The sequence below is a fragment of the Panicum hallii genome, chromosome 2, assembly GCF_002211085.1.
Source record: "Panicum hallii strain FIL2 chromosome 2, PHallii_v3.1, whole genome shotgun sequence".
NCBI classification, from domain to species: Eukaryota; Viridiplantae; Streptophyta; class Magnoliopsida; order Poales; family Poaceae; genus Panicum; species Panicum hallii.
This window is the reverse complement of record NC_038043.1, coordinates 1,438,872-1,559,698: the sequence shown is the minus strand read 5'-3', so window position 1 is coordinate 1,559,698 and position 120,827 is coordinate 1,438,872. Positions and strand designations below refer to the sequence as shown.

General features: G+C 47.6%; 15 protein-coding genes, 2 long non-coding RNA genes and 1 other non-coding gene across 22 annotated transcripts; 7 read left to right on the top strand and 11 right to left on the bottom strand.

Annotated features, from left to right (window-relative positions):
• Positions 1-8,814: 8,814 nt before the first annotated feature.
• LOC112882692 (transcription factor JUNGBRUNNEN 1-like) lies at positions 8,815-10,606 on the bottom strand. The gene is made up of 3 exons (XM_025947809.1): positions 10,206-10,606; positions 9,692-9,993; positions 8,815-9,537 (listed from the first exon to the last, which is right to left on the bottom strand). The coding sequence occupies exons 1-3, from the start codon at positions 10,483-10,485 to the stop codon at positions 9,079-9,081; spliced, it is 1,041 nt and encodes a 346-aa protein (XP_025803594.1). The 5' UTR covers positions 10,486-10,606; the 3' UTR covers positions 8,815-9,078.
• Positions 10,607-17,262: 6,656 nt separating this feature from the next.
• On the bottom strand, positions 17,263-21,629 carry LOC112881713 (switch-associated protein 70-like). 2 transcript variants are annotated; one of them, XM_025946539.1, is made up of 10 exons: positions 21,489-21,629; positions 21,242-21,346; positions 20,762-20,823; positions 20,596-20,679; positions 20,475-20,506; positions 20,301-20,382; positions 19,249-19,477; positions 18,354-18,581; positions 17,988-18,280; positions 17,263-17,861 (listed from the first exon to the last, which is right to left on the bottom strand). In XM_025946539.1, exons 1-10 carry the CDS (start codon positions 21,510-21,512, stop codon positions 17,582-17,584), a joined length of 1,419 nt encoding a protein of 472 aa, XP_025802324.1. In that variant the 5' UTR covers positions 21,513-21,629; the 3' UTR covers positions 17,263-17,581. The 2 variants fall into 2 exon arrangements, with proteins under 2 accessions (XP_025802324.1, XP_025802323.1); XM_025946538.1 differs by having other exon boundaries at positions 21,444-21,541.
• A 1,475-nt stretch (positions 21,630-23,104) lies between these two features.
• On the bottom strand, positions 23,105-23,951 carry LOC112880035 (uncharacterized protein C6orf132-like). The gene is made up of 2 exons (XM_025944491.1): positions 23,403-23,951; positions 23,105-23,302 (listed from the first exon to the last, which is right to left on the bottom strand). The coding sequence occupies exons 1-2, from the start codon at positions 23,949-23,951 to the stop codon at positions 23,105-23,107; spliced, it is 747 nt and encodes a 248-aa protein (XP_025800276.1).
• A 1,235-nt stretch (positions 23,952-25,186) lies between these two features.
• On the bottom strand, positions 25,187-33,238 carry LOC112881712. The gene is made up of 10 exons (XM_025946537.1): positions 33,049-33,238; positions 32,094-32,161; positions 30,991-31,917; positions 30,820-30,901; positions 30,626-30,691; positions 29,545-30,195; positions 26,819-29,426; positions 26,090-26,247; positions 25,956-26,015; positions 25,187-25,861 (listed from the first exon to the last, which is right to left on the bottom strand). Exons 1-10 carry the CDS (start codon positions 33,131-33,133, stop codon positions 25,494-25,496), a joined length of 5,073 nt encoding a protein of 1,690 aa, XP_025802322.1. The 5' UTR covers positions 33,134-33,238; the 3' UTR covers positions 25,187-25,493.
• A 2,046-nt stretch (positions 33,239-35,284) lies between these two features.
• On the top strand, positions 35,285-37,675 carry LOC112880034 (proline-rich receptor-like protein kinase PERK4). The gene is made up of 8 exons (XM_025944489.1): positions 35,285-35,512; positions 35,561-35,630; positions 35,749-36,201; positions 36,277-36,363; positions 36,458-36,528; positions 36,600-36,821; positions 36,932-37,093; positions 37,177-37,675. The coding sequence occupies exons 1-8, from the start codon at positions 35,285-35,287 to the stop codon at positions 37,462-37,464; spliced, it is 1,581 nt and encodes a 526-aa protein (XP_025800274.1). The 3' UTR covers positions 37,465-37,675.
• Positions 37,676-51,284: 13,609 nt separating this feature from the next.
• LOC112883225 (protein app1-like) lies at positions 51,285-52,039 on the top strand. The gene has a single exon (XM_025948496.1). The coding sequence runs from the start codon at positions 51,385-51,387 to the stop codon at positions 51,823-51,825; it is 441 nt and encodes a 146-aa protein (XP_025804281.1). The 5' UTR covers positions 51,285-51,384; the 3' UTR covers positions 51,826-52,039.
• Positions 52,040-52,053: 14 nt separating this feature from the next.
• Positions 52,054-55,853, bottom strand: LOC112883224 (transcription termination factor MTERF2, chloroplastic). The gene is made up of 6 exons (XM_025948495.1): positions 55,237-55,853; positions 54,648-55,053; positions 53,976-54,191; positions 53,638-53,745; positions 52,604-52,878; positions 52,054-52,494 (listed from the first exon to the last, which is right to left on the bottom strand). Exons 1-6 carry the CDS (start codon positions 55,785-55,787, stop codon positions 52,230-52,232), a joined length of 1,821 nt encoding a protein of 606 aa, XP_025804280.1. The 5' UTR covers positions 55,788-55,853; the 3' UTR covers positions 52,054-52,229.
• Positions 55,854-56,953: 1,100 nt separating this feature from the next.
• LOC112880033 (BTB/POZ and MATH domain-containing protein 3-like) lies at positions 56,954-57,631 on the bottom strand. Its single transcript, XM_025944488.1, has one exon. It carries the CDS (start codon positions 57,629-57,631, stop codon positions 56,954-56,956), a length of 678 nt encoding a protein of 225 aa, XP_025800273.1.
• A 1,151-nt stretch (positions 57,632-58,782) lies between these two features.
• Positions 58,783-59,472, top strand: LOC112880031 (BTB/POZ and MATH domain-containing protein 2-like). The gene has a single exon (XM_025944486.1). The coding sequence runs from the start codon at positions 58,783-58,785 to the stop codon at positions 59,470-59,472; it is 690 nt and encodes a 229-aa protein (XP_025800271.1).
• A 15-nt stretch (positions 59,473-59,487) lies between these two features.
• Positions 59,488-59,961, top strand: LOC112880030 (BTB/POZ and MATH domain-containing protein 1-like). Its single transcript, XM_025944485.1, has one exon. It carries the CDS (start codon positions 59,488-59,490, stop codon positions 59,959-59,961), a length of 474 nt encoding a protein of 157 aa, XP_025800270.1.
• A 3,918-nt stretch (positions 59,962-63,879) lies between these two features.
• LOC112880026 (BTB/POZ and MATH domain-containing protein 2-like) lies at positions 63,880-65,250 on the top strand. The gene has a single exon (XM_025944476.1). It carries the CDS (start codon positions 63,880-63,882, stop codon positions 65,248-65,250), a length of 1,371 nt encoding a protein of 456 aa, XP_025800261.1.
• Positions 65,251-67,983: 2,733 nt separating this feature from the next.
• LOC112883567 (60S ribosomal protein L5, mitochondrial) lies at positions 67,984-70,960 on the bottom strand. Of its 3 annotated transcripts, none has more exons than XM_025948883.1 (3): positions 70,768-70,960; positions 68,508-69,190; positions 67,984-68,426 (listed from the first exon to the last, which is right to left on the bottom strand). In XM_025948883.1, exons 1-3 carry the CDS (start codon positions 70,891-70,893, stop codon positions 68,423-68,425), a joined length of 813 nt encoding a protein of 270 aa, XP_025804668.1. In that variant the 5' UTR covers positions 70,894-70,960; the 3' UTR covers positions 67,984-68,422. The 3 variants fall into 3 exon arrangements, with proteins under 3 accessions (XP_025804668.1, XP_025804667.1, XP_025804666.1); XM_025948882.1 differs by having other exon boundaries at positions 68,503-69,190; positions 70,768-70,959; XM_025948881.1 differs by having other exon boundaries at positions 67,984-68,411; positions 68,503-69,190; positions 70,768-70,959.
• A 271-nt stretch (positions 70,961-71,231) lies between these two features.
• On the bottom strand, positions 71,232-75,723 carry LOC112883207 (probable LRR receptor-like serine/threonine-protein kinase At2g16250). The gene is made up of 4 exons (XM_025948474.1): positions 73,889-75,723; positions 72,783-72,911; positions 72,111-72,133; positions 71,232-71,988 (listed from the first exon to the last, which is right to left on the bottom strand). Exons 1-4 carry the CDS (start codon positions 75,478-75,480, stop codon positions 71,417-71,419), a joined length of 2,316 nt encoding a protein of 771 aa, XP_025804259.1. The 5' UTR covers positions 75,481-75,723; the 3' UTR covers positions 71,232-71,416.
• Positions 75,724-81,190: 5,467 nt separating this feature from the next.
• LOC112882240 lies at positions 81,191-83,729 on the bottom strand. Of its 2 annotated transcripts, XR_003226628.1 has the most exons (5): positions 83,277-83,729; positions 82,674-82,753; positions 82,523-82,583; positions 81,634-82,321; positions 81,191-81,534 (listed from the first exon to the last, which is right to left on the bottom strand). It is a non-coding gene; the product is annotated as an uncharacterized LOC112882240 (long non-coding RNA). The 2 variants fall into 2 exon arrangements; XR_003226627.1 differs by having other exon boundaries at positions 81,634-82,583.
• Positions 83,730-85,170: 1,441 nt separating this feature from the next.
• On the bottom strand, positions 85,171-87,591 carry LOC112882944. The gene is made up of 3 exons (XR_003226731.1): positions 87,173-87,591; positions 85,584-85,683; positions 85,171-85,495 (listed from the first exon to the last, which is right to left on the bottom strand). It is a non-coding gene; the product is annotated as an uncharacterized LOC112882944 (long non-coding RNA).
• Positions 87,592-95,702: 8,111 nt separating this feature from the next.
• LOC112879460 (leucine-rich repeat receptor-like serine/threonine-protein kinase BAM1) lies at positions 95,703-99,571 on the top strand. Its single transcript, XM_025943714.1, has 2 exons — positions 95,703-98,303; positions 98,671-99,571. The coding sequence occupies exons 1-2, from the start codon at positions 95,705-95,707 to the stop codon at positions 99,153-99,155; spliced, it is 3,084 nt and encodes a 1,027-aa protein (XP_025799499.1). The 5' UTR covers positions 95,703-95,704; the 3' UTR covers positions 99,156-99,571.
• Positions 99,572-107,657: 8,086 nt separating this feature from the next.
• Positions 107,658-109,205, top strand: LOC112880022. Its single transcript, XM_025944471.1, has one exon. The coding sequence runs from the start codon at positions 107,658-107,660 to the stop codon at positions 109,203-109,205; it is 1,548 nt and encodes a 515-aa protein (XP_025800256.1).
• Positions 109,206-111,767: 2,562 nt separating this feature from the next.
• TRNAT-AGU lies at positions 111,768-111,841 on the bottom strand. The gene has a single exon. It is a non-coding gene; the product is annotated as a tRNA-Thr (tRNA).
• Between the last annotated feature and the right edge of the window lie 8,986 nt (positions 111,842-120,827).

Here is a 120,827-nt window from a genome sequence, read left to right as displayed (position 1 = left end):
GTCATGTGCAGGACCTCCGTTCTATGGCAGCTAGTCCCGACCTATCGCGACTACCTCCCAGAGGGTCACGGGACCTCGGTATGCTTGAGGACACCTCACAAGATCAACAATTAGGAAAACAGCTAAGTTTTTCACAAAAGTAGACGCATGAAATACTTAAACGCATTACTGATAATCTGCACAACATTACAAAGTTATCTTACATAACAAAAGTTATATTACAAAAGAAACAATAAAAAGATATTAGCACTGCTGTCCGGCAGCACCCCCACTCTCTGCAGGTTCGGGGCGGCGTCGGATGCGTGCCACGACCATGTCGGCCGCCTCCTGGACTCCTTCTTGTGCGGCGGCTACTGTTGCCCGGAGGGGTCCGACCAGCACAGGGGTCAATTGGATGGCGGGGTCGTGGCTCCGGAAGCTGGTGAGGATGTACTCTGCCATCCCCCGAGCAACTGCACGCCCTTCCGTCTCCAGGAGGTCCTGTATGCTGGCCTCCACGTCCCGCAGCCGCTCGGCGGTGGAGTCCAGCACCTGGCGGGCGGCGCCAAGTGGAGATGGAGCCTCCGTCACCCGCATGGGGTTAGCTCCGAGTGCTTCCAGCAGAGGGTTCACCGCACCGACCCATCTTGTGATTTGGTCGATGCTGGCGCTCCGCTCCGCCAGGAGCTCCTCCACCTTGGCTTCCCTCTCCTGGAGGGCCGCCTCGCGCTCCCAGACCCTCCGGGACTCGGCTGCCAGTTCCTACTCCCCGGCCTCTTCCCGCTTCTGGAGCTCCTGGAGCCGTGCCACCTCCTCTGCTTCACGGGCGGCCAGCCATTTTTCTTTCTCCGCTGCGGCTGCCGCCAGTTCTGCAAGGGTGGTCTCCTCCGCCTTGATCGCTGCCGCCATCCTTTTGGCCTGGTGGGCCAGCTCCAGGGCGGTCTGCTCCCTGTGTGCTGCCGCCAGCATCTTCTCCTCCGCCGCGATCTCCCGCTCGAAGGCTTGCGCTTCCCGCCGCGTGGCCGCTCTCTCCCGTTGGAACGCTGCCGCCTCCCGGTCGCGAGCCTGCTGCAGCTGCTCCTGCAGGAGCTCGTGCTCCAGCACGAGCTTGGCGCGCTCATCGGCGTAGCGGGCGGTGACGGACTTGATGCGGTCCCCTAGGCGGTGCTCCCAGTCAGAGAGCCGGAGATGCTCCGCCTCCAGCTTCTCCCATTCCTGACGAATGCCAGCCTCCAGCTCCTCCTGAGCCTGCTGGCATTTGGCAAAGAGCCGGGGGAGAGGGATCTCCGCTGTGCTCGGGAGGAGGCGCCTTCCCAGCACCACCTTCGGTTCCTCCTCCTCCGCTGGTGAGACGGCGGTGCTGGCGACCGACCTCCGGATCCGCTGTCTCCGCCACCTCCGCTGCCTCTAGCGCTACAGCCTCCGCCATGGCAGCGGCCCCCTCTGCTGCTGGCTCAGCTGGAGAGGGCCCGGTGCTGCAACCGGTGCCACGGTCGCTGCAGCGGGTCTGGCGGCCTCCTCCTGGGGGGCGGCTTCGGGTTGTGGCGGGGTGGTGGCCTTCGGCTCCGGACCCTTAGGTCCGGAGGTTTCTGGAGCTATCCCAGGCGGGGGTCCTGCTGGAGTTGGCGCCAAGGATTCCGGCGCTGGCTGGAGGCCGGATCCCCCAATTGGTGCATCTGAAAATTGGGGCCTGCCGTATCACCGATATGGTTAAGACCCTGAAACTAAGAGGGATAATGAAAAACTCTGGGAAGACTACTTACGCGAAGTCATACCACTCCCATCTGCCCCGGGCAGCTGGGGGGACCTTCTTCCCTGTCGAGGACCCCCCGGACCTCTGGTGATGGTCTCCGGCTGCTGGTGCTTCTGGTGGCGGGGGTGGGGTTTGCGGCCTCTGCTCTGTCGGCGGTGGCGGTGGCGTAGCTGGCCGCCGTGTCGGTGGAGGAGTCTGCTGCCTCAGAGGAAGCCGCCGCGCCTCCTCCGATCTCCTCTCTGGCTGCTGGCGTTGAGGCGGAGGTGGTGGAGCTCCGCTCTACTCCTCCGCCCCCGCCGCCTTCTAGCGTTTGGGCGCCGGCTCCCCGACCAAGGAGCCGTCGCCACGCTGGAGCCTCCGGGATTTCGACCCCTCCGAATGGTCCTTGTGCCGGGGCTCTGGCACCGGCACCTTCTCCTTCCCTTTCCCGCCGGGGGCCGGACCTCCGGGTCTCGGCAGCCTGGGACCTTCGCTGGTACGTTGCTGGCGGTCCGGTGTGGCGCCAGGGATCTAGAGCCCGCGGTTGGGGTCGCCTCCCAGTTGCCGGACCGCCAGGCCGCCCTCGTCCAGGGTCGGCATCGACGCCAGGACTGATGACCACAATGCCTGGTCCTCGCACAGGGCCTTGACCCCGCTCGGGAGGACCAGGGACACTGGGCTGAACGCCTCGCCGGTCATCCGCCGGAGCGTTGCCTCCAGCTCCGCCCTGGTGAAGTCGCCGCCGGGCCTGCGTGCGATCCTGCAGCAGTCATTTAGCCCTGTGTACATGTAGGCCATCCGGGACCGCTGCTGCAGGGGAGCAATTCGCCGCTTCAGAAAGTCGCCCAGCACCATCGTGGATGTCAGGCCGCTCCTCGCCAGCTTCTTGATCCGGTTCAGCACCGGGTCGAGCTCCGCTAGTATTGTCGGCTTGGCCTTCCAGGTGCTCCGGTCACTCTGGGGACCCTCTGTTGGCAGCTCCAGGCGGTCGTGGGGGTCGGCCTCCGCGATAACCCAGCCTTCGCGCCAATCCTCCCACTTGGAGCTGGAGAAGGCGCTAGTGTAGGAGCTCGCCATCCCGTGCCGGAGCTGGAAGTAATAGGCGCCGATCTCGCGCTTAGCCCTTCCAGTCCCGACCAAGGCGTAGAAGTGCTTGAAGATGGTGGTGCAGGGGTGCACCCCCACGAACATCTCCATGAAATGGGCGAAGACCGCCACGAGAGGATGGAGTGGGGGCTGAGATGATGAAGTTGAAGGCCGAACTCCTCTAGGAGCAGGAGGAAGAAGGAGGAGAACGGAGGGACCAACCCGCACATGATGTACGAGTTGAAGAGAACGAACTCCCACGTGGCAAGGTCGCGGAGGGGGATCTCGCCGGCCCTAATCTCCCGGCTAGCGCAGGAGCGGTCCATCCCAGAAGGCGCCGCACTAAGTCCAGCTGGGTCTGGCTCTGGAAGTGGCGCGGGAAAGGAAGCAAAGACATGGCGATGGCGCTGAGATCGCTAAGGATGGAGCACAAGGAAGCAGGAAGGCGAGAAGATGCCGAGCTCAAGAAAGCAGATCGCAAGGAATGAGCAGAGGTGAAGGGAGGCTACAGCGTCTGTTGACGGCAAGAGCGAAAAGGTAGCCGATCCCTTCGGCGCCTACCTTTTATGCAAAAAGCTGTTCCCCTCTTGCGCTCCGCGGCGACCGGGAAGAAGTCGAACGGTTGCCTGCACCGGCCTCCCCTCCTCTCACACCCTCTGACCGGTGGGCCCGGGCCCGCCAGTCAGAGGCGTGGTCGCTGGAGGATAGGGGGAAAGGCGGAATCCAAACCGCCCGAGCCACGGGACGGGCTCGAATAAAACAAGAATCTGAACCGCCTGACGCGCGCGGCACGGGCGGGGGACGGGCCCCTCGGGGATCCCGCTTTGGGGGGAAAGGACATCCATGCCCTTCCTCGATGGGAACAAGCTGTCCACCCAGCGCAATGCTGGGATCTGGCCCACCTGCGGGTTCATCCTTCACCCAAGGTGGGCTCGGGGGCCTCTGTCAGTACACACGGACAGGGGTACCTTCTGCTAAGTTGTCCAGGCCCTTGGCGTCTCACAATTCGTAATCTCCCCCTCGCCTTCTGGGTGACGTGGCATACGGCCCGGGCCTGACAGCTAGGACCATGGTCTCCGGACCTTCCCCGTACTCTTTCAGTTCCGGGGTCTCCATGTGCCCGGGAAGGCGGGGAGCTCTCGGGTAGCCCCTGCAGCCCCGGACTTCCCAGGGAGGTCCGGGGCCACCACGTGTGATGGCCGGACCATCACAGGCCAGACCGCACCGACCGGCCTCGGGGGCCTGGACCTCTCTCCCCTCGGGAAGGGGTCCGGTGCCGCCACGTGCCGCCCCTACGGTGGGAGCGGGGCTGGCCCTGCCACGTGCCTATGGCTGGAGGCCCTCAGCGGGTCTCCAGCCCACCTACCAGCATTTAATGCGGTAGTTGGGCCGGGCGCGCCCAAATCAAAAAGCGTGGCCTGCCAGTGACACACGGGGCAGGTAGGCTGGCACCATGGTAAGCCCGCCTGTTTCCAAGATGGCGCGTCGTATCACCGAATACTGTGCGCCAGCGGCGTACAGTCCTGTCACAGCGCCGCGCACGGCGTGATGATGGCCTGTAACTGAGAGCCAAGGCGTGCGTTGCCACAGTGCACGCGAAGGCAACGGCGCAGCGGGTCAGCGCTGCTCCTTCGTCTGACAGGTTCCCACCCAACAGTGGTAACACAGCTCCATTGTTGGGTAACACTGATAGCGGTCACTGTGCCTGCAAGGCAGCACACGGCCGTATCCAGGTTGTGGATACGCACATTATCTTCCCAGCCGTGAAGGCTACAACGAGGAGCTGCAGATGGAGATCTCCATATCACATAGAGCAGGCTCCTGTTGGCCGGGCCCACTTGTCGGGGCCCCGCACAGTGTAAGCACTCCCCTTGGACTATAAAAGGGAGAGTGTACTCGTTAGAAGGTAAGGTTCATACACAGGAACACAAGTCCAGGCTAAGTTCCATTCATGGCTTACACAGTCAATACAGCACCAAAGTGGACGTAGGGTATTACGCTCCGGCGGCCCGAACCACTCTAAATCCTTGCATCTTTCCTGCGTTCGTTTGTTCACCGATCTAGCGCTACTAAGTCTCCTCCAAACCCATCCTTAACTAGGAGTAGGCAGGTGCATTTCGCCACCCGGCTGGAGATTTTCTCCGACAAAGATCTTTCTGGAACGATTTTGTTTTTTAAACCAGTACATAGAAGATGTTGGCATCCCATTTACTTTCACATCTCTGGTTGGCCCGCGTCCCATTTTCATGGGCACGTGAGTCGATCTAGTGACCAGCGTACACATATACTAGATAAGATCATAGGAAGGAAAGTCGCTTTCAAGAGGCAGGACTGCAGGAGGCCCCTTCGTTTCACATGCATGATGCATGGCTCCGCGCAAGAGCCGATCAAGAAGGACGACACTGTTGAAAAATCCCTCAGATTGGGAAACCACTTGGAAATTTAGTTTCCCAAAACGATCAGAAATGAGAGGTCAGAGATCATTCACGCTGGATGCAAGCAACAACGCGCGTCTTCTTCGATCGTGCTCCTTTTTTTGAGGCCTCAGCCCTCAGGGTTTTTTTTCTCCGCGTGCATCTTGAACTGAATCCTCCTCGCAAGAAAAAGGCTTGAACTGAATCCATGGCGACGGGGACACAAGACAGAAAGGCATGCCATCAATCAAGATCAAGCCGTCGCTGTCTCGCTACATCTTGTCTGAAATCCGAGGTGCAAGATCTACGACTAGATTACTTTTTTTTTACAACCACAGGATGTACTAGGTAGAAGAAGAGTCAAACAGTACTGATCAAGGTCCTAGAGGCCGGCTGGGAGGTCAACATGCACTGTACGGAGTACTGAGACAAGCCGCTGTGTCTCAAGAGATGATCGAAGCACCCGACTTGACTGTGCGCAATCCAACAGGCGGAAGATGCTTCATCCTTCTTCGACGGCGACAACGACGTCGACGACGGCGAAGTAGTCTAGCTAGCTAGCCTCCATACCTAGTTATTCCACGCACGAGCGGGTCGGAGCTTGGACTGGAGGGATGACGACTAGCTGTAGAAAGAAAGCGACTAGCTGAAGCCTGAAGCCTGAAGGAAGGACGACGGATCTGCTGCATCAATCTATTGTGCGCTCACCAAACCATGAAAGCGACGACGACGAGGATTCTGGAGCCGGCCTGAGAGCACCCGTGCGTGCGTGCTGATGAGGTTTCCTCGTTGAAACCGTACGCGATGCTGAATCATCTGATGTGGACGTGTCCTGGGTCTGCGTGCCGTTCGTCCAAATATTCAACCAATTTAAGGCGGTGTTGATCTGAACCTGGCGAACCAGCAGGAAATGCTTGTCTGATTTGGCCTGTCTAGCCGTCTGATCGATGGATGTCGCGGGTCGAATATGCCTGCCGGCTGCTATGGTAAAAAAGATGCAAAAGTTTATTGGTACTTCTTCATGACTCGTACCTTTTTTTGTACCTTTTTTTAATCTGAGCACTCACATCTTTATTTGTCCTACTCTTAGTTGTCACATATATAGCATACTGCTAGTAAGACTGTAAGAGTATGTTAGAATTCACTTGCACCTGGTAAAAAAAAAGGCGGCTACCTTGTTTCACATTACAACATTTTTAGCCCACGCTTTTCACCTAATTAATTTGAACCACGGTAAGTCAAAATATATTTTTCGTTGTACACCTGGTTAATTATGTCGTGAAACCTCATGAAATTTGATTGAAATCTCGTGAGTTTGTTGTGAGTTCGGACCACACTTCACGAAGTGCTTCTTTTAATTACACAGTACAATTCAGACACTCACAATGCACGCACACTCTCCACTATGAACACACGTACGCAAATCCTACCCCTATGAGCATCTTCGAAGACTGAGCCGGCAAATCATCGAGATTAACGAAGTCATCACAGGCGTCTCGTATCGACGCGAACATCGCCTATCACTCAAAGTACAACGCTGTTAAATCTTAGAAAATTTGCTTCCACGGGGAGTCGACCTAGGACCCTTATTCGGTTTTGATGAAATCCACATGAGTTATTAGTAGGTTGTGATGAGCTACATACCCTATTGCGAAGTGAAATTTATTTTTGGCATTCCCCCACTGTAAAATAAAAGTGTACTAATTTAAACCTGTTGCAAATTGAGATAATGTGCACTCAAAGTAAGGGGTCCATCTACTAATTAAGCATACTATGTCTCGAGTGCCTGGCACTTCCACGCTCGGAATGCCATCCGACGGTCGGTTATCGTCTTTTTTTGAAAGACCTGGACATTGTCCAGCATTCATTAATAAGGAGTAGAGTTTACAGAGGCGCCAAATACAGCTTCCTTCCCAGTCAGGGTGCTGGGAAGGCCAAGAAAAGAAAGGCGGCTACTCCCGGAGGATGTGACCAACTAAGGAGTTCAGATGTTTAGCTCCAGCAAAGATCCAAGACCCGCAAGTCATCTTTCAGCAAAGAGATAAACCTTTGGAACCGGCAGCTCTTCTTTCTTGAAAAATCTGTTGTTCCGTTCCTTCCATAGAGACCAAAGCACCAGGAGGATCAGTGAGCCATGTCCCTTCTTCTGTTGGCTGTGAGCAGCAGTTAACCTGATGAACCAAGATTGCAAGTCTTGATCAGCTGTCCAGTTGGAGGGAGACAGAGGTGGGCAATGCGCCCAAGTAGACGCCACGCTCCATATTTGTTTGGAGTACGGGCACTCGGCCACCAGGTGAAAAACCGTTTCCAAATTTCGTTCATAAGGGGGACAGAAGTAGGAGTTCGGTCACTCGCGCAAAAGCAGTCTGTCTGCCGTCCAAACTCTGTTTTGAAGGAGTAGCCAAGTAAAGAATTTGCATTTGTCACCTGCAGCAGCCTGCCTTCCGCCATGCCCAACTCGCCCCAACTGCTGCATGCCCAAACATGTGGGATTGACGATCGGCAAGACTCTACTCGTCGCAGCAAGCTGCCTAGCTGCTCTTCTTGCCATCGTCACCTCCACGGCTTCGTGTTTAAGCTATCGGTGTTACAAATTTTTTTTGAAATTTGGCTAACTTTTGACTGAAATTCCGAAGTCTAGATGAATTTGGTCGAAATTCCGAACTCTGCGACGACTTCACGTACCCCACCCCACCCCTAACCTATCCTACCCACCGGCCGTCCTCTCCACAACCATCTTGCCTCATTGCCCCTGTGCCCGCCACCACTACAGGCTAGCCTATAGTCATGACCATCGATCCCTTGAATCTTTTGAGTGGCAAATGGACCCCCAGCTCCAGCACGAACACAACTCACAATCCTAATTTAACTCACTGCAGCCTCTGCCGGATCGGAGGAAGTCTAGAGATCTTGGACATTGGCATGCGACAACGTCCACACATGAAGAAAATAAAATCAAGTTTTCAGGCTCATAAATACTCCATGTATTAGTTGTTTTGGTTTTTCTAGATTCATAGACTTTGCTATACATATAGACAGAATATATGTAGATGCATAGCAAAAACTATGAATTAAAAAAGCCAAAACAATTAATAGTTTGGGATGGAGGAGTACTCAATTCACTATGTCAGAACACTTCGTTACAGACGCGTCTAAACTCTTATCACAGAAGCGAAAATCACGCATCTGTGAGTTCGCGAGACACAGCCGTATGTGATATTCAATCATCAGAGACGCATACCGACAACCAGAGTCTCTAATGACTGCTTGATCAGAGACTTGAAGTGTAGCCGCATCTGAGATGATTGCCATTCCACAAACCAGCACCTTTGGCAGCAGCATATAATCACAGGCACCAATTACAATTCACCAGCAATTTGACATCAGCACATCACAAGCGATAATTTTTCAGCAAGTGATAGCATGCAACAATTTCATTTGAGCAACATCTATTGGTGGTTAGATCTCTAAAAAGTAAATATCATAGAACATTGTATTTCTCTACGGGAACATTTTATTTTACTACCAGAACTCTTTTCGTTGCAAATCCAATAGATTTTTGCCCACAAAAAAAATCTGTCGACGGATATATAAATAGCGTTTCTCAATATAATTTCCAACACAATACCCAATGAATTGATATATTTGACAACAAAATGAGATGAACTATCTAGGTTTTATCCTACATATGTATTCTCTTGTAAGAACGTGCTATGCAGATCTCACATGTCAGTTTTTGTGTTTGGTCGGCGAGTTTCACTGCTGTATAGTAGTAGTAGTAGTGCTGGGTGTGGCTGGTGTGCAGCTGCAGCTGCTCTGGACACTGAACCAAAAACTAGCCTGCAAAGGTTGCAACTGCAAACTCTCCTAGGCATATCTACTGTCACAGAACATGTCGTCCGTCAGCTCCATCATCATCCTCCCGATGTCGTCCCAGCTGCTCCCATCCTTGTAGTACATGTCGTCCGGCGCGGCGGGGCTACTACTAAGCACGTCGTGGTGGAACGCGGCCATCGTCGTCGGCGACGGCAGCGGGGCCGTGGCCGCCGCGTGCAGCGCGCTGCTGTTCCATTGCCCCTGAAACTGCTGGCTGCTGTAGCCGTAGCCAGCATCGTTCACGCTGTTGATCGCCGGAGCCTGCGGCGGCGGCAGGCTGCCGTTCGTGTACTCGTCCCCGGTGTCCGACTCGAGGCTGCCGGTGATGGAGCTCGAGTAGTCGGGCTGCGCGACGCCGGCGGTGGACACCTTGCCGGCGACCTGCTGCTGTTGCGGATGCTTCTTGTAGGAGATGCTCCTCCTGAAGATCCGGCAGATGGTCCACACTTCCTGCATTTTTCAATCACAGAGTACAGTTCAGTCAACATTTCTTTTTTCGTGAGTTCAGCAGCCACACTGAAACTCAGACATGCACATGGGATGTGAGAGAGAGAGAGAGAGAGAGAGAGAGAGAGAGAGAGAGAAGGATCATGCATGCCCATACCGCTTCTTGCTCGCTGGGCGAGGTGTGGGGGCTTTCGGGGCGCGGCGGGAGGCGGAACTCGTGCATCATCCACTCCGTCTTGGTGCCCTTGCCGGCGCTGCCGCGGTAGAAGACGAGGGATTTCTTCAGGCCGATGGGGTCGCCGGCGCGACCAGCGGCGGCGGAGTATATCGGCCGGTCGATGCCGGTGGCCTTCCAGAAGCCGGAGCCGGTGACCCTGTTGGGCCTGATGCTGTTCCTGTACTTCCTCCCTCGGAGGCAGAAGAAGTACCATTCCTTCTCCCCGGAAATCGTGCTTGACTCTGCGTCATCGAACAATTGCAAAAAATCAGTATGAGATCCGTGCTCCTTTTGATATAGTATGCTTGTTCTACAAATTTATGCAGCTATAGATGTCTTGTTGACATGATGAACATGAGAAATTAAAATTAAGGATGATTTTTTAGGGCAAAATTAAGGATGAAAATAATGAACACATAATAGCTAACATAGAAGCTTAGATATAGCTACTTACTTGGAAGGTCCCAGGGATCATGCTTGTAAATGTCAAAATCCTTGATGATCTCGATGCTGAGCCGCCTCCCGGCCACCTTCCGCCGGAGGTAGAAGGTGACGAGCTCCTCGTCGGTGGGGTGGAACCGAAATCCGGGGAGCATGTCTTCTTCCTCCTCGTCTCCTACAAGCACCACCTCCTCCGCTCCTTCTCCATGGTCGCTACCCTTCATCTCTAGACTTCTCTCCTTTGCCATGTGGTGCTGCTCTTGCACCATTGCCGATGACGATCTCGTCGGCATGCCCTGGCAATGCAACTGCTTGGTTATTAGCTTTATTCCTTGTTGATCAGCTAGCTGGCTTGGTTCTTGTGATTCTGCTAGCTCTTGTTGCTGTGTTGTTCTACTGCTCTTGCCTTTTTGTTATTTCAGAGCTTTTCTGATGAGAGATGGGAGAGGAGCTCTTTCTATATATATAAGATCATCGGGATGCATGTACGATGACTGAACCTGTCCCGGCCTGTGGTTCTATCGACAAGGATGGAGTCATGAAGGTTCATGTATGGATGCATACGCATGTCTGGTCAAAGCTATATTGTTTGACTTGATTTGTAGCTAGCTAGCCAGGCTACCAACCATTGCCGTCCTTTCGTCCTGATACTCGGATATATTTTCTGGACTCTTCCTATACTACATGAATCACCTGTGGTGACTGTCTAGCATTTGTGTGTCTATCCTTATTGGCCGTAGGGCACATCTCATAGCCGAGCCGCCAAGATTTTCCTTTCTGGTGATTCATGGAGAGACCTAGTATAGTGCATTATTAAGCTCTCGTGTGGTTTTGAATGGTTAATCGCTGATTGACCTTAATTATATCATTTACCGTACAAGCAAAACGACGATTGAGTTCAATCGGTGCTGAATGATATGTAGAACATCTGAAATTCAGAAAGAGAAGTGGTTATTACTCTGGAGATATCCTCTAGTAACTAACATAGCAATCCCTAAAGTCATTATTAGAAACATAACAGTGCTGTAGCACTGTAGTAATAACGTTTCCACAAATACAGTCACTACTCTAGCAACTTTTTTGTTTTTTTAAAAGAAGTCAATAGTGGCTAGTAACTTTGCCACTGGATATTTTTTAGATACACAGAAGTTAACATGGCTCAAGCTATCGCTATGCTGAGTATAAACCACTAGACTGTCCTTTTTTTCAACATGGAAAAGTAGATATGATGCCTTTTTTCTCTGCAAGAAAGTAGAAGATGAGTGAGTTTGACAATCCAACTACCAATGCAAGCCCGTTCCGTGTGAAGAGGCGTGCCATGATGATATGCCAAGAACCAAACACCAAGTCATCAGAATTTTACCTTTACCTTCTTCACTACTAGTATAACAACAAATAGAACAAGGCTAGCTTGGTGGTGAAGATGATAAATTCTGATAGGCCCCACCTTTCTCTTCCATTGTTATTGGAAAAAAGTGGCAAAATCTCGAAAAGGTGTCAACCTTTGTAGGTTAAAAGCTTAAGCTACTACTTACTATATCCAGGGGACCCAGACCAGGCCCACCAGTACGAACTGTGCTCTAACTCTGCCTAGACAAGTACATCTTCATTTTTTGCTTCTAGTTACATCTGTCCAGGCCATGAAGAAGATCTCTTCCTTTGGCACTTATTCCAAATCGCAAGAATTGAGTGAAAGAGAGAAAGAAACATCTGAATTCGTTGCTTTTTATGATCCGAGTTCTGATGAAACGATATTTAATTTATCTTGTTCACTTTAGGCATGTGGGGCACTTTGTGAACCTGTTTACCTTAATTTTTACACTAGGCACAAAGTGGGGTTTCTCCTATTTAAGAATTTTTAAATCGTGTTCCTTGTACTTTTTTCGCTTACAATGTAACGTATATCCTAGGAGCATTTATCAAGGCGCAACATTTTCCTCTTCCTTTTCTTCTTAGAATTGTTGTGTTTCAAGAGGCCTTACAATGAGGGGGAAAAACCACATACTTACCTTACCTTTGGACCAAATGTACACATGCTCAACTGAACTTCCTACATTATAACATTCACTGACGGGATGGTGGGTAACTTCTTTTTATATCTAAAATGTGCAAATTGTTTTCATAAAACCAAACACTACGTTTTTTGTTTTGATGACTAATTAGGGTTTGTTAGAACTATAATCACCATGCAAAACTTTTCTCCATACCCGCGCTAAAAATATGTGCAAAAGTCACTGCTTAGGGAGTGTACGTGACGGCAGCACTTTAGCTAGTTTCATATATCCTTGTCCTTACCGTACCCAAGCGTAACAAGCCAAGGTTTGCAATGCAATATGGTTAACATCATATGCTTTTTCAACTACCCCACATTTATGCAGCCACTTAATGTGACTTTGCACGTTTGACTCAACAGAATATGTTTTCAGCATCTGTATTTCTACATAATATAACTAGCTTGATAACATGACTAAACATTACACGCTGCTATAATATTAATTTCTTCTTTTGGAAAATGATTATTTGCCAATTTATTCAGTGTTGAACTTTCACCTCATGTATTACAGACATTATATCAATGATATTATAGAAATAAAAATGAACACAGTAACATTGTAAATCGTGTGCTCTTGTTAGATCATTAATAGTTCAGTATATAAATACATTAGTACTTTATTTGGCTGAGTATGCATATATGCATCTATGAACATTTTTGCTGTTTATAAGAGTATGTTTCATTGAAGTACATAAATATAATTTGATGAATCAAATTTGCAATATCTAACACAATTTAGTTTGAAAAAAAGGTATCAACCATATAAACCGATGCATGTGAACATGCAATGATCCGCTCTACAAAAATGTCCTTGGTGTAACTGTAGGTGTTGTCAATAGTCACCAGTAAAGAAAATAAAAAAAATAGTTGAAGCAGTCTGAATCATATCATGGTCTATTTTCCTTCGTCATGATATATAGATATTTCCATCGAGGGAGAAGCCAAATAGCACTTACTTTATTGATTGATCTTTGACTAATAATGCTATTTATCGTGAGCTATATATAGGACGAGTTTTATCTACATACTTCACGTACATGCTCTTCGTTGGGTTAGATACGTCCTACGTCATGAGATACATATGTGAGAGTAGTTACAAGTACGTGTAAAATGGATTTTCCTAATATATATATATATAGCACTAAATTTGCATATGCCAAATATCATATCCTTCGCCTCCAATTTCCATTTTCTTTTATTGACCCACCCCATCGTTAATTCATATATATTACACAAAGACATGAGCTTGATTTGTCTATGTAAAATAAATATCCAATGAAGAACTCAGCTCCCAGAATAATCAAGTGAAGTGACAAAAGACGAACATTATGGCAAATGACCAAATCTTCATGTACACATGCTGACTTCCTACCAATTAATCAACTTACTAACATAAAGTTACATAAGCCTTGAGTTTTACACACTTTTAATTTCATAGACAAATGATCATTATAGTTTCACCAACACGTATGGAAGCTAGCTACAGGCTATAGCATAAAGATCAACATGCGACTAGCTATATCTACTGCTTCAATTGTCTATGTCAGCAAGTTTCACACTTTGTCTTCCATACGACTAAGGGTGAAGGCTCCTATGTTTATTCATAGGTATCATCATATATTGCTAATTACACTCTTACCATTGTAGGAACATGTACGTATTAAAATTTTCAGGTTAACGTCATTCAATTGCAGCGACCATAAGTAAACAAATGCTTACATGTCTCATTATTTCAAAAAAATAAATGCTTATAGGTGCGTGCAATCTTTGCTCAATCTGACCATCTGATGAGCTGGAATTGAATTTAATTATTATCAGCTCAATGCTTGGCATTTAGTGGTGGAATGTTTTCATCCTAGCTAGATACTAGTTTTATTTCTCTAAACTTTGGAAGAAAGGTTTGGAACTGGGGAGGATGAAAGGGATGTTCATCAGTTCGTGGTCAAATATTGCGGTCTTATCCTCAACAAATATCTTTAGGGGAACATCATTTAAATGCACAAACAAGAGAGCTGCCCATTATATCGATTGGGAAAAGGAACCCAGCCATATGGACTAAGAAACAAGAATCAAAACTCTTTTTAAGAAACAGAAAATAAGAATTACTCTCCCGGAATGATTTTTTTAATGAACCTTAGCAAGGGCTGGGTGTTGTACAGTTCACTTATATAGATGAAGAGAAGTGACCCAGTTTATAAGGGAAACTGGTACTAAAATCACCTTATACCATTTGGTTAATTAAGAGAAAACCGACAAAACAAACCAGTCAATGACGACACGCGAACCTAGAATCAAGAAAGGCTCATCGTTGCCAAGCTCATCCCAATAGCAACGAAGCAACTCTGACTTCCTAGCAGTTAACATTATGCCCCTGCGATGGACCATCAGGTCCTAATTAAGCTCCTATCTTTTGGTCTTTGATATCATATCAATTAGGAAGAGCTAGGAACCCAACCATATGGGCTAAGAAACGGAATACAAAGGATTGCATACTCTCTCAGAAGGATTTGCACTAGAACTTTCACACCTGAGATGGCCACTTGCAATTTCTTGCGCTGGAAGATTTTTCGCGTTCCCTCCAAATCAGAGGGTAGGTAGCCAAGTAAGACTTGAAATTAATTTTTTGACCATTTCTGGTCATGCCAGCTTCTTATAATGGAAAGAACACATGCATATATACAATCAACATTAATTGTTTATGTTAAGGAATTACATATATTAATGGTAAGGTAGGTTTTCAGTTTTGACACTCCAACATTACTGCCACGTCCTTTTCGCAGGCAGCAGATGTATGCCCTCTTCTGGAAGGAGATCAGATCAACTGAACAAGTCATTACAAAGTTGGTAAGACGACCTGTTGATATCAACTGGAGATTTGCATGTGTCAATAATAGCTTCTCTTTTAACCTTCTACTTAATGTCCCACAATTGAACTGTTTTCCCTTGTGATGATTTTATTACTACAGTACAAATCGTTTATTGATGACAACCAAAGAAAAGATAATATCACGAGCTCTGTCTCGTTCACTTAAGAAGGAATGGTCACAGTGTACGCAATTAAGCAGTGTAGACATGCAATTTTTTGGATCACATAGATCCTTTAATGCATGGATGCCAAAAGGATGTTAAGACTGTAACTTGGTTCTCACCTAGTAAAACTGTAACCGGTTCCTCTGACGTAAACTCAGCGGGACGCGGTCACAGACGGCGCTCGCGAACAAGCAGCACAACGCAAGCCCTTCGCTGACCGCGTCATGTTCTCTTGCTCTCCGTAAAAGTGACGATCGTTTAATTTGGTAGGTAGGAAAATATGAAAATGTTCCCACGTGGAAAATATAATGACTAATTAAGATAGAACAATTAGCACAGGCAGGCGATTTCAATGGCCAAAACTTGACAGGCACGATATGAATTCTAAGCATACGCAAACTTGCAGCTTGTAGCGTCCTACAAGCTAAGTCCTTGTCGATCGTGGCCTGGCGGCAAACAATGAAAAAACAAGCTTGCCTTTTTCAATGCGGAAGCTTCCTCCATTGAAATTTGTGTAGAAATTCCTCGAGTTTCCACGAACTTGGGTCAACGGAATATCTGTGTTTGCCTGGTTTTTCTCGGTCCGGAACCAAAATGTACCTGTGACGCGGTGACTGCACTTGCCCTTTGGAAGCAGGGCGCGTCCGACACGTGGCTGGCTGGATAGCTCTGCTTTGTCCATGTCAGCAAAAGTTTGCTTCATCCCCCACGTACCTCCAAGGCGATTAAGAGTATGGTCAACATGGCTAATCAAACGTTCCAAAATAAAAACGTGGACAACCAAACACACAGACATAGCCATCCCTGTCTCCTTTCACTATTTTATTCATCCTTATTAACATGTGTTACAGCCGCAGCAGCAGCCAACGATGTAAGATGTAACTAGGAGGCATCTACTACTCCAAAATAAGGGATTGTACTGAATGGTCAAAACTTTTAGTTTCCATACTACAGTATCATGACTAATGGTACCATACTCCTATATATACCTGATAGAAAATTTGTCACCACTTAAAGAAAAAGTTGTGTCCTACTATGGCCGATTCGACGAAAACATAGTAGTTGGGTATTGACACGTCATTGCATTTTCAAGGCTGCTTGCTGAGCATAATTTGACTGTGAGCTTTGAATTGGTGAAACAGAGACAAAATCATAGTACAGGTGGCGACATGCACAGCCCCTTACACGCATGCAGGTCCAAGTAGGGTTTTGACCTCAAGACAAACACCCTAGTATGTAGTAGCCCAATGTGGACGCGAAAATTATTGCTGTCACGAGCGGTTGATTTTACAAGACCATTTTTCTTGCTGAGCTTGAAACTTGCAACGGTGAAAGGTTAGGGATTGTTCATAGGTCTGCTGCTGTGGTTTTGTCCTCCCTGATGTCAGGGCTGATGGTTCCTCAGATCAGACCAGATGTCACCCTGCCTGATTCTACTGTAGTAAAAAATCAGTATCGGCCACCAAGTATCCAAGACTGCCTCCAAATTCTGATCATGCCTGGTCATGGCAGCTTCTTATTTTTAATGGAAAGAATACATGCATGCATTCCTGCTGACCACTGTGTTATCTTGATATCTAATTTCTACTGTGTTGAAGTGGTAATGTGCTTTCAGTTTTGACACTCAAAAACAGTGTTATGGGATTTTCAGCACGAGCGTAACTTTTCTGCAGTCAGCATATATATGCCTCTTCTGAGATGAGACCAACTGAACGAGTCATCAGCAAGTTGGTAAGACCTGCTCTTCGAATGGAGATTCGAGTTGTCTGCCTGTGTTCATAATCGCCTCTCTTTTTTGTCCTACTTTTGTAGTTTGTCTCCCGAGTTGAACTGTTCTTCTCCTTTCAATGATCCTTACAGGACCACAAATCAATTCTTGGTGACCACATGAATAAAGGCCGCGTTGCTTTTATTTTTCCAACAACCGTATCATCTCAATGAGAGGCAAGAAATTTAGAATGTCAAATTTACTTCTTTATATTGATGATAAATAGAAAAAATTACATTACAAACTTACTTTAGAGGAGAACACAACACTAATATCCAGAATGAGAAAAAATTGCCAAAGCTGAACTTCTAAACATGGAAGTTCAGATGTACACTCACACTCAGCACAGATGTTGCTATTTTATTTCAGCAGACACAGAGCACACACTTGAAGGGATTCACGTTGACAAACTCATACTGCAACTTGAAAAAGAATGTCTTATAAATGAACTAAGATGATAATCTAATAGTACAACTGATCACGGTGAACAAGAATGCTACAGTTCAGTTTGGCCTCATTCTCAGTAACCAGTTGGCAGTCAAGTATCAACAGGAATATCCAAGCTGTTTTCTTCAGGCTCTGTTGTTACTTCCCTTACATCAGATACTTCAGAAGAATGAGGATTGCCCCACTCAGTGTCCCCAATTGTACGTATATCAACTCCCTCGTCATCTAACTCGACAATGTTCTCTGCAACAGGTATTGGGTCTGTATCACTTACGCAAGCCTTATCCACATTATCATCTTCCACATGCTTTGAAGTGGTAGAGCAGAGCTCCGAGCTCTCTTCACAAACTTGTATTGTGCTAGTTTCTTGCCTGAAAAAGCCAAGATATATGATTAGTTACTTATTTAATTATCCACTAAGTTGGTTTAAACTGATCTAATTTTGAGATACTTTCAGCTGAATGAAAACGAGGAAATCAAAATTATGTATGATGAACCTTTTAATTTGTGATTGCAGCGCGTCCACAAGAGCTAAGAGATCTTCCTTTTCTTTTATGGCAGACTCAAGTCTGCTCATGGCTTCCTTTACGCGAAAGTCCGCATCTGCTGCTGAAACCCTAGCTTTCTCCTCAGCTCTGACAACGGCTGCTTCTAGAATTACAGCATTTCCTCTAGCTTTTCCTAGTTCCGAGCGCCACATTTGAGCTTCTTGAAGAGCAGAATCTCTCTCTGTAAGTAAATGATCTCTCTCTTCGACAAGAAGCTTTGCTTTCTCCTCTGATTCCCTTAACTGAAACACAATCCAGTAAACTTCAAAATTGGTATTCTAAGATGAATTATGGATTCAACAAAGTGATTATTACCCGAAGTAGAGATACTTCAACTTGTTTTTCATGATCTTGTTTCAGGCGCTCAATTTCTGACGACAAATATCTTCTCTCTTCATCAATTGAACGTGCTGCAGAGGCAGCAGTTTCAGCTGCCTCTGCAGTCTCCTGTAATTTATCTGCAATCTCATTGATTGTAGAATCACGTGCACGAATATCCTGCAATAACTGGTGGAGTTCGTCATCTTTAACTCGAAGGGTCTCCTGTCGGTTGCAGATGCATTGTCCATCACCAGAAAATAGAAACAAGAAAACAACTTCAGTATTTCAGAAGTATCGCTTTGAAAGACAGACCACAATATCATCCATCATATGAGCAGTGAATGCTTTGTTATAGGCATATAAGATTATTATCAACTTTTGCATAACAGGATTACAAGTCAGTTTTTAACAGTTAATCAAAGAAATGCTCTAAATACTTTTGTCATAATACAGTTATAGCAACAGGGAGCTGCAAGGGGATATAGATCCCTCTATTGCTACCAGCCCTACTCAGACAGGGGTTGGGAATACTGGAGTACTGGACCAGTTGCTTGTTCACTACCGATGCAAAGCAATAAAATCAAGTGGATGAATGTGTTTCAAGTGCCCAAGTGAATATTCAGTATGCCAGGACATTGGCTAGTAACTGACAGAACTCCTGTTGATTTGGCAATATTTTGGAACAAGAAAGGTTGTCATGTGCACTTAGTATAACCTCTCAGTTACCTAAATGATTTCAGCAACTATAGGACAGACCATTTGGTGGTTCCTGGAACACAATATAACAACTGGGTATCGGGTGAATTGACCAGAGTTAGCCTTTATTCACTGCTAAATTGCTGAATATTGATTCAGGTACTCTTTTGAAGTAGTGTATGAAAGAGCATACCATCATTATTGTAAGATCATCTAATTGACCTTTGGTAAGTTTATTTGTAGTTGAGCCCAAAGCTGCCCGCAAGGAAATCTTCATTGCGGCTTCCACCTCCTTTGTTGCTTCAATTGCAGTGGAATTGGCTATAGCCACAACAGTAGCAACTGTTCCCAATTTTGCAGGACCATTCTCACCCAATGAATTCACCGCCTCCTTATGAGCCTGTAATACCAACTGAGCCGCACTGCATGTCAAGTAAGAAAATAGTATTAGGCTTCAAGGTATGCAGATATAACACCAGTATCCAAAGCAGGAGATAGAATATGTGTGGGACACATTATACATAAACCAAACGAGTTTAATGGAAGAGATAGTACAATGAGGCTGTAAGCCATTATGTAGTTATACTTTATAGTGCATTAACTTAATTGCACAATTATGCATTACATATTTCTTTTTGAAAAGCTTGCATTACATATTTCACCATGTTCCTTATTTTGCATGACTGGGAAGACAATCAGCATTCTAAATGTAGAGCGCCAGTTGAAAACCTTTCCATGATACTACAAACAAATGTTCCTTTATCTTTTACTTTGGAGCAACGAGCACCAATAGAGCTAAGTAAGCTTTCCTAATTATTGGGGAACTGGTGAGCAGTGGAACAAGTCAGGTAATGAAAATATCAGTAGAGCACCAAGTAGGGAAGAATTTTCACATTTCTGATTCTGAATTTGGAAACGTCATGCAACAAAACAAGGTGCTTTACATCTGCTAACCTTAAAAATCTAATGTTGTGAAGTGTTTACACATCAAAAGTCGAGTTCACCAGTATGACTTTCTAATTCTTAATATTTTGAGTTCTGCCAAAACTGACAGTTACAGGAACATATCAAACAGAAACCCAATTAACATTTAATTAACGTTTATTTTAAATTAGTCAGTCTAGTGGCAGGGAAAGAGATGGTTAAACAGGAATACAAAACTTGTGGTTCAGGAAGAAAAAAGGTTTCAGAAAAAAATAAGTTAAAAGGTAAATATAAGTAGATCCGTAGATTATCAAGGCTTACTGTAAAGTGGATACCCATGCTCTTGCAGCGCTGGGAGTTTCTGCACAAAGAAAGTATTCCTTTTTCTGTGGAGTTCCAATATCTAGAACACTAGTCAATGAAAGCAACAAATCCAATCTAGACAAAAGGAGAAGAGAGTAAACGTGATAGCACAAAGGTACTCCATATGGATACAGAAACAGCATCCATCATATTTCGCCAGCCCACTGCACCAAAAATTTGCACAAGTTATTACAAAGTTTCTGCAGCATACATCTGAAAGTCATGAGGAACTAGAATGGAAGCAGGTCCGTACTGAAAGTTCATAGGTGATAATGTCACCGTGGTTGTTGTATCAAACACAATTACTCCCCTAACATCTTTGTCACTTCTACGAACCCTACATAATCCAAAATCTGGTATCATGCATTTGCTATCTGTATGTATCGCCCGAGAGAATAGAACGCTGCAATTTACCATACTTGTACTCTATCTTTCCAGTTGTAGGATCAAGTATGACCCACCGCTCATTCCATTTTCTTAGCTGACATTTGAAAGTGTAGGATTTATCAGTAAAAAGGGGAAGGATTGAGATGCCAGAAGACACCATAAGCGGAATAAAAGTAACTACTCGGAAGAGAGAAAAGAATAGCAGGGCGATGAAGGCAGTCAAGGACACCACAGAACACACATATAGACTCTTAGTAGTGGCAATCAACTGAATTTGCAGAGCATTAGGTAATGACAGCTGACAGGCAAACAATTTACAAATGTAAACTGCAGGCTCGAAACAGTAGCTAGGGGTCATCACTCATCAGCAATGAAACCTTTTTGGCATTCTATCTTCCAGCGACAGTAACTTACTAACTTTTACTTGCACCGGCTGGAAACCTGAACCAAACTGAATCAAGAAACAAAGAGGAAATGAAGGCCCATTTGAGTGGCCAGAGAAAGCGGATTACCGTGTCGGATCGCTTCAAGAGAGGGCCCTGGAGGAGCTGCCGGGTGGAGGTGGAGGAGAGCTGCCGCCTCACCCGCTCCAAGCTGCTCTGCATCTCTCCCACCACCTGCGCTCACAGCCGAGCAAGAGAAATCCCAGCTCCGGTGAGATCCCACCTCAAACGGTGTCAACGCGCAAGGAACTTGACAGCGTTGGTCGCAGACCCGCTCGATCCGGGGAGAAGAGAAGACGAGAGGAGAACGGCTCACCGTGCTGCTCCCGTTGGACGCCATGGCTGCCGGACCAGAGGAAGAAGAGGAACGGAGACCGCCTGCGTGATTCCGACGACCGACAGCTTTTCCCGCATCTGGCTAAGGGTGGCGGATTACGAGATGTGAAGGCCGTCAATACGTTTCCGACAACCTTTTACGTAACTGTTTTAATTACGCCTCACCTCCTTGAAGGCGTATTTGCATATCCAACACGAGTCGGAGCGAGCACGGCCTCCGATTATGGAACCCGAGCTGATCGGATTCGAGTCCAACTGAACTGGGCGCCGCCGCCTTCCGTCTCCACGACGCCGCCCGGTCAATAAATACCCGCGGGCATCGCGGCAGCGCCGCAACCCACCGCGCAAATATCGAGTCAGTTTAGAGATCGAAGGGGAAGAAGCGATCATGGCCGGCGGCGACGAGTGGATTTACGTCCTCTCGCGCCAGGAGGAGGTGAAGGAGGCGGAGGCGGAGGTGGAGGTGGAGGTGGAAGCGGCCGCCGACGCCGCCGCCACTGCTGGACCAGAGGAAAAGCCATCCAAGGACGCGAGCGACGGCGGCGCCGAGGAGAGCAATGATGACGGCGGGCGGGGCTCGCGATCGCGCGATGACGACGCAGCCGCAACGGACGAGGACGACGGCGCCACGACGGACGGAGAAGAGGATGCGCGCTCGGACGGTGTGTCCTACGGCTCGACGGAGGTGAACGAGTACCTGGACTACATCGAGGAGGAGGAAGCGGACGCCGCGGCCACCGTGGACGGCGGCGGCGACGCCATCGCGGCGGCAGAGGCCTTAGGCGCCCTCCAGATCGACGAGGCCTCTGGCGCCGCGGGGGGGCGCTTCTCCGGCGGCGACCGCGGGAAAGAGGTCGTCGTGGAGTACCCCTACTACGACTGCTACGGCGGCAAGCAACCGGACGCCGAGGACTACTACGGCTACGGCTACGAGTACGGCTCGGGCTCAGGCACCGTTTCTCGCGGCTCCGGCTCCGGTTACGACGACAGATACGGCTCCGGCTACACCGCGTACATCTCCAGGCCTGGCTACGGCTACGCCGACGTATACGGACATGGATACGGCTTCGGCGGCTACTACGGCGAGCCACCGTACGCGCCGCCGGTGGTGTACCGGACGCCGTACCCGGCGCCCGTGCCGTACGTGTACTGCCAGTACTCGGCCCCCGCGCCGGCGCGCCGGTACGGGCCCGCCTACGCGCCGCCGTTGCGCCGCCACCCTCTGCGCGCCGGCTGGCCGCCGGCCGTTGCTCCGCCGCGCCCGGACCACTTGGCGAGTAGCTCAAGATATTAGATAGGATCGTGACTTGTGTGAGGATCGGATGTGTCGAGTTTCAGCGGGGCAGACGTCTCGTTGTTTGTGTGCCAAGCTCCGGTGTTAGTGTTCTTTTTTTTTAGCAAAGTTATTAGTGTTTGATTGGTTGCTGTAATCAGTGGCGAACGCAGGACGAGAATCTAGGTGGGGCGAAGAAGACCGTACGATAAAATTAAACAAGATCATAAAGCAATGCTATATAGAATTTAAGCTACATATCAATACACCATATAAGTTCAAAGAAGGAAACTATATGAATAAAAGAAAAAAAAAACATACCGCTAAGTTCTCGATGACCGAGGCAACTGCATCCTTCTAGTTTTGAGACGCTGAAATCGTCGAATAATTATCTCATCATCAAGAGATTTGAAGATCTCTTTCTCAGTATAGCAAACCATTAGATCATTCATCCAATCATCTTCAATTTTGTTGCGTAATTCTCTCTTAATTATATTCATAGCTGAAAATGATCTGTTAATCTGTACAAAGAGAAATAAATTTTAATTATCTAAACCCTAAACCCTAAGAGGCTAAGAGTAGAACTGAACGAGGGAGTTAGAGAGAGAGAGAGAGATTGACCTGTCGGAGCGGGAGAGGGGCGGATCTGCGAAGGCTCCTGTTCTTCCGGGCGGTGGTGGCCTGCTGGGGCTGAAGGACCGTGACCAACTCGTGCGCGAGCACGCACGGGAGCGAGGCGGGTACGGCGCCGGCGCGGCAGCGTTTCGACGCGGGCGCGCACACAGCTGGGGCGGCGAGCCGGCGAGGGGACGGTGCGCGAGAGGCCTGGCCGCCTGGACGTGGCTGGCGCGGGGCTGGGTGCGGCCAGCACGGGCACGGGCACGGCCAGGCCGCCAGAGCCCAGAGGCCGGAGCCCGCGAGCCGCGAGGGAGCTGGGAGGGGCACCAGGGGAGACTGGGAGAGCGAGTCAGCGAGCCGTAGGGAGGGGGCGAGGGGCGCCTGGGCGGAGGGCTGGAGCTGGAGGCAGAGGCGGCGCGTCAGGAGGCTGGGAGGGGCGCCTGGGCGGAGGGCTGGAGCTGGAGGCAGAGGCGGCGCGTCGGGAGGCTGGGAGGCTGGCTGGGCCGGCCATTGCGTGCTGGGCCGAAATTGAGGTGGGGCGACCGCCCCCATTGCCCCCACTGTGGGTCCACCCCTGGCTGTAATCTGAGTTGGTTCCAAGAATTTATTTAGCCTAATTGCCGGATGAATTTCGTTATATGTTTTGAGAAAACTGCAAGAAAAAAGAAAGAAAGAAAAGAAATCTTGCAAATACAAGGGTGCCTAAGCAAATTGGAGACTAACACAGTAAAGGGAGTTCATGAAAACTCACAATCCTGACAAGAGTTCAACTTGGAACAAATAAAAGCAGTATAGGTAACTAAGAACGCCAGGACTAATTCGCGAGACGAATCTAATAAGATATATTAGTCCATGATTAGCGGATGATTACTGTAGCATCACTGTAGCAAATTATGGATTAATTAGGCTCATTAAATTTGTCTCGCGAATTAGCACCTATCTGTGCAAAAAGTTTTATAATTAGACTTTATTTAATACTTTTAAATGATAAGATTCTCTTTGATGGGACGGGTCTAAACTTTAAAGGGTAGTAGGAAATGAACACAGCCTAAGGGTCACATCAAAGAGAATCTTATCATTTAGAAGTATTAAATAAAGTCTAATTACAAAACTAATTGCAGAACCCTAGTGCTAATTCGCGAGACGAATCTAATGAGGTATATTAGTCCATGATTAGCGAATAATTACTGTAGCATCACTGTGGCAAATTATGGATTAATTAGGCTCATTAAATTTGTCTCGCGAATTAGCACCTAGCTGTGCAAAAAGTTTTATAAACAGATTTTATTTAATACTTCTAAATAGCAAGATTCTCTTTGATGTGATGGGTCTAAAGTTTAGATAGCAGGAAACGAACAGTCCCTAAGTTAAATTGGATGGTGGTGTCATGACGTACCAGCTGCAGTGTTGAACCTCGTCTTTTCAGATTTTTAGGTTGCGCGTCAATTGATGCTTGGTTATGCAGAGGCCGTATGCCATGCTCCTGCTGCTACATTATACTGTAGTTTGTAACCATTCAAACACACAAGTACTCCTGCCAATATACTTTGGTTTCGCTTTTGCTTTTGCTGATTATACTCGTACTGTAATTTAGGAATATACATGATTTAGAGATCATCATAGTACGATAATTATTACCAGATTTCATGTTCAATTCAATCTACTTTGCTTTTGCTTTTAGCCATCTATAACTCCTGTACAGAAGATACACCTGCCAAAACCATCTCTGCGCATACCACAAGCTAATTCCATACTTAAAAAACCACAGCAGGAACAAACAGAACCCATCTTGCTTCCTCTCAGGTAAGTTTCTATTGAGAACAAAAACTGTCTGTTACACGAACCAAAGAATAAAGGTAAATTCCAACAAAATGTTACAGGAACCCAAAATCACCACATGACCCTGAATGCTGCTCCATTGCGAGCACTCACCAGGACACGCTAACTTCCCATCCCATGAGAGCAAAAACACGGCAATGCCGAAGCATGACACCAGAGGTCAGGTAAACTATGTATGTACATGAGTGATGCGGTGATGGATGTCCTGGGAAACAAAACGGAGGTATGTACATGGTGCCATCACCCAGAACCTTCCTACTCGACGTTCTGGATCTCACCCATCATAATACGGTTGCTCACCACATTGAACCCTAAAACTGCAGCGCTCACCTTCTTCCCCTTCTTGCCTTTCTTCTTCCCTCCGCCATCCAGCTCCATGTCCGCGCTTGTACCTCCTCTGGCTGCAGTGGCAGGGTTTGCCCGTGCTGCGCCGTCACTGCGGGTACCACGCGCGCTGGGAGCTTGGAAGGCCATGTCAATCACCTCAGATGACAGGAAGGCCTTGTAGTTGAGGAACTTGTCGATGAACTGATGATTGCGGTCCAGAGAACCAATGTTCTCCCGAAGGAGTGTTTCTGCTTCAAGAGTTGATTGCTTTATGCAGAACTCAAGGAAGCTTATATCTGAAAGGGGGAAGTATACCGAACTTAACAAAAGTACAGCACTAAAACAAGAGATTGATGAGTTGAAACTTGCAAGAACTAGGCAGTTCAATACCATTTGTTCCAGTGAGCCTGACCCATTCACCCTCGCACCAATCCCGGAAGTCCATTGCCTCTGCAGATAATAGGCGTTAGAACTTAAACACAGAGATACTTCACAAACAGGAGGAAAAAAACCTGCAACAATACCTGTCTGCTTGTTTGAAGCTTCTGCTTTCCCTTTTCCAGATGTGTTGGCAGGAGCAGCAGAAGAAACCCTGCCTGCCTGAGACTTTTGACGATTCGCTGGAGATTGATCCTTCGTCATGGAACTCCTACTCTGACTTGAAAGAGTTGGAAACTCCGACCTGGTTAAGATATCAAAATAAAAAGAACTTAACAAAGTCTACTGCACAACAGAAAAGTAGTTATATTCTCATGAAACATAAAAGCATATTTCAAGTCGATAACTGTAGGGCAAAATGCATGTCATAAACTCAAAATACTCTACCTGGTACCCAAAAAAGATATATAGTTTTGTTAATTGGTGAACCAAAGTACAATCTCTAGAATTCAATAATATGGCATTGCGAGGGAAGAAGAACAATACAACAGATAAGTTCCTTAAGTTGAACCATATGAAAAATCTCTATCATCCAGATCCATATATTCATCTTTTGTGAGAAACTCCAACAAAAATATCCACTAAAAGGATCTTATCTCAAACAGACTAGATAAATAAGTGAGGCTTTAATGGTGCTTTTCATATAGATCTTGGCAAAAACTCTTAAGTCTTTAGTTCAATCATAATATGATTAATTTAGTTTATTAACTAATTTTCTAATCTTTTGTAAGCTTAGAATCCAGAATAAAATGTGCGAAGACATCTAAAAAGCAACAAAAAATAAAAGCGATTATAAAAGCTACTGCAATACATACTGCCTCTTATCTTGCTTGGAGTGCTCAGAAGGGCCCCAAAACAAATCATCTTCAGCGCTTGATTTGGAACGACTGGGCGCATTGGAACTCATTTGGACAGGGGCAGCTGCCTTTGATGGAGATGATCCAGAAGCTTGCCAGGAAGAAGCATTCCCATGATTTTTTTGGTTCATGGCCACCTTTGGTGGAGTTGGCGAGGGTGCTTGTTGCTGCAGAGCAGCAGACCTCCTCTCTTGTTCTCTCTGAATATCTCTCAACGACAAAGGTTTCTGCACCTTTGCAGAGTCATTAGACCATGCTGGAGCAGGCACAGAGCTAGCTTGATCACTCTTCCAAAGAACAAAATCTCCAAAGGATGGACCACTTGGCAGAGCGGGCAATATTTCCGACTCCTGTTGTGCTTGCTTGGCTGCCTTCCCCTTCTCAGTAGGCACGGAAATAGCTGATGGATCAAAGGAACCAACAGGTGAGGGGGCTTTCACAGTCGAAGCTTTTGTTTTTGTTGCCTTCTTTTTATTCTTCTTGTCCTTGGCCTCAATGAAGTCATTATCATCAAGAGCAGGAGCATCAGGCTGAGCAGGAGCAGGTGACAGAGGAGGAAATAATGCATCATTGGCATTACCTATATTCTCACTATCTGCAATGCTTGACCTTGCCAAAACTTCTTCCGCCAGCAGGTCATGCAGCTGGCTTCTATTTCTTTCACCAGCAGTTTCCATGCCTCCCAATGATTTGCTTGAACCCACATAATGTTGCTCAGAAGATGTTGCCATGCCATTCCAAGGAATCGAAGGTACTGAAGCTGCTGGCTTAGCACTTTCCGTAGCTAATCCTTTCTGTGCGCGCTGTTGTTCCTCAGCTTGGATTTCTAGAAGTGATTTAGGCCTGAGTCCCTGGGTAGGTTGCTTCCATGCACGCTGGCTTGCTGCGGTATGAGGATCAGATGATAAAGAACTAAATTCCGATTCAGCTTGGTTAGTGTCATATTCCCCATGAAGATTTTTGGGCGGTAAAATCTCATATTGCACACTGGCAGATGCACCCCAAAACAGTTCTTCTGTATCATCTGGTAAATCATGCTTATTTGCACCAAGATCAGAATTGCCAACCTCAGTTTCCTGCCTTGGCTGCTGGGCAGAAACCGTCTTTGAAGCTCCTTTGCCAGCATCTGCAGCAGCCTGTTTTTTCTTTTGCTTCTTTTTCTTTTCCGCTTTCTTTGTCTCCTGCACATCAGTAACTCTTACTTCAGTGGCCACAGTTGTCACGATGTCAGATGAGGTATTTTCTGAAGAAAGTTTGATTTCTTGGACTTGACTAGAAATATTAGATAATACATTTTCTGACTTTGGATCTAGTGGCGCTGCATGTGAATCCTTAGCTTCATTGGAAGCACTCCCTGGGACCCTAGTAGATCCAGAATCCAAAACCTTTTCAGACATTTCAGTATGTGCTGCTCCAGCATATATTTCATGAGATTTAACATCCTTGTTCCTATCTGCAACTTCCACCAGCTTTGAGTTTACCACATTTGATTTCAATTGTGCATCATCATTTGCAAAACCATCCAGCAGCTGAGGACGAGAAAAGTGTTCTTTTGAAAGTGCACCCACAGCAGTTTCATCGGGCACCGGCAGAGTAGTTACAGAGCTTTGAGATAAAGCTACACCATCCCTATCCCTCACATTCATATTTGACTGACTTGGTTGTTGCCCCACCTGCATGCCATGGACAGGCAACTTCCGGTCAACTTCAATAGCCTCTTGCATTCTTCGAAGACCAAGATTCATAGCATCACCAGGAAGAGAAGTATGCTTCAATCCATAAGAATCCTCAATCTGCTGATTGGGATGTCCATGAGGTACCATATGAGAAAGTAGTTGTTGCTGCTGCAACAATAACTTCTGTTGCTGCTCAAGCTGCAGCTGTTGCAGTTGTTGTTGCTGCTGCTGCTGCTGCTTGAGCAATAACATCTTGTCCAACATAGAGAGTTGAGGCTGAGGTGTCAAAGGTGTCTGTGACTGCAACTGCAGTTGTGACAATAGATACTGCTGCTGGAGCATATTTAAGAGCTGTGGATCTTGAGATATCTCAGCAAGCTTCTCAGGTGGCAAATGAGCCAAAGCTGGTCGGTTTTGTGGCATGAAGCTGTGCTGTTGAACACCAATACTAATGTTCTGGGAGTTCTGAAGATCTTGACGCATGTTAAGTGCCCCTTGAGCAAGGTCTACACCATGCATGTTAGGATTAACATTTCTTGCTTCAGGGTAGTTGGACCATAGCGGCAATCCAGAATTACCAGTAGACACTTGAGGCTTCTCCTTTGATTGCAGCATAGCAAGCAAATCAACATTCTGAGATTGCAAAGACTGCCGAGACGGATCAGCCATGGGAGGAAGCAATTTAGAATGTAGGATAGATGCTTCTGGGGCTACATCCTTGTTAGGTGCTTGTGATGTTGGAACAGCATCTCCTGACCAATAGGGAACAGGGCTTTTCAAAGAACTTTGCTTCTCCAACAGTCCTTTCTGTGCCAAAAGATAATTCATATTGATCCCACTCTCGCCTCCGCCCACAGGAATGTTGCCAAAGCTGCCAAGTTCATTCATACCTGGTTCAGAAGAAAACAGTGTAAGATAAGGACGCATGCAATACAGGTAGCAAAGAAGGTTAAGACAAATAAATATGGAATGTGATAAGCACATATAGAATTTGTAAGAGTAGCCAACCTCCAGTTCTAGACATGGTGTCTGCCGAAGGATTGCGCACATTATTAGACATAAGCGACTCCAGGAAACGATTTTGAGCCTCAACCGCAGTATCTTTCCTACTTGGCCCACTGTCAAATATTCCAATGCCAGCTGATGCTGCTTGCATGCTAGTGGAGCTGATAAACTTCCCTGTAGGTTGAGTCTCTGGAACTAGCATATCACTTGATCTTGAAGTGGCAAACCCTGGTGGTGGCCTTGCCTTTGCTCGCAGGTGAGGCATAACATCCCCAAGCATTAAGAAAGGAATATCAGGGGGTGCATTCACAACACGAACCAGCAAATCAATACCAAAATAACCAGCCTCAAACCAGCCAATAATGTCGGCACCAGAAAAAGGGCCTTGAACATGACCTTGTGGATCTTGGTAGAATAGAGAGAGGCTTTCTGGGTTAGGATGAGGCTGCATCAGACTGGCAAAATCATCAACACCCGGCACACCAACAGTTTTAGTTTCTTGATTTAAGAAATTGGGTATTTGGTGCCCAAACTCAGAAGATGGTCCAAGCCTATGTTCTCCAATAAACTGAGATCTTTGTGGAACAACATAGGTAGATGTCCCAGGCCGCAACGGTTCTCCTCTGGCAGGCAAATCAGCATTCCCAGGAACACCTATTAACGATAAAGTAGCCTTTAAGGGGAGGAAAACAAGTTGCAAGCTTCAAGTTACATAAAAAAAACATGCTATAGGAAACAAAACAAAGTATATGTATCCAAGACAAGTTTCTGCATTATCTCCATATGAACTTTGAAGCTACTACATCGTACCAGTTTGAATGTTTTTTCCCTATTAAATGGTAATCTAATTTTCCTTTCTTATGTATGGACCTCACATGTGACTTGTATCATAGAGCCAAATTGCTAATAATATTCGAAAAGCAAATGATAAAGACATGAATGATTCTCTAGATTATGAGAGACAGTTTGACAAACAATAAACATATGCATGGATGATCCTCTCTACAAGATCACTTAAGTTTGTTCAACCATGCAAGATGCTGTAGACAACAAAATTGTGTAAACAGCAGGCCAAGTTAGGTACCCCTGAGACTTCCAAAAGTATCCCCTTTATAATCTTCCATGCCTCCTGGCTGATCTTCTCTACCAGCTGGAGAAATTTAGAAGAGCAGTCAGTGAGGAACTATACAATATATCTAATGTTAGCACATCAAAACTAAATCGATAATCAATTTTTCAATGAATTTTGGTTTGTTTATGGCACCACATTACAATTACCTTTTCCAACAGAACCATCCTTGGAAGCCTGATGGACACCACTGTTTACAATATCCCCCTTGTCAATTGCTTTTAGAATGGCCTACAAATACAATTCAACAGTGAGATGAGGATACTGTAGCACCATGATAATAAGATCTTTCCACTTGAGAAAAAAAATAGCATAATTACCGCTTCTTCAGCAATAGGTGCAGATAATGCTAAAGGTTCCAAAGCATTTTCTTGCAAGAACACAGAAACTTCCTCAAAACAATCAACAGGAATCTTAAAGTCAGTGACATCACAACTTCTGTATATGTCAAGCAACTTCATCCTACTATATTTGAATGCAGAGCGATCTCCTGATGCACCACCAGGTCTGTCAGAAAGCAAACCAAGTTGGAATGGTCGTGAAGATCCACTACTGATTGCACTTGTACCAGATGTATACTTTCCACGACTTGGAAAATTTGCAAAATCATTGTCTGGCTTCCCTCTACCATATCCATAACTAGCAGATGATTTCTGTGGAGTCTGAGAGGGATAATGAGACAAATCTCCTCGCCCACGTCCTACAGGATAACTAGATTTCCATGAACGAGAAACATTGTCATCCCGCTCAGTATCCTTTTCATAATTGTTTCCATCCTTTCCATGTCCAGTAAAGTGAGAGAAACCTTTTTCACGGGAAGCATCACCCTCTTTGCCTGAATCCCCCCACCTATCACGCCAATTTTCAGACTCCTTCTCATTGGAACCCCAACGTGCTGTCCACTTATTCTCACGGCGTTGGTCATAGTTGCCTTCCTTATTATTGGAATCACCACCCCAGCGCTCCTGTGGAGCACGGCGACTATCCACGGAATACTTGGAGGTGTCATCTGACCATTTTTCCACTTTGCGTGCATCACCATGTTCCTTGTCCGTTTCCCTCCAGCGACTCCACCGATGGGTTGAATTTGGTTCCCTTTCGTCGTCACGCCAGCGGTCACGACGCCCAGTTTCACCATCAAGCACAGAAGCCCTGAAAACATCCTTTTTCTTCGCACTGTAGCCCAGGTCTTCACCACTCCCTAATGTCTTTGAAACATCTGAGCGGACACCCTGTGAAATGGGATCCTGCAACAAATAAAATAATCATATAAATCAACACAGCACCATAAACAAGAAAACACTGAGGTAGATCAATATACACCTACGGAGTGTTCTACTACTGCAATCACCATGTACGGCATCAATATTATAATTTCCAGCTGCTTAAGCCTAGCTAATAGCCTAGCTACTTAAGGACTCACCTTGTTTTCTGCCACCTTCGTAAGCCACTGAGGAGAAAGGGGTATTTCAGTATCCAGGCCTTGCTTCTCTGCAACAACCAAAAGCTACCATCAATATGATAGGAAACATGCTATTCTGTCAAGATCGTGCACAAGGACAGAACACAATATACACAGATTATTATTACTGATGCAAGCTTCATCAATTCTGAGTTTCAAACTGATAGACGCGTTCATTAAACAAAAGAACTGTCCAATAATCATACAAGAGAAACATGCAGGTGATCTTGATATATAGCTGAGGTTAATGAAATAATACCATAAATCGCAAAAATAATTCAAATAACTCATGTGCACATTGAAAAAATAATCAATAACAAATCGCCAAAGATGTAGCACCCTACACAAAGCTACAGTGAAAATGTTTTCTCTTTTGAGGCAACAGGGTTGAGCCATTGGCTTTCAGCTACATTTTGCAGCCTGTAGGAATATAAATGCGTGCATCGCCATCGCCCCAACCAGAAGCAGCACGACAACATCCACAGAACCAAGATATCTACCACGACACAAAGGATATCTGCGTGTATCAACAACAAATATCAGGACACTATAACTGACCGTAACTAATCCAGTCAGTCAATCAGCCGCCCCCAAAATAGAAACAGTAGACAACCTGACCATTGCATCCAATACACCCAAATCGTAGCCGAACGTACTTGACTACCCCAGCACCTTCCTCAACAAATCTGAAATACCTGCCGCCACACCATGCACCTGTGTTCCGAACACGAACTCTGCACCGGCGATGACTGAACGAAAACCCACGGGGCAGCACCACCAAACACCCACCCAAAACCCCGCAAACCCTATAACCTGCGGCGGGGATCGAACGCCCAAACGAATTCCAAATCGGAACAGCCCGAGAGGCGGGCCTGAGCTAGGGTTTCGAGTGGATCGAGAAGCGGGGAGCGGTTACCTCTGGCGATCTGGGGCGGTGGAGTGGCGTCGACGGCGAGGCGGCGGCGGAGGTCGGCATTGGCGCGGTCCGGAGTGGCGGCCATGGGCGGCGGCGGCGGCGGCGGCGGCGGCGGCGAAAACCCTAGAGCTGCTGATTGGGGAGGTTTGGGAGCGGGGGAGCGGAAGCGAGCGAAGGGGAGGTGGGGGCTTCCGGTCGGATAAAAAACCAGGTGGAGGCACACGGCGCACGCTTCCACGAGGAGGACTCTTCTGCGTACAGCCCCCTTGATTTTGTGTGTATTCTATAAGAATTTAGGTGTATACTTTTCTCGCCCTTATTTTACTCATCACACGTGTAGATCTCTTTGACACCATTTTATTTATGAGCGCCAGTATCTAATATACGTATACATCAAAGGTGTTATTGGAATTGTACCCGGTATTAATATTTTTTGAGTATGAGGATATGCGAATCTGCGGACGTATCCAACTTGGTGTTCTCTGCTCTCGTATACGGGCTTTATAAAGCCCAAGAGTCCTAGCTAGGAATGACGACGATCCTCCATCCAATACCGAAAGATAACTCTTTGCTAAAATAGAGTCGTTGGTTTCTTAGCCTACGTATGGTAATCAACGGCCCATATAAAATCTGAATGTATTGAAAGACCAACTCTTAGCCTATAAGAACCCATTTGACAATTCTAAGTAAGTGACAACATACCAATAGTCGGGGTCTTCCACCAACCTACGCACCCTAATCAGTGGCCCATAAGACTTTTGGCGGATGATTATGCTCCTGGCCTACCTTCAATACAAGAAGCCTTATATGAAGCCCAACGTTTGATGCAGAAGTAAACTCTTTAATTCTAGTTGTTAAAGTGAGGCTGACAATACTTCCATGAGGTCTACGTAGTTGAATCAATAGCGTATGAGCTTATGGGCTGACAAAGCGTATGAGAGGTCCAAAATTTTGCGCGTGAGAAAATTCCTTAAACTCCTACAATTGACAAACTTCAAGGGCAAGAAGCATGGGATGCTCATTTTACATGTATGATCATGCATGCTTTTCGTCGGTTTCAACGCGATATCCTCTTGGATGCTAGTCAGATTATTTTTGACTCAATACAGATGTCTCGAACCGAAAAAATGAACATGTTTAGCAATCATATCCTAAAAAATCTTGAAAGCCAACATGGAATGAAAATAGATGATACGTGGCTTGTCGTGCACGCACTTTGTTGTAGCCGTATTTGTTTTCAATATTAGTATATTATTAAAAGAAGATATAACAGAAAGACAAGAAACAAATAGGAGAGATTAGCTTCAGCTCATCCCACGCAATGTTCTGATTTATATGATCCAAGAATACTTGCATACAACCTATAACTTCATGAAGATATTTGAAAAGTTTTGAGCCAGGGCACCAAAAAACTCTGCAAGTAAAATAGTTCTCAATCCCAAGGGCCTATCTGCAAAATAGTGGCACTGCGCTGCAGGGATTCTTGCGGTTGGCACACGGCTGGTCAGCTTCCAACCGACGATTGCCGTTAGCGCTCCCCAGAAGTGCTAAGCCGTGGCCTGGGACAAAAATAGCACCTGCACACCCTGCCGAATCTCCACTGCAGTCTTGATGAGATGAGCATGAGATCCTCCATATTTGCCTTCGCCAGGGGACCAACAGTACCAGCTCACCAGTCACCAACGCCCGAAACGAACAGCTATCTTGTCCGCACGCCAGCCGCATGCGACACAGCACAGAAGAGAGGAGGGAGCCACCTGAATCATTCCTGCGAGGCCGTGCAAGAATAGCAAGCGTGGAGGTGGTGACCTGAGGCGTCCGGGGCCGCTGGTTGGCTGGCGGGCCGGCCTCGGGGAGGTCCCGATCCCAACCGAGGCCGCGCCGCTGCCGATCCCGTCGCCCCCCGCGCTGCTTCCTCCTCGCGACGGAGGGCCGAGCGCGAGCTTGCGACGGTGGCAGGCTCCGCCGATCCCGCCGGCGCCGAGGCCAGTTGCCTCGCCTTCGCCTTTGCCCCCACCTCATTGGTCATCTTTTCTGCACATCGATCAGATTTCGTTATGATGCAACCAACACGAAGAAAAACCATCGCTTTGTCGAATTTGATTGGCACACTTTCTGAGTGCAAGTTGCAATTCGTTCCTCTCTCATCGTCTGATTCTTCGAGCAGATTATCTGCAGCAGCAGAGAGAGGGATCACGAGGATCGCTCGCCGTTCTGAAATACTCCGATCCGCACCATGTCTTCCAATCGCGCGCCCTCGCCGGCGACAACCTCCCCGCCGCCGTCGACGTCCGCGGCACCAGCGCCGATGCTCCGTTTCTCCTCGCCGTCGCACGCCGCGAGGCGCCTGTCGACCCACGGCGGCAGCCGCAAGTCCCCTGCTTCGGGGCACGGGGCGGGGGGGCTCCCGCCGCAGGTCGTCGCCGCCGCCGTCGCGGCGGCGGTGATCCTCGCCGGCGTCCTCGTCGCCTGCTGCTGCTGCTGCTGCTGCTGCAGGAGCAGGAGGCGGAGGAAGGCGGCGCAGCAGCAGCAGCTGCCTCACAAGGGCATGATATTCTACGCGGACACCTCCGGCTTCAAAGGTGAGCGGCGCAAGCACAGAGCCGCCGCCGCCGCGCGCGCGCCATTGCTAATGCTAGGAGGCTCGAATCCCGTGCGCGCTGGTTCTTGACCGTTGCAATGACGGTGGCGTGCGCGCAGGGAACACCTCGGGGTACTACGCTCCCCCCGGCGGCGCGAGGCCGCAGTGGCAGAACCAGGTGGCCCCGGCGGCGGTCACGAGCTCGACCGGCGGGCTGTCGTCGCCCATGCCGCCGCCGCCGCTGCCGATGCCCGCGGGCCTGGACACGGCCGCGTTCAGCTACACAGAGCTGGCGGCGGCGACGGGCGGGTTCTCGGAGGCGAACCTGCTGGGGCAGGGCGGGTTCGGGTACGTGCACCGCGGCGTGCTCCCGGGCGGCAAGGAGGTGGCGGTGAAGCAGCTCAAGGCCGGGAGCGGGCAGGGCGAGCGCGAGTTCCAGGCGGAGGTGGACACCATCAGCCGCGTGCACCACCGCCACCTCGTCGCCCTCGTCGGGTACTGCATGGACGGCGCGCACCGGCTGCTCGTCTACGAGTTCGTGCCCAACCAAACCCTCGAGCACCACCTCCATGGTTTGTATTACCCGTCGCCGACTCGATCGACGACCAGGGCAAGAGCTAATTAATCTGACGGGGAGCTTGCTGCAGGGAAAGGGCGGCCGGTGATGGAGTGGACGATGCGGCTGCGCATCGCGGTCGGCGCCGCCAAGGGGCTCGCCTACCTGCATGAGGAATGTAAGAACAATTTCAGTCAAAATTCAGGAAATGCTTGCCCGTGAATGTTCAGTCGAGTTTGTGACATGAAAGTTTCTTGTTTGATAACATGAAGGCGATCCTCGGATCATCCATCGCGACATCAAGTCGGCCAACATTCTGCTGGACAACAACTTCGAGGCCATGGTAAGGCCATTGCACATTACATTTCTTCAGCAGTGAATTTTCAGGATTTTCTGACGATCTGCTGAGTTCAGGTTGCGGATTTCGGGTTGGCCAAGCTGTCCAGCGTGAACCACACGCACGTGTCGACGCGTGTCATGGGCACATTCGGGTACCTGGCGCCGGAGTACGCGTCCAGCGGGAAGCTGACGGAGAAGTCGGACGTCTTCTCCTACGGCGTGATGCTGCTGGAGCTGCTCACCGGCCGCCGCCCCGGCGACCGCTCGTCCTACGGCCAGGATGGCCTCGTCGACTGGGTAACTAAGCAATCAAACCTGGCCCCGCCCGGCCGACCGGCGGTGCTTTCCGGCCGGATGCTCCGAACCGTGCACGTCTTGCTGACACTGCTCGATCGTGCTCCACGCAGGCGAGGCAGGCCCTGCCGCGCGCCCTGACCGACGGCAACTACCACAACCTCGTCGACCCGAGGCTGGACGGCGACTTCGACATGACGGAGGCCGCGCGCCTCGTCGCCTGCGCCGCCGCCTCCGTCCGCCACGCCGCGCGCCGCCGCCCCAAGATGAGCCAGGTTTGATTGATCCCGGCCGTCCCTTGCCGACCGCACGCACGAGAAGGGAATTACTAACCTCGCCGGCTCGGAACCGTACGCAGATCGTGATGGCGCTGCAGGGGGAGATGCCGCTCGAGGAGCTCAACGACGGCGCGCGGGGGCACGGCGGCACGTCCAGCTCCGGCTCGGGATCGGGGTCGGAGTACGGGTCCGGGTCCGGATCCTACACGGCGCAGATGGAGCGCATCCGGAGGGCGGCGCTGCCCAGCCCGGAGTACAGCGCCGACTACCCAGGCTCCATCCCGGAGTACGGCCACCCGTCGCCGGCCAGCAGCGCCAGCCCCGCCGAGCGGGATGAACGCCGGCGCCATGGAGGTCCCCGCCGGTGACCGTGAAGGAGAAATCAAGATCGTGTGGTGTTATCTCGCTCGTGTGCAAAGTTCACATAATCACAACCAGCAGCAGCAGGGTCCTATGGATCCCTTTCTCCCGTCGGGTGTCTGCGCCATATGTGATTTGTTGCAACGTTTGCTGTTCTAACTCCAATGTCCAATGTACCGCTACTGTGACTCTGTGAGTTGGGTATGATTCCTATTTAGCATCTCCATTCCAACAATTTTTTCCTCCAAGGTAGATTCCATCTATTCGAATAATTTCCTAAACCGCTAGATGATATTTCACGAATATTCCGAGAGATCTTATTGTGGTCGGAGCGAAATATCTGACTAGGTTAGTTGGCAGACGTCGCTAGGTTTTCTTGAAACTCGTGGTGATAACGAGTCGCTAGGTTTTCTTGAAACTCGTGCGGCTTCACGGTTTTTTTCCTTACTTCATAGTCATATTTCTTGGCCCATCCGGCATTCAACTTCTTTTTAATATAGCAAGCAGCTCTCCTGCCGGTTCATTTCAGAAAGAAAGAGATGTTATTGACACAAGTTGCCTATGAAGCTACGCATCTTGAGTGATCCCAGTGCCTCCCTTTCCTATAACATCATTTTCGCCTTTCATGTCCAGGGTTCTATATATCTTTTGAACTCAGTAGTACTAAAAACTTGAGGAAGAGATAAAATACATGGAAAAAGACCAAGATGTGAAAGTGGGGGCCATGAGACATGACTGGAGCTCAAGCATTGGGGCTCCTGGCTGAGCATATAAAGGAGCTGGAGCATGGAGCAATCCATTTCAGTTAATCATAATAAAGCATCACATCCAATGCGTTTGCTATCTTCATTTATTCACTCGGACAACCAGTTCTCATCAAGCATCGCATGCAGTGCATTTATTTTTCTTCATTGTACTTGAACCTAACTAGTGTAATCATAATTATTTCTGAGAAATACTAAAGTTTGTATATGGATAGAGTTTTTTTGGCAAAAAATTGTAATGTTGATTTTGTCCCAAGAGAAAAAAATGGTATAGAAATTAAGTGTAACCATAACTATTTCTGAGAAATGATATAATTTATCTATGGATAGATGTTTTATGGCAAAAAATCTGTGAGATTTATGATGTTAATTTTGGTCCAAGAGAAAAATTCTTTGGCATAGAAGTTAAATGTCTTTAATACATAAACAAAATATTTCAAAAAAAAGGACCAGCATTTTTTGGGAAAACATTTTGAGACTTGCTATGTTCCTAGTTCTAAGAAAAATGCACTAACAATAAGAAAAATAAATGTGTCAAAAATTGTAGTACAGCTTTTAAAATTTTTATCTCTTTTTATCTGCAATGGAAACAACCAAAGATAGATGAATCCAATGTATTGGATTTCAATCCGGTGGTTAGAAAATCAATGTACTTTGTAGGTGAAATTATGTCAACAGATAAATAAGATATTGATGATATTAGATATTTAAAATGACAAGTAATGGTTGCAACTATTCACCCCATCTGATGAAGAAATAGAAGGCACAATTTTTTAGATCCGGTTTTTGAAATAATAATTTCATATAGTATTTGCTACATCCCGCCGGAGTCTAGAGTTTCTCCTCCCTTAGCCTGCTAGTAGCGACAGCTCCGTCGAGCAGGATGGCCGTCCTTGTCATGGAGGTTGCTGGCAATTTTGAAGCAGTACACAAAAGTGTGATTGCGTGCAAAATTCACAACTAGAATGTGTAATGTGTTCTTACTAAGCATGTCGGTTCGATTTGCAAGGGCGGGTGAATTGTCGACTTTTGATGCAACCTCAGTGTACATACATATAAAACAAGGGCATTAGACCACAATTTGGGATTCTTGAACTCTAAACATGCCAACTTATCTCGCTGTTGCCCTTGCCCCCTCGAAGGTCTCACTAAAAAGCTAGAATGCTTCCTCTGGTTGCTAATTCATGAAGTTCCAGCAAGACCTTTTGAACTACGGCCACTGTAATTCTTCAACTGGGAACATCGAGTATTCCTGACTATTTCAATAACGGGTCAAGAGACCATGGGCCATAGAGATTCAGCATGAACTCACGCATGTCAAGTGATCCCAGTGCCTCCTACTCCTATAGCACCATTATCAGCGTTTCCTGCCTAGGGCTATAAACAGTCAAGCTAGAATGCTTGTGGAAGAGAGAAATAATTACATGGGGGGAAGCCGGCATGAGAGAGTGGTTCATGAGTCATGACGACTATGGAGCTCAAATGTGGGACTCTCGGCTGGGCATATATAGGGGCTGCAGCCTGAAGCAAACCATTTCAATTAAGCATAATAAATTATGCATCAAATGCACCCAACGCATTTATTGTTCTTCATTTAGTTTACTCGGACAATCCCTTTCCATTAAGCATCAAATCCAATGCATTTAGTATTCCTCATATTTTGTTTGAACCTAATAATAAGTGTAATTAGAATTGTGTTTGAGAAACACTGTTTATCCATGGATAGACGTTTTGGCAAAAAAAATATTATATTTGTAATGCTTTGATCCAAGAGAAAAGTGTTACAGCATAGAAATTAAATGTCTCACGTACAAAGGTAAAATACTCCAAACAATTAGAACTGGCACATTTTTTGACAAAAAGTTGTTAGGCTTTGTATGTTCCAGTTCTAAAACATCATCCTAACGGTGAATTATTGTATAAATTTTTGGTGAACTGAATTCGTTGCTGAATTCGTTGCTGCTGCTTCCTCAGCCGCTGCCACAAGAGGCAGACCCTAATGGAGGCCAAACTGAGCTCCGGCCCCCGCTTGCTTTAGAAAATTTCTGAAGATGAGACTAGCATTTGGCCACCAAACTTAGAACTTTAGCTTAACTATTGCCTACCCTTAGAGCTTTGAACCTGCTTGATAGCAGACTAGTATTTAGCCCCCCTTTATTTTGCCTTGTGTTCCGCCACTGGCTGCCACGGCCAACACCCTCCTGCCTCAGGCCTAACGGATGGACGGGGACGAGCCCATGGAGGAGGAAGATTGTTGTACCCGATTGAGTAACTGACAGTGTGTTGCGTTGACCTCCAATTTTTCCAACCTACATCGCTGGTTATAATGTGCATGGTGAACATCCCTTGCCACTGTAATTCTCCAACTGGGAACGTCGAGTAATCCTGACAGAAGGAAGTTTTTCAATGCTAGGTCAAGAGACCATGTGCCATGTAGATTGACCTTGATACTACGCATCCCAAGTGATCCCAGTGCCTCGTACTCCTATAGCACCATTATCAGCGTTTCCTGTCCAGGGCTATAAACACTGCTGAAAGCTTGTGGAAGAGAGAAATAGTTACATGGGGAAAGCCGACATGAGAAAGTGGTTCATGAGTCATGACTGACTTTGGAGCTCAAATGTGGGACTCCCGGCTGCGCATATAAAGGGGCTGCAGCTTGAAGCAATCCATTTCATTAAGCATCATAAATTAAGCATCACATGCACCCAACACGTTGGTTGTTCTTCACTTAATTTTTATTACTCGGACAATCCATTTCCAGTAAGCATAAAATCCAATGCATTTATTATTCTTCATTTTATTTGAATTTAGTAAGTGCAAATTAATTGTGTTTGAGAAACATTGTTTATCCATGGAAAGATATCTTGGCAAAAAAAATATTTTTGTAACATTTCGGTCCAGGAGAAAAGTGTTCCGGCATAGAAATTAAATGTCCCAGGTACAGAGACAAAATATTCCAAATAATTAGAACTGACATATCTTTTGACAAAAATATGTCAGGCTTTATATGTTCCACAGTTCTAAGAATATTACCCCAACGATAAACTCTAGTATAATATTTTGGTGACCTGAATTCGTTGCTGCCGCTTCCTCAGCCGCTGCCGGTGCTGACACCCTCCTGCCTCGGGCCTCGCCGATGGACGGGGACGAGCCCATGGAGGAGGAAGATTGAAATGGACAGTGTGTCGTGTTGACCTCCATTTTTATTGTGAACTCATTCATCAAGCGGGCTCGCTCCGTTTCCATTTCCCGATAGATCATAACTGGGTGAAGGCCATACTTGCAGATTATTCTCCCGAAGGTCTGAAATGCACAGAGTTTTCTTTCGACCAGCAGGTTACTCCTGCCCCCAGTTTGGCGACAATATGAACCGAGATGATTCAGAGAAACAGCGCGTTGCATAAGATCGGCGGTGGCTCTACGCAGCCGGCTGATGCCTTCACCACGTACCTAAATACTTTGTTCATACCATTTATATATGCATTTCTTTTTCCTGCTACCAAAACAGTTCAAAATTCTCTAATACATTTCCGTGTCACCCATTTATAATCTACATTCCAAACTGCTCAGGAATATAATCGATATCGTAACAGTAGCTATATGGAAATATCCTGCCAAGAAAAGAATGAAGCAGTTTTGGAACCATAATAGCTTAGTTTGCTATAGTCCTCATACACCAAAGAGTGCCCAGCTAGACTCTAAGATGAGGGTGTACCCTTTCTCTAATGTGTTTGCTAATAAATGCTAATGATTTCCTTCTTGTAGGTTCGCTTTGTAGTTTTTACATATTAAGCTGGTGTTATCTTACTTGGTCGGGGTGGCACCTATCTAGGAGAAGTTGATTCAACATCGGTTGAGATGGTTTGGACACGTACAACGGAGGCCTCCCTAGGCGCCGGTGCGTAGTGGAGTTTTAAAGCGGGGCGATAATGTAAAGAGAGGTAGAGGTAACCTAGACTAACTTGGGATGAGACGGTTAAGAGAGACCTTAAGGAGTGGAATATCGCTAAGAAATTAGCTATAAATAGGAGCGCTTGGAGATTAGCAATTAACGTACCTGAATCGTGACCTTTGTTACTTTTTGTTTAACCCCTAACTCTTCCTTTGGCCTGTGCTCTTTTTGTGTTTCTTATTCTGTTTTCTGTGGGTTTCATCTCTAGCCTACCCCAACTTGCTTGGGACAAAAGGCTAAGTTATTGTTGTTGTTATATCTTACTTGATGATAACGTAACCACATAACAATGCAGGAACACAGATAGAGCCTGAATTAATGTAAGTTGTGCTTGATCAATGGCTGACGATCCCAGCAGCAAGCTCTATTTATTTTCATGTTTCTTCTGTTCTGCCTCAAGCTATAAGCACACTACTATCTACCTCTACTGATTATATTACTTGTGACGTTAAAAGGAAGAGAATAACGTGAGGCAAAGACAAAGGTGATGAAAAAGTGTCTCATGACTCTGGATCTCACACATGCAAGGGGAAGTCCCTTGCACCGTACCAGTGTGGAGCGCGCCAGCAGGATGCAAACGCGCACACAAGAGTTCTCCGGCGGATGGTGGACAATTCGTGAAGGTTGGGAGATCCGACCTGATCGATCTGCGACCTGCTTGTTCCAAAAAGAAGTGAGCCTCGCCGTCAAGCGCTCGGTCTTGCTTCTACAACTGCCGTGTGGTACGTAGCAGGCCTGAGTGGCAGCGACAGGTCGCCCCAAACATTGTCGCGCCACCTTGTTTGGTTCTTGGCGAACATAGATGAACCACCAGAGACACAATATAGCATCCAGTTTCACCATATTGGTCTCCAGGGGCTCACTCGTACCCTAGCTACAAATAGCATGTGTCGACAAAGTACGAGGGAAACGAATGGCCTAGCATGCCGAATGATCCCAGCGCCTCCCGTTCCCACTAGCTAGCTAGCTAGCACTGTTATCATGTTAGTTTCATGTCCTAGGTTACACACACACACACGCTACAAATTAACTAAGAACTTGCGAAATGGAGGAAACAACATGGGCAAAATTAAAGGACCAAACTGATGAGAAAGTGTCTAAGACTCTTGGAGCTAAAACGTGGGAGACTTGGTATGCGCATATATAGGAGCTGGAGCTTGTAGGGAATTAATCGATTTCAATTATGCATAACATCCAATATAATGCCTTTAATATTCTTCACTTTATTACCTAACTCTGTACTAGCCCCTCATAAGGTCATAAATAATTGTCGTCTAAGACAGCCAAAAGGTCACCAAGACAATACTTTACCCATATGCTAATGATAATAGAATATTTAAAGTGTACTCCCTCCACCCTAAGTAAGTTGATTTATATAAGGTTTAAGAAAATCTAGCATATATATTAGAGAGAAGACGTCGTTGCCCTCCGTTATGGGTTATGGATAGGTCACCGGTGAGTGTGAAGCGGCGCTTGCGTGTGTCAAGTGTGATCGTGTGCACACTCAACCGAGGTGTGGTTCCTCAGACTATCAACACATCAAACTTGTAACCAAATTCTACCAAACTTCAGACCCATAAAAAGTTCTCAAAATTTATTTATTTTTAAAGTAAAATGCATCCCAGATCCCTCAACTAGGTCTCCAAACTCTCAAAACATCCATTTAGATCCCTAAACCAGGGATCTATCCCGGATTTCAAACGCGCCACGCGAGCTCCCGACCCCAACGTTTGCATGCCACGTGGTGCCATGCTGATGGACATTTATAAAAAAACCCCTCTTAAGTTCTACGTTCTCCTATTTGCTCCTCCCTACATTTCCCTCCGTCCCCTTTCTCTCCCTCCCCATTTCGTCGAGCACGTCCCGGCCTCGGCCCCCTACGGCGAGGATAGCCAGCGGATGGACGCGCGGTACGGCTTGGCGCCGAGGTCCTCGCTGGCCAGCCTCCCTCCCCGGCTGCCGCGAAGCACGCCGGCGTCGCGGACCTGCACGCCGCGGCCACCTCGGGCGAGATCGACGCGTGGACCGGCGGCGTCGCGCCGGTCGACGATGTGCACCCCCCCCCCCCCCCCCCCCCCGAGCCGGCCTTCTTCTCCGGCGTCAGCGCCTCGAACCACCGCCGGAACGGGCGGAACATGGCCCGCGGCTGGGCTCGTGCTGCGCCGCGCTCGCGCACACGCTCGACGCCGGCAGCGGGGTCCGGCTGTACCTGCACCCGGACTCCAATGCCGACGTCGCGTGCCACCGGTGCGGGCACCGCGGGCTTAGCTCGAGCTACCGGAGCCACTGCAGGAGCTTCAGCGTCCACGTGGCGTGCGTCATGGACATGCTCGTCGAGAGCTGGCACGGCGTTGGCCGCCACAAGGGCGGCGGGGGCAGCGCGAGGATGTACGACGACGGGCTATGTGTATCTGTAAAGAGAGGGGAATGCAAAAGTCGACATGTTCAGACAAGCAACGCAAGTCTGCTGACAACTACCCTTAATATTAATATGCATGTTACAAATCAGTTGACGATTTGAGCAAAATATCTCAATGAAAAAAAAAGAGTAGGTAAAGAGCTTCATATTCGAACCTAACCTCTTTATAGATTATAGATGGAAACTAATGGTGGCATGTACTGGTGCACTTCACGAAAAATAGAGGGAAAATCCTCTTTACAAGAGCTTCATGCAATCCCAAAAACCATCAAATCCATTTCATCATCTGTTAATGATCACTCATCACAATCAAACCATGGTTCTTATTAGCCCATCCGGGTGTTCCAGGTCGACCTTCTGTTCGATCCTTTGTATGGCGTGCCAGTGGGAGGGGTCCTTGACCGCTCCCACTGGTACGGTCTTGGAAACCTTGTTGATGGTAGCCAGATATCGCCGCTCATCTCTTGCAAGTATCTTAGCAGCTTCCTACCGTGAACATGTTTGCAGTTCCCAGTGCCTCCGGTTCCTACATAGGAGTATATATATATGGCGTTTAATGACTTGCCACAGCACAGCTCATGCTCCTCCCTAATGTATTTCAATTCCTTTTCTTCTGCTCAAGGTTACTAGTGGAACACAAGAATATTGAAATGAGGCTGCCAAGGTTGTCTGTGCATATGTAGAGGAAAAGTGTTTCAACAAGAACGTCCACACTCACTACAATAAAACTACGTGTCCAGATTTACCAAAACGACCTGCAATTTAAAGCGGAGGAAGTACGTCTCATGGACTACTGTTGCTGACCGACCAATCAACCGGTGCTCGATCCTTAATTCTTTCTAAGTACATACCCTGACAAAAAAATATGATGAGTGACTGATCGGTTGGACAGGAGAGGCCGGTTCTGTCACGCGCCCATTGCCGATTTCTTTTTGAAAAGATGCATTCGCCGACCATGTGGGTTCTAGTTGGAGAGCAGTGCCCTTGCCCTGGGGATTTCTCAGCAGCTGCCTACCATGGACTTCTTCTATATTCCTGGTGCCTCCTAATCTTAATTTCGCTACCATGAGCTGAAGTACCTCAGCTCTCGAGCTCCAGGGTGCCTTCTTCATCTCATTTTTTACTAGTAAACAAAAGAATTTTGATGAGACGACGGCATATACGGTTGGGCGCGCATATAAACGGACCAGAATGCGTGGTCCGTTCTCCTGACACCTCTTACTCCCACTTTTGTCAAATAGAAACTATTATAAATATTCATGATTCATCGCTGAGAAAACCGATGGCTGTGTAGGAGTTGCCAACACTGAAGCCATCACGGGAGGCAGCCTTGCCGTGCAATGCATACAGGGCAACTTGGGCCGCAGGTGGATCGTAACCAGATAATGCCCCTCAGGTCTTGGAAGTATCTTAGCAGCTTCTTGCCATGACCATGTTTGCAGTTCCCAGTGCCTCTGGTTCCTACATATATATGTTCATCAACGACTTGTCACAGCTAGCTAGCTCATGCTCCTCCCTAGTGTAGTTAAGTTCATCGATTCCTTTTCTTCATTCTACTCGGATTCCTTTTCTTCGTGCTGCTGGCGGCACACGCTTCATCACTAGTACGCAAATCAATATATGTACTGCAAAGTGGAACAGAGCAATCATGGCGTCGAGAAGAGATGGCACATGTGCCAATCTCAACAGAGTACATGCAGGGACCCTAGTCAACTAATTTATGAGCCATTTCTTGCTGTGCTGAAAAGAGAAGGTCCAAAAACTCAGATAATTTCGTTTGACAGAATCTTTATCGATCTTCTAGTACAGATGAATGAAGGTGCCATCAATATACACAATTACAAGTCGGAGCGAAGAGAGAGAACATAGCCTTTCTACGCTCTCTCTGCCGGTAGGAAAACATGAACTGAATGAACCTTCCGGTAGCCCCAGATCTGTTACACACACGTGCATGCATGAGAAAGATTTATCAATCACATTTGCATGCACCCGTACGCGGGTTTCAGAACCAGCCGGGCGGCCCAAAAGATGGATTGCGTCCTCAGCCCTCTGCTCTGCTCTTGAGATTTACCATAGCACAAATCACCTCCCCTCTGCTCTTGAGATTTCAGCTCCTCTTTTGAATCTGGGCTCACAGTTTCAAGAATTTGCCGTTGATCTGATTCGGACATGTATATAGTATAAGGAATGGAGCAATCAACAAAATAGCTAATGCGAGACTAATGTGTTCGTTTCACCCCTCTAAAACCTGAAACATCTAAACTTTAGAGGTTCGGCACCGAACAGCCCTCTAATCCGGCCTCTAATAAGATTGCGATTCTTTAGAGGGACCGAGCCCTCTAAAATTTTTAGAGGTTTATAATGGGAAACGAACACACCCAAATGCAGTACAGAGTTCTCAACTGCCATCCTACTGTATATATTTCTGAATTTAATTCATGGCTTTGATTTTTCAGTTCCTGCTTCAGCAATCACAGCGGTGGTTGGTATTTCATTTACCGGCCATGGACAAGTATGCATGAAACCGTTTCAAACGGATGGTAAATGAGGCCTGCTCGATCTTCAGATCGATGCAACTCACTCCTACAAAATTGGAACCCATGGAAAATAATTGCAGTCTTGCACCACAAACACATAAGAGTCATAGACCGAGTCAGCATAGCACTCTGAACTCTGAAGCATCTGTGGAGCATCCAATGTTTTTTGTCCTCAACATCTGGCCATGGTCGTGGAATCGAAGCGTATGTATCTCGCAGCATTCCCCCCCCCCCCTTGCCTTGATGTGCACAAGATTGACGGAGCTACAGACTAGAGATGAACTGGAGGTCAGGCGTCTGAACAACTCTCTGCACCAGCAACATCTGACCTACGAATCCTGCAAGGAAACCACCCTACCACCACCATTGACGACATGCTGGAGAGTTGAGCTCGCCCATCCCACCCCGGTGGCGTTCATCCGCATCAGAAACCGCTCCGATCCACGCCATCGAGCTGGGGACGGGGACGGAACCCCGAAGGCGGTCGCGATCCTCCATTCGCCGGCCATGCCACAACACAAACGGAGCCCGGAGCCGGAGGTGTCTGACTTGGCATTCGGGGGCGCGGTCTCCACGCCACCGCGAATTCTAACTACTGCTACTTGTGTCACCGGAGTCGCCGAGGGGTACGCCGGCGACCTGTCGAGCCGAGGGCGAGGCGAGCGCGCGAGGAAGAAGGAAAAGAAGGCCAGAAAGAAAAGGACCAAGGATCCTCGCTTCCCACTGCGCCGTAAATCTGAGCCGCAGATGCCCGATCCGACGCCTCCCAGACTATCCAGGGTGGACGGTATTTCATTTACCGTCCACCCCGGACGGTATGTCAAGGACCGTCCGCCCCAGGCCTCCTGGGGTGGGTCGGGCTGCCACTCGCGGACTCGCCGCCGCCGCCCGCCGGCTGACATCGTCGGCGCAACCACGCCCTCCTTCCCTCCGCCTGGAGATCCCCAATCCTTCGGCGAACGTGCCGCTGCATGAGCGCTCGTGTCGTGCGGTCGTCTGCTTGCTGGGCTTCGGAGTTGGGGCCTCTCGCTCGCCACCGCCGACCGCACCATGCCGCCGGTGCCGTCAGATGATCGCCGCGCGCAAGCTGTCCTCGTGCAGAAGTCCGGCCGGCGTGTTCACTTGGTGCTCCCTGTCCGGCCTACGAGGCTAGAGGACGACGACCTCGCCGTGGACTTGTGCCGGCCGGATCGATCAGGGGCTGAGCCGAACGCCATGCATCGCGCGTCTCCGGTCATGAGCCATGAAAGCTCAAGAGTCAAGACTGCAAGTGAAGGCTTTTCTGCGTATGGAACTATGGATTACTTGAGCTCCCTGACGAGCTAGCGTTACGGTTACAGAACTTTGAAGGCAGCGATGCTTAGTACAGCTTGATAATGGCGATGCTCAGTTTCGACTTTCGAGCAACAGTACAGAAAGAACATCGCATCCCCATCTGGCATCGGCCCATCCATTCACATGGAACCCGCAGGGACAGAACATCCTCCTGAAGCCTGCTCTTTACAAGCGACCTGTGCCTACAAATTGGGACAAAAATGAAAAGAAAAAAAAAGCAACAGAAGTGAAAAAATGAAAACAAAAAGCGACCTGTGTCTTTGCTTTCCCACTGAACTAAACCGGAGATGGCAGCAGCTTTGGAAAACTGGTTGCAGTTATTGTAGTTCTCTTTTTCTTCTTTCCCCTCTTTTTTTGCTTTTGTTGTACTTAAAACCTTGTTGCTCTTTATTTGAATAAATCTCAGTAGGGGCATGCCCCTCCTGTTTCCTTAAAAAAAACAAGAGAAAATTATCCCGTTATGTAGCAAGTTGTAGGGCAAAACTGAAAACGGTAGATGATCACTCTGCTTGCTGAAAAATATCCAGATGATCGATGCTGCTGGAACTGAACAATATAGATCGAATTGTCAGCATGTGACTCTAAACTCTGAAGTAGCTGTGGAGCATCCAATTAAAATTTTCATCCCTGATCATCTCAATGCCAACCTGTCATGGAATGGAATTCTCTCCGGCATAGCTTTTTTTTTGTTTTGATCTGCACAAGACTGGAACCGGCCAGGCTGTCACCGTTGTTTAGAAGATGGGTCGTTACCCAAAGGACAGATGCACAAGAACAGCTACTGATCGAGACTGCACGGACCGGTCAAGATCAAGCTATTGGCCTAAAAGATGGGAAGCAATGTAAACAAGTGGACGGAGATAAAGTTTTGGCTCCAAAGTATGCGTGGCGTCTCCAGGTGTTGTGCTCCTGTCTTGATAGCTACCATCCTTGGATATGTTTTGACTTCCTGGCACCTCCAACTCCTATGCACTCACTTGACTTCACCATGACAAATCACCTCCCCTCCCCTCTTGGGACTTCAGCTCATCCCTTGAATCTGAGATCATTTTCAAGAAGTTGCCTTTGATTTGGACGTGTGTATATATAAGGAACGGAGCGATCAATAAGATACCTGATGTGAATACAAAAGGGTGTGTTTGGTTGCCCGCCATCAATTGCCACACCTCATCTTTGGCGCCGCCACAAAAGAAAGTCCGCTGCTTGGTTTCTGACACACATGCGGCGCACCACATGCAGTTTTTACTCAAGGTGCTAGTTCATTTTTTCGCCACAAGTGCGGCACCGAAATTTGCCATAAGCTTTGGCGGCGCCACAACCGTGGCATGGCGATCCATGGCCTGCGACCAAGCAGGCCCTAAATGCAATACAGAATTCTCAACTACTATTGTAAGTACGTCCGTACTTCCAAAATTAGAAACAAATTACCCCATCCGTTCTAAATCATTACTCATTTTGATTTTTATTATGCATCTAGACATAACATATATCAATAATTTGGAACGGAGGGAGTGGCTCTAGCACCCTCCATTTTTTTATTAGTTTGTCCATGAGCCATGCGCCCGTTCCATACGAAGTACACACCACAACATTTCCTAGCTTCCTAATACCTCCGATCAAACTCCAGCTCAGTTATTCAAGGATTGCTATTTGCTAATGGGATGTACAACAAAGGGGCACATGTTCTTCAATTTGATCAAAATCAAAGTCCCAATTCAAGATTAGCTTCTCACATAATTTATTGTGCGAACCTCAAGATGTATGGCTGCAAGACACCGCCGAAGGGCCTTTTCTCTTCCTTAAGCCCATGGGCCGTGTCCAGCCGTCTGGTATACTTTGGGCCGACAAGGGTCGAGGGCTCGTGGGCCGTGGCTTGTTTGGCAAGCGGTGCTAAACTAAAGCAGATTCTTTATTTTCTCCCTCTCACTAAAAATAAAGACAATACACCTAAAAAAACTAAAAAGAAAGAAAATAGTTTCTCTATAGAACCTTTAAACTTCTTCTGATCTGACTACTGCTCCAACATTTGTTTTCTTATCTTAGAGAAACCCCTAATGTTGGTTCATATAATAACTTGTTAGTACAATTGAGTACTGTGTGTGTGTGTATATATATATTCGGCTTTGTCTCGTGGAATTTATTCTATATATATATAGGGGGGGGGGACACGTCCAAAACTTTGCTTTTAGCTTAGTTTTAGTCCATCTTCTCCCAAACCAAATACTACGACATGTCCTCCACCTCCTGGAAAGTAGAAATTAACAATGCAAATTGTATCAACAAAGGTTGTTTTAGCTTTTGGGTGGTTACTTTTTCAGATAAAGAAGTAAAATGTCCTGACCTCACGAATTTTTGGGTGTAAGTGATGTCACTCTTGTTTCTTTTTTTGTTTTGCCACCTGGCAACCTGTATTTCACGGTTTGCAGCTGCTCTCTGTTCTTTATTTTTTTTTCCTTTCAGCATTTACATTGTTTCCATTCATTTCGTCCTTGAAAAAAAAAAGAAACAGCATGTGGGTATTAACATTTGCTAGTTTCCAGACGTCTGCCTTGTGTCATGACGGAATGGGTTCAGAGAAGAAAGTGAGCTGAATCATGCAATAGAATCCAGGCTCACTAAGATGGTGAGCTAACCGTGGAAGAACCATGTACGCAACGTCATCCATCCACCTTGAGACCCACATCTCTGCTCACCGACCGATGCATCCTGAGATGTTTGGGAAGCTAGCTAGGTCAACAACCAATGCCAGGTGATGCATAGCTGATGATCGATGACCATTGTTCGATCCTGAACTATAAATTGACGACCATCTCTCCTGTTTCTGCATCACAAGTTCACAACAAATTAAATCATACCTAATAACCTAGCTAACCAAAGCTTACGCCTTTGCCGCCATTGCCAGAATCACCAGCCCACCAATGGCTTCCACCTCGAGCCTCCCCGCAATGGCCCTCGTCGTGGCACTCATGCTAGTCCTAGGCAGCGGCACATGCCACGCGGCTCGCCGGCTTGCCGACGCCACGGCGCCCGCCGCAGCACCGGCAGCTGCCATCCCGGCCGTGCCGAAGCCGACGGTGCCGGCAGTTCCCACCGTGCCACAGATCCCTGCCGTGCCCACGGTGACCGTGCCGCCGATGCCTGCGGTGCCGACCGTGCCAACGGTGCCCGCTGTGCCAGCCATGCCGGGCGCCGCGCTTCCACCGGTTCCCGCCGTCGTCATGCCTGCCCTACCCAAGGTGACGTTGCCGCCGATGCCGGCGGTCTCTGGCATCCCGAAGGTGACGCTGCCGCCGATGCCGTCCATGTCCATCCCCGGCGTGCCAACAGTCCCCTTCCTCGCGCCACCTCCCAAGGCCTAAGCAAGCCATGTATATCATGGACGTGTGCAGGCGACCAGATTGTTGTCTTCAGTTGTCAATTGGTGTTCCTTTTTTGTGATGGTTTCATCCATATTCTCGTGTAAAGTTTGGATATTAATTTTGTAATTCTTTATGTATACACGTATTTGTGTATATTGTATATGTATGATTTTACTTTCTGTTCTGTATCAAGTATGATTTTTTTTACTTCTGAGAGAATGTCTATAATTTTATCTTTGTTAATTCCTCATGGATACAAACACAACAGTTTTACATTCTGGCCTACAGTAAAAAAGATCTAAAATACCTGTACTTATTTTCCCCTTCAGAACATGTACACGGCCAGGAGGCATACTTTGCTTGCTTTTTTTTTTTTGCAGAAATACCACATATACATCATCTATCTAATCTACCTCTATGCTGTTTTGGCATGCTGCTGCAGCTGCTGTAGTTTCTTCTTCCTTGGATGTCTCTGCAGCATCTGAAAATGTCTCCACAACACCTTTTCCAGCTTCAAATCTCGCTCTCCTCTCAACGGCCTCCCGCACCCTCTGGGCAAATTCTTCATCAGATCCGGTCAGCATGTACCGCAGCTTCATGTTGATCCTGTTGGCCACTAATGTTTGGTGCCGAGGCTCTATCCTGTCCTCCAGGGAGTAACTGAAGAACCTGAAAACCATCCGACAGCGGGGCACAAGGGTGAAGGTCACAACAATGACAAGCATCAGATAAGTATTGATATCTTTGTTTTAGATGCAAACAATGAACTCCAACTCACCGTGGAAATTCGATGAGATCTTTCAGTGGCCGCACCATTACACGCCTCAAGTACTGGTATTTTGGCCTTAGGATGTCAACGTTGTATCTGAGAAGTGCTGGGAAGTCGGCAACCATCTGACCGAGCACAAAGTGGTAGATACCCAGTGACCGGAAGTACTTGACGCTAACTTCTAGCTTGTGTGGAATACTACAGCCCAAGAGCTGTGGATCCAGAGCAATAACCTTTCCAATGTCATCCTGTTTTACTCCACCTTTTGTCAACAGGAATATAACCTACAGTTTGCACACGTGTAAGACAGATGGAATATCAGAAGGAATATGTAAAAGTAAAAAAATCTGGAAACAAACACTCCATTTTGAAAAAAATACATCCCTTTCTATCCACCACAACACCAGCGTTTTCAAACAAGGCACTAGGACAGTTATTAAATTTCCTTATTCTAACTTGGGATGCTTAATTTCAAGCAATGCATCATTACTGCAAGATGCATATTAGGTTCAAACCATTTATACCTAACACATTTAACTGAAAAAATGTTGCCAAAGTTTTTTTTTTTAAAAAAAGAGAACAGTAGGGGCAGGCCCTACTGGATATAATGTATGAAATATGAAAAACAAAAGTTATGTACAGAGGAAAAGAAAAGGAGAAAAGAAAGGAAAACACAGAGAGAATACATCAGTCTAATAAGTCTAATTGATTACTATATGCACAAAGTGACTGCCTATGTGTTAAGCTCATCATGGTGAACCAATACTGAGAAGTATTTAATCAACTAAACACTGTACAGTCAAATAGTTTGGTTATTCAAAGGTCCAGTTATACGAAGTAGCTTTAGATAGAATGAGGCTTTCTGAGATTTGACTAACTGTACTACTTAATATGGTTGTATTGTCTTGTCCCAACTGTCAATGAAATAAAGTTCCTATGATTTGTACACTAATTTTCTACTGAACCAAGTATTGTAAAAAATGACAAATTGAACCAATAGTTACAGAAACCGAAAAGAATAATAACGAGATATGAGAACACACCACTGGGCGTATTTTCTTGTATAGGCTGTAAGTTAATACAGGAGGGAACTTCACAAGCACATTGCCCATTGCATCACTCCTTACACCAATATCTTGTAGAAATTGTACCTGAAACAGATGTTTGCATAGAGGTAGAGGAGTCAAACTACCAGACTTCAGAGCATTAAAAGCTATAAACCCCAGTAGCACACTTAGTAGAAATAAGTAAACACTTAGTCAAACTATTTTCAAGGAGAAGCTTAGAAAATCATAATATTTTTCTGTGAATACCACAAGTTGAAAAGAAGTGCATAACAGCTAAAAGATGCAAATATATTTCAAAGCAAGTAAGAAGTTACCTTTGGTGCTATCACTGTCTCCAAATCAAGACAGAATATTGTAGGTTGGACCACCAGCATTCGCTTCATGCCATCCCGTGAAACATTAAGGTGATACAGATACTTCACAAGAGGCTTCCACCTTTCTTCAATGCCACAGGCCATGAGTTGTGGCTTGAAAGCCAGTAGCCTCCCAAGTTCTTCAGTGCTCAAACCAAACTCTTTCAGATATTGAACCTGTGACCCAGGATGATATTTCGTTAGCAACTAGAAAAATAAAAGTCAAGGAACTGAATGTAATATTTAAACTAACTCAGTAGTTCATCAGAAACCTTCCCAAAATAACAAGGAAGGTTAGTAAATGAGTTCCTTACTTCCTTTTCAATTCACACTTCAAAGTAGATAAATTATTTCATATGGAACACTCTAGACCTCAGACCACATATTACTCATCAACATATTGATGCACCATATTAGTAGGGGAAAGACATATTGCGACTCAGTTTTATTCATCCTTTTCTTTTCCAAGTGAACAAAAATAAATAGAGCTTCAACCATTCTGAAGATCAATTCTTCTTTTCATAGCAATGAACAAAAAGTGAACTGCACAAAACAAAAGAGGCTAACAATCCTGCCAATGTGCAGTGTGCAACAAAAATAGCACAGAACTTAAACTAAATGTAAAGCAAACACCTTACTGTTCATCTCTTCCAAGCTTAAAAATCCAAGAACTCTTGGATAGTCATAGACCATAGTGCCAAAATCCTTCTCATCCATTCCCATATCCGTATAAAACCTCACTCTTGTCTCCAACTCATCCATGGACAGATTCAGCAGCTGTGGACATCTACTGACCACATAACCAATCCAGTCTCTCCTCACACCACAGCTTTCCAGATAGTCAATAATCTCTTCCAATTCTTCGAACCTTCGGTTCAAAAAGGATCCACCGTTTGCGAGGACACGCCCCAAAAAATCTCCTTTTACATAAATCGACCTCAGCCACTTTATCATCATCCTTACTTTTCCCAAATCACCAGAACACGCACAAACTACTTTGGCAATTTGGGGATATGTCATCGAGTTGTGCTTGAACCACCTAAAGTATGCAATGTAATCATCTCAATTATAATGGAGAATTGCACGTGTATCCCAAACTATAAAAATTGCATTTTTTCTGATTGGCAATGCATCTGGTAGTGGAATTATCACAATTCTTGTGCAAACAGAACAGAAATAAACCGAGGAAACAGACGAAGGAATGCAAAGCTGGGATCTTTACTTGACTAGCTCGACAAGGCCGGATTCCTGGATGTACGCCTTTGCCCGTGCGTTGAAGGACATATGCGCGAAGTCGGGCCGGTCCCGCCGCATTGCGGCGGCCTCAACGACGACGCGGTCCATGAACGGCCCCATCCGCGCCATGAGGTTCTTGATGTACGTCAGGCCGCCGACCTTCCCGCCGCTGAGCGCGGCCACGAGCGCCTCGGCGGCCACCGCGCGGCGCACCACGAGGGCGCGCCGCAGGACGGCGTCCTCCGCCTCGGCGAGCCCACAGGCGGCGGAAGAGCTTGTTGGGGTGGAGACGGAGCCCGGGAATCGGTGCTCCCGGCGCGGCGCGAGGGAGGCCCCCTCGGCGGCGAGGAGGGCGGCGGAGGGGGCTGGTGCCGGGGGCGGGAGGACAGGGTGGGTCGCTGTGGTGGGGTTCTGGAGGCGCGAGGCGGCGACGAGGGAGGGGAGGCGAAGGCGATGGCAGCGGCGGCGGGAGGAAGGGTCGGGGGTGCGAAGCGGGACGTGGAGGCGGAGATGGGAGTGTGGGAGAGCGGCGGCCATTGGAGTGGAGTGGAAGGAAGGTGGAGCTGTCTATCCACTTTTGCCTCTCTGGTCTGGGGCCTTGGGTCGTTTGGCCGACCCGCGGGAACGATTTTCCCAAAAATGAATTAATGCCTGCAAAAAATTTAACAGTTCAAACAGGCTCTGAAAAAGAACTGGTGTTGGCATATCTAGGAACACCCAGATATTTGAAGGACGCCTGTCTTTATTCAATATTTTTTCTGTCGTCCTTCTCTTATCTTTTTTCAACTTCATTGAGGTTTCCCAACTATTATCAAACAACTTTTCTTATCTTTTCTATAAACTTGGTTGGGATAGTTTGACCTAGAACAAACTTATAATCAACTTATATTTCAGGATACAGGAAGTAATAAGTGAAATAAATCCACTTCATCCTCACATATAAAATAAGGTATGGAGAAAAGTATGGCAGAATAACCTACATATTCGTGATTCTTTTTTTGCGCTTATGCCCATACAAATGTCAACCAAAATCAAAGTGTGTAGATCATTTTTGAGACTTCAAATTCATTCTTCTCTTAGATGTAGATCCCTTTTTAGATATGTTTGAACCTTTGTGTTACATGCAACAAAATAAGATCCATCATGGATATTTTTTTATTTTTCTAAATGCTGGAAAAATTTCTTGTGAAGCTAGAATATTTTTTATTTGATCGTGAAGCACTTGTTCTAAACCTCAGTAATTTTCTTTTATTTTTTTATCCTAGAACAATTTTTACTATGAACCTCAGATATTTATCCCCCTCAATAAGAAAAAAGATTTAGAGAGAGTATCATCCAAACACGTGTGGTTTTACCTTTAGAATTTTGTTGTAAAAAACAATAGTGCTTGAATGAAAACTATAATTTTTTTAGTCTTCAAAAATTTGTTGCATGAAACATCTATCCTCCTTTATTGCGACCAACCGATACGATGCTGACTAACACAAAAAACTTTTCCCCTCGAGCTATGTATTATGTAACTTTACCTGTTATAATTGGTGGTATTTCTCGACACATGCATATATAAAGTTTTTTCTTCAAACAGGTACGAATTAATTACAATGCAAGAGGAATTAATTACGAGAAACACGCTACTTCTTTCGTAAATTTTGCTATACATCTAGATAAAAATAATTTATAATTTAGAATAGATGGCGTACATGTTATCTGATGGAAAGACACAACCTATCAAACGCCTCCGTGAAGGTCTCGGCCGGCCTCGCGCGGTGGAGCTTGTTGCACGAGCCGTCTTTGCACAGGCAGACCATCCCCATCCTCTCCATGTCCTCCGCCTGCACCTCCTCCGCTGCCGCCGCGCCCCGCTCCTCGACGACGGTGACCTTGCACCGGACGGCGAAGCAGTCGCCCCTGAGGAACCTGGAGCGCTCCAGGGCCTCGGCGCTGATGAACTTGGCGATGCCCCAGGACTTGCCCGCCCGGAAGGGGTTAGCCGGCATGCGCATGCGGTACGGCCTCCACCACCACGCCAGCGGCGTGCCCCGGTGGTCGACCAGCTCGAACTCGACCTCGGCGTGGACGTCGACGCTCCCGGCAGTCGCGAGGTACAGCGAGATGAAGCCGGCGTCCTTCTTGGGTGCCCCGTCGAGGTAGCAGAGGATCTTCCAGGTGTGGCCGCCTGCCCTGAACTCGTCGGACTGGAGGGACCTGCCGTTGTCGCCGTGCATGCGCTTGAGCCGCGAGTAGCCCTCCACCTTGAGCATGTGGTGCCCGGTGCCGACCGCCCTGGCGGCGACGGTGGACACGGTGAGCTCCTCCGGAAGCAACGGGCTCAGGCCGTCGTCCTCGGCACCGGCAGCTAAGGGAGCGTACAGCGGGGACATCGCCGAATCGTCGGTGGAAACTCGAGAGAGAGTTCTCGACGCGCGGCGGCAACGTATGCGTACTTATTCTACGATCGAATCGACGAGACTTGGCGTTTGAAGATTTATATTAAATGCAGAAGATACCAGTTCGATTACTATCGCTTCTTTTTTTTTCTTTTTTTTGAAAATACAAGTGTTATCCTTGTCGGTTAAGGATGCACGTACAATATGAAGTACGAGTACTGTACGACTACTATGAAATACAAGCTTTAAGGTTATGACTAAAGTTGAGTGCTAAACTTTACCATCTATTACTTTATTAGCACTCATATTTTTACTAAAATTTTTAAGTCTTGGTTAAATTTAGTCCACACCATAACACTTCTATTTAGATGAACTAGTACTTAAAGTAGTTTAGCACTTTTGGATATTTGCGTATTAATATTTGGATCCAAACACCTTCTTATACTGCACATACTCCCTCCATCTCGCAAAAAATATAATTCTAGTTTTTTTCTAAATCAAACTTTTATTAGTTTAATCAATATTATACAGAATATGATCACAATTCGTATAGAACTACAGCCTTATATACCATATAAAATACAAGCTTATACCATATAAAATATAAGCTTATAGGTCATATATATTAGGGCAACTCCAGCAATAGCTGTTAAATCAGACCCTCCAAATACTAAATAGGGGCTGCCGACTTCCAAATTTGCTTCAACTCCAACAATAGCCATCAATTCTAACTTATAGTAGAGAGATCCGTAGAGAACCCCTAGAAATAGAGGGTAGAAGAAGGTATTTGGAGATCTCTCCAAAATAGAGAGCCTAGTAGAGGGCTACTGGAGTGCATTTTTTTTCTTAACCCTCTAAACTTAAACTTAAGGAGTCCTCAAAGAAAAAAGAAATTTAAGATAAGGAGTTGCTTAGAGAGTCTGCTGAAGTTGTTCTTATATATAAAATAAATGTTGCAGTGAAACTGAAGTGGATGCTTGGATGTTTATATTCTCAAATAAAATTTGGTAGGTGATCGATGGGCATCGATCATGCGCGATGAAGCCCCCCCGCATCCTCCCGTGAATCTCGTGAACTCCTATCGTTTCTACTATCGCCGGCCCTAGGAAACTTACTCGCCGGCGTCTCTTTTCGCGCGATCTGCCATGTCGGCGTCGACGGCCATGCCACCGCCACGGTGCGACGAGGAGGTGCTCACGATAACCGTCGGCTCCTACTCGGAGGCCACGAAGCTGGCCAACGGCAGTTGCGTCAAGTCTACCCCCATCGACGTTGGCGGCCACTCCTGGCGCGTCGCCTTCTACCCCAACGGGAGGCCCGGCGGCACCACCGGGTTCATGTCCCTCTACCTCCTGATGAACGTAGCCGAAGGAGGCAGGGCCGCCGCCGGGGAGGACGTCCACGTGAAGTTCAGTTTGATGATGCGCGACGTGGGAGGCGGGGCGCGGTTTCTCACGTCCGGCAAGGTCGCCGCCGCCTTCAGCCGGAAGTGGAACGCGTACGGCTTCGAGCGCTTCGTCTCGCGCGAGCACTTCGCGGACTTTTTCAAGAGCGATCGCTTCGTGATCCGATGCGGCCTAACCGTCTTTCCGGCGGGCAGTCAGCCAGAGCCAGCCGTCGAGGCGGCGCCGGAACCGCCCATCCTGAGGGCTAGGGCGCCGCTGTCCTCGCTGCACGCGGATCTACGCCGCCTCCTGGCGACGAAGGAAGGGGCAGACGTGGAGTTCGAGGTCGAAGGCAAGGTTTTCGCCGCGCACAAGTCCGTGCTCGCCGCCCGGTCGTCAGTTTTCAAGGAGGAATTCTGCGGCCCGACGAAGGAGAAGGACACCAGCTAGGTCCGCATCGGCGACATGCATCCGGAGGCGTTCGAGGCCCTCTTGCATTTCATGTACACCGACTCGGTTCCGGAGATGACCATGAATTCGCTGAAAGATGGAGCCGCGCTAGCCGAGGATCTCCTCATCGCCGCCGGCCGGTATAACCTGAAGGACCTGAAGTCCCTAACCGAGAACAAGCTGTGCAGGTGCAGCCATGTCGGCGTGAGCACGGTCCTGCTGATGCTGGCAATTGCGGAGCAGTATCAGTGCTGCAAGCTTAAGAAGATGTGCCTAGGGTTCATCGATTCTACAGCGAACGCGTGGGCGATCATGGCGACTAACGACGTCGAGAATCTGGCGAGAAGCAGTCCCCGTGTTGTGAAGGATGTGATCACTGAGATTTTGGACACAAGGAAGACGAGGAGCAAGCGTCTCATCAAAGCTTGCATTTATGCTTTCTGTTTGCAGATGCTCATTTTGGTGTTTGCTATTCTTAAAAAACAGTAAAGATGCAGGTCATTCTTTTCTTCTAGAGAAACTACATACGGCAAGCTTAACACTGACCTGAACATTGTATTGAAGTTCTGTGAGTTTCAGCATACGTTGTAATCGTGTGTTACTTGAATTGGTTGGTCATTTTTTCAACAATGTTGTGCGGTTTATGTTTCCTATATGCGCGTCTTGAACATCACATCCACCTTATGTGCTTTCTGCGATTTTGAAGACGAGCAGCATCTGTTCACTTGTGTACTGGAGCAGCTGTGCCATTTAGAATCTATTTGGAACATAAGCTTGGCCTGAGATTTTAATTCAACAGTCCATCCACACGAACAGATTTTAATTCAGAAGACATTATTTGTATTTGCACGCTCGGCCAGTCGGTCACAAACTTTGATTATGATGTGTTTCTGTTCTTCTGTAAAACATTCATAGTCATCGGGTGCGTGTTCTTTTTATAAAAAAAAGTTGACGATTTTGCAATCAATTTATTTGTCCTTTTTATGATCAAATAACCATGTGAAAAATACTAAAATTGACATCAATAATAGTGAGGTATCTACAGTGAAACAAGCTATTCCGTCGTATAGAGGTGGTGCGGATAAGACAACCTAGCAGTCTAGACAAAATGTTCTAATTTGGTAGAAAATTTGTTAATTTCGGAGAAGGGGAAAAACATTGTTCAGGCCTCACCATGGATGTGTGACAAGATCAATTTCAGTCGTATATGTATGGTATTTGAAAATTCCTAGATGAAGATGTACCAATAACCGCCATCCACCGTACAGAATCCCCTAGTAGTCCCGGTTACCAACCCATTTTAGTCCCGGAACTGGATTATCAGTTCCGGTTCCCACACGTTGCCTAGGACTCAAACCCAAAACCTCTTGCCTCACGAACAGCTTTTTTACCAACCCACCTATACATCACATGTGATTTTAAATGGGATATCTTTCTTTTAAACTAACGCGTGAAGGACGATTTAGTCCAGGTTGGAGCCACCAACCGGACTAAAGCCTCTTTTAGTCCAGTTTGGAGCCACCAACCAGGACTAAAAGCCCTTTTAGTCTGGGTTGGAGCCACCAACCGGGACTAAAGGATGACCCTCTAGTCCCGGTTGGTATTACCACCCGGGACTAAATGTTTAGGACTAAAGCTCTCCGCCGCTCCCTACCCGTTGAACCCGGTACTAAAGTCTTCATTAGTCTCGAGCCTAAAACTGGCATAGACAAATGAGGAGGACGAAAGATTGTTTCTGTACTAGTGATCCAATTTAACACCCAATTGTGAAAATGAATCGACTAAAAGATTCCTCGGTTTTGCTGCCTGAAAACGAGTGTCTCTAGCCTCCGATCCCCCGGTGTGCAAGGGAGATGCACAAAAATGTTACTAACACACTCATATATAATGTTTTCAAAATAGAGGTTTCTTATAGTGCTGGGAAAGCTACTAAGAGGTAACAACTTTGAATTGGAACCTTTGGTATCGAATTTTGGTATGTCCTAAGTTATTATTACAAGAATGCAAGATAGTACCTCTTAAATACCTTACTAGGATTTACAATGAGATCTTGGGAAGACCTAGTAACATACAACTGCTAAGTGGATTGTTACTGCTCACTCCTTCCCATAAAAAATGCAATCCTACATTTAAAAAAAATCATAAAGAATGCAATTCTACAGATTGGATCTCAATAACCTGTCTAATTAAGTGGCCAGATTTGATTTGCTGCTAAAATGAACCGCATACGGCAAACAAATGAGGGTACGAGAGTTTTTTCACGCCACCACTAATCTGCTTGAAAAAAAATTAAAATTACACTCTTCATAGGATGGAGGAAGTATGTGTCAATAAGATTGAACGGATTATTATATAGCTTAAGGTTAGAGATGAAGACTACAGAGTTGATTGTACCGGCACAATCAGCGGAGCGCAATGACGAAACCGGAGGGAGGGGGACACTGCCCCCCGCCCCGCCCAAAAAAAATAAAAATAGTGTTTAACCTTTGTTAGTGGGCGAGCCGCAGGCTGTAGGGGCAAGCAAGGCCCAGCAGCCGGGGCCGTCTATCCCTAGCACGCGTGAATTCAGACGTAGCTATCGCAGAAGTGTTTGTTTGAGCGGCCAGCGCAGGGGAAAACTAATGGGCCGAAACTTCGTGGGCAGATTGTTTCAAAACTATTTTAAATGTTCTTCACAATTCTGATTTGTTTCAAACTATTCTGCATGTTCCATTCTTCACCATTCAGACTTGTTTTTGAGACTATTACGAATGTTCTGGATAAAATTCAAACTGATCGTGAAATTATTTCTAAATATTCCTGAACATATAGAGAAGTTTTCTAAATGTTCCATTTTCAGATTGTTTGAAACAACTTTAAATGTTCCAAAGTTTTGTTCCATATTCCATTACAATTGTTCGGAACTTTTCCAAATGTTTCCAAAAAAATCAAAGAAGTTCAGACATTTCAGAATGAAGCCAAAACATTTGAGAATGTTTGAAAACATTTTCAGAATTCTAATGAATGTTTTATCTGCTGAAGAGATATGCTGTTTCTGAAGTTTCTCGTTTCAAAATAAAGGAAGTGTGATCAAAATGAATGGGCTGCGGTTAATGGGCCGGCTAAGAAAGAGGAAGAGGACAACCGGATTAAAATGGAAGCTGCTGGTTAATGGACCGTGGAAACACGAAACGGACAGTAAACAGGCGCGGGCAAAACCTTCTGCGACGAAACGGCGCACAGCAGCGCGCGCGATGTATAGACGGCGCGCCAGCAGCCCCAGCTGCGTTTCTCCTTCTCGTTTCAATCTGCGTCTGCTGCTGTGAGTCTCAACACGACAACACGCCACGCCCCGCACGCGACGTTTTGTTTCCTGCTCCCCGTTGGACGATGCGCGATAGCCCGCGGGCGGCGGTGCCATCGCTGATCACACCAACGACGGCGGCCGGGCGGCCGGGCAGCCGGGCAGGCAGGCGGCCGCGGCCGCGGCCGCGACGACGGTGGGCAAGCAGACATCACGGCGGCCGCCGACCTGCTGATATTTGTGTTCCTCCTCCAACTCAAATCAATATAAGCAAGCTCTATTTTTCTTAATCCATATCCTCTAAACTATGTCTGATTTAATTTCTTGTCTCATAGTAGTATAGGGTTTTTTTGATGAAATTAGGCCAAATCCCTATAGGAAACCAATGCAAAACCTAAAAGAAAGATAGCACTTTTTTTCTTTCTGCAAGAAGGCATCTGTGGAAGGGCAAAATGATAATGATATGGTCGATGAAAATCCCCAATTAGAAGAAGATCTAGCTCCAGCTCCACCCGAAGTTCAGAGTTAAATTCAGATGCTAGTGTTTTGATTGTAGAACGTGATTCTAGTTTAAGTTGTCAAATTTGTGACTATCCTATTGAACCACAAATATGTCTGTCTAGCCCCCTTTTATTTTCTCTCAAGTTCCGCCACCAACCACGGGTGTGGAGCACCTCATAAGGGAGGTTTGGTGTTGCAGCGCAGCAGCGGTGGTGGTGGGGATGCCGCTCGAGATAGTGGTGAAGGATGGTGAAGCACCTGCGCATGCGTGCACTGGGAAAGAAACACTGCCATGACTCCATGAGGTAAGAGGTGAACGGCTGGCATCAGTTTGCTTCCGTTGCCGATCAGACGGCTGACGACAACTAACGCCTGACGAAAACAAAGAAATCAGGCGCATGTAATCTATGAATTCGACAACAAGACAATCTGTCGAGAGTTATCTACACAATCCAAACGAATTATGCTCAACTTACCGTGTAGTACACAAAAAGGACGCAGCCCGGGCTAAGCAAGATCAACAGCCAATAAATCTGGTAGTTTGTTTGGAAGATCACGCGTGATTTGCAGGTCTACAACAACTGACGTCATCGCCTGAGCACGGCCGCCTCTAGCGTTCTGCCATGTCGGCGCCAATACCGAAGCCGCCGCCGCCGCCGGCGGCGGGCACCGAGCTGTTGCGGTGCGTCAAGACGCTGTCGATGATCGTCAACTGCTACTCGGAGACCAAGAAGCTGGCCAACGGCAGGTCCCTCAAGTCCGCCGCGGTGGCCGCCGGCGGTCACTCCTGGCGCATCGCCTTCTACCCCAACGGGAGGCTCCCCGGCAACACTGACTTCGTATCCGTCTACCTCCTGCTGGACGACGCCGCCGGCGGAGCCGTCACCGATGACGCCGTCCACGTGGAGGCGAGGTTCATGCTGATCGAGGTAGGCTACCCGGCGCAGCGCCTCGAGTCCTTCAAGGTCGCCGGAGCCGTTGGTGCGCGGCACGAAACGCTGATCGGCAGCGAGCGCTTCGGCTCGCGGAAGGAACTGGAGAGATTGGACTTCATCGTGAAGCCCGATCGCTTCACGATCCGGTGCGACTTCACCGTCGTCTCCACCAAGGGCGGCAGCAAGCCAACCGTCGACGCGCCGGCCTCGGGCGGCCTGCCGAATCCGACTCCGACCGTCGCGAGGAGCCCGCCGCCGCAACCATCAGTCCAGCAGGCAGCGGCGCCGGCGGGAGCAAGCAGCAGGGTGCCTCCACCGCCCGCCCCACCGCCGGTAGTACAACCGGCCGTGAGGGCGCTGCGCTCCTCCATGTCCGGCCTGCCCGCGGATCTCGGCCGCCTCCTCGAGACCAAGCAAGGCGCGGACATGGACTTCGAGGTGCGCGGCAAGGTGTTCGCCGCGCACAAGCTCGTGCTCGCCGCCCGGTCGTCGGTCTTCATGGCGGATTTCTTCGGCCCGGCCAAGGAGAAGGCCACCGGCAGCCACATCCGCATCCGCGACATGCGTCAGGACGCGTTCGAGGCCCTGCTGCATTACATGTACACCGACTCGTTACCGGCGACGGTGACGAACGCACGGGCAGAAGCCGCCGTGTTTGCACAGGACCTGCTCGTGGCGGCGGACCGGTACAATCTCAAGGACCTCAAGTCACTCACTGAGAACAAGCTGTGCGAGCACAACGTCGGCGCAAGCACGGTGTTGCCAATGCTGGCGCTAGCGGAGCACCACCAGTGCTGGAAGCTCAAGGAGAAGTGCCTGGAGTTCATCGCTGCTGGGAGGAACACGAGAGCTGTCATGGCGACGGATGACGTCGAGCATCTGGCGAGGCGCTGCCCCTCTGTTGTCAGGGAAGTGCTCACCAAGATTCTGGACGCAAGGGAGGCGACGCCAAGCAACCGTGTGATGGTCAGCATAGATGTCTCCTTCTACATTTATGCTTTGATTTTCATCTTTCCCTTGGGCTTATGTGTTCTTTTTTATGCTATTCTGTTAAAATAGATGATCTAGTTGACGATCAGACTCGAATAGAGCTCATGTGGCTGATCTTTACACATAATGCTCTTTTTTACACTCTTTTTCAAGAACCAGTTCAGTGTCATATAAATAAATAGTGAAAAGCCATTCTCTTCCATAATGCATTTTATCAGTCTTTCTTTTTTATGGAAGAGAATGACTCCTTCTGAAGCAAGGGTTAGCTCTCCTGCATGTGTTGTATTATTAGTCAATTGCAATTCGATTTTAGCGGACACAAGAAGAAATTTCGGGTTTACGAATTCTGTTGTGATTCAGAAAAAAGAATCTCTGAACTAAGCGAAAACAACGTTGTTGTGCATGTCCCTGAACTTTTTTTGAAGGGTGAATTTCTTTGAGGGGCCCGGGGGCAGTGAGTAAATTTGGAGTTGAATAGCTGTTCAGCAGTCACAAAGGTTACGAGTTCAACATCTGCACTTGAAGCAACACGATCGTGCCTTTTGAGTTTCACTTAAGATAGTGAAGGTACAGGAGATAGCAGAAAGGGGATGCGATAGCAGCTTAGGAACATGCATGCTGTGTGGTGTGTGTCAGTGTGTGACGGTGTCATACATCGCGTACTTTCTGAATTTTTGCCCTAGAAAAGGGCGCCCCGTTGTCATCCTTGATCAGAAGAAGACCATTCTACTGCTAGTTGCAGAACTAGACACCATTCGTTCAGAGTCTGAATCTAGCTATACAGGTGTACAATACCTGAGATGTTGGATGTTCACCCATCTCAGCTGCAGCTGCAGCACGTCAGTCTCAAGTGTGGTAGCGGGATGGAGCATCCAATACTTCGTTAGCGATCAAGTCTTCTTCTTCATCTCTGAAGCATTCCCCACCAAACGTGCGTTTGCCTGAAAAAGCAGCAACATCGACATTGCAGTGCATGCTGGCTATAAGGTCTAGCCTAGCAGATTGACGAGAAGCTTCCAATTCCAGGCACGCGAACGCGATTGGGGAAGGAAGAAGACCGCGAAGGAGGCCGGCGGAACTTACTGCTGAAGCTAGAAGCCGGACGTCGCCGGTGAGAGAGCATCAGAGCAGCAAGCAGGTACGGCAGCCGGAGCTCTGCTTCCTTGGCCGCGACGGTGAGGCACGCTCGATCTCGTCCCGGTAAGGTACCACGGCCGGGCCTGCGCTCGCCGGCACCCCTCCTCCCCTGCCGGAGCCTGGGAGAGTCGCCGACTCACCGTGGTCAACAAAGTTTGCATAAAGCCCCCTGATCCGAACCGTCAGTTTACGGCGCTGGTTCCGATTATTTTAGATTTTGAAGGTTCGATTTTAGAAAATCCAAAAATCAGATGACTTCTGGAATCGAGAATCGAGACTCCCAGCTGATTATGGATTCTCGATTCTCAATTTTGGGAGTCATCCGACTTTTGAATTTTCTAAAATCGAGCCTTCAAAATCCAAAATAATCGGAACCAAACAGGACCAGTATAAAACCCGCTAAACGAATAATAATCGCGATCCGATTATTGTCACAAAACCCCCCTACTTATTTGCAAAACAGTCCCTATTTCCACTGAAGCCGGTCCTTGACTGGGCTCTCCCTTCCCTTCCGGCGACGGCGCCGGCGGGCTCTCCTCCTGCTCTCCCCGTCCTCGTTCCCCGCCATATATCCCTCCTGCTCCGTATCCCAACGAGGACGCTGTCAGGCAGGCTCGCGGTCTTTTCTCCTCTTGGAGAATAGCAAGCTAGCGTCGCTCTGGTACGGTGTGGCAGCAGCGTGCTTTCTATCGTCTCCGTCAGTCCACGCCGGCAAGGCCTGTCTCCTGGATCCTGATGCAATGCCATTGCTAGCCATCGGCACTGGACGTTTGCTTTAGCTGCGCTCTGAATAGGTCTAGCTCTGAATGAGCACTGTTCTGACAGGGTTCGTTCAGGAATTAACATTGATACAGGGAATGAGCAGAAGCTCTCGGCTATGTTTTTGCTACGTTGACATCCCTGTTCAGAAAGAGAGATACTAGAGAAGCAATCACATGAATCAGTCCATGATCCTTGTTGCCCATGCCTTGGCCTAATACAAACTGAAACTTCTCTGTAACTGCAAAGGTAGTCAACAAAGTTCTTCAGGGGAAAAACGCAGAGGTAGGGACTGAAGAGTAGTCGATCATGTGACCAGACTGAACTCAACATTTAACACCAAGGTATGTCGATCGGATTGGATGTCTCTGCTTTTGCACGAAGTTAATTCAGAATCAGGTAGCTATGAGGGAACATATTGCAAGTTTCTTCATAATCAGGTAGCAGCAGAAGAAGAACAGGTAGCAAGTCTTCCCTTGCGTCAGAGTTACCCACCGCGTCAGGTAACAACCGTATTATCTTTGCTAGATAAGTATACCCCTTTTTGTTCTGCTCCTGTGCTTGGAAGTTTCATCACAATGCACCGGAGGCAGCCTTCTGCAATTCTCAGCAACAGACAAATTGTACACCGTACTGCTCAAAAAAAGGGAAATTGAATCGTTAGCTCGGAGCTGAACTGGAGAGCTTTCACGTTTTGAAGCGGCAACTGGATAGCTTTCTTGGAGCAGTTTCTTTTATTTTTCAGTTTTTTGGGGCATCAGACTGGGGCATAATCACACCATTTAAAATGCTAAATCAGCTCACCACCATTGTACTACATATGGTTTGACCCCTGCTGAATCATCTGTGCCCCCATTGTCATCCTTGATCAGAAGAACAACATTTTCATGCTAGCAAGTGAAAAAATGATCTGGAACACAAGGAAATATGCCCTCTTACAATGATTTCGAGAAACACGGAAGCTTTCCATGTCACTACAGGACAGGAGCCAGAGACAAGCAAACTGGGACTCGAGGCGAAGATCAAGTTCACAGTACATGTACTGAAGATGAGCTTTCGTCCCATTGCCCTCTCTTGCAATGGTTTTGACAAACAGAAACGAGCATTCCATGTTACCCACAGAAATAAGCAAAAAGAAACCTATTGGAGCCTACATTATTAAGTCCATATAGTATTAAATGTAGCAATTAAACATGAGCTCCATACATTGCTACACATAACAATCACGCAAGCTTCATTCAGTCTACAAAACTGATGGATGCTGCATTGTACTCCTTCAGCAATAACCACCAAAGCTCCAAAACCATTTTGACAGCAGCAGCCGCCTTCAGCCCCTGCCAAACAGTCAACTGAAGGTTCAGTTCAAGCAGGGCAGCAAGTACAATGTCAGGGATATTAAGCAGAAAAAAAGATAGGAACTATTACCTTACTTGGTTTCCCCCTCATCATTTAGCATGAAGCCGCTCCACAGTAGTGAGGTCTCATCTTTTGTGTCGGCCGAAGTGACGATAGTCACGTTGAACCCTCGGATATGCTCAAAGATCTCAAAGTGGTCTTCCAGTTCCGGGGAGAACTCACAGAACTCCGTCTCCATGAAGAACTTTATGGTGTTTTCCCGAATTTCGGCCCGAGAATCTAACATGGACATCACTGTCAACATTCTGACCAAGAAATTGTACATTGCATGCCCTCGGAGAACACTCTGTCGTGCAAAGGCGCTGCCACTGTCTTTGCCAGCCCCGATGAATGGATTTGTTCGAGCAGACTTTCTTGCTTTAGCAAAAGGGTCACTTTGTGCCTCTTTGAACCTCTGGCCACTCAAAATCTCCATAGCCAATTTTCCAATTGGAACCTTCAAATCAGAACCTGCTTTTGGTGCTAATCTGATTTCATACAATCCAGGAACTTGCATGATATTGGCATGGTTCTGTTTCAGCAACAGATCCTGACGTAGTACATCTTCGTAATGGAAATGGAGTGGAAGCATCATGGCTGTTCCGCTTTTCTTTGAGATACCTGATCGATTACGCTTTGCTTTGGGTGCATCCAATTCCAAGCTCATCTCTAAGTTCCCCACTGCTTCACTGGATGGTGCTGCATAATGACGAAGGCCCTGTGTGGAAATTTGTAATTAGCTCAGTGAAAACATTGCCTTCTTATAGATGCATAAAAATTAAAGAAAAGGTTGAATTACATGTAGAGTGATAGAACCAAAACGTAACAGAAAAAGGAGATGGAGCGAGGACAAATCTTACTTAATTTGTTTGTCCAATATGATATTATTGGACCAAGGAAAAGTTCTCTATGTCATTGGGCTGTGACCACCAGGGGGCATATATAGTTCCCAAAAGCGTGCAGTGGCAGTCATAGTTTTATCATTAGTGATATTTCAAAACGTAGGATGACTGCATTTTTAATTGGCACACTTGTGAGATCACTTGTGTTCTTCATTCAACCAGCGACACACAAAACTGAATATGATTCTAACTGAGTTGTTGCGTTGTTGGAAATGTAGGCTGCCTGATTTGATCAAGATAGGTTTGCTTAAGCAGTAATAGCAATCATCAAAAAATGTGAGCGATAAAATTATTTTCGAAAGGCACATGAAAGGATTTTGGGCAAGAATTAATTCCCCTAGATCCCACACTATAGCAAGGTAAACCAACAATCAAGCCAATTACCTAACATAAATATCAGTGATGAACTACTTTTTTTGTTACACACTGAGAAACTTTATAATGAAACATTCATTGACTTTGAGTTGAGAGGGGAAAAAATGTGATCAAGACTGTGGAACAAAACAAACAGAGCATATATTCAGGGATCATGTTTCTGTGATGCATTGAGCCTTAAGACTTGCAATGATGCAAATGACCCCATAACTTTGTTCTGTACCCTATTTTTCAACCAAGGCCATAAGGTGGTTCAGTTCCTTGCTTGCAATGGTTCTCACACTCATCTGGAGTTAAAAAAAATATTGTGAGAGTATCAATATTATTGGTGAAGTTCCAACATGCAGATGCAGTTGCCCTTGTCAAATGTTTGAAGATATTCTACCATGGAGAAGCTGATCGATTGGTCCTCGGTAAAATTCCATCACAGGTTTGAGGTCACTTTGCTAATGCTGAAGGGAATGATAGCATGGAGACTTAATGGTTTTACTTTTAGGCATGGAGGCAGACAGTTTCACAAGCTGAAGTTGGTGCCGATGACCAATGAAAATCAAATCCATAATCTTTGGATGCTACTTGTCTTGATGATTTACAGTAGTGAGGGAAAATAGAAATCAGTCAATCGTGCGTTCAATTTATGATCCCTCACAGCAGAGCAGTCTATTCATTTCTCTGTTTGCTTGTGTTCATAGACGGATATGAAGGAGAAAAAAGAAACTTGAGCAGTACAACTGTAGGAAGGGAAATTCAAGCTACCGCAACGACAGCGACAACCTGTCAAGTAGCACGCACGGTACATTTCGAAATGTTCTCGCCTGACTCCATGACTGGGAAGAAAATTGAAAACCCATACCCCCAAACTCGCTCGTCTGCCGCGCAAGTGAACTATGCGAACGCGGACGAGATACTCACCCCCCAGCCAGCAAATCACCGTGAGGCGGCAACGGGGCGTCACGAGTACGGGGCTAGGGTTAGCACGAGAAGCCGAGCAAGGGAGTTGGATGGGGAGCCGACAGACCTGAGCGGAGGGGGCGGTGCCTCGGCTTCCAGGAGCAGAAAAGGCGCCGGAGGGGTCGAGGACGCGGTGGCCGCGCGCCGAACGGGCCGCAGCGGATGCCACATCGCGCAGGAGTCGCGCCGCCATGCTGCCGCCGCCGCCGCTGCTCCGCTCTTCTTCTTCCCCCCTTCAGTTGTTTCAGCGGCGGAGAGGAGCCCTTGGTGAGCCATGTTTGGGCTATAGCGGGCCGCCATCTGTGTGCGACGGCCCATTAGCACACAGAAAATTTTCATTTAAGGTTCACTAAGAGAAAGGAGAATATATTTATTTTTAAAAAACGTTGGTTAATGCATTGATTTGGGTTGGGCCAGGCTGGACAGGGCAGCCATCTGTGCGCCTGCGGCGGCCCATTTTGCGTATCATCTCTTCGTTTGCAGTTGCAACGCTAGAAAGAGGAGAAACGCATCCTCAAAAGATGTTCAAAATTCACCCAAAAATATTTGAAACATGCTCTCTATGCACAAGTTTTGGTCATGTTGATCAACGCATCAGACAACAACAACAAATTATACACACAAGCGATGTGACTTGATATCACGTGAGAAAAAAAGAATCAGGAATGCCTGTAAAAAGGAACCAAGAAATGGGGCGCCCACCCTACACGCTAACGCTACACGACGACGGCGTCCTCGTCGAGCGCCGCCGCCGGCTCCGGCGCGACCTCCGGCGCCGCCACGGCCCTCTTGAACGAGAACGAGAAGGACCCCTCCCCTGCGCCCCCGCTCCCGTGCGACCGCACCGAGTGCCGCCGGTCCAGGCTGAGCGCCCGGTGGTGGTGGTTCCCCTGGAACACGGACTGCCACGAGCTCCGCGACGACGAGCTCCGCAGCCGCGCGGAGTTGCACCGGGAGGAGCCCTGCCGGACCACCCGCAGCGGGCTCTCCAGGGCGCGCAGCACGTGCCGCGCCGACGGCCGCCGCGAGGGCTTGGCGCTCAGGCAGGTCTTGGCGATGATCGCCACCGCCCACACCTCCTCCTGGTGGTCCTCGTCGACGACGAGCAGCGGGTCGATGATGCTCGTGATGCTCGCTTTGTCGCCGCCGTTGATGTGGCTCAGCGTGTTCGCCAGCCATTCCTCCGAGGCGGCATCATTGGACCCGCTGATACCGAAGTTGCCGGTCACCAGCTCCAGCAGCACCTTGCCGAAGCAGAGGACGTCATAGGAACAGGTGGCCGGTGGACCTGTCAAGCCGAAGTTGTTTTAGAGTTAATTCGTGGACATTGTTTTTTTCCTAAATAAAGGAGTTTGTTCAGATGAACGTGGATTACAAAAAAGTAGCAGCATATGTGGAAGATTTACGCACCTGATGTGTGCTTGTCCAGAGACCTGCCACAAGAAAGCGTCAGATACCAACGTCAGTTACCAACTTCAGAGGAAAACACAATTGTTTCAGGCACACAAAGGTTGGAGTTTGCTGAACAACAGACAATAGAAACACAAGACAGTGAACTACCAACTATCAGCCACCAGCAAGAAACCAATACATGCCCGCAAAACAGATTCCTTAGGTTATCTGTAACCAGCAAACCGTAGCTACATAATCTGAAATTCAGTGCAATATCACCAAATCAATATACTCCTAGATGTGTCCTTAACTGGAAAAAAAAATGGCATGCTCAGATGCCCCCAAAATCCATACTCTGTAAACATGTTGCTGTATCATTTAACTAAACTAGTGATGATAACATCAAGTATTGGCAGAGATCACAACCACGGTAGTACATACAACGGAGCCTACAAAGACAAATTAAGTAACTAATCTATATGTAAGAATAAAGTGATGGTTATTTTACCCTGACTTTTATGAGTATATTTATTTTATTCAGTAACCAAATCAACACTGCTTACATCCTAACACCAGCAAAATTCAACAAACTGAAAAACCAAAAAATTAAACCATTTAAAGAGTATGTAGTTCTCGTATGCCTTATCTTATCTGAAAAGGGAAGAAAGGCGGTTCAGGTTGTAATCTTACTTTGACGATCTCAATATCCGAGAGAAGACATTCTGGCTTCCCCCACTTTGCTGAATGCATATGTCACTCATACTCCCAAGTCGCACTTCATATTTATCATCGAGAAGGACACTGCTTGCTTGGATATCTCTACAATTGCAATGAAGAAATGAGCAGTCAATAAATCAATGTCAACAGTGACATAAAGGAAAATCCATGCATTGAGCGCCATGCACAGGTTTGGAGGTATTATTGTATAAACTAAGAAACTTGAACTCACCTACTGAGAGGATAGCTGAGTCAAAGTGATAGAAGTTAAAACAATTAATGAAACAAAAAGGGTAGGAGGAACAGAAGATGACTACTTCTAGTTATGTCAAAGCACATTAAGTAAAGATGCATTGAATGATTGATGACATCCACATAACATGAAGGTAAATTGTCAAATGCAAATGCAATTCTGTGATAGAGACTGAATGCGATGGTATACTTGTTCAGGAATTTAGTAAAAGTAAACAGCATGCCGATCCAGAAGAATGCATAATGAGTCCAGATAGACATACATAATAGCAATACTTCTTTTCCAACAAAAAAAAATACAAGGAAATGACTAATCACACCAAAATGTATTTACACTGGGTTGCTTCTAGTCAATATACAGAGATAGAGCATATTCAGTCTACTGGCCTGAGATTCTCTTCACACTCAAGTGATTCATAAACAAAAGACTGATGCATAGAGAAATTCATTTTCTTCAGCAGTAGTGCCTTGATAACGTTAAATGCATTGGTGCCATCATAAAAGCAACAAAGGGGACCCCATAACAATTATAAAACTAAAGATCGTAAATTGTCTCATAAGATCATATACTTCTTCACTGTTCCTACCCCTTTTGTGGTCTTTGATGAAACTGTCACCTTAATTTGCTAATAAGTTGCTGAAAACTGAAAAGGAAGGCATCGGGTCCTTCCATGGTGTTCTAGACTATGATTTTAGTGTTGGGACAAAATAAAACTAGGATATGGATGAATAATTTTTTGAATACTAGCTTGTACCAAGCAACAACAGCACATCATCACAATAACAAATGGAACAAGTACATGTCTGGATCATATAGAAAGGCATACCTGTGAATCAATGGCGGGCTACACTCGTCATGAAGGAAGCACATAGCCTCAGCCACACCAGTTGCAATCTTCAGCCTAGTTATCCAATCCAGCGAGGGCAAGCCATCTGCAGTGTCTACAGGTTTCTTGTGCAATGCATTGGTCAAGTCCCCCTTTGGCATATACTTGTAAGCCAGAAATTCCTCATCATCCTTGCTCAAATACCCGAGTAATGGAACAATCCTGTCATTGGAGTACCTCGTATAGAAGTCCAATTCACTTGCATGTTTGTTGACACCATTTGAACGGACCTTCTTAACAATGACATGGGAGCCATTCTCCAATACACCATGATAAATATCTCCTGAATGCCCATTCTTGATGAGCTTGTCATCACCAAAGCCTCCAGTGGCATGGACCAATTCCTCATAGCTGAACTCACCGGCAATGGCAGACGCATCCTTAGGCCCACCATTGGCTCTTGGAGACACTGCTGATGGCGATGACACCACCGGATTCACACTGCTGTCCCTCCTACGCACAGAGCGTGTACCAGTACCTTCCTCATTCGGTTCCACTCCCCTCCCTCCACTTCCTCCTCTGCTTCTCCTCTTCACCAAACAGAACAGCAATACAACCAGAAACACAACCATCAATGTCCCCGCAGCTACAAGGACTCCAATGAGTACATTTTTGGAGATCCCTTGCTTTTTCTTCTCCTCCTCCGGTGGCGGTGATGGCTGCGGCGAAGGCAGAGGCAAAGGCGAGGGCGGGGGCGGGGGCGCTGGAGCATCAACAAGCCTCGCACCCTGCTTCCTGTAAAACTCCTCACAATCCGCCCGGCTGCGCTGACCCGGCACACCGTAGAAGCAATTCGTCGTGGCAAGCACTGTCCCGTCAGACCCGTTCAAAGCTCCATCCAAGTAGTTGCTGGACACGTCCACGACCTGAAACCTTCTCGTGAGCGCCGCAATGGCATCGCCGGCCACGCCATACAGAGAATTCCCGGAAACGTTAAGCCGCGAGGCGGCAGCCGCCGCGCCGCCGGCGACGCCAGAGACGTTGGGCAGCCCGCCGGTGAAGTTGTTGCGGGAGAGGTCGAGAACGCGAGGTCCTCCGACGGAGAGCAGCGATGCCGGGACCGGGCCGGAGAGGCCGTTCCCGGACAGGAGCACGGTCGTGAGGTTTCCCGACGCGCCGAGACCGGCGGGGATCGTCCCATTGACCGCGGCGGAGGTGAGGTCGAGCACGGCGAGCGGCGGCGGGAGGCCGGAGCCGAACCACGCGGGGATCTGCCCCGGGAGCGCGAACCCGGACGCGTTGAAGGTCTCGAGCGCGGTGAGGTTCCGCAGCCCGTCGAGCGCGAGGCGCGGCGCGAGGGCGCCGAGGCGCGTGCGGCGGAGGCCGGCGACGGTGACGCCCACGACGCGGCCGGCGCGGCAGGCGACGCCCTCCCACGCCGCGCAGGGGTCCGACCTGAGCGGCCAGTCCCGCGCCCGCAGCCCCAGCGAGCCGCGCAGGCTGTACAGCCCCGCCAGGTCCGCCCGCGACGCCAGCGGCTGCGCCTCGGCCGCCGCCATCAGCAGCGCCAGGAGCAGCCACCGCAGCATCATGGGCGCCAGCAGCAGCAGCAGCCGGGGCGCCTAGCAGCGGGCCATGTGCGCGGGCGGGTGGGCGGCGACGCGCGCGAGGTGTTCGCGGAAATGATCGGGGGGGTTGACCAACCCACGAGAGCACGACGGCGGAGGCAGGGGCGGGGTGGAGAAGAATAGAAGCCAAAGGAAACTGGCGCCTCGGTCCGTGTGCGCGGGCGGGTAGCAGACTGCTGGAGAGGTGGCGTCGCGGCCGCTTTCACGTGGGCCTGCCTCACGGGCGCCGCCGCGTCAATGCGCCCGTGCCCGCAGCGCCGTGCACCGGTGGGGAGGCGGCGGGGGGTGGGGCCCGCGTGTCAGCGCGTGGGGCGGCCCCTGAGGCGGCGGCTCGGGTCGGGGCGGAGTCGGGCAGAGCGCATGGAGCCGGGGGGTTCCACTGCCACGTGGGGCCCACGACGTCCGGTTGGTTCTAACGACGTGGGCCCCGGGTTTTACCGGTTCGAAGGTTCGTACCCAGGAACGTTCAGGTCGTGGTTTGGAGCTTTGCTCCTTGTACGACTCCTCATCTGTTCTTAACTATTGGAAAATCTGGCTAAAGCTGGACTATGATGTCGTTTTCTTTTCATACCGAAGCGACGTGTGTACATTAATGACAAGCGACAAGATGCGTATACGAATGTTATCGTTCGAGCTGCACAAATGGCTGAATGGTCTTTTTTCCTTTCTTTAATTTGCTGTACATTTTGTTATAGGAATGTGAGATTTTCCCTTCAGCAGTTCTTTAGATAGATAAACCCTAACTTTGAATATCAGTCAAAACCAGAAAAGAGAGTCACGATGAAGCCATGCCAATAAAAACCTCTTTGGAGTAATGACAAATGGAACGTAGGAGGGCTTCAACCAATAAAGAAAGGCATCCCTATGGGTCCTTTCGTAAATAAAAAAAAATTAAGCTGTGTGGAATAAAGCTTTTACATTGTTGTGTCCTCTCTATACAAATAGCATCCATATGGCTCTCCTTTATTTGCAACCAACATGGCATTTTGTCCTTATATTTTTCGCGCTGGCACGTTCCAACGCAAGAGAGCACTAGAGGTGCAAGTACTACAGAACAAGCCACATTTTTAACACCTTCAGGTAGGTTAAACATACCCAGGTTGTTTCCAACACGCTAATATCTTCTTTTAGTCGCGTGCTTCTATACTTTTATATATGGTACTGTTACTTACTTGACGTATAGTTTTATATCGAATAAAAAAAACTGCAAAATGAAATGGGCGGATGAACAACACTCAGGCCATTTTCCAGATTTATTCGCATGGCAAAAGGTAAAATAAAGAGCAAAACAGGTCATTTTCCAATTGAGGCAGCCCAAAGAAAGAACCGTGAGCCTGAGATCCCATCTACACAGAGCCGCTGCGTCCAGTCTGGTTCGTCTCTACACTGACACGTAATTAGGTAGGCATCACGCGACGACTTTGGTATGCTAATTCAGCTGAAATTTATCCTTATCCTTCTCTCAGGGGCTGTGTAGTTTAAATTTTGTGGCTTGCAGGTGCTGAACGATAAGATTATTATTTTCCAAGTCGTCGTGTACAGTGATGGGTTACGTACGAACTAGTCGATGATTAGCTGGTCCGCACGGTGACGCATGGGTCCCGTTGTGCAGCGGTCGTGGCCATCATGTAAGAATAATCTCGAGGCGGACGTCGCTGACGCGTTCAACGCTGTGCTATTTCTTTTTTCCCCGCGTGCGTGCTGGGAGACACGTCACGTCTTGTCTTGTAATATAACACGGTCTGATCACTGTGCAAATGTATATAAAGCGTGTGTTCGTTTCCTACCCTTTAAATTTTAGCCCCGTCACATCAAACGAGAATCTTACTATCTAGAAGTATTAAATAAAATCTGTTTATAAAACTTTTTGCACAGATGGGTGCTAATTCGCGAGACAAATTTAATGAGCCTAATTAATCCATAATTTGCCACAGTGATGCTACAGTGATCATCCGCTAATCATGGACTAATATGCCTTATTAGATTCGTCTCGCGAATTAGCCCTACGGTTCTGCAATTAGTTTTGTAATTAGACTTTATTTAATTCTTCTAAATGACAAGATTCTCTTTGATATGACAGGTCTAAACTTCGGACCCTAGGAAACGAACACACCCAAAGTGACGGTCAGAGTGAACGGTCGACTTTGTTGATTAGAGGAGAAGAAAAACGCTGCAGCTCTACTAATAGGGTACTCAAATAATTGCCGGGTTTGCGCGCGACATGTGTATTAGTCGACGCATCTTAGTTTAGACGAATATTATGCTTTTGAAAATGGTATGGTTAGATTTGTCTTCAATAGTAGTTTCAAATATACTGTTAATTAATAATGGTCAAAGTAGTGTCTCTGTAAAATCACCGCCAGGAACGCGATAATAGTTATCTGAGGATAGGAGGGGAGTAATCCTAAGAACAGACAAAAAGGAAAAGCTGAGGTAATATGCATGCATGGACAATGGACAGGCAGGTACAAGAGCTGCCTAATAATGTATGGTGGCCTAACCCTAACCTGTGGGCACAGCACAAATGATCGATGGATAGATAGATGGATGTCCTAACCTGCGGCCAAAAGTTGAGTCAGAGCCATAGATTGCAGTTTTGGAGCCAAATGCTCTCTGCTCGACCAGTCCACGGACTCCATTCAGGATAACTACCTACCTGCTGCCGCGACGAGAGTCTGATAGGTACGTGCACAGAGGTCGGGTCAACAGGTAGCTCGATCAGCTGGAAATGATGGATGGAATTGTGTGACGTGGCCGTCCTGTGAAAGTGCATGCGTGTACCGTGATGCTACGCTTTACCTACCGTGCGGAAGGAGAGTGACAGGGCTAGTGTAGCGACTGGCGACTGTACTTGGACGAAGGCTTCGTTCTCACGCGAAGGCCATGCTTTTCTGCTGTTCATCAAAACTTCAAAGCACACGGTTTGCACTCTGGATTGCTAGGCACTCTGGTAGCACAGTCCCAAACAGCGACCTTCATTTTTCGGATTTCGACTAAGCTAAGCAGAGCTCGGCCGAGCAGTGCGTTGATGAAAGCGTATTATCATCTTAGTCTAACGAGTTTCCTTCGGAACAAAATGCTTTCTTCGTTCCGAATTCCAGATCGTTTTAGCTTTTCTAAAGAACATAATTTTTTGTTCAGCATCAAAGTTTGCACGGACATGTAGTGTTGCATCCTCTATACATACATATTTTTTGTTCAATTTTTCATGCTTTCAAAAATAAACTTTCTTTGCGAAGCCTGGATATATACTTATTTTGTTGGGGTAACTTTGAGGTGCAGGCTTCCAAACATAAACTTTCTTTGCCAAGTCAGGATGGCAGGAACAGCGAGGCATCCAACGCTACCCGAGAAAATAGGCGCAGCGTTGCTCCCTGCATTTCCATTTGCCATGAGCACAGAAAACAAAAGGAACAGGGTACTTTTAATTCCATCAGAAATACAATAACGGGCTTATCGATCACTAAGGCATTGCCACCCGTCAAGTCCTCTCTTCCACAGATTAAACAGAAATAATACGAGCTGTTCCATAACATCTATACAGGACACGCCCCAAACGGAGTTGTTCATAAGGCAACCCATTAGCAACCAGGGCCATCCGATGGCAGTTCAGCCACCTTATTGGCCACTTTCACTACGACTAACCCAACGGTAGCCGTAACACCCAATTTGTAAGTCCACCACATGACCTTGGCAACTCTTGGGAACACTTTGATCCCTCTCCTAACAGCAAGAAAGGTGAAGAAGGACGCCAGGTGAATGAGTAATATTTTTTAGTAAAACAGCGCACAAAAAGAGAATTTACTGACTCTAACCTCATAACTCCCTCATGTTTCCTGGCATCTCCGAGTGTAGTTAGCGCAAATTCCCGCACAGCATCGTTCAGTTTTGCATCGCCTACCTGTTAAACAAACAATCCAACAAAAAGAAAAGGAGGAAGCTTTAGCCAAGATGGAAATATCTAGCAAAATATTTATACAAACCAATGCGAACAAGTTCATCCTTGTATCGATCCGTCCTCTTTGATGAGCCAATGTTCCGCAGTCAACTCAATGGACCAAACAAATACATCACAAATCACATTATGGCCAGGACAGGAAGTGCTACAGATTTCACCCCCTATAAACAGGCAGGCCAATTAATGATTTGGTTTGAACACCTTTTTGCAATAGCAGAACCATGGCATAAATGAGAGTTCAAACACTCTACGTAGATGAATTTAATTGCTATAGTTCCCCACTAATGCAATGTCTAAACTTTCTAAATTATATCTTATCTAGGGCATACGAGGAGAACGTTCAGGCAGGCAGTTTGCCACATAATAAAGGAGGCGATTTCTCTAATAATGCCGTTCTTTTGCCAAAGACATCACATATTTCTCAATTGCAGTGTAGGCACATTTAAAAAACGTATACAAGCAACAGGTTACGGGGAACAGATACCGTAGTTCTTTAATGCTTTGCTGAGAAAAAGCATCAGCTAAAGAATTGTGAATGACTTTGCCACAGGATCAGCTCCTGAATGCAAGTTCTGAATACTTGTCTAGGTTGAAGGGTTGTTTTATTGAACAATAGAGATTATCTTTGGATAGGTAATAGACAGGCCCAATTTGCACCGAGCTGATCCTGGCACCATGATTTGCTAACATTTTGCCATCATGCCTCAGGACGTACGAGAGTAACACCTTGGACCAGTTAAACAAAATCTCGCAATGGCAAACTGTTTTTCTCTCTGGCATCACTAATCACATGTCTCATGCCTATCTAGCCAGAGCTAGGAAAAACTGCTACGTGTACTACTACAGGAATCATGCGCCGGCAATTTCTGAGGTACCGAACCTGGCATCGAATTTACGGGCAAAAATCTGTCCCTCTATCACGAAGCATCATGAGACACAAGTATATGACTTCTGTTGTGCTAGACCACAAGCAGTGCATGCATTGGTCATTGGTCCTTAGCGAGAGACGGGACGGGAGGGGCGAGCCTGATTGTGGACGGTGCCGAGAAACCGAGAGGGTGCCGCCGCCGCCGCCATAGCGGGGCTCGGCCGCTGGCGGAGAGGCGGGAGAGCAGAAGCCGCAGGGATCGGGCATCCTCGTCGCCAGGCGGCGAAGCGCCATGCGCGGAGACCTGGATTGCAGAGCAGCAGGCGGCTAGGTTTGGGAAAATTGAGATCGATTTCTCTCTCGAGCTTCCTCCTCCCTCGGTCGCGAAACAGGAGACCAAGACAGGAAGGCAAGAACCGCACTTCCCCGACTCGATGTGAAGAAAGATCCTTCCTTGGGCCGGGCTGGCGGGCTCACTGGGCCTCCAATTATTATGAGGCTGAATCGCTCAAAGAAAACACTAAAACTATCCCTCTTCTATTTCTACCAGATCCGCCGGGTGCATACTTCAGTGCCACTAATTAGTGACTTTTTATTGGCCTTTTACCTGCCCGTGCGTTGCTACGGACGAAACAAATTTTCTTCGTAAGCATCAATCTTCATCATAGAAAGTATCTATAACGAAATATAGCAACAGAAAATAACAGCAAATTTCTTCCATAAAGCCAATCTTTAAGTATATATATATATATGTACTGCTGGCGGCCTAGCACATATGTGGGGCAGATAAAGACTCCATTGCTAAATAGATCACCAAAAAAGTAGTTCAATAGAAAAAGGTCCCACTTATCATTGTGTATGTATAATGTCCACATGTTAAGATTATATGGAAGCACTGACAGTAAATCAAATTCACTTGGGATTCAGAAATTATGGGAAAAGAAAGAGAACCAGCATCACAATTTTGGATAATACCACAAGCACCTTGACTAGTCCAAACTTACACAGAATTGTTCAACAGCCTGAAAGTGGTTAGAAATGTGCCAAATACTAGACTCAACGAATAAAAGTTTCCAGTGTTATTTTAATCAACAGCCTGATATTTAGGCATGATTCATCGTTAAAAGGAGCGATGCTAGACGACACTCCTTAGCAGATTAAATGGAGAAGAAGGTCAGCGCACCTTGCCAGCCTGATCATCCATACAGTTAAAAGAATTTCAGATAACAAGTGGAAAAGAAAACATACTGGAAAATGAAATGAGAAGGATAGAAAAAGGTAAAAGCTTCACCTCAGAACCAACGAAGTGCTTGCTTGATGACATACATCAGGCATCAGCAAGGCTAAAGATTGATCAGACTTACTTGTTGTAGCCATAACTCATTACAATAATCTTTTAACTCTTTCCCCAGCTGCAAGCGTTGATGTCATTATCTCTTCAAAACAAGCAACAATATTATGCTAATAGCTTTTAATCCTAGGAGGTGTACCCTTCATTTCTTACACCGACACTCCTAATTTCAGTTTAGCATAGCCAAATCAAAGTGCAATTTCTCGCATGATAACTTTCTTACCATCCAACTCGTTAGCAAGCTCTACTCCACAAACCTTTATTTAACAAGTCTGCGGTATGACTTGGAGCTCCATTATTATTTGTAGATAGGGACATGAGAAGCTGATGCAACAAGTGCAGAGTCCATTTTAGCAGCTCCAGTGATTAATATTTAATGTTTTATAGCAAAACAAATTTGAATCATAAACAATAGAGGATTCATAATTGACAAATAATATATTAGCTCTAGATTACCGGCTATAGCTAGGACATTTTAAAGCATGAAAACCACATTCATTTACTCCACATTTCCAATTTAAGAGAGAAACCATTTTAGCATACCTCTGTAATCCTCCTTTCACTCTTACCATGGTAGCATTGCCGTAAAATGCATCACATATCCACGAACCAAATCAGTCTAGCATGCCTGGCATCTATAGCAGCTTAGAGTTCAATTTTCTGAAATGTTCTTCGAATTGATTACAAGAAAAACACACATACTGTTACTGAGCAATGTTCTTTTCATCAAACATCAGAAGAATATTTTGAAGTTACAATATTATTTCTCTGTTCTGAACCCTTTGGAGGAAAAAATCTGAACTTAATTAAATATGCAGCTAGAGCTTACCGCCATCAAATTAGCCTCTGAGTGACCCTCTGGGCCCATTATCACTGGTCATTGCTATTCGCTATTTAAGACAAAATACCAAAACACTCAATCGAAATGCAAAAATAATGTGGCATTTAAAAAGAATTGGAAAATGCCAGGAGAAACTTACCCCCAGAGTCCCAGATTTCACAATTGGCTCACTGATGGCATTAAGCGTGTGATAGATATTGTGCGAGTATAACTGAATATCTGCATCCAACATTAAACCTTTATGTTGAAGGTATGTAAAGGTGATCTGATCTATACGAACTTAGCAAGTCTAGCGTCCTCTAGGTCCCTTGGGCTAAAACCTGAAAGACATGTGAGAGCATCGGGATTCACGCCAATCATGAAAGTTCTTAGCATTCTAGTGAAGATTCCATTCATCATCTGTGCTGGAATCCCATATCCTCCACGGTGATATTTATATGTTAATAAAATTCGGATCAGTCACGCCAATTGATGCTATAGACTAGGGCCTCTTTATATCACCTGAGATCAAGACATGAGCTTTTAAATTAGCCAAACCACTCAATTACCTAGGATCTCAAAGCTAATTGGCATTATATACTGAAATTTGTTAAACCAGACATCATCTCAGTGAGGAAAACAAGTTATAATTATACTGGAAGCGCTGTTAATTGTCTGATAAATCAAGCTCAATGAGAGCGGTCAAATGTATAGCAATGAGTGTTCCAAAAGAATAGGCAGATCTTTGAGGGCAGGACCTCACCTTGTTGCCATCTGCACTACCAATGCTGGGACGATCCTAGCCTCCTAGCTCTAGCCACATCGCACATGGCAAACTTCTCGGCAAGTGCACTCCATCGTCACACGTCCTCCTGCACTAATCCGGCGAGACCCACCCGGATGAACGCTTGGGCGTAGTCGGCGAGCGAGGTGGATGCAGGGGCAGCCGCGGCGGTTCTGGGGCGCGGGGTCGCAGCGGGCATGGAGCGTGGGGGCCGAGCGCGACGGAGGCCGGCGCAGTGCCACGAGGGAACACAGGGGCGGTGGCACGGCGTTTCTCGAGCGCGGGGGCGGAGCGAGGTGGAGAGGTTGGGCTGCGCGTGGAGGACGGCGGCACCGCGGCGCGCGGCAGGAGTCACGGCGGCGCAAGGTGGGAGGCGCCGGGGGTACCGAGCGCGGGGGGCCGCAGCTCGCGGCGGAGGAGGGGGGCGGCGCGATGGTCAGAGCGGGTGATTTTAGCGAGCGATGATCCCGGATCATCACGCGCCCGGGATCCTTTAGCGGCAGGATGACGCTCGACTGGGCCGTGACGTACGAGCGAAAAAACTTTCACCTTTTGGTTCTTTTTAGTTGTAGAGATCCCTGCGTCATTTTTTTTCAAAGCTCTTCGTCCGATATGGGAACATGTTCATGTTGGGGCTCATACTACTAACGCCTTCAAAAAAAGATTTGCCAACCTTTTTCTAACCGACACAAAATAATTTAACTTAACAGATCTCGGTAAAACAGTTGATACTCGATAAAGATCTTTTTTCCGGTAGTGTCTTTCTCTATAATAATAAGCCTTTCTAATTTGAGTAAGATGCACAAGTAGAACCAGCACTGACCTTCGAACATGCCAACTCCACATTACAAGCCACTAAAAACCTATTTTACGAGTCCCGGTTCTCGAATCAGTTCCAACACGCAGCAGATATGGCAGTGTGTTTGACAAAAAAACAACAGCATCCGAACGAAACTAGCCAATGCCAAAGCAAAAGTGGCCATCTCATCTGCATCCAAATCTCTGCTCCTGCTCATGGTTCCAGCTGTGCTAATGGTAGCTACAGCTTATTTGTAATGGTTACCACACGACAAGCCAGTGCTAAGAAACTTTTAGGGCAACTCCAATAGACTATGTAAAAATCCTAGCTAAATGAAAAGGTAAAAGACTAGGTAAAAACTAAAAAGCTTCCCAAAGGGTGGGGAACCAACGGCCTCTCCAAATCTTGACTTTCCATACTCGAATCACATCCACGTTGGAATTTACTCCATTTCTACCCTACTCACACGCGTGGGTTCTGAACCCACAGCACCGGCCAATCAGAGGTCGCCGGCCGCCGCCGGCTGCCGGTGAGGCCGGCACCCCATGATGAGGAAGGCCGCGTGAATCTAGCTAGGTGGTCGCCGGCGGTGGGTGAGCGCCGGAGAGGGGCGGTGCCACGGGGGAAGGCGGCGGCGGCCATAGCCAAGGCATGGAGCTCACCGGCGGCGCGTTGTGGAGAGGTCGGAGGCGAGGTGGAGGCCGAGGGAGGTCGGCGAGGTTGTGGCGGCGCTTGAGCCGCGGGGAATTGACCTGCGGGGCTCCGACGCAGGCGAATCAACCGACGGTGCGGGACCTCCGCGCGAGCGAGCCGGCCATCGCCAGCGGCTCCGCCGGTGGGATCCATGGCGCTGCTGCCCGGCGACGGCGGGAGGGCTGCAAGTCGCGATGGCGGGAGGGCGACGGCGGAAAGGCGGTGGTGGGAGGGTGAGCGCGAGGGAGGGAGCGCGACGTGCAGGAAGGCGATGCGAGATGGCGAGCGGCGTTGGCTCGCGAAAAGTGTCGAGCAAGGGGAGTGCTTTGGCTAGCCGGATACATTGGCTGTTGGATCGCAAATTTAGAGAAATTTTCCAAATTATACCTGTCCCGCTGAGTTTTACGAGGCTTTCTGGAGATGCTCTTAGCCGGTACATATGATTCTTCATACAGTAGTGATGCATGGAGTGATGTCATACAGTTCTTAAAAGGACACGACAGCTGATAAAAGGAGACACCATACAACACCTTGGCCGGATATATAAGTTAAGAGAGGCTTTCATTTGCTAGCTGCTCGTCAGTCAGATCTCGACAGACAGTCGACACTCCATACCAAAAGAGGCACCCCAACTATCGTACACGCGTACCACTTTGCAATCCATTTGAGCTCGACATACACTTTTTCCAGCTCCTCATTGCGCTGCCTATCAAAATAAAGGGGAAAAAAGAGAGTCATACTTGGAGTGATACAGATCAAGTCAATAATTAATCACAATAATGCTTGCACCTCACCTTAGAACTTCTCCTATTTTGTACAGCTCTTCACTCACTCACCATCCAAACTCTCGAGTGGACGAGCTGCATCCGCGCTTCCATTGGCACGCTGTTCAGCCTGAAATTAAACAATAACAATGAAATAAAGATGGCGTGGCAACAGCAACATAGTAGCTATAAAAACCATCAATGCTTCCTGTTACTCATCATAAATCAAAATGCCACTCTTTCCCTCAAAATATAGTGAAGACAAGGACATTTTGATCCATGTGTTCTTTTCTTGCAGAGTCCACATCTGTGGAAACTACAGAGTTGGCACTTATACGGTTCCTAAGGAATCATTACACTTGGAGATATTCTTGAGAAACTAGTGGCAGAAGTCTCGTTGAGAATATGGCGCGCACAGAGCGCTCCTGTCTCCATGACTCCATTGTTAGTGGAAAAAGGTTTAGTAACTAAGAACGAAACACTAGTACACATAAGCATATTCCTATTCCTTCCTGGATTTTAAAATTTTAAACAAATATGTGTAGACACACCCCAACTAACTTTTATAAACTGCCTTGATATACGAGTATAAGAATGTTTGCCACAAAGATGGTGAAAAAGACCAGTACTAGTAATGGTAGCAAGTTCTTTTTTAAAAAAATTATGCCATGCTGGTAAATATTAGATGGAATGGATGACTCGAGAAAATCAATTCTCATATGTTATCCTCTGTGCCTGAAAATCTAACAACTGACGAAGACATGTACCATAGTTTCATTTTCATAATTAATAACAAAAAGTGTCATGCGACTAATGTTAACAGCTCAGTCCTCAGTATTAGGCATTAAATCTGAATATCTGATTGTGTACCCTGCATTTTGCAGATTTCAACAATTGATGCCCTTATTTTACAAACAATGAACCGTAGATACTAAATTGATGGAACTATTTAATGAATGAATAGATGACCTCGGATTTTTGCAAGAGCACAACTAACAACCACACTAACTCTCTGCATGTCTGTTCTTGAAGACACGATCATGCTGATTCTGGCACCATGATTGGCTAACCATCTGGGATCATGTGACAGGACGAACAAAGTTATCATCACACACAATTATATGATCAGCTTAATTATACTACACCATTGACACAGCACAAATTGGTGCAGCGGTGTTTTCCCCCTCTGTATTTTGTGCAGAGTGCAGACATGCTGCTGCTCTGTCCACGTAGTCAAATAGATCACAAATCACTGATGCCCAGTGCAAAAAAGAGCACAATTCAGCAGCACATTTAACTGAAGTGAAACACCACACAGTATGCCAAAACATCCAGAACAGGACAAGAGATAGGTCACTATTTCTGAGGAACAAACATGAACTTTAGTTGGGTAAAGAACATATCTTGCCTCGATTTGGAAAAAAAAGGATGGCTTAACCGCACAGGTTGGTCAATGGTCACCCAAGGAAACGAGTTGCCGATGAATCGATCGATTTTCAAATTACCGAAACGAATTCACCACTCGGCGAGCATTTTTATCAGATACGGGAGATGTATGCGATTGCAGTGCTAACACTACTCCGAAATCGTTAGCGGTAGACGGGATCGGAGGGGCGAACCTGGCCGGGGGTGGTGCCGAGGAACCGAGACCGTGCCGCCGCTAGCATTGAGGGCCCCGGCCGCCGGGGGGGATCCACTTCCTCGTCGCCAGACTGCGAAGCGCCATGGGGGGAGACCTGGATTCGGAATCCGGAGTCGCGCGGCTAGGGTTGCGGCCTCCGGTGGGGATCGGGATTTCTTTCTGGAGCTTCCTCCTCCGCCTCCTCTGCGGCTTTCAACAGTCCAGGCACCGTACGTCTCCGTCTCGCGCGCGTCCTGCGCCTGCCTCTGCAAGTCCGATGACCGACCGACCGTGTGGGATGCTCCAGCGATTTGCCTTTGGGGGGAAGGGTGACGGGGAATCAGCCGGAGGAGGTGCGGAAGGCCGTTCGCGCCGCACCCAGCTGCGGGCGCCGTCGCCGCCGGGCGGCAAGCGGGGGGAATCGCTCTCTTTTTTGAGTGAGGAAAGCACGCGGGCAACCAGGGGCTATTTTGTATAACCAACAGGGGGTTTTGTGCAAAACTCCGGATCACGATTAATAGTCGTGATCCAAACTGGGGTGGTTTTGTAAACATTTGTCGATATTAAAAATCGTGATCCAAAATAGGAGGTTTATTATAAATATTTGGATCACGATTATTTAGCCGCGATCCGATTTAGGGGGCTCTTTGCAAAAAAAGCTGATCAGTTACGACTTCGCCACGGCCCCACGGGCGGACCGGCCATGGCGGGCTCGTGCCTCCATCCGGTCACCCTCACCCAGCCCCAGCACGGACGAGCTCGGGGCGGTTCTCGGTCCGCATCCACTACGCCACCCGCCGCCGCCGCACAGAGCGCCCTCGCGTCTCGCACAGAACCCAAACGTGAGGTGGCGCACGCGACGTCGTCGGAGAAGACGGCCGGCGGGGAGCGAAGATGGTGATCCCAGGAACTTCGCGCGCGATAGTCGAGTCCGCAGATCAGTAAGCTTCAATCGATTTGGCGGAGCTCCGGTCCGGAGGCTTTGAAGCCTTTGAGCTCCGGCCCGGTCGCAGGGTGTGACGGCCTCCATCCAGATTGTACTGCTGGTGACGGGACGCCACGCCATTAGCTCGTTTGGTTAGCGGATCTCGACCGGCATCAGCTTGTCTTTGGCACCCAACCCAAAGCAGAGCAGTTGTGCCGGATGAGGAAGCCAGCACTGTCTGACCATCAGAATATATCCTGACCTCCGATCCTATCCTATCCTATCCATCGTCGTCCTCCTCGCTCCCCTCGACCAGAATCATCGCCGTGGGAGCATGGTGATAGGATCACGCCCACTGGGAGTGAAATGAAGTGAAGCAGGTACGTAGACGTAGGCAGGCCGGCCGGCCGTCAGAATGATGAGCAAGGCCTGTCAAGCTGTCACGCGCATCGCCCACACGTACAGGCCGGCCTGCATCAGGGCAGACGACACGAAAAACAAGTGCTAGCGCCAAGTACTTCTTCGACCATGCTTCGAGGAAGGTGAATTCCAGTGATGGACATCTGTACCACCTCTTGTTTATCTATTGTCCTGCGATTTCAGTATATCTCCACTATGTCTGCTTATTTAGCTGGTTTTGTGAAAATTTGTAGTAATGTGATTGGTAGTAGGTGAATAATTAGGCAAAGGCAATTTTGTATGTACTTCAGCAAACTGAATATACTGCATTGTAAACTCGAACTTAATTTGAGTTCTGAAATTGGACTTGCTGAGGACCTAGCATTGGTGGAAGTGCTAAATATACAAATGAACTTGCTGATCTAGTACTATCTGTTACCTTCCTTCAGACTTTCTTGTTTTAAAAGGTGTTATGTTACTTTCTGCCATAGCTGAAGCTGAAATCTCAAGCTCACTCTTGCTACCTTTCGAATTAGTTCTAGTACATAGCTCATCAAACTAACTGTAAATGCTGCGTTGGACAGTTGGTCATGAGTTTTATGTGTTGTATCTTTTCAGATCGTGGCACACATTGCTATCGCTAGCGAGGACCCTCTGGTCTCTAATGTGCTGCTCAAAAGTAGTATGTTATGGTTATGAGGTCATGATTCAGGTGCTTTGTTTTCTGTTATTCAGGTGCTTTGTTTTCTGTTCTGTCATGGTTAAGCAGCTATATTTTCTTGCTGAATTGTGAATTGTTTGGGATCATTGTGCACTGCTGATGCTTTTCTAGCATTTTGTTTGCTACCGAGCAGTTCAACATATGGACCATCTTGTGGAGCTGATTCTTTCTATTTCTAGCTCTCTGTTTTCTCTTGAGGAAGTTTCAGTGGGAAACTACTGGTTATCTTAGTCATTTGGTGTTTTTCTTATTGAATTTTCTGAACATGACCCAGGAAACTACTGGACATCATCCCAAGTAGTTCGTGATAGCTAATCTGGTTCTTTGGCTGAATTCATCATTTCATCATGATCCTGGTTTGAGAAATGTCTGTCTAACATGACCACCTGTAACTGTCGTTTCGTGTTCTGAAAAATGGTCTATATGCATCTACGAATAGTGAAGAAACTGAAGAACGTTGTGTCTTGGATAGGCATGAAACTCAAATCTTGAAATAAAAGCTTCGGGTAAGGCAATTGCAGTACACTGGCACAACATTTTCCTGAGGTGTTATGCAGCACAAGGCAATTTCAGTACATTGACATGATTAACTTGAAATATGACTGACATGTTATGTTCAGTTGTGGCTGTTCTTGACAAATAGATCCTGATCATGTGTCAGAAAATTGTATTGCTTGAGAAAATGTTTTTTTTCAGAAAATATTTTTTTCGTGCTTGAGTCATCTATTATGTCAGGCATATTTCATCAACTGTTTTTTTTAAGTAAACAGCGTCGCCATTCAGTTCCTGGTTGGCTGGGTTCCATCTTTTCTTTTCAAATTCGAATTAAATCGCTGCGATGGAGTCTGAGCCTCTGAGCTCCGGGGACACCTTGATCTGCGAAACTGATCTCTTTCTGATAAAGAAAAAAAAACATGTTTGGAGTTTCAATCGTTTCCAGCTTCCAGGCTTACAGCACAGAGACGCCAATGTGCCATGGTCCAGCATCATCAGCTTGCTGCATGCATGAGACGGAAGGCGACTGGGAGCGAGAACAAATTGAGACGCGCCGGTGTCCGTTGCTCTGGAGTCGAGGGACGGAGGGAGGAAGGATATGGCCGGGCTGGGCTTGCCGACGCGCCTCCACTGCCTCCTGCTCCCCCTCATCGTCACCGCCACCGCCGGGCCAGCGCCAACTCGGAGGTGCTGCTGGCGACAAAGGCGGCGCTCGCGGACCGCGGCCCGCGGGCTGGCGTCCTGGACGTACGCCACCGCCACCGGCCCACCGCGGCCGCCAGCCCCTGAGCCCCTGCGCGTGGTCCGGCGTGACGTGCAACGCGCGCGCCGGCGCCGCTGTCATCGGTCTCGACCTCTCCGGCCGCAGCCTCTCAGGCTCCGTCCCGGCAGCGCTCTCCCGCCTGGCTCACCTCGCGCGGCTCCGACGTTTGCCTTTGGGGAAGCGCGACGGGGAATCAGCCGAAGAAGACTAGCTACGTCAGGCCGTTCGCTTTACCCAGGCTGCGGCGGGCGGCAAGCCGGAGGGACCGAGAGCGCGGAGAGAAAAGCACGTGGAAAACCAGGGACCATTTTATAAACAACTAGGGGGTTTTCTGTAAATATTTGGATCGCGATCCAAACTGAGGGTGTATATATAAATATTCGGATCGCGATTAATAATCACCATCCAAACTGGAGGTGTCTTTGTAAATATTGGGGGTGTTTTTGCAAATCATGTTGAGCTCCTGCGACATCGCCGCGACTCCGCGAGCGGACGGCCATGGCGGCATGCATGTCTCCATCCGGTCATCCTCACCACACGCAGCCCTAGTGCTGACGAGCCCGAGCCTGGCCGGTGCCCACTCCGCATCCAGTCCGCCACCCGCCGCCGCTGTACAGAGAGCGCCCGCGCGTCTCGGCGTCCGCGAACCGGTGAACCCGGAGGAGAGGAACCGGAGGTTGGGGACGACGGCCGACGATAGGGAGAGAGATGATGCTCCAGGAGCTTTGCGCGCGGGCAACAAGCAAGACGTTGGGAGAAGCGCGGGCAACGAGCAAGACGTTGGGAGAAGTGCGATGGGAAATCAGCGGGAGAAGGAGCGGAAGGCTGCTCGCCGCACCCAGCCTACGGCGCCGCCACCGCCGAGCTGCAAGCCGGGGGAACCGAGAGCTCGGAGAAAACCACGCGGAAACCGGGGACTATTTTGTAAACATTCAGGGTGTTGTTTTAAATATTTGGATCGCGATTAAGAATCACGATCCAAACTGGGGGTGTATATGTAAATATTGCCATCCAAAATGGGGGTGTATTTGTAAATGTTTGGGGCGTGTTTGCAAAACATGTTGAGCTCCTATACAACCTCGCCGCGACTCCGCGAGCGGACGGCCATGGCGGCATCCATTGCTCCATCCGGTCATCCTCACCTCACCCGGCTCCACTGGTGACGAGCCCAAGCCTATCTGGTGCTCAGTCCGCGTCCACACCGCCGCAGTACAGAGAGCGCCCGCGCACCTCGCCGTCCCCGAACCGGCGAACCCGGACGAGAGGAGGCGAAGGTTGGGGACGGCGGCCGATGGCGGGAGGGAGATGATGCTTCAGGAGCTTTGCGCGCGCGCATAGAGCGAGGACTTGTCTCGGCGGAGGCCTGCCATTGACGCGATGGATCTATTTATTCGAGACTTCTCCTTTTTCTCAAAAAATCGGAGCTCCAGTCCGAGGATGTTCTGACGGCACCGGCGGCTTGGTGCGGTCGGCGGTGGCGAGCGAGGGACGCCCCAACTCCGAAGCCCAGCAAGCAGACGACCGCGCGCCACGAGCGCTCATCCAACAGCACGTTTGCCGAAGGATTGCGGAGCTCGAGGTGGAGGGCAGGACGAAGGGCGTGGTTGCGCCGACGATGTCCGGGGTGGACGGTAAATGAAATACCGGCCACCCTGGATAGTGCATCTGCGGCTAAGATCTGCGGCGCAGGATAGGATGGGAAGCGAGGATCCTTGGCCCTTTTCTTTTCTTCTTCCTCGCGCGCTCGGCCTCGTCTCGACCGGTCGCCGGCGTACCGCTCGGCCTCTCCGGTGACGCAAGTAGCAATCGCTAGATACCTCGCGGTGGAGTGGAGACCGTGCCCTGGAATGCCAAGGTCTGACACCTCCGGCTCCGTTAATTTGTGTTGTGGCATGGCCGCCGGTGAATGGAGGATCGCGGCCGCCTTCAGGAGTTCGATCGGGATTCCCGTCCCCATCCCCAGCCCTATGGCGCGGACCGGAGCGGTTGCTGATGCGGATGAACGCCGCCGGTGGGACGGGCGAGCTCAGCTCGATCTCCAGCATGTCGTCAACGGTGGTGGTAGGCTGGTGTCCTGCACTCCTGCTTGCAGGATTCGTAGGTCAGATGCTGGCATGTTGCAGGAGGCCTGCCATTGCTGACGCGATGGGCGAGCCGGCAGATCAGTAAGAGAGGATTTCAGCTCGCTTCCTGGAATCTGTCGACTAGCGCTCGCACGCCGTATCCCTGCCGCTGCTCGTCGCGGTCTGAGCCGATTCCAGAACTGCAAAAGGCGGCCGCCACCTGACGGCACGTCGACACGAACTTGGATTTGACCAATCGGAACCTGGCTGGAATGGTACTTGAAATGTGAGGCCTGAATGAATCGGGGGTGATGGGAAACCTGAATGGTACGGTTGGTTTGTTTGTTTCCTGGACGACGACGCCGACGACGAGCTCTCCGCTGACCAGCCAGCCAGACCCGTCCAAAGGAGTGGACATTTTCTTTTTATTACTCGCACATGACATCCTGGACATGGCAGTGGACACGGGCACACTGCAGTTGAACACTTGATGGAGCAGAGCACTGAACGGCAACGGCATGATAAGAAGAAAAATGGATCTTGCTGCCTGCTGGAACTGGAACAACCTGTGGAGCGGCGTACTACGTTCAAATTTGATTGGCACCTGGACTGATGCCTGCCTGGCCTAGAACACGAAGGAAGACACCAGTATACACTAGGCTGCGCCGCGTGCGCGTCCGGGAGAACATCATCTGAAATATATATGAACACTAGCTGAGCGAAGGCAGGCATGGTTGAACTGAAGAAATGTGGGTGAAAGCGAGCATCCAGGGTCTCCATCCAGATTGGCCGTGCTGTGCTAGCTGGTGATGGGAAATCGGCACGCCATGGTTTGGTTGGCGATGGAGGAGGGCAAGCTAAGCGCGCTCTCGATCGGCTGACGACCATCCAAAGTCGTAGCACTGCTGAGGAGTTAAATCCACGATTAGAGTAGCAGCTGCGTGTGACCGTGTGAGATTGAGGGGCTCTTTCGCGCGGCTCCTTGAGAATCTTCACCGCCGGCTCCTTCACAAGCTGTACCAAATGGTACCTTTTCAAACGGTTTTAGGAGCTATTTTCTAGTCAAAAACGGAGAAGCTGAGCCTCTCTGAAGAGTTCTGTCAAACACCTTCTGAGAAGGCAATGGCACCGAGTTAGGGGGCGAGAGAAGGCAATGACACCGAGTTAGGGGGCGATAGGAAGGTTGTTAGATTCTGTGAGATCGACCGATAATGCATCATCGGCGGCGGCGGCGGCGGCAGCAGCAGAGTCTAGCTAGTAAAACCATGGACGGAGGCCCTTGAACGAAATTTTCAGCCGGAGTTGAGGACGATGGACGACGAGGGTGTTTGGAGTGGTTTCATGAATCTTGGGATGCATGCGGTTGTCTGTCGACGTGCAGTGGGGGCAAAACGCTCGTGGCTCGAGACCGGCATTTCCGTCCTTGCTTTATTTTTTTTTACCCCTCGGTACTGCACTTGCACCACCGCCTGTCAGTGTCAAGACAATTTCCACTGGGCCGCTGGTACCACCTGTTTTTTTTTACCTCGTCCAACTCACTTTGCCTAGTAGATCACAGTACGCTTCATCCTCTTATCTTATCTAAAATACGTCTAGTTTAAGATCGATATCGACATGTACAAAATCATTCGATCAAAGCAGAGATGCCAATATTGTGCCATGGATGGTCCAGCATCATCAGCTTGCATAGTAGTTGCATGAGATGGGAAGGCGACAGGGAGCCAGAACAATTTGGGAGGCGATTTGCCGGTGTCCGTTGCTCTGGAGTCAAGGGAGGAGGCATAAAATAGGCATGGATCACGGGCACCCGATCGAGCAAGGCGACGGAAAACAAACGGCACGTTTTGCTTCTTCTGACAGGAAAACCTTGGAGCGCGAAGAGGGGATTACCTTTTGCTAACAGCCTACCAATGATTTGGTTCACAGTGACAATGATTCGATTACCTCCACGCTTCTGACATGCACGCCTTCTTTTTACAGTTCACCTCCTTTTACAGTTCGCCTCTGATTTGAGCTCTGCTACTGACAGAAGAGGTTGGACTGTCTCTCTCGACCCCTTCCTCCTGGGCGTAACTTTTTGACCTGCGGGTTCCGGTTAGCATGCGTACAGATTACAGATACAGTCATACAGTAAAAAATAAAATGGAAATCTTTTCGAGATGCTGGTAGCATACTCCATGAAACTCGTAGCAGCGATCGATGAACACCACAGACCGCAGTACCTCCCAAGTCAAAGACTTTGGTGATCCAAGTTATAATTAACAATTTCTTTTGCGAGGGGTTATAATTAACAATTTAACATGGGAGTAGATGTGGTTGTGGTTACTCTATCTACTCTACTCGGCTTGCACAAAAGCTACTGATGTGTGAGGGTGAATGCACGAGCATGAGCGAGCTGCTCCGGCCGACAGGGCCTGTCACAGTGCAGGGATCGCAGCACATTCACCCACGAGCGGGCTTGGACCACACGCTGCCATGGTCCATCCATGCAGTCATGGTCTCCTCATGGAGATGGACGCAGCTCGGAAAAGGATAGCAGCAAGCAACCTAATCGTTCTGACAGAGAATTAGCAAAACAAAAAAGCTTTGGTTACGGCGAGCATCAACGCTAATCAAGGTCCCCAAAATGGCGCGTGCATCTCGTCTGATTCGGCCGAGACACGCCTGATAAAGTGGCAGTATCTAGCAAGACCTTTTTACAAACTTTCCATCTAGCTCTCCAAGTTGCTAGCAAGCGACAACATCAGAGGCATTGTGGCAACACACACCATCGCAGGAGAAAAGCTAGTAGAACATTATCAACCCGGAAAGCAACTTTTCCATGAACAAAAATCCACAGCAACTAACAAACCACACCTGTCCCATCCCAAAAAAGAAAAGACACCCCCACACAAAGCCAACCCCAACCTTGAAACAAAAGACAAGTTAGGTTTTTTTTAAAAAAAACAAAAGACAGGTTTCTCCGGAGAAAAAAAAAGAAATCAGAAAATCCAACCAACCATCACATGCTTTTTTTTATAGGCACTAGCAGCCTAGCGAGTAGGGGTGTGTGTGTGTGTGTTGCCGTGCGTCCAAGAATGAGCAGCCTATCGTAAGCTCTCTCCTTTCTCGCGGCCTCACACCCGTCTCCACTCTCCCCGACGGAGCCCGGAGCCACGGGCACAATGCCGACGCGCCTCCACTACCTCCTGCTCCCCCTCCTCGCCGCCGCCGCTGCCGTGCCGGCGGCGGCGGACGCGGACGCGGACGCGCTGCTGGCGGCGAAGGCGGTGCTCGCGGACCCGGCCGGCGCGCTCGCGTCCTGGACGGCGAACGCCACCGCGGTCGCCGCCCCGTGCGCGTGGGCCGGCGTGACGTGCAACGCGCGCTCGGCGGTCATCGGGCTCGACCTCTCCGGCCGCAACCTCTCGGGCCCCGTCCCGGCGTCGCTCTCCCGCCTGGCGCACCTCGCGCGGCTCGACCTCGCCGCGAACGCGCTCTCGGGCCCCATCCCGGCGCCGCTGGCCCGGCTCCGGTCCCTTACCCACCTCAACCTCTCCAACAACGTGCTCAACGGCACCTTCCCGCCGCCGCTGGCGCGCCTGCGCGCGCTCCGGGTGCTCGACCTCTACAACAACAACCTCACCGGCCCGCTCCCGCTCGAGGTCGCGGCGCTGCCGCTGCTGCGCCACCTCCACCTCGGCGGCAACTTCTTCTCCGGCGAGATCCCGCCCGAGTACGGCCGCTGGGGCAGGCTGCAGTACCTCGCCGTCTCCGGGAACGAGCTGTCCGGGAAGATCCCGCCGGAGCTCGGCAACCTCACCAGCCTCAAGGAGCTCTACATTGGCTACTTCAACAGCTACTCCGGGGGGATACCGCCGGAGCTCGGCAACATGACGGAGCTCGTCCGCCTGGACGCGGCGAACTGCGGGCTCTCCGGGGAGATTCCGCCGGAGCTCGGGAACCTCGCGAACCTCGACACGCTGTTCTTGCAGGTGAACGGGCTGGCCGGCGGCATCCCGCCGGAGCTCGGCCGGCTCAAGAGCCTCAGCTCGCTCGACCTGTCCAACAACGCGCTCACCGGCGAGATTCCGGCCACCTTCGCGGCGCTCAAGAACCTCACTCTGCTCAACCTCTTCCGGAACAAGCTCAGGGGGAGCATCCCCGAGCTCGTCGGCGACCTACCCAGCCTCGAGGTGCTGCAGCTCTGGGAGAACAACTTCACCGGCGGCATCCCGCGCCGCCTCGGCCGCAATGGCCGGCTCCAGCTCGTCGACCTCTCGTCCAACAAGCTCACCGGCACCCTCCCGCCGGACCTCTGCGCCGGAGGCAAGCTGGAGACGCTCATCGCGCTCGGCAACTTTCTCTTCGGCTCAATCCCGGAATCGCTGGGGAAATGCGAGGCGCTCGCCCGCATCCGCCTCGGCGAGAACTACCTCAACGGCTCCATCCCCAAAGGACTCTTCGAGCTCCCGAATCTGTCGCAGGTCGAGCTGCAGGACAACCTCCTGTCCGGTGGCTTCCCGGCGGTGGCGGGCACCGGCGCGTCCAATCTTGGAGCCATCACTCTCTCCAATAACCAGCTCACCGGCGCGCTGCCGGCGTCCATTGGGAATTTCTCTGGTTTGCAAAAATTGCTTCTTGACCAGAACGCGTTCACCGGCGCCATACCGCCGGAGATTGGGCGCCTGCAGCAGCTGTCCAAGGCTGACCTGAGCGGCAACGCGCTTGACGGCGGCGTGCCGCCGGAGATTGGGAAATGCCGGCTGCTCACCTACCTGGACCTCAGCCGGAACAACCTGTCTGGGGAGATACCGCCGGCCATCTCCGGGATGCGGATACTCAACTACCTGAACCTGTCCCGGAACCACCTCGATGGAGAGATACCGGCAACCATTGCTGCGATGCAGAGCCTCACGGCAGTGGACTTCTCGTACAACAGCCTGTCTGGGCTCGTGCCGGCCACCGGGCAGTTCAGTTACTTCAATGCCACCTCCTTCGTCGGCAACCCGGGCTTGTGCGGGCCGTACCTTGGACCATGCCATTCCGGTGGTGCTGGCACGGACCATGGCGCACACACCCATGGTGGCATGTCCAATACCTTCAAGTTGCTCATCGTCCTCGGCTTGCTGGGCTGCTCCATTGCGTTTGCTGCCATGGCAATCTGGAAGGCCCGGTCACTGAAGAAGGCCAGTGAGGCGCGGGCATGGCGGCTCACTGCGTTCCAGCGTCTCGACTTCACCTGCGACGATGTGCTTGATAGTTTGAAGGAGGAGAATATCATCGGCAAAGGCGGAGCTGGGATTGTGTACAAGGGGACAATGCCAGATGGCGAGCATGTTGCAGTGAAGCGGCTCTCGGCAATGAGCCGCGGATCCTCACATGACCATGGGTTCTCTGCAGAGATACAGACACTTGGGAGGATCCGGCACCGGTACATCGTGAGATTGCTTGGCTTCTGCTCGAACAATGAGACGAATCTCCTGGTGTATGAGTACATGCCCAATGGGAGCCTGGGGGAGCTACTCCATGGCAAGAAAGGTGGCCACCTCCACTGGGACACTCGGTATAAGATTGCTGTGGAGGCTGCCAAGGGTCTCAGCTACCTACACCATGATTGCTCGCCACCGATCCTACATCGTGATGTGAAATCGAACAACATTCTGCTTGACTCCGATTTTGAAGCGCATGTCGCTGATTTTGGGCTGGCCAAGTTCTTGCAGGATTCAGGCACATCACAATGTATGTCTGCCATTGCTGGATCCTATGGCTATATTGCTCCAGGTAAAGCATATATCCTTATGACAGTTTGCAATTTTTTCAGAACTACTGACAGTACCGGAGTTTTGATAATTCCTGCTGTCTGCTGTTTAAATTGGGAATACAGATATTGATTTTCGATGCTTGCAATGCTCTTACAATGCAAATGTGTTGTTAGTTGTTACTAATCGTCTCCATTTAGTTATGTCTGTCACGTTTAGCTAATGAAACATAGCATTGCCTTATATGTGATTCTGATTACCCACTTAACTGCTGCTTTATATCTGAAGTTTGTTTCACTTCTTCAGATGTAGAAATTTAGAGTTGCCCTTTACACCGAGTAGAGAAGCTCTTTTGCCAAATTAACTAACCCCTTTTTTTGGATTTACAGAGTATGCTTATACCCTCAAGGTCGATGAGAAGAGCGATGTCTACAGCTTTGGCGTTGTGCTTCTTGAGTTGGTAACTGGAAAGAAGCCGGTAGGGGAGTTTGGTGACGGTGTGGACATAGTCCAGTGGGTCAAGACGATGACGGACTCGAACAAGGAGCAGGTGATCAAGATTATGGACCCGAGGCTTTCAACTGTGCCAGTGCATGAGGTCATGCATGTCTTCTATGTCGCGCTGCTTTGTGTCGAGGAGCAGAGCGTGCAGCGGCCTACGATGCGGGAGGTGGTGCAGATGCTCAGTGAGCTTCCCAAGCCGACTATGAGGAAGGGAGAAGGAGATGAGCTTCCTAGTGGCGATGATGGTGCCGCGCCTGATCCTCCAGTGTCGTCTGGATCTGTTGAAGCACTGAATGATGAAGCCAAAGAGCAGCAGCAGCAACAACCGAGCTTGCAATCGTCCCCAACTCGAGATCTCATCAGTATCTGAAAGCAGTCAAGCTTAATTGTTACCATTCCTTCTTTGGTTGAAAGTTTGGATATTTCAGGTTTAGGGTGTGGTATTTAGGTTTCTGCACTTCGGGTGTGGAAATAGGTGTCAAATTTAGCTATCTGGTATTCAGGCATCGTCAATTAGGTGTGGAATCTTTAGGGTCTGAATTGTGGTGTGGTGTGTGCCTTAATTAGGGCATTGTTCTGTATATATCAAGCTTCCTAATGTCCATTCTCCTGTTAGAATTCAGGAGCTTAGTAGGGGGTTAGAAGCCTAGGATTATGGAGCATTCAAGTTTGTTTTGTACAATTGTACTTGTGTTAATGTAAGCACCTTAGCATTCATGTGTTGTACTGCACTCTGCCCTCAAGTCTCCAGGCAAGAAGAAAGGTGCTTTGGATGTTGTCAGTTAATGCAATGGCTTTCCTTGCTAAACACTATACAGGAACAGGACTCCTCATCCTGAACAACTGTTCACTAGTACCCTAGTAACATCACTAGCTGTCTGTTCACAACTGCTTGCCTTGACCTTCATTACCTCACATTAATGAAGATTATCATAGGCAAGTCCTTACAAGAACTTGCAAGCATTGACAGCCTATGGCTGCAGACCAGCAGGGAACCAAAGCTTTGAAGTGAAGTGAAAGCAACGGCAGGATCGATCAGCCTATGATTTGCTCGCATCCTCCTGACCTGGAGATGCTTCCTTCGCTCATCCCAATCGCCTTTTCTGTTACTCGGTCAAAAAACTATGAGCCGTGAAGGTTGCGCATGGCGCCCACAAGCACATGCTTGACGCCTGCTCTCTCCAATGTGGGGTGGGCCCACCTGTCATGGTCATGGACACTTCCTACTGATGCCGCACAGCAGCTCTACTGCTGCATCAGAGAGCCTTAGCGGTGTTTGCATACAAAGGCTGAACTTTAACTCATGTCACATTGAATGTTTAGTTACTAATAATAAGTATTAAATATAGACTAATTATAAAGCTAACTAGTCTATCAACCCGTGACCCCGCACGAACTAATTAGAATTAATATAAAAAAGCTTATAGCTAATAATTATAATTATCTATCTCACGCGCTCTTTCATCTATTAAATATTCTAACACATACTCTAAAATATATATTTATTATTATCTAGTTGCAATAGATTTCATTTTACATCACACCTACATTTATGTTTGATATATATTTAATTGAACCATTTGTTTGTGAATTAGTATTCTTATCTTTTCCACCATGTACATGGTGACACATATCGTGGGTATTATTTTTATATAATATAAATAATATATTAATAATGATAGAAATAGTAATTTAGAATTTTATATTGGTGCACTTTAATAATTTGTTATAACTATATAATTTGGATTTAGATTAGAGGTTACTTTAACTTTTAATAATGACATAATTCGATAATTTATATGCAAATTTAGGGGGTTATTTGCATTATTTTTATAATAGCATAGGTGGGTAATTTACATAAAGATTAGGGTTTATTTTAGATTTTTTTTATAATGGTATAGGTGGATCATTTAGATACATGTTTAGGGGGTTACTTTAATCTTTTTTATAATGGTAGAGATGGGTAATTTATTAAGAAAGATAACAGATCCAACGACTACTATAATTAGAGTTGCCGAATTGATGGCTGAATGTTTCTGATTTTTATGAGAATATCTAGAATTTCTCTATTTTTTTAAGTGTCCATTTAGAATCCTAGGTGGCTTCGTATGGCGGTCTCAAAAGGAGCCTCCAATTAGTAATAGTAACATATACAGACGGAGGCTATTTCGCGAGATGAATCTATTAAGTCTAATTAATCTATCATTAGCGAATGTTTACTGTAGCACCACATTATCAAATTATGGATTAGTTAGGCTTAATAAATTCATCTCGTAAATTAGCCTCCATCTGTTGAATTAATTTTATAACTAGTCTATATTTAATACTCCTAATCAGTGACTAAATATAACGTAGGCTAAAGCTAGCCATGGCATCCGAACACCCCCCTTAGGCACCGGCATAGTTGCGGTTGCAGGTAATATGCTAGTTTCAAACATTTGGTTGCAAAACAAGGGTTAAACTCTTAGAGTTATCGCCAGTACTAGAACATGGACTTCAAAATCGTTTACTTCGGATGCTCCAGATCTCCCCAGTCACGATCACATCTGTTGGCTCGTACCGGCCTTATCCAATCATTCAGACATAGCACATGTGTCGTTGTGCAATGATTATAGTCCTTTGTCACTCTGGATGTTCATGTTGTGACTGTAGCAGAGTAGGGAAAAAAATCAAACCAACATACCATCAGTCAATGTTCACCACTGTCGCTAAAAAAATATGGTAGTAATTCGTTTCTCATCTCTCCTCTCATTGCTTGAGTGCAGAGTTGCAGATGGCGCTGCCTCCATGGCTCCATGCTGTAGTCAGTGTATCAGCTGATGAAAAGCCATCGCACCAAGCACTTGCTCACTTTTTACAGGGCAGGCCTGCATCAATCTCCTTGGAGGAGTACTGAAACCGCACCAACATTTTCACGTCTTTTGGAGCAGTTTAGGATGAGTCAAGACGTAGATGGTCACCTCCCGAAACATCCCATGGACTACACTGCACAGATTTTCGACTGCCTATGTTCTGGCATTCGGCAACAGCATGATCAGAAGAGAAAAGGTTGGTGCACTGAATAATCCACTTGTGTGTGAGTGGTCAATGTCACATCATTTGTACGCCTTTTGTGATGGCTGTCCAAAATCGATCAAAAGATAGATACTTTGTTAGGACAAAGCTTTCGGCTATCATTCGGAATGATTTGGTCTTAACTGCGTCTTGCTTTTTCTCAGTGGATTACACACTCAGATTGTTATCTTCAGTTTTTGGACCATTAATAGGATTCATCAATCGCGTGTAACAGTTTGATCTGAACATTCTTTTCTCTGCTCCTATATGCAGATGAATGACAGTAAAAGTATCCTAGCAGTTCTGAATCATGCGTCCGCTTGTGGAAGGCTGAACTGAAGTATTTTTTGGCCACCAGAAGCTCCAAGTCCAACTGTTCAAACTCCAGTGTTTGCCAAAGGCAACCAAAGACTGACAAGAAATTGCTGGAGACAGGTCTATGTGGATGAAGCAAATGATCGAACAGGGACGCACCACCAACCCTAATCATCGCTTGGTTCCATGTGTGGACTGGATCAAAATTTGAAAAAAGACTAAATGCAGTTGTGCAGGGGAAGGAGCTGTGAAGAAAAAAGAAGCATAAATGGAATCCTGCAAGTTTGCTGGTCAACTTACATTTGTTTTCTGAAGCACTAACCCACTCACCCGTCCAATCCTCCACTAATAACACTCTGAAACAGTTTATTGTTGTAAGCAACCATTAAAAAACTTCAGCAAGTACCTCATGCAAGCCTGCTACCAATGCATGGAAAACCTTGGTCATGCCTCTCATAAGCCCACACGCAGGGAAACATTCGGTGTACTTCCTGATCCATCCATGGTCCAAGAACTTGCTTTGGATTCTGCATGAGTGAGTCCAGGGCACCTGCACAGTGATGCTGCTGCACTCAAACCTTGAGACATGTGTGCTGAGCAGTGAGCTACTGGCGTTACTGAATGCAGGTCAATGTGTTAGAGGAGTCTGCATCAGGAACACATTGCGGTGTCGGCAAGGAATTGGTGCTCTGGAACACATTGATTCCAAACCACAAATGGACCACCCGTTCTTACATTGTAGTTCAGTATCAGTCTCAAGGTGATGGTGTGGAGTGGGCTATGTGGGCACCTTACTTGGAGTTACTCAACGCTGCATTTCCATTCAGGTCTGAAAGAGATGTGACTGAACAGGACCTGCAGTTTTCTGAGGTCCAAAGCTGAGCATGCCATAGCTAGCAGAGGCCCACTAATGTACTATCTGTCATGGGCCTGTCAGGAGTTGGCATTGAGGTTTTCATGGATCATGGTGCTCTGGAATTCGAAATGCATAACAAGGCTTCTTGTGCCACCGCAAAAAAAAAAAGAAGAAGAAGAAGAAGACGACGACCCTGACCTTGTCACCTGCAAGGGTATATTTGTCATTTTCCAACCTCATTTGCCACCTTCAAGTGCCCTTAATGGAGTAGGGGTAAAGTCTGGCATTGTTTCAAAAAAAATTAGGGACAAATTTACAAACCCTAAAAAGTAGAGATAGAATCACAATTGGCACTTAGATTAGGGGTACGAACGCTATTTTTTGCACCTGATTTTTTTTAGTATGTTTGATTGTCCATACGTTCAAGCCTCCTTTTTATTTGGATTCCAAATAAATCTGCCTTGCCTTCTATGCTGACAGGTTGAAAGACATAAGTATTAGAAATTTATAGAAAAATAGGAAGCATAGCTAATAGTCAAAATTGCTTACTGTGCTTTCTCTCAATCGTTATATTCTAAACACAATACTCTAATGTCTACCTCAAGCTAATGCACCTGAATTTTTTTAGTACGTTTGATTGTCCATATGTTCAAGCCTCCTTTTAATTTGGATTCCAAAGAAATCTGACTTACCTTTCGTGCGGATTAGACTAACCAGTCAATCAATCCATACTCGCGCACAGGCTGATAGGTTCAGAGGCATAATTAAGTATTAGAAATTTATAGAAAAATAGGAAGTATAGCTAATAGTCAAAATTGCTTGCCGTGCTTCCTCTCAATCGTTAAATATTCTAAACACAATACACATGTGTATACATGTAGTAATGTGTACCTCAATCATCGTTTTATTTATCGCTCTGTTAATCTAATGCAGAGTTTAACGTGTTAGCCGTGCTTGATTCCCACCTGCAGTGTGCGTTATCATCTGTTGTTTGTGCCTTGTTTTCGTTAGGGATTCAGATTTCGAGTCGATCCTGTGAGCTGTTGTACTGTGGAGTACAGCTTATGCAGTGTGTAATTTGGTGTATGTAACACTTATGGGCATGCCTTACAGGCTACTCCTACGCAGAACTAGTTGAGTTATGTTGATGGCTTGGATCATTGCTTGGAGAGTGGATGAATATTTCATGTTTTTTTTGGTTTACAGAAGTTGGTTGGGGTTTCTGAATTTTGAGTTGCCTGACGTGATCCATGCCATTAAGAAACATATCTCGGTGTTTCTTCGAGTGTTCATCTTCTCCAGTCGGCCGGCAACATCAGTGTGCATCCGGCATCCGGCATCCGGGTCAGCTGTCAGCTTGCGCGTTTCACGCAGAGCCTAGTACAGATGGCAGCCAGGCATGGCGACTGCTGATGGCAAGGGAAAGCAACCTGTGATGGCTCTATAGTTGCCGCCAAGTAATGTAATATGGCTCTTATTTAAAACTCCTGCTAAATTCATATCCGAAAATTCACTGAAGCTCATATAGCTCATACATTTAAAAGCAACATGGATCATCCTGATTTATTTACCGTTACCGGTGATCATCCGTTTCAATTTGTTGGTTTTCGGTACTCATATACCTGTTTTCCATTCCCATATCCTGGTCATAAAATGTGAACATGGAAATGGTTATGGGTTTCCCCCACCTGTTCTCATCCATTTTCGTCCCAGTAAAGTTGTACAAAAAGGGATATTGGTCCAAAATAGTCTAGGACCGTGTTAAAATAAGTACAGGTATACTACTCCCTCCATTCCAAAACAATGAGACGTGATTGAACTCAGCATTATCTAAAAGGTTATATTTTGATCTACGATCTCTCTTATATTACATTGTTTCTAGCAACAAAAATCTCAATCAGAGGATACTGCTTTCAAAGACGAATACAACAATACCATTTTTATACAAAAATTACGAGGTTTGTATCTTAAAATACGTGCGCAGCTTATAAAAAGAAATCTTACTTTTACTAATTGGAGGGCTTCTTTTGAAGCCTCCACATGAAGCCACTTAGAATTCTAGGTGGACATTCTAAAAAGTAGAGAAATTCTAAAAATTCTCATAAAAAAATAGAAACATCCGGCAATACAACTCTAATCATAATAGCCATTGAATCTGTTATTTTTATAATAAATTACCCACCTCTATCATTATAAAAATAAGCTAAAGTGACCCCTCTAAATTACCCACCTCTGCTATTATTAAAAATAATATAAAGTAACCCCCTAATCTTCATAAAAATTATCCACATATGCCATTATAAAAATAATATCAAATAACCTCTAAGTTTGTATATAAATTATCTAATTATCTTATTATTAATGGTTAAATTAACTCCTAAATCTGAATCTAAGTTATATAATTATAAAAATTTTTAAAGTGCACCAATATAAAATTCTAAATTACTATGTCTATCATTATTAATGCATTATTTATGTCTATCATTATTAATGTATTATTTATGTTATTTCATATTTAAAAATATTATTTATGGTGCGTGTCATGTATAGGCTAATGTACTAAGTAAGCTTATCTTGCGAGCCGGACTGATCTCCGCTTTTTTTTTATTATTTCTGGGTGGTTCACCCAATTTCAAAACGTAAGACATTTTAATTTATTCTTGAGTCAAACTTTTGTAACTCCAGACAACTTTATAATATTATATATATCACCACCTGAGTTGTTAAAATGAGAGAAATTGATTTGGATTAAATTAAAGCAGTAGGACTAGGGAGGAGTTTCTAATGTCTGGATACCTTTTCGTCACCTTAATTACCTTCTCCCTCCACCTCTAGAGTAGAGTAGTAGAGTGGACTTAGTTTGGAGACCCCACAGACCATGGAGACGAAGCCATGGGGATGAAGAACTCCACCACAATGTTGGCCCAGAGCTGGGAGAGCACCCAAGGCCGGTTGGTGCGCGTGGAAGTCCTCGTCCTCTTCAGCGCCTTGCTCTGGATCCTCGTCGAGTTGCTCGGCACACGCCGGCGGCGGCAGAGCCAGGGGTTCTTCCGCTTCTTCGTGTGGGCGGTGCACACGCTCTTCACCGTGCTGGGCCCCTACACCGTCGGGTTGCTGCAGGACGGCCCCTTCCGCGACCAGACCTTCGTCCTGCGGGCCACCCTCCTCCTCCTCATCCAAGTGAGCGCCGACTCCATCTCGGTCTACAGCATCCACGACATCGAGCGGAGGAAGAGCATGCTCGTGCAGCACGTGCTGCAGATCGTCCTCGTGCTGTGGCTGATTCTGAACTGCGAAGGTCACAAGATCAGAAGCTACACTGCAACCATCTGGATCATCTGGATTCAGAGCCTCATCTTGACCTACAGAAAGTCTGGGACTTTGAGCAACGCTAGCAGGAAGGAAGGCTTGCTGAACCACTCCAAAGTGGTTGCTGATTAGGGCATGTTTGGGAGCACTCCACTCCACCAAAACCAGCTCCACTCCACCAGCTCCACCTTTTGGCAGCTCCACTCTATCTTTTCTACGAAAACTTGGAGCTGACGTACGCGTTTGGGAGATTGTGGTGCTTCAGCTCCAGAAATATGAGAATTTGGTAGGAATAGTTTATTTTGCCCATGATGGTTGGATGAAGGGTTGGGTTGTTTTTTTTCCGCTGCTACAATACGCTATAGTACCCATACATTGTTCATTCCAAAAAAGCTAGCCCAACAATAATGTTCCAATGTCATTGTTCAACCAAATAATGTTAAAGATCCAATGTCATGGAGCCACGGCCGCCGATGGAGCTTAGCTCCTCTACTTCGTCGTCGAGGTCGCCGCTGCCAAGGCCGGCCGCAGGAGCCGGCGGAACAAATGGAGAGCGAGCACCGGCAGAGCCTTCCATTTTCGCCGGAGGAGCGTTGGGAGGGGCGGGGGGCAGGGGGCGGGGCTAGGGGAGGAGAGCAGGGGGAAGGAAAGCTACTCCAGGCCAAGAGCTCCGTTTACCGGGGGGAGCAGGGGGCAGCGCGGGGGGGGGGGGCAGCAGGGCGGCGGCGCCGCGGGGAGGGGGGAGCAGGGGGCAGCAGGGCGGCGGTAGCGCGGGGGGGGGAGCAGGGTGCGGCGCCGCGGGGGGTAGCAGGGGGCAGCAGGGCGGCGGCAGCGCGGGCGGGGGGGGGGGGGGGGGCAGCAGAGCGGCGGCGGCACGGGGGGGGGGGGGAGGCGCAGCAGGGCGGCGGCGGCGGCGCGGGGGGTGGGGAAGCAGGGGGCGGCGGTGGCGCTGGGGGCGGGGGGAGGTGGGAAGCAGGGGGCGGCGGGAGGGGAGGGGGGCAGGAGGCGACGGGATGAGGGAAGGAGTAGGAGATCCAACCGGTACGTTGTAACCAGTGGTATGGTGGGTAATTACCTCGCAACTTCATGAGTTGGTACGAAACTAGTGTTTTTGGAGCACCTCTTGAGGTACTCCACAAAAAACGTGGATCTGGCCCTCAACTCCACTTTTTTTCTGGAGCTGGAGTTGATGGAGCTGTACATATTTGGATGGCAATTTTATAGAGTTGGTGGAGTGGAGCAATTTTTTTGAGTGGAGTGCTTCCAAATATGCCCTACATGATGACCGGGCACGAGTGTCCGGGCTTTCCGAATCGTTTTCCTCTGAATCCTAGAACCATGGAAGGGTACAGGTACATATTCCACGGTGAGAAAGAGCTAGCCTCCCTGCTTCCCCCAACCACACCTGAATGCAGACTCGAGTTAAACGAGGTGACACGGTCAGGGTTCAACACTTTGTTGAAAAGAGGGAAGGTGACCGTAAAGTACACCACCATTGATTCAGTGTGGCGATGGATCGAGACCCAGGGCGTCTACACCAAGGAAGCCATGGACACGATGAAAGATGTCGCGCTCTCCTTCACACTGTTCAAGTTGCTGAAGCGGAGATTGTGTGGATACCGGATTGGCGAGGCTGGCCTCGCCAAGACTCTGGATTTCGTTCTCAGGGGGCTCATCTTTGAAGAAGGTAACTATGCTCGTGCTTTCGGGGTTGTGGAGATGGAGTTGGCGTTCCTGTATGATTTCCTCTACACAGGCTTCGATGCCAAGTCAGGAGACTACAAGGGCTTGGCCTTCTACTTTGTGGTAACTGTTGCTGCTTGGAATGGCATCTCCCGAGCATTCAGGAGGCACTACCATCGCAGTAACTTGGAGCAGAGTGTCCCTGGGACAGATGTTACTCGCTGGGTGACCATCGTGCTGCTCACCGTCGTGTTGGCGCTGTCCTGCTCGCCGGGCGGCCGGGACACCAGGTGGCTCGTCGTGCACCAGCTCCAGCTCATGGATGACCCCATTTATGGGTTGGAACGAGCCATGGGGTCATGGAAGCATGATCTTCCTAGAGTAAAACGCGAAGCAAAAAAATCCTGGCAGAGAGCACTTGGGCAGTACTCCCTGTTACTCAACTTCGACTACCGCCCAAGGAACGTGCTGCCTCTTCTGTCACGGGGCTTGGTCGACGCAACAAGACAGGGACACAAGGCTGGGGAGAAGGTCGTGCTGTCAGATGAAGTCATCGTGCGCGTCCTTTCTGGGTTCAAGGAGAGCAACGGGGAGCTAGGAGATGGGCGGTCGGCTCTAGCCAGAAACCAGCAGCAGCTTGGAAGCCACGAATTGTCATGGGCCTGCACCATGCCCGCACACATAGACAAGATCCTCGTGTGGCACATCGGGACGACCATCGCCATGGATGGGCACCCGGTTCCCACAACCGGCGACCAGCGCGTTGCCAAGACCCTGTCGGACTACTGCGCCTACCTGGTAGCTTTCGTTCCGGACATGCTGCCCGGCCATGGCTACGACACCCAGCGCGTCCTCGACGGCGTGGTCGTGGATGCTCGGGAAAGCCTCGCCGGGTGCGACACGGTGAGCAGCAGGTGCGAGAAGCTGATGATGATGGGGCTCCTGCCGAGCAACAGCACATGCACAGTCCTAGAGATGGGGGGCAGGCTTGGGAGAGAGCTCAGGGACGTGGTCCCAGAGGCGCGGAGGTGGAAGCTGCTCGCTGACTTCTGGGCCGAGTTCGTGCTCTTCCTCGCGCCGTCAGACAACGCCGAGATCCACGCCGAGAAGCTCGCCGCCGGTGGGGAGTTCATGACCCATCTCTGGGCACTGCTCACACATGCCGGCATTCTGGAGCAACCCCCTGTGACCCCTCCTGTTTAAGTAACCATTCAGAACGTTCTGGTCTGAAGCACACTGCTAACGCTCTGATGGAGTAAGTGATTTGTGATGAAGATTCGTCAGATTATGAGTTAATTTGGGTGCAAGGAGAATCTTGTTTTCATCGCATGGTTGTGTTGTAAGCTAGCAGTGTGCGGTTTGTGTAAGAATAAAGCAGAGTTGTGGTCTGATCTACTTTTATGTGGTGGTTGTGTTATAAGCTAGCAGTGTGCTAATATTTGTGTAAGAATAAAGCAGAGTTGTTGTGTGATCTACTTTTATGTGGTGGTTGTGTTATAAGCTAGCAGTTGTGCATAGTTTTTAGATAAAAGAATAAGCTTTCAGATTGATTTCCTTGGACTGACACTTGCTTTACAAAGGGTTCCTATATATTACGTGGTCCGAGAAGAATCTGTGCTTTGGATTCTTCTTGAATTCAGTCAGTGCATATTGGTCCAGCATGGCTATACTGAAACCTTGAGACATGGGAACTGCACAGTGGCAATACTGAATGCCAGTCAAAATGTTAGGAGACTGGACTAAGACTCAATGCAGAGTCAAGATGGTGGTGCTCTGTTCTGGAACACATTGAATCCAATCCAAAATGGACCAGGCCCCAAAATCATAAATTGGGTTCAGGACCCCATGCAAGCCTGCTGCCAATGCATAGAAAGCCTTGGTCATGCCTCTCATGAGCCCACATGCAGGGAAACATCCTGATCCATCCATGGTCCAAGAACTTGCTTTGGATTCTGCATGAGGGAGTCAAGGGCACCTGCACAGTGATGCTGCTGCACTCAAACCTTCAGACATGGGTGCTGAGCAGTGAGCTACTGGCGTTACTGAATGCAGTCAATGTGTTAGAGGAGTCTGCATCAGGATTCAGGAACGCATTGCGGTGTCGGCAAGGAATTGGTGGTCTGGAACACATTGATTCCAAACCACAAATGGACCACCCGGTCTCACATCGTGGTTCAGTATCAGTCTCAAGGTGATAGTGTGGAGTGGGCTATGGGCACCTTACTTGGAGTTACTCAGCGCTGCATTTTCATTCAGGTCTGAAGGAGATGTGACTGATCAGGACGTGCAATTTTCTGAGGTCCAAAGCTGAGCATGCCATAGCTAGCAGCACAGGCCCACTACTGTACTTTCTGTAATGGGCCTGTCAGGAATTCGAAATGCCGAACAAGGCTTCTTGTGCCACTATTAAAAAAAAAAGAGAGAGAAGAAAACGATGAATCCAGCATCTTGCAATTTCTCTCAAGCAACATCACAGTCTCACTACCTGAAAGGCGGTAAAAAGCAAAACAAGCATAGGCTATAGGTAGACATCATTCTATGAAATTCAGAACAGGTTGATGTTTTTTTTTTACTGTCAGAATAGTTTGGTTACTGTCAGAACAGTTTGATGTTACGATAGCCAAACACTAACTTGCGTCAGTTCCGACATGTCCACTGTACTACTTTAGACACCTAGCCACTGATAAGCTTTGCTTTTATCTTTTTCAAATCACTGATGAAATTTACTAGCCTCGCCTGCTACAAATCTCGCCATCTGAACAGGGCAGACATCTTAGCTGGTTAATCGAGAGCTTGAGCTTGACCAAAGGCAAAGCGCAGAGCCTGACATCGTCCACAGATTTCACACCCCTTTCAGCACATTTTCCAGATCGGCAGGATCCAATCCCACTTGCGATCTTGCCGACGTTTGCTAGTCGAGCCATCGTCTGCCAAAGGCACCAAGTAGTGTTGATCCTGGAGGGAACAACCAACACGGACGAGTCCAACTTGAACTGTCCGCGTGATCTCATCATCTCACTGAATCTTTGCTGAAGACCATACGCGCCGAGTGCTGAATCAGACATGCATCAAAAGCGTCAGATGAACCTCTGAAAGTCTGAATATCTTGCTACTCTGACCACTGTCATCGACGAACTGATGAGTGGATAAGATGGGGTTTGCAGAGCACTAACTAGGATTATCAGTTGGAGATGAATTGGGAAGCTGCACATGGGCAGTTCCATTTTTATTTGTTGAGGGCTCGAGGCTGATTTGTCCATGGCTTTTGCCACATCTCAAAGTTCAAACCAGTTTGAGTGTCGGCGCGGCAGATGTCTGACTCCGGACGTGCTTTCGTCAGTCTAAACTGTTCCCATTCTCAAGGAGATAGTGCCACAAAAATAATATAGGATAGATAGATACACTTGGAAAAGTTTGATTTCAACTGCGAATATAAGGTCATGTTTGCAATCTGAGACTCCGAGTTGTGCTCAAAACGCTGTTACAATGATGCTCCCAGTCAAAAGTGCGAGCACGATGCAGGGCTGCGGTTTTACCTCGTGGCTTAATCTTTTGGGCAATGACATGCAACCTCACCTGGAAGATATCATTTTGAGATGTTTATGCAAACTAGCTTGTGCCGTGTGCTGTGCTCGCTTTCAAACTTACGGCACTGTAATCAAGAAACATTTTGTCACCATATACTGTGGAAAAACCTTGGTACTGAGCAGAAAAAATAATAAAAAGAAAGGTAAGAAAAATAAATATAATAGAGTAGGAATTATTTGCTTTCGTTGAGAGTCGAACTCAAGACCTCCCGCTTACTAAACGGGTGCTCTAACCAACTGAGCTACGAAAGCTTTCTGATAATTTGTTTACCGGAAAATATCTGATTCTTGAATACAATTCACTACACAGCCTACCTCGTTGAAGGATGAGCTAATTAAGTAGTGATCCAGACCCCGTTAGGTCTCCAATCTCCATGCATGCCACTGACTGTCACGTCTCCCCCATGACCAACGTGCACGTGGGTTGACAACCTAATAATTCCTCGAGCCATTGACAGCCAGAGAAGTGAGAATTCGTCCCTGATATTAGTGAACAAATTTTTTTGAGCCACTAACCGCCAGAGAAGTGAGCATTTATCCCTATCGTTCGTAAGCATTCCTCCAACCAAGTGAACAAATCGGACCGAGAACAGTGGTGGAGGACCATGGAGGCAAGGTATGGCAGTTTTTTCTATAGTAGTATATTTCTCTTAATTCTTAGTTTCGATCAGTTAAGTAATGAGCATTTGACAATAGAGAAAAGTAGAAAAAGAAGTAGCCCTCCTCAGCGGTTGTAGAAGTAGGCAAGTGGTTTGTTAGTCATACATCCGTGTGATAAATAGAAGTTTTGTTGCTTGAAGATTGATTGACTCCGCCATACCTCAATTTTTATCCGTCCTCCGCCACTGACCGGGAACAACATATTCATGGTCTTGGATGGGCAGAATACTTGTACATTTATTCTGTTGCCGTACAACTTCAAGTAAGCTCTTCAACTCTTTTTTCCTATATGCCTTCAATTTGGTAATAAGTATATTGAACATTTTATTTGTATATGTGTATCAACAGCTTTCACTGGATCTTGCTCTCTATCGAGATTGATCGATCCCGAGTTGTGGTGTTCGACCATAAGAATATCAAAACCTCATAGACATCCTCCAAAAAGCATGGACCTGCTTCCTCAAAATCACATAAGAGTCATAGAGAACCCGGGTGCGCTTTATATCAAAACGGACTTTCTGGTATAAATACAATTCACACATCGCTTTCCATTTCTTTAAACACTATTAATATTTCATAACCCATGTGCGTGTATATAGTATTTGAGACAGGCGGAAGAAAATAACTTATGCAGGTAATATGCATGTGAATTCATCCATATGTTTTGTGGTCCAAAGAAAATAACGCAAAAACAATTCGATGCATGTAAAGAATTAAGAATAATTTCTTCCATTTAATTCTGTACATATATTAATTTAAAAAAAGATGTTTGCACGTGATAGATTTTGCGAATGAAAGACGACCTCATCGAACTGGAAAGAGTCAAGACAATTAGGAAACACTCTGTGGATTTCTGCTCTATGAGGTCATAAATCCTAAGGGAGAATCTCATGCAGATCATAGGATAAGCGTGGGTCGACTAGATCCAAATAGGGCCGACGACGATGATAAAGACTAGTAATATATTTGAAATACTTGTAAGGAAGCAACTTATATGGCTACTTGTAATATTAAAATATATAAACTGTATATATATAATATATATATATAGTCTTTACTATGCTAGATACAAATACAAATACAAATATGAATGCTAGCTAAACTCAAACGGATACAATATGAATTCGAATTAAAACTAAAAAAGAAAAGAAAAGAAACATAAGCAAGCAAATAAAAAAATAAAGAAGTTAGATACTAAACTGCCGCCCCAACTGTACTGCATGATACCTAGTACTAAATGCATACCAGTTTAAATGCATACGAGTTTAGCACCGCCCATTCTGCACCAGGTGCCTAACCGGTACTAACGGTAGATTTCCACCGGTAACAGTGCTGTGATCTCTAGCAGCTGTGGCACACGCCCGGCCGGCCGCCATGATCGTCGTCGAGTCACCTACTCCATCCACTGCTAGGACGTCGCAATGGATGGATATGCATGTACAGGCTTCCTGTTTAATTGGCTTCTGGTCGGCACCAAGGGCCAGCGTTGATGAGTCGTCGTTGGCGCGTCCATGGGCCAGATTATTAGTTAGCCAGGGAATGATAGATGCTCCGATCCACTGTTCGGTCGGTAACGACCTAACATTACCCTGAAGCATGGGCACGCGAATTCATTTATTTAATCCAACACTCAATTATGCATGATTTTTAATTGTCTTGCTGGTTTTCTCGCAGTCGTCGTCACATGGTGGCCAGCCTTGCTCCCTCTTAAAGGCATATGCTATGGCCCACAAAGGAAAGGTGACATCTGATGTCAACTACAACCCGGAGGATGGGCCCGAGGCATACAGCAATGCGACCGCCCACAACCGCCTCAGTGAGTACACATCGATGGCAACGGAAGCCCATAGTCTAGATTATAATCCGACCACCGAGGACATTGACGGTGAAGTCGTCATGAGGGTCGGAGGAGTCAAGAAGCATGGGCGGTACTGGATTGCCGACGGCGCAATCGACTCGTCCTCTACTCCTACTCTATCTTAGATTAGAGCAAGGAGCACCAGCGCGAGCCCAACCATACGATCTCGGCAGGACACTTCACAGTACCGGATACAGGCACTCCAGGTTATTATTTCTTTATATGTCATTTATTGATTATTATAGATCTTTTCTTTGCATTATTGTAACATTGGGGTGAAAATTTTGCAGGACCAGCTAGAAGAAGAGAGGAGGCTACGTGTGGACTTGGAGGCGAGGATGAGCACCGAGCGTGAGGCCGAGCGGCTGAGGATGAGGGAGATTCTTACTTACATGCAGAGCCTTGGCACCGCAACGGGTGTTGCTCTGCCAACTTTGTTGTTTTCTCCACCTCAACTCGACCTCCACCTCCTGATCCGTTTTCTATTCCTATGAGTATGGATAAGTTTTAGTCACGTATGATCGTCATTTTTCTTGTCTCACACATGTAATCTCTTCTACTTTGTGCAGAATCAATTGGCGGCCTCAAATGATCCTCATGTTTCTCCAAATTCAATCTAATTAGCCAATTTGGTGATGGTTCTCGAAATTAGTCAAATGATTCTTTGTTATGATTTGTTGTGAACTTGTTGTAATCAGTGGTTTTGATAACTGTTTGTGAACTTTGTGAATTTATCCGTTGAACTCTTGTAAAAACTATTTTGCATTGCTTATTAACTTCGTTGTTAAACTCTTGTAAAACTTGTGGTCGATCAGCTTGTTTGATGCATCTGTGTAGCTATGTAAACTTGTAAAACTATTGTGTGAGGCTTCCCAACCGGGGTCGGGGAGGGAGAAAACAAGCGTTTTCAAAAAAAATTTATATATTTGCCGAGTGCCTCTCACGCCGCTCTCGGCAAAGATTATGCTCTTTGCCGAGTGTCCTGATGTCAGCACTCGGCAAAGATTACGCTCTTTGCCGAGTCTCATTCCTCCAGCACTCGGCAAAGAGCATACGTTTTGCCAAGCGTCACTGCGCCAGCCCTCGGCACAGAGCATACACTTTGCCGAGTGCTGACGCAGGACACTCGGCAAACAGCATAATCTTTGCCGAGTGTCCCGACACCAGCACTCGGCAAAGAGCATACACTTTACCGAGTGCTTCTCTCAGGCTCTCGGCAAACGTCCGTCACCGTTTCTTCCGCCGTCACGGCCATTTTTTTTGCCGAGAGCAGAATTAGGCGTTCGGCAAAGTCTTTGCCGAGTGCCCGACAAAAAACACTCGGCAAAGAGGCCTTTGCCGACCCTTTCTTTGCCGTTTGCCGAGTGCAACACTCGGCAAAAACTTTGCCGAATGCTTATGTTATTTTGCCGAGTGTGCCAGACACTCGGCAAATGAGGCTTCTCCCGTAGTGGACCCACCGTTGTCAGGTCTTTGATACTGCTCCCACTTCCCAGGACTACTCAGCAGTAGGGCCCTGCTACCTAGCCTGCTGCTCGATCAGCTCATGCATGCATCATGATCTTCTCATGGATCTTCGTATGTTCCTCGATCCGTCCCTCGTGTTGATCTGCTGGTAGAAAGATGGGCCTTGCACATGGAGATACAGGCGCCACTATAGCTAGCTAGTAAGTCCTCAGTCCTCACAGTGGAAGATAAGGTAAGGCGATTAGGTACACGTACGAAATCTAGCTAGCTATAGATCAAGGCCTTTTGTTTTTAGCCGCGGGAGGTGCAGCTAGCTAGCTAGCTAGGAGACACAAACGTACACTGTTGTGCTGCAGCCCTGCCTTGGTCCATTTGAAGGTCCACACGATACGACACGACGGCGTGTGCACCACACGCGCGAGTCAACTTACCACCGATCTGCCGACGACCGCGCCATCATCTCGTCTCAATGCAAAAACCAGCAGCAAACGTACACAACGTCGGCAGCTTACGCGATGTGATCGAGCATGTATCTTTCTGAACCGCACGGCATGCGTGGCAGTCGTCGGCAGCAGGGCACACACGGAGACGCCGGCCACGCCTGCTCCGCTGCTCGTCCTTGGATTGCATGCCCATCCAAGCGAAGAAGCGAGATCCTGCGTGGCTAGTGCCCATAGCCTGTCCTGCAGATCGAGCTGGCTAACTCTCGCCGTGCATTGGCCGGACCGGCGCGGGCACGGCGCCCCAGTTTCCGATGCATGAATCCTCGCTCGAACTAGCAAAGGGCAAGTATATTGGACCGTCTCATTGGCGGTCTTTGTGCAGAGGCACGTCATCTTTGGCACGACTAAACAGAAAACCTCTATAATAGATTGTTATTTTTTCTCATAGTAGTACCATATCTCTTAATTTGTGGAATGGAAAAAGGGAATATTGTGAGTAGTATGACAACAACGACTCGTACGATGGTGAGTAAGCGATCTCCTTAATTTTAACCTATGAAGCGGTTGTTTCGCGAAACAACCACCTTATTCTCTCTCCTCCCCCTCTCTCCTCCACATCATCAAAAATTCTACGTGGATTTGCATAAGACAATCTACAAGACCACTAACGTGTAGCAATGTACTTGCCAACCGAATAGGATCATTACACGCGCGAACCTACCGGTGTCAAAAAGGCAGGTCGGGAATACATGGAAGCGAGCACATGCCCTTTGGAATCATGACCAAATGTTTCATTCTATCTTTTGGTGGAATTTTTAGGATTTTTTTTCTAGTGTGCCTGCAAATAGTAACAGTAAATTATGCTCCACAGGTGTGGAGATTGATAGCCGGACATTTCTAGTTTTTATGGAATTTTCTAGGTTTTACCCTTTTCAATTCCTAGCGCGTCGAGGATTAACATGGAGGCTCTAAAAGTAGCTTCCAATTAGCGATAGTAAGATTTACGTATAATTAAATTTGCATTTTCACCTCATTCCTACTTGGAAGGTATTTTCAAAATTAAATGACCATACAACCAGTTTTCTTGAAGGTTGAGCTAATGATTTGTGAAACAATTTGTTCCGCGCCAAATCAAATAGGTCTGTACAGATTATTCCTGTTGTGTTCTTGACTTCGAGGCAGCAGGCAACACTGGCGACCCACGTTAGCTTCCTCCGATCGAGCACATCAGAAATCCTAGTGGGGGAGAACGACCATAGTTGTTCAGGCCTTCCGCCTTTAGATTCAGAATCCCCAAGGCTTTACAGGCACGACCTGCCGAGCGAGGTGCAAGAAAATTCCAGCCCGGCCAGTGGAGATAGAGAGCTCCACTGGGACTTGTGGCTGCATGACGTGGCGTCCTGCCCGGCATTGCCGCTCGCTTTTAGACTTAATTTCCTGCGCCTGGGTTTCCGGCTTTAATTTCAGCTTGGCATGCGTTTTGCTCCAGCCGCTAGCTAACGCTCCTGTAAATGACTGAAAAATCACCGGCGGCCGCCTGAACAGGAGTTGACGCTCGTAAAAGTAAAAAGTTGTCATGATGTTTCTGCCACTTAGTGTTGGTCTAACATCTTGTAAAGTTGGGAAGTTTCTCGCCATGGCCTAGGTATCCAATTCAGTGAATAGAATAAGTTTCCAATGCAAGTCATCAAGTCCAACCGATTTAGCATGCATTGGCTAACAGCCTAAGCCACACGTACTCGATGACGGGAGACACAGAAGGTAGCCAGTGCCTCCGATTCAAAATACATGTACTTTTCCTAGGTTACTTACAGAAGGTGGTTGAAGATCCAACGGCAGGGATCACCATCAGAGACACAGAGAGGAGAGTGAGGCAGGGCAGGCTTCGGCAAGGACAAAGAGACGACCAATCACTGTTGAGTTTTTTATCTGACGACCCTTATTTTGATTAGATGGTCTTCGATCGAGATTATTCCACCACCATCATCTGCATTCTTATTACTGAATCTTCTTTAACCATACTATTTCCAGTAGTGGTGCCGGAAAGGTAGATGCTGAATCAACCGTTGGAGGTTAGATGCTTGGACTTTACTCGTGTGTTGGTCGCTGCATTCAGCACCCTCGGTGGAGCTGGCTTGCAAACTAGTGGCGCGCACCATCATGGATGAACTATTTCGGAGACGCAGATGATAGGTTAGGTGAGGAGCCAAAAAGCCCGGGACATGTTCCAGCAGCCGTCCAGGGTGACTGGAACGTTTATTTCCAGCCTCTGGAACATGTCTTTTTGCGAGGTGGAAAAGGCGCACATGCCGCAATGCATGCATACTCTGGTCAAATGGTCTTTTCTTTTTGTGCTGCAAGGCATCAGACAGCTGACATGTGGGGCCATGTGTCTGTCTCTTCTGCATCTATTCTCCCACTTGGATTGGAGCAAAGCAAAGCCATTCTGAGCCTCTCGTGTGAGATACTGAGATCTGAATCTTATCTCCTGGCCGTCCAAGTGTCGTCAATGCTTTTGATTGGCCTCGTAGCTTGCTAGCAACTCATCACCTGCACCCTGCACTTGCTAATGGTACTTGCCAACTATTTTTCTCCCCTTTCTTATTATTTGTGTGGCATGCGCATTCATGCTACCTGTCCTCTTGACTGTGCAGCGAACAGTGCTTCGCCGTATCAGAATATATGATGGTTCACCTTTAGCTTGCATATTGCACCATCTCTTTAAACTCCGGCCATCAGTCTTGTCTGGAATGCTGGGAGTTTGATGATTGCCTATATGTACTGATTCCATTGTTCTTGATTGGCTGATTGGTGTTCCTTCACCATTTGTTTTGCGCCACTTGGAAATTTGTGCTGGGGCCCTTGGTCAAAAAGGATTTTTCTCAGTCTCATCGTGCGATTAAATATATGTAATAATTTGGGATTCGATCAGCATGTCGAATCAAAATGTACGTGATTGTGCGCCTGTGAGAGGTTATGCAAAATGATACCCTTTTCTTATCGTCAGGTTAGGTCTAGAGATATTCTTGATCCAATAGATGAACTTAAAGTTCCAAATAAAATGAACCATACAAGCATGCAGTAGTTTCAGACTTTCAGAGGGTATGTTTGAATGTGTGATTATTCCTACTACACTACTCCAGAATTGTCCTAACCTTTCTTGACAGATAGAATTAATGAATGAAATACAATTAAATAAATTATCACTGAAGTGATGGTGGACAAGGTGGTGGGCTCTTGAAAGGATATTACAATGAGTATTCAAACATCGATTACCATCGAGAAATTTTCCCCTTAGCGTGTTTTTTAATTGATATACATCATATATTGTTGTGCTCACGCTCATAATCCCATGACATCCTACAAACTGTTTCTAGAAATTTCTCCAGAAAGGGTACAGTTAAAAACACTGTTCCAAATAGAAATTGTTTCAACAAATTATATGGGGTATGTAGTTACAAAGATTCACAAATTATGCGGCTACATATATTTTGGATCGTGGCGGGCAAATACGGTTAAATTATGTCACTGTTAGAGACATCTACTGCATTATCATTTATCTATCTGGATGATGCCAAGTCAATTTAATTTTTACTTGACTTCATCTGCAACTAGTCTCGTATAAGATTCTTGATAAAAAAAATAGCGTCTAAGTCATTTTCCTCTCGAAGAAAACCGAAGTCTATTTTTTCTATGAGTGTTGCAATAATGAACTACTGTATAATACCACCAGCTGGGTTATTTCGAGGATAGTTTGCTTGCATGCATATAGCAAAGGGATGGCAACATTACACAAATTAAGCCCGAGCATGCATGATCGATGATCTCACCTTGTGGTTAATCGTTTGAAGCATAATTGTTCCATCATGAATGTGTTGCTGTCTAGAGAAAAGCAGCAAACCGTTGCAGAAAGGTGGTCGGGTACATATGCGAAAGGAATGCAAGATAACATGACAGTAACAGGGCCGGACTAGATTTTGCATTGGTAGCTGTGACCTAACAAAGGACTATGCTTATAGTGTAACGACTAGATATGGAGTCGATTTGACACGCAGAATCTAGAATTTGCCACTTAATTTACAGGTAAGCCAAGCTTTAGACCTGAGTAGCAGCTAGCATCTGGCTGAAATTCACTCAAACTAAATTAAGGTGAATCCGTGTGGAATCATGAGATTCTGTGTGAAATCACGCTCGTTAATTATTTTTTTTGTAAGACGTGTATGTTAGATCCGTGGATCGACTACTTATATCCGTGGATCGACTACCGCGTGACAGGATCGGGTGATCTCGTGTGGATCTAAACAAGTCGAGATAGAGAGAGGGAGAGAGGAGGCGGGGCACTGGTAATCATACCATCGTGTCCCTGTATCGCAGGAGCGGCAGATGATCTAGCCATCGCTTTAGGTGGTGGTGATGCTTGAGGTAGTCACAGCTCGATGTAGGTCTCGGCGTCCTTCGGGTCGCCATGGGGAAATGCGGGGACGAGGCGGCGGTGTCGATGACGGCTCGCGGTGAGTCTTCCCGCCGCTACTGCGCTTCCACTAGATCGGCTAGGGTTTCGGTCTATCGGTGGAGTGGCGGCGGCACGGTGAACCTCGTCACGTGTGCCGCTGGCCCCCACCTTCTCTTTATAGCGCAGTGCGACGGGGGCCCATCAGCTACGAACGGGCTGGAGCGCCCCCGATCAGGACGCGTGTGAGAGGAGGCCCATTGAGCCCGTTGGTGACCGAATGGGCTTAGGGAGATCAATCCAACAGTCTCCTCCTTGATCTCACCCTGTACTTTTCTTTTCCTTTCCATTTACTTTTTC

Bases quoted from the DNA above. Each gene is read 5' to 3' on its own strand.
- LOC112880026 (XM_025944476.1), top strand. From the start codon at position 63,880: ATGTCGGCGCCAATACCGAAGCCGCCGCCGCCGCCGGCGGCGGGCACC.
- LOC112881712 (XM_025946537.1), bottom strand. From the start codon at position 33,133: ATGGCCGCCACTCCGGACCGCGCCAATGCCGACCTCCGCCGCCGCCTC. The intron at 30,902-30,990 runs GTAATTATGCTA...TTGTATTTGTAG, and splicing joins CACCTATTGCTGAAGAAGCG to GCCATTCTAAAAGCAATTGA. The intron at 26,248-26,818 runs GTATGTATTGCA...TATCTTAACCAG, and splicing joins TCCAAGCAAGATAAGAGGCA to GTCGGAGTTTCCAACTCTTT.
- LOC112879460 (XM_025943714.1), top strand. From the start codon at position 95,705: ATGCCGACGCGCCTCCACTACCTCCTGCTCCCCCTCCTCGCCGCCGCC. The intron at 98,304-98,670 runs GTAAAGCATATA...TTGGATTTACAG, and splicing joins CTATGGCTATATTGCTCCAG to AGTATGCTTATACCCTCAAG.
- LOC112881713 (XM_025946538.1), bottom strand. From the start codon at position 21,512: ATGGCGTCCAACGGGAGCAGCACGGTGAGCCGTTCTCCTCTCGTCTTC. The intron at 21,347-21,443 runs GTCTGCGACCAA...CTGTGAGCGCAG, and splicing joins CTTCTCCCCGGATCGAGCGG to GTGGTGGGAGAGATGCAGAG. The intron at 20,680-20,761 runs GTATGGTAAATT...TGGATTATGTAG, and splicing joins ACTGGAAAGATAGAGTACAA to GGTTCGTAGAAGTGACAAAG.
- LOC112880022 (XM_025944471.1), top strand. From the start codon at position 107,658: ATGGAAGGGTACAGGTACATATTCCACGGTGAGAAAGAGCTAGCCTCC.
- LOC112880031 (XM_025944486.1), top strand. From the start codon at position 58,783: ATGTCGGCGTCGACGGCCATGCCACCGCCACGGTGCGACGAGGAGGTG.
- LOC112883567 (XM_025948883.1), bottom strand. From the start codon at position 70,893: ATGGCGGCGCGACTCCTGCGCGATGTGGCATCCGCTGCGGCCCGTTCG. The intron at 69,191-70,767 runs GTCTGTCGGCTC...ATTTCCACACAG, and splicing joins GCACCGCCCCCTCCGCTCAG to GGCCTTCGTCATTATGCAGC.
- LOC112882692 (XM_025947809.1), bottom strand. From the start codon at position 10,485: ATGCCGACGAGATCGTCATCGGCAATGGTGCAAGAGCAGCACCACATG. The intron at 9,994-10,205 runs GTAAGTAGCTAT...TCGATGACGCAG, and splicing joins TGATCCCTGGGACCTTCCAA to AGTCAAGCACGATTTCCGGG. The intron at 9,538-9,691 runs GTATGGGCATGC...TGAAAAATGCAG, and splicing joins CGCCCAGCGAGCAAGAAGCG to GAAGTGTGGACCATCTGCCG.
- LOC112880033 (XM_025944488.1), bottom strand. From the start codon at position 57,631: ATGTCCCCGCTGTACGCTCCCTTAGCTGCCGGTGCCGAGGACGACGGC.
- LOC112880034 (XM_025944489.1), top strand. From the start codon at position 35,285: ATGTCTTCCAATCGCGCGCCCTCGCCGGCGACAACCTCCCCGCCGCCG. The intron at 35,513-35,560 runs GTCGCCTGCTGC...AGGAGGCGGAGG, and splicing joins TGATCCTCGCCGGCGTCCTC to AAGGCGGCGCAGCAGCAGCA. The intron at 36,822-36,931 runs GTAACTAAGCAA...TGCTCCACGCAG, and splicing joins AGGATGGCCTCGTCGACTGG to GCGAGGCAGGCCCTGCCGCG.
- LOC112883225 (XM_025948496.1), top strand. From the start codon at position 51,385: ATGGCTTCCACCTCGAGCCTCCCCGCAATGGCCCTCGTCGTGGCACTC.
- LOC112880035 (XM_025944491.1), bottom strand. From the start codon at position 23,951: ATGGGGGCGGTCGCCCCACCTCAATTTCGGCCCAGCACGCAATGGCCG. The intron at 23,303-23,402 runs GTCAATCTCTCT...CTCTTTGTACAG, and splicing joins CCCCTCTCCCGCTCCGACAG to ATTAACAGATCATTTTCAGC.
- LOC112880030 (XM_025944485.1), top strand. From the start codon at position 59,488: ATGCATCCGGAGGCGTTCGAGGCCCTCTTGCATTTCATGTACACCGAC.
- LOC112883224 (XM_025948495.1), bottom strand. From the start codon at position 55,787: ATGGCCGCCGCTCTCCCACACTCCCATCTCCGCCTCCACGTCCCGCTT. The intron at 53,746-53,975 runs GTAACTTCTTAC...CATCTGTTTCAG, and splicing joins AGACAGTGATAGCACCAAAG to GTACAATTTCTACAAGATAT. The intron at 52,495-52,603 runs GTGAGTTGGAGT...GATGGTTTTCAG, and splicing joins GATCTCATCGAATTTCCACG to GTTCTTCAGTTACTCCCTGG.
- LOC112883207 (XM_025948474.1), bottom strand. From the start codon at position 75,480: ATGATGCTGCGGTGGCTGCTCCTGGCGCTGCTGATGGCGGCGGCCGAG. The intron at 72,134-72,782 runs GTAAGATTACAA...TTCTTGTGGCAG, and splicing joins CGGATATTGAGATCGTCAAA to GTCTCTGGACAAGCACACAT. The intron at 71,989-72,110 runs GTGCGTAAATCT...TCGGCTTGACAG, and splicing joins TCTGGACAAGCACACATCAG to GTCCACCGGCCACCTGTTCC.